Raw genomic sequence first — 144179 nt, 5'->3', positions numbered from 1 at the left:
GTTCATATTCTTTGTTCATATCATGAAGGTAAACAGAAGATGATGTCCCAGATATAAATATTATTTTCATTAAATGAATTAAGACTGCCATGCAGAAACATACAAAACAATTAATATTACCCAAAGAAAAAAATGTGAGGTAACAATGAGAGAAAGCACTGAAGTTTGCATTTTTAGAAAGCTCTTCAGAATTCCTCTTTTATAAGTCACTAGATAAAGTCACAATAAATCAGAACTACTTTTCTTAATATTCACTTTATCTCCTAAATTTCATTTTGTCTGGAACAAAGCTTGAATGTATCCTTCAATATTAGAGAATGACAAAAGAAGCATCAATTTCTGGGACTCTTGTGACTTATATCTAAAAACTAAAATGTTAGATATAGATCTATTCTCCTTGGTTATTTCTGAAAAATAGTTCATAAATCATGTGCATAACTTAAACTGATGTAGATGTAGTTGAATAGGAAATGTTCAGAGACTGATAAGGTATTTACTTCATTTTCCACATTTACATACAATCTTCAGTTAGTTAATTATTTTATGTGAAATGTTCTCATGTAGTATAAAAGTAGGAAGAAACTGATACTAAGCCTGTTATGTCACACCTTACAAACCAGGTGATTTCAACAGTTGTCTTTAGATGAGTTGAACATTCAAGTGGTAGTTTTTTAATTCTGTCAAATGTTCTCTAGGTTGTCTTAGTACTTTTGTCATTCTTTTCACCTTTTGATTCAATGATCATCAAATCCCTGCTAGGTGGGAAGAAAATGTGAATTAAAAAATGGTCCATGACTTCAAAGAGTTCACTTTGATGGAGAAGATAAACTTATGCAAAAGGACTATTATATGATAAACACATGGTATGGAATGTTAAGACATCAAAAGAGAGGAGCCAGAATTCAGATTTCAGAATCATTGAAAATTATCCTCAATAAGCCAATTATTACTTAGGGCCTCAAAGAAAATATGTGGAGAAAGGATATGGTTAATAAATAGAAAACCAGACTATTTCTACTTGAGGCTTTGGCCTACAACCTCTATTTAGACCCAGGCATGACTGGGTCTAACAGAAACTTTTATTTTTGAGGAGAGTGAGCTGAGAATCAAAATAGGCAAGATGTTTTCTTTTGCCATTTCTTTCCATATATACATCTGGAATTTTTTTTTAAGATTTTATTTATTTATTTGAAAGAGAGAACATGAGTGGGGGGAGGGGTAGAAGGAGAAGTAGGCTCCCCACTGAGCAAGGAGCCAATGGGAGGCTCAATTCTGGGACTCTGGTATCATGACCTGAGCCAAAGGCAGACACTTAACCTACTGAGCCACGCAGATCCCCCTATACACCCAGACTGTAGCTCTTTCTATTTCACCACCATGTTGGTGAGGAAAGTTTTGTTCAAGAAGAGCTTACAATCCCTAAGAAAGTGCAGCTGCAAGAATAGAGCCAACAAATGTTTTGCTCCTTGCCTTGCACAGAACTGGTCTTTGGCTTTTGCCATAGACACCAGAACTCTGAAGAAGGAAGATCAGTCCAGTGCTTCTTATTTCCGAGGATAGCATGGAAGAAAGGATCTCAATAGGCAGGCAAGAGTAAGGGTGGATCTTCCCAAGCCTTCCCATTGTTCTAGGTTTCCAGGAAAAACAAGTGTCCTATGAGGCTAAAGCACACATAAACAGCAGGTCATAGTACTTAAATAGTTGAGAAACGTACTCCGATTTGGCGGTAAAACAAGGTAGGACTGGGAGAAAGGGAAAAAGGGGAGCTTCCCTATAGGCTAACAGATTATAACAAAGATATATACAAAGTGCTATTGTGGTTAGATTGGGAAGGGAGGGAACTGAAGTGATTTTCCTGTTAAAGTTAGCAAAGGCTTCAACTAAGTGGTGAAACTCCAAAACAGGCGTCCCAAGTATACCCAATGATATCCTCATTCAGATCTAAGTATTTCAGCAAACAGACCTGCCAACTAGAGATATTCTTTTGAATCTATTTAGTATTATACTTTTACCCTAGTATGTAATAACTGTCCTCTTGCTTCCACATGCTCCCTTGTTGGAAACTAGTCAATAAACTAAAAATAAAAACCACAGTAACTTCATCTAGTTGATATTAATTTGTAGTGCTGCCTTTTCCTTGGAAAAACATTTAATTTGCATTTTATTATGATACCCCTTGAAAATCACAGTGAGTACAGACTTATGGAAAAGGAGGGCAAAAATCTTCAAAACTGCTTTGGCATTATTGTGAATAAGACTGTGAGACCATTAGGCACACTTATCTCAATTCTGCCCTCTGATCTTGCCACCTGGACATTTCTGCATGTTAAAATGAAATGAGGGATAGATTGAATCAATAAATCTCAGTTCATACGTTGGGCCTTACAGATTTGGAACTTGGGAGAATTGTGTCATTCTTCTGTCAAGCTCAGTTTTCTGCTGTGATTATCTGTCACAAAGTTGTCATGATTATCAAATAAAAGAAACTTAAAAGAAAATTTATAGCAACATAAGCGAGTTTACTATTAATAAGAATAGAATTCAAGATATTGTCACTTTTTTCATGAGCTCATTTTGGGAATTAGGTATAAAAAGCTAATAGAAATTTTGCAAGTTAGATGAAAGTTGGCATTAAGTAGAGGATTTGGATATAGGTGAATAAGATTATAAATATATTGTGCCTAAGACTTCTTCACTAAAATATTAAATGTAAAAAGTAAGAAGGAGGGCAAGAATACCAGCAATAATTACAACATTTTCATAATCTTTAATAAAAAGTATATATCTCCATAGGGTGTATCTTGGCTTTTAATTTAATTATATTTTGTTACATTTTTTAAAATGTAAAATATAATAAAGAGAGCTAGGTTTAAATATATTATGACTACCTACCAAATGGAGCAAAAGCATACAGGCATGCAGTAGTCACAAAATTATATGAATTTATCAAAATATTAATTGAATATGTTTCTGTTCCTGCATATAATGAAAAAAATAGTGTGTCTTTTCAGTCCTGGTTTTGATTTAAAGAAGACAGCATCCATCAGTTAAATAAAAAATTAAATAAAAATTTAAGTAGAATCACCCACTTAAGTATAATTTCTAATTTAACTCCCACTAAAAATATACAGAAAACATACTCAGATTTTAATGATGGTACATATATTTGGGACTTGTCTGCTTCATACTTACTAGTAATTCTACTCTTTCACAAAATATAACTCATTAATATTATTCTTCCTTACTATCTTTCAATTGTTTACACTGAAGCACTAAAATACCTTAGATATGATAACTCATCATCAATTTCTAAATTTATGGAGACATTTAATGGCCTGTCCATCCAGAACATAGAGATTAGGTAGTACAAAATATGTCTAAATACCAACTCCAGTTTTGATATCTATATTATTGAAATATTAGTAAGTAACACGACAAATGTCTAAGTAAACCATTTGTGACATATTTAAATTATTCATTCTCAGCATTCTCTGATGTGGTGTCTCTCTCTCTCTCTATATATATATATGTAAGCATTTGTATATATAAAACATAATAAATATATATTATACTTACATAATACATTGTAAACACAAATACATAGTAAATAAGTATATTATCCTTATCTTCCCCAGTTATCATTGAAAATCAAAAGAAAAAGATGTTACCCTAAGAATGTATCTTGTAAAATTATCTGAATTATAAAGCAATAGCCAAAGTACTAGTTTCAGCTTTGAAAATCTATCCTATTTTCTCCCACTAGAAACCATCACAAGTTACCATATTATGAACAAATTACAGGTCATCCTGTGGGATTTGGAATTATAACGCCCATAACTGATTGATGCAGTGTATTCAAATTTACAGCCAGCAGGCACAGGTGGCTTTTCTGAAGGAGAAATTAGAGGAATTCCTGCATTCTAGTCCAGAACCCTGTTTTCCTTGAAGCAGCACCAATATACAACTAGTTTTGAACCTGTTCAAACTACATCAGATACTATTAACTGCTGATATGGTCACAAAGTTAGAAGGTAAAGATCTCTGGCTCATGTTTCCCAATTCAAAAAATATGCATTCCCATGATAGAATGTTTTCAGAAGTTGGAGATCTTAAGTTGAGAATCTCACGTGATTTTTCCAGAGCAGGAGGGTTGAGGCATGAGGAAGCTTTCAAAAATCTCCCATCAAAGCTGCAAATTTGCAGATATAGACATCTTTGGCCCAGGAATTCAGGAAAAAGACCCTAAGTTCTAGGAGCTAACTGCCACACGTTTCTTCTTTGTGTTATAATTATAAAACTTTCTCTTAGTTTAGAAGATTATTAATTTTCAAGGACAAAAATTAAGATTTTCTTCCCCTTTAATTCTAATGCTCTGGTATCCAAAAATAATCTTTGCTATTTTGACAAATCTGACTGGTAAAATAAAGGATAAAACAGAAAAATTTTATTTTAAGAAAAGAAAATGGAGACCTGACCTCTGTGTCACTTTCTGGATCATCCAGAAGGGAGAATTCAGATGGAGTTTGGGTTTGGGGATTTTTTTTTTTTTCTTAATAGAACTAGGAAAAATAGTTGGAAGACTAAGCAGAGCATTTCATGGGTTATTAATGATACTACTTATTTTCCACCACAGTTCTATGTTGTGTTCTTTCTCAAGTCTTAAATACTGTCATGTAACTGTTGTCCCAAATGACAACTGAAATCACTATAGAAAACACAAGATCATATAAAAAACTGAAGAATGCACTCCAGATTCATTCATCTCTTATGATCACAAGCCTCACTTGGATAAGTGAGAAACCTGAAGCTTGGATGCATAGAAAGGTAATTTTCCTAAGAAAGGAACATACTGATAGAGACAGGTTCATGAATTTGAATCACTGTTATTGTCTAAATCAGCTGAATGGGAAATATCAAAACTGCCATAACATAAATGTGTTAGTATTCATAGAATATTCTAGTTCTTCACTGTCCAACATGATAATCACCAGCCACATGTGGAGTACAACTAAGGAACTATATATATATATATATATATTTTTTTTTAAGATTTTATTTATTTGTTTGACAGACAGATCACAAGTAGGCAGAGAGGGAGGCAGAGAGAGATGGGGAAACAGGCTCCCCACTCAGCAGAGAGCCAGATGTTGGGGCTCGATCCCAGAACCCTGAGACCATGACCTGAGCTGAAGGCAGAGGCTTTAACCCACTGAACCACCTAGGCGCCCCAACTGAAGAACTATATTAAAAGCATTTTTTTACTTTTAATAAATATTGAAGCAATGTACATCTTTTCATAGAGTTAAAAATAGCTCTATTGTTTGTTAGAACCATATATCAGTTTAACCACTGTATTTCATAAAATATTATATGCAGTGCAAGTACCTGTCATTTCTAGTATCTCATTACTACTTTCTTAAAAGCAAATGTATGTTCAAATACTGTATATTAGGTAATTAAAATATTGTAACTATGCCACCTGTTTTTTTTTTTAATGTGTTACTATAGCTATTAAGGTTTTAAAGTAGTTTATAGTGGTTCTCATTACATATATATTGGTTAGTACATAAGTAGTGTTATTTTGACTTGGTTAGTACTGATGCCAGCAGTATGAAATGATACTTAGTCTGGATTTGACTTTGGATAACAGTCCATGAAACTTGCTACATGAATGAAAGGCCTCTGAAACTCCACATGATGGATAAAGCAAACCACCTTTTGTAGTTCTCTAAATCTTTACTGTGGCTCCAGTTATCATAGGCTGTTTGTCGATAAATAATGAGAAAAACAATTATGGAAGAGAAATAATGTGTGAAATGTTGGTAATGGCAAGCAAATCTGAGGAAAAAACTTCCCTCCTTATGTAGTTCGCCCTTAACCGTATTATAAGGATAATACAGCAGAGAGTGTCATAATGCTGGGTTTAGTCCTGAAAATGATTACTATTCATTATTTTTTGTTAGTACCTACTATGTGCCAGGCATTAAAAAAATATCCCAAAAGAAATAAGAAACGACCCCAACTTTCACAGATTTTATAAATAGAAGAGATATCTAAACCTAAAATTGCAAATATTGTGTGGATAGATATGTAATAGGTATTTGTACAAGTCAGGCTGGATGATAAAAAGAGCAAGTAGCCATTTCTACTTGCAGATGGGACAGCTGGTCAACTAGGAAACACACAATTTAATACATACAGGGGTTTTGTTGTGCTCCAATTAGAACAAAAAAAAAGTGAGTTTTTCTAGGCAATGACAAATCACAGACAACTGTCCATTATTCTTATAATGATGTTTTTGATAGGAGTAGGCATCATCAGCAACATTATTTCTTAATATATATATTTATACACATGGTACATTTTAAAAAATGTTAACTTAAATGTGGCTTAGTGGTTTTCAGCTTCCTGAGTGCTGACACAAGGCCTTTTACTTCCTCAGAATTTCCAATTTGAAAGGAATTTGGGTACCTGGAATATGATACATACCTATCTACCTGCTTTTGGGAAAATTTTGTTTTACTCTACCTACTGATAGAAGAAATGCAAAAATACTTTGTAATCAATTTCCTTCATCTTTTAATTCTACAAAGAAAATAACACTTCCTTCAAATGTGGTTCCTTTGTCCAATTTCTAGTGAGTTCTCATAGATCTTTGTGTCTCTTAGTATTAAAAGAACTCAAAAATTTCAACCAATAACTCAAACATAGGAGGTTTTTTTTTTAGAAGCCAAATCCCAGTTATATCAAAAGTACTTTATAACATTATAACATGCAAATTATTAAAATGATTTATCATACTGACATGTTTTTCATAAATTGAACAGTTGTTTTAAATTAAATGGCCAGGCTATTTCTAATGAAAAAGCCAGTTTCCTTTCACATTGAAATTATTTTTAGTTTTCTCATGATTTTCTTTTAATCTTTCTCTGACATCTTCCAAAGGAAAGAAAATTTTGTGTTCTGTCTAGATCACTTGTTTCCAAGACTGATGAATATCATTTAACTTTGGTAATAGATGATTCAAAATAAAGTTTATCTATTTTCTTTTACAAAGTTGTGTGTTTTAGATACCAAGGATTCATAACCTTGCAGCTGATATGATCCAGAAAAATTAGAGATTTGTTAATGATAGAAAGATGGTCAAATCTGAACAAGACTGAGATATTTAGATCTGAAATGGAGTGCAATTAGCATTATAGTCAGCACTAAGGTTCAAGTGATGATACAGGTCAAGTAAAAAATACCACTGAGTAAAATAAGATGACACTTAGCATATGAATGTGACTCAGTAATGCATGCAGAATAAATGAACAAAACATATTTTGTCCTTTAAAAAGTAAAACAGGTAGAGTGAAGTAAAACTTTTACCACTTTTGTATAGTTCAACATTATGTATAGCTCTTGGCATCTTTTCCCCAAAGACTGTTCATTTAGAGCATGCACACACGTCGACAGACACATTCTATCACTCAACTACAAACACTTTTGCGAAAAATTTATCTTTTTTTCTCCAACTGAAAATCATCTTCATCCATTCGATTGTATATAATTAAGACCACAGACCTGTTCCAGGACTTCCCTGTTCTGAGTGCTATTTGAACACCCATTTATTTTAAAATATCATGCAACACATATTTATTGACAAGATATTCTGGGTCCATCTCTATATTTGGCTTTATAGGATTATGAAGATAAACATATTGTTGCTATCCTTCCTCTTTCCCTCTCTTTCTTTTTTCCTTCCCCTTTCCTTTGTTTCTCCTTTCTTTCCCTCTCAGCCTCCTTCTGAGTATGTGGTAGTACAGAGAAGCATAAATTCCCACTAGGAAATACTTTCTTAGAGTTTTTTTTAAGGTGCTCTTATGTTTGGGTTTGTTAATATAATGACTTGGTAATTTAATTTATTTTTAGACAAATAATTTGAATTTGGCCATTAAATTAATATTTGAAAATAGCAAACTGAAGTATTAAGCTACAAAAATTCATAAGTTGCTAATGAAAAAGTTTGAAGTATATACTATGAAGAAGTCTGGATTTTAAACCCCAATGGATGATTTAAAAAAAAGAATATTGAAACACTGAAGCAAAGATTATATTTTAAAGTTGGATATATATATTTTTAATATTAACATACAATGTATTATTTGCCCCAGGGTACAGGTCTGTGATTCATCACACTTACACATTTCACAGTAACACATTTCACAGTACTCACCACAGCACATACCCTTCCCAATGTCCATTACCCAGCCATGCTATCCCTATCTCCCTACCCCCAGCAACCCTCAGCTTATATCATGAGAGTAAGAGTCTTCTATGGATTGTCTCCCTCCTGATCCCATCTTGTTTCATTTTTTCCCTCCCTACCCCCATGATCCACTGCCCTGCCTTTCAAATTCCTCATATCAGAGAGATCATATGATAATTATCTTTCTCTTATTGTCTTATTTCGCTTAGCATAATACCCTCTAGTTCCAATTTTAGTATATGTGCTGCCGAAGCGAGCACAATACCCTCTAGTTCCATCCATGTCATTGCAAATGGCAAGATTTTGGGGGTTTTGATGGCTGCATAGTATTCCATTATATATATACAAATATATACCACATCTTCTTTATCCATTCATCTGTTGATGGACATCTAGGTTCTTTCCATAGTTTGGCTATTGTGGACACTGCTGCTATAAACATTCAGATGCATGTGCCACTTCAGATCACTACATTTGTATCCTTGGGGTAAATACCCAGCAGTGTGATTGCTGGGTCATAGGGTAGCTCTATTTTCAACTTTTTGAGGAGCTTCATACTGTTTTCCAGAGTGGCTGCACCAGCTTGTATTCCCACCAACAGTGTAGGAGTGTTCCCCTTTCTCTGCATCCTCACCAACCTTTGCCATTTCCTGATTTGTTAATTTTAGCCATTCTGACTAGTGTGAGGTGGTATCTCACTGAGGTTTTGACTTGTATTTCCCTGAAACTGAGTGATGTGGAGCAGTTTTTCAAGTGTCTCTTGGCCATTTGGAAGTCTTCTTTGCAGAAATGCCTGTTCATGTCTTCTGTCCATTTCTTGATTGGATTATTTGATCTTTAGGTGTTGAGTTTGGTAAGTTCTTTATAGATTTTTGATATTAGCCCTTTATCTGATATGTCATTTGAAAATATCTTCTCCCATTCTGTCAGTGGTCTTTTGGTTTTGTTGACTGTTTCCTTTGCTGTGCAAAAGCTTTGATTTTGATGAAATCCCAATAGTTCATTTTTGCCCTTCCTTCCCTTGTCTTTGGTGATATTCATAGGAAGAAGTTGCTGCAGCTGAGTTTGAAAAGTTTGCTGCCTGTGTTCTCCTCAAGGATGTTGATGGATTCCTATCTCACACTGAGGTCTTTCATCCATTTTGAGTCTATTTTTGTGTGCAGTGCAAGGAAATGGTCCAGTTTCATTATTCTGCATGTGGCTGTCTGATTTTCCCAACACCATTTGTTGAAGACACTGTCTTTTTTCCATTGGACATTCTTTCCTGCTTTGTCAAGATTAGATGACCATAGAGTTGAGGGTCTATTTCTGGGCTCTCTATTCTGTTCCATTGATCTATGTGTCTGTTTTCATGTCAGTACCATACCTTCTTGATGAAGACAGCTTTGTAATAGATCTTGAAGTCTGGAATTGTGATGCTGCCAACTTTGGCTTTCTTTTTCAACATTCCTCTAGCTATCTGAGGTCTTTTCTGGTTCCATATAAATTTTAGGATTATTTGTTCCATTTCTTTGAAAAAAAAATTGATGGTATTTGGATAGGAATTGTGTTAAATGTGCAGATGGCTTTAGGTAGCATGGACATTTTCACAATATTTGTTCTACCAGTCCATGAGCATGGAATGCTTTTCCATTTCTTTGTGTCTTCCTCAATTTCTTTCATGAGTACTTTATAGTTTTCTGAGTACAGATTCTTTGACTCTTTGGTTAGAGTTATTCCTAGGTATCTTACAGTTTGAGGTGCAATTGTAAATGGGATTGACTCCTTAATTTCTCTTTCTGTTTTGCTCTTGGTGTTTAGAAATGCAACTGATTTCTGAGCATTAATTTTATATCCTGACACTTTACTGAATTCCTGTATGATTTCTAGCAGTTTTGGGGTGGAGTCTTTTGGGTTTTCCACATAAAGTATCATATCATCTGCAAACAGTGAGTTTGACTTCTTTGACAATTTGGATGTCTTTTATTTCTTTTTTGATGTCTGATTAGTGAGGCTAGAACTACTAGTACTATGTTGAATAGCAGTGGAGATTGTGGACATCCATACCATTTCCTGACCTTAGGGGGAAAGTTCTCAGTTTTTCCCCATTGAGAATGATATTTGCTGTGGGTTTTTCATAGATGGCTTTGACGATATTGAGGTATGTGCCCTCTATGCCTACACTGTGAAGAGTTTTGATCAAAAAAGGATGCTGTATTTTGTCAAATGCTTTTTCAGCATCTATTGAGAGTATCATATGGTTCTTGTTCTTTTATTAATGTATCGTATCACATAGATTGATTTGCGAATGTTGAACCAACCTTGCAACCCAGGAATCAGTCCCACTTGGTCATAGTGAATAATCCTTTTAATGTACTGTTGGATCCTAGTGGCTAGTATTTTGGTAAGAATTTTTGCATCTGTGTTCATCAAGGATATTGGTCTATAATTCTCCTTTTTGATGCAGTCTTTGTCTGGTTTTGGGATCAAGGTAATGCTGGCCTCATAAAATGAGTTTGGATGTTTTCCTCCCATTTCTGTTTTTTGGAACAGTTTCAGGAGAATAGTTATTAATTCTTCTTTAAATGTTTGGTAGAATTCCCCTGGGAAGCCGTCTGGCCCTGGGCTCTTGTTTGTTGGGAGTTTTTTGATGACTGCTTCAATCTCCTTACTGGTTATGGTCTGTTCAGGTTTTCTATTTCTTCCTGGTTCAGTTGTGGTAGTTTATATGTCTCTACGAATGCATCTATTTCTTCCAGATTGTTGAATTTTTTAGTGTATAGTTTTTCATAATATGTTCTTGTAATTGTTTGTATTTCTTTGGTGTTGGTTGTGATCTCTCCTCTTTCATTCATGATTTTATTAATTTGGGTCCTTTCTCTTTTCTTTTTGATAAGTCTGGCCAGGGGGTTTCAGTCTTATTAACTCTTTCAAAGAACCAGCTCTTAGTTTCATTGATTTGTTCTACTGTTATTTTGGTTTCTATTTCATTGATTTCTGCTCTGATCTTTATTATTTCTCTTGTCCTGCTGGGTTTAGGCTTTCTTTGCTGTTCTTTCTCCAGGTCCTTTTGGTGTAGGGTTAGGTTGTGTACTTGAGACCTTTCTTGTTTCTTGAGAAAGACTTGTATCACAATATACTTTCCTCTTAGGACTGCCTTTGCTGTGTCCAAAAGATTTTTGAACAGTTGTGTTTTAATTTTCATTTGTTTCCATGATTTTTTTCAATTCTTCTTTAATTTCCTGATTGACCCATTCATTCTTTAGTAGGATGCACTTTAACCTTCGTGTATTTGAGTTCTTTCCTTATAGTTGGTTATTTTTAAGCATGCATATTCCAATACTTAATTGGAAAATTAAGAACTCATGGAAATAGTTAATAATGTCCCCAAAGAATATTTACTAGAATATATGTGAGCAATTTATCAGTAAACGTTGTTTCCCTTGAGTTATTGTCTTAATTTTCTACTGCTGCCTAACAAATAATCACAAACTCCAAGGCTTGAAACATCACCTATTTTTTATCTCAATGCTTTCCTGTGTTAGGAATCCAGGTATGGGTTAGCTGTGTCCTCTGCTCAGTCTCTCCAGGTTGAAACCAAGGCATCCAGGGCTGCAGTTTCATCTGGTGTTCAGAGTCAGTCCTCTTCCAAGCTCACTGCTATTTGTAGTATTCAGTTTCTTAAGATTTGAGAGTGAGGCCCTCAGCTCCCAGAGGCTGCCCCCTTCATGTCATACAGCCCTCTCCTCAACATGGCAGTTTTCTTCTTTAAGGCTAACAAGAAATTTCTTTTCACTCTTCTAAGACAGAGTTTAATTAATGTAATGCATTTAAAGAAGTAACTATTTTATCTCCTTCACCATATTCCATCAGCTAGAAGAAAGTCAGGCTTACCTGCATCCAATAGGGAGTGATTATACAAAGTGATTAATAAAGATGTGGAGACCAGGGTGATGGTCTTTTGGGGCCATTTTAGAATTCTGCCTGCCATAGATACTTTACTATGATATTCACTGTTTCTTCATCATAGTCTTCAATTTCAGTTAGAAAGTTTTAAATTTTAAGAAAATATATAAATATGCCTTCAAAATCAGTGCTTATTTTCTCACAGTCATACTGAAAATTGACTGTTGACTGATAGTGTCCTTTGAAACAGTTTTAAATTTTGAAGATATTAAAAGTTCTATTTTTCCTTTTGTTGCTCATGTTTTTATGTCATATGAATCTATTGCCAAATTCAAGGTTACAAAGATTTACCTCTATTTTTGCTTCTAAGGGTTTTACAATTTTAGCTCTTATATTTAAGTCTTCAATCCATTTTGAGTTAATTTTTTAATATTATGTGAAATAAGAATCCAAGTTCATTCTTTTGCATATTTCTTTCCATTTGTCCTAGTATGTTTGCTTCTCTATGCTGTGGCCTGGAAAGATCTATCAGGAAAAACCTAAAGTGATTGTGGGGCTTACCTCTGATGTTTACCTTCTCTCAAGGATAACCGCCTTTTACTCCCTGTTGTTCAACACATGAGAATGGGTACTTCATGTATTCTGTCCTGTTTTATAGTTGTTAATCATGGGAGAAATTTTCTGAAATAAGATACTTGGTCATGACATCCTCATACCATTTTAAACATCAATATCTACAAAATTTGTTTCCCCAGTTTTGGTCATGTAGGTGAGATAGTTTACATAAATAATATTAAGATAGTTTTAGGGCAAAAATATGACATGTACCACCATCAGAACTGTGTGAACCTGGGAAGGTGATGACAGGGTTAGATGTCAGACAAAATGTAGTCAAATAGGCATGCCTCCAATGCCAGAAGGAGACTCAACAAAATCTAGGTGGTGTTTCCACCATCTTAGGGATCATTGATTAGACCTCAGACTGGGTATCAAAGATAAAGCTTGATTTTAAATAGAGAGATGCCTAAGAAGAAGCTGGTCTACTTAGGTAAACAAAAAAGTACATTTCTTTTTTTAAAGAAAGGGGAGCACCTGGGTGGTGCAATCAGTTAAGACCCCTACTCTTGATCTTGGGTCAGGTCATGATCTCAGAGTTGTAAGATGGAGCCCTGCATAGGGCTTCTCACTGGGCCTGGAGATTGCTTAAGATTCTCTCTCTCCCTCCCCCCCAACAACAACAACAACAACAACGACAACAACAAAGGAAGTGATGCAGAAACCAATAGTGAAAACTAGGAAATTATATTCTTGGACAACCTTAAGGGAGAAATGACTAGATAAACAGCTTCATAATTGAGTATTCATTTTATTTTTTATTTGTTTATTTATTTATGTTCTGCCCCAGGTGCAAATTGGGGTGAGAACAGTAGTGGAGCTAATTGCAAGAAGGTTTTTAAGAAAATTGGGGTGAATTTTTCAGGAAAAGCGAAATGAAAACACTGAGTGAATGAAATGAAACTATGAACTAATGGGGGATCATTTTGTATGCACATCCTAGAATAGCAGAGATAAACAAATACCCTGAGAATAAGTTAGGAAGAGTTTCTAGGACACCAAGCAGTTCCTTTCCTCCCCCCTGAGGAGAGATCTATACATTTGGACTATCTGAATAAGTCATACTCCAGAATGATAATGGAAATGCATTTTGACCCTTAAGTCTTAGTTTCCAAGTGAATTCACTGTGTGGGTAATTGCAGCACCTACAAGTAGGGTTTTTGTTTAGAAGCAAATGAAATCTATATAAAGTATTTAATCTATATAAAGTACTCTGTTAAAATAAATGAAATCTACATAATTGAATAAATACTAAGTGTATTTAACAGAATGCATATGTGCACCATATAACAAAACTGATTTGATTATGAAAATGTACTGATAAATTGTCAGGATAAAAATCAGAATATTATGATTTCATTCATTCCCATGCAACTTGTCTATTGTTTAGAAATTGAATAAGCTATGGAATATGTTAGTGAAAGCCTAACCAATGGAAAACTTCATTCCAAAAGATTTTTTTTTTTTTTGACCAGCTGGGTTTCTTTATCCCAAAATACATTTTTAGTTAATGTTTTTGAAAGGATTAAATATAATAAGATAACTTTAAAAAATTACATATATAATAGTAGTGGCTATATACTGAAAAGTTAGAAAAATGGGGTAATTCTCTTCAATGATAAATACCTATTCCAAGAAGAACAATAGTAAAATAAGCCTTTTTTTTTTAAAAGAAGTTTTAAGCTTCTCTGGAAACTCAGAATGCTTCTGAAATTTCTGTGGACTTGATACTGTATTAACAACAAAGATAATTTTCCATCACTATAAACTTCCATCAGTATAAAGCATTTTTCTTAAGATTTTATTTATTTATTTATTTGAGAGAGAGGAAGAGAGAGAATGAGTGGGATGGGGGAGGGCCCACAGAGAGGGGAAGCAAGCTCCTCCCCACTGAGCAGGAATCTCAATGTGGGCTCTATTCCAGGACCCTGGGATGGGATCATAAGGCAGATGCTTAATAGACTGAGCCACTCAGGTACCACTAATCCTTTTTTAATGGTCTAGCAAACACTATATAATTGTGTCTGTTGTATCTGCAGAGATATGATGAATGTACTTATATAATTATCATACATAATATTATGTAATTATTCAAGTATGATTTTAAATTATAAGTCCTTCTTGAGGGAAAAAAGAAAGGAAATTATTAAGCTAAGATATTATGCTAAAGCAATTAAGAGGTCATACCTTGCTAAAAAATAAATAAAATAAAATGGGATGTGTGAGTGGCTCAGTCAGTTAAGCAACTTGCCTTCAATTCAGATCATGATCCCAGGAGTCAGGGATTTAGCCTGCTTCCGGCACCCTGTTCAATGGGAAGCCTGCTTCTCCTTCTCCCTCTGCCATTTACCCTGCTTGTGTTCTCTGGCTCTCTCTATCTCTCTGTCAAATAAATAAATAAAATCTTTTTTTTTTTTTTATTTGGCAGGGAGAGAGAGAGAGATCACAAGTAGGCAGAGAGGCAGGCAGAGAGAGAGGCAGGGGAAACAGGCTCCCTGCTGAGCAGAGAGCCCGATGCGGGGCTCGATCCCAGGACCCTGAGATCATGACCTGAGCTGAAGGCAGAGGCTTAACCCACTGAGCCACCCAGGCGCCCCTAAATAAAATCTTATAAACATAAAAAGAAAATTAAAAAATTAAAAAGATAATTTTACTCACTGACCAACAGTTAAGGAAAAATCGAAGAGAAACATGTAGTATCAAATGTAAAAGAAAGAAAAAGTACATAGACAAATACTGAAACATTGTTGAAACATTCTACTGGTGGCAAGCCATAACATCATTTCAAGGCACTCATAAAGCTTACATCATGAGGGGACACCTGAATGGCTCAGTCAGTTAAACATCTGACTCTTGATTAACGTTCAGATCATGATCTCAGGCTTGGGAGATTCAACCCTTCAGGGGACTCAGCACTCAGCAGGGAGTCTGTTTTCTCTCTCCCTCTGTTCCTACACCCTCCCCCCTGCCACACATTCTCCCATGTGCACAAGCTCTCTCTCTCTCTCTTTCTCAAATACATAAGTCTAAAAAAAAAAAAAAAACCTGCAACATGAGGAACATATTTATTTACTTTCGAGGACTGGTTCAAATACAAGGCCATAAAGATAACTGTTAGTTAACACTTGGCACTGTAAGCTAGTTATTTCTACCTTGAGGAGAGACAGGTTGATAGGAATTCTGTTATTTTTTCTAATTTTCCTCCTGAATTTGAGTAAAGTTAATGATACTATTTGTGTACCATGGCACAGAGAAGAGAAAATGTGCTATGGCTATAATCATAGGTATATAGATCTAACTAAATGAACTAGTAATGACTATTTTATGTATATGTATGTATGTATATTTGTGTGTACATTTATATACATGTGTATATATACACATATGTATTTATATATACCTAAAAACATATGCATACATACATATATACACACATTTTTATGTAGACAGAAGTATATATAAGTATATACATATATATTTTTAAATGTGTTATGTTAAATGCCTAACTACCTACTCAAATAATTACCAAATCATAGAAACTCTTGTTTACCAAGCTATTCTACATTACCTTCATTTAATTGGAAAAGAAAATTGAGAAAAATATTGAAAAAAAAATTTTACATCCTCATGGCACAAAACATTATTTGACAAAGGACATTATAAATCTACTCTTATAGTAAAACTGTGATACATCAAAATGGAGCCATTCAATATCCTTCTGCAGTAAACAATTTAATCTACCAGTGGCATTTTGGAAATAAACTATTGTATAATAAAAAAAATGGATTTTCTACTTTTTATTTTTTTTCTTCACTAGAAATATTTTTTACTTCCCTTTATGACTGTCACATCCTTGGAATTCAATTAAGATTGACACACAATTTACACATATTTATTGAGCATCTCATATTCATTTACTTGTTTATTTACAAGGTTAGATTGCTGCTGAGTTCCAAAGAACCATATTAGAGAATGTGCTGATGAAGAAGTCAGAGAGCTGGTCTGCCTTTTTTGGCTTTGTGTTAATTGTAGACATAAGAAAAAATAAAATAGAGAAATACTTAAAAAATTAAAATCAATGTTACTAAGGAAAGAAGGGGCTAAAATAGAAGGGGGAGGTGAACTAATATTAAGTAGACTGATCAGGGAAGAATTGAGACTTAAAGTAAGACGAATTAAGTCTGTGATACAGACTGGGGAAATAGCATTTAAGTTGGAATATCAGCATCTACAGAGAGCTTGAAATGGAAAAGAACACGTCTTTGTAATTAACTGAAAGAACAATGGTGTGATGGGAATGTAATGAGAAAAGCGAGATGGGTATAGAACAAATTAGAATGCCAGGAAGAAGATACATTATTTAGGGCTTTTGTTTGTTGGTTTGTTTTAAATCTCCCTGAATGCACTGAGAGGACATTGAAGTTGCTTAGAGGGATGAATAGGGATATGACTTGTTTTCTGTTAAGAAACACCCTTTTTGTTTTGTTTTGTTTTCGCTATTGTGTGAAAAGTTGGAGTTAGACAAGGAAAATCTAGATGCAATTATAGAAGCCAAATGAAGGAGGATTTAATCATTGTTCTGTAATCGGAGATATAGCACCAAAATTTTAAAGTGATGTAACAGACTCCAAATGTTTGTGTTTTAAGATGATAACTTGGGCAGTAGATGAACATAGACAAGATCATCAATCAGGACAACCAGAGACTATTTAAGCTCGAACACTAGAAGAATGACAAACAGCAAATTTGAGAAAGCAGGTAATAAGATTTTTATGTCAAGAAGCAAATAAATGAAAAGATATTCCGTGCTTATGGAATGGAGGAATTAATATTGTTAAAATGTCCATATTACCAAAGCAGTCTACAGATACAATGCAATCCCTATCAAAATCGTGATGGTATTTTCCACAGAAACAGAAAAAGACAATGTTAAAATCTGTATGGGACCACAAAAGACCTTGACTAGCCAAAAGAATCCTGAGAAAAAAGAACAAAAGTGGACATAAATATACAAAGTGCAGCAAAATAAATCATCAACAAAACAAAAGGGCAACCTACTGAGTGGGAGAAGATAATTGCAAGTGGTATATCTGATAAGAAATTAATTTCTAAAATATATAGAGAAGTTATACAACTCAACACCAAAAAAACCACAAACATTCCAATTAAAAACTGGGCAAAGGACCTGATTTTACAAAGAGGACATCCAGATAGCCAAGAGACACAGGAAAAGATGCTCAACACCACTCACCATCAGGGAACTGCAAATCAAAACCACTATGAGCTATCACTCTATACCTGTTAGAATGACTAAAATAAAAAAGGCAAGAAATAACAGGTGTTGGTAAGGATGTGGATAAAAGGACTCTTGTGTACTGTTGGTGGGAAAGTAAATTGGTACAGCCACTGTAGAAAACAGTATGGAGGGTCCTCAAAATATTAAAAATAAAATACCATAAAATCTAACAATTCCACTGTTGGATATTTACCCAAAGAAAACAAAAACAACAATTTGAAAAGATATATGTACTCTTCTTTTTATTGCAGCATTATCTACAATAGCTAAGATATGGAAGCAACCTAAGTGTCCAAACAGACCAAAGGATAAGGATGTGGCATGCACACGCCTGCCCGCGCGCACACACACACACACACACACACACACACATAATGCAGCCCCAAGAAAAAGATTCAATAATTTAAAGTCTCAATTTATTCCTTTGAAAAAATACTTGAACCACTTACAATATTCTTGAACCTATACTGTACTGAATATATAGATATGTTTTAGGCAAAGAAAAGGCTCATAATGAACCTAAAGAATGACAGATATATGTCTGTGTGCATTCATGTGCACACTGTCTCCAATTATTATATGCTGTTCAAATCTTACTCCCAATGAGGTTTTTACAGTTAGCTAGTTTACAAAATCTGAAATAGATTAACTAAAATGACATATGAAATAGAAAAAAGAAAAGCCACTTCTAAAATAGAAAAAAGATATAAGCTTGCAGCAACTGAGATCTCTAGGTTTATAGAGTTGGAAGATACGACTTCCTATTGCCCTCTTTCACAAATCTGTTTTCAGTTGTTTGAGAACCAAAGCCAGCCAACAGTATCACTATTTCTTAGTGCCTTTTTGAAATTATTGTATATTTTTCTGGGAAAATTATTTTGAGAAAGCATCTGGGGCCTGCAGTCTTCATTGGCTTTTGAACAGAACACTGACCAGCAGAATGTCATCATCTTTAGGTTACGCGGCCTCTTCAATTTTTAAAGAATATTTGAATACCATTTCCAATACCATGAGCACAAAACATTCCTTTAAAGGGTCAAATAACATATGATTCTTAAAAATACATTAAAGTTTTCACAGTTTATTTTTAGTGGTGCTAGAATTGTTATGATTATAATTAATGTCATCACACTAATTAAACTAAGGAAAAACATCATTTTGTTCTAAACACTGCTAGACTGTAGAAAATATATATATAATTTGTGATGAGGCAGTTCAATTAACCTTTTGCACATGCTATGCATTGGTATAAGCAGCTTATTTATGCCATCTGCTTCACTTGCAGGCTTTAATTCACAGATATATTATTGTCAAAGAGAAGGGATTTATATAAGCTAGACAGTGCAAGAATTATTTAGGATTTGATAATAATTAAATGACAATGTGTGTGTGGCTATATATGTACGTAATTTATAAGGGGAGATCATTATATGAGAGCGCAATTTTATTAATGAAGATACCACATTTTAAATACCACATAGTAACTTCTCTCTTCAAATCTGTTAAATGAGTCTTGTAGTTTTGGTTTCCTCAGCAATGCTTCTCAATTATTTTATAAAGTAACCCACTAGCTAGGGCCTGAGAACCTGTATTGATGGGATGTGGGAGGATACATCAGCCAAAGTAGTCCACTGAAAACTAGGATTTCTTTATTTATTTCCTGTTTAAATGAAAAGGTAAAGGTATTTTGTATTCTAGTTTACACATGGATTCTTCTGGCAAGCTGCTAGTTACCCCAGTTTGAAGAGACCCCAGTATCAAAATCTTTTTAAGTGCTTGTTTTTATCAAAGATACCTCAAAAGTAATGCTTAGCACAATGGAATATAACAAATTATTGCTGGTGGATAACAGTCTAGTTATGATTGTGTTGGTAGACATTACATACTAAAATTATTCTGTTAGTCCAAAGGAAACTGAAACAAATTTAAAAACACAGTGAAGACATATGAGGAAAATAATATGTATCTTACTGGCCTGTCCCTCTCATTTTAGAATGATCCTGCTTCCTCCAGCATCTTTGCATTCCAACTTCTGCTTTTCCAGGCTCCCACCCCCTTCCCTTAGACCCACACCTGCTTTGTGGCCCTGAGCTCATGAAGTGGAAATCACTCTCAAGATAATGTAAGGCTTGCTTTCTAGAGTTAAGTCCATAATGTTATTCACTAACCTGTCAGAATTTTAATAGTGAGCATTCCATGCTTTAAAGAAGATATTTGGGCGTATCTAGATAATCTGAGAAATCCTCAGATTCCCTGCTTCCTCTACAGGTATTGCCAGTTTGATTAACTAGCCCTCTGAGTATATTTATCTGCTGTTGTGACTGTCTTGAGAGCTCATTCTGTATGCGTAATATGATAATTATAAGTCCAAGGCCATTGAATTAATGAGATAAATATTATCAAGATTGAATTAGGAAACATTGTACCTGGTTAGATTCTGGAGCAGAAAAACAAAACAAACACTATTAAGTGTCTTCTTCTTTTGAAAACGTGGGTATTTAAATCTCATTTGATCAGTCAGTATTCGAAACAATGGTGTGAATATATTCTAACAAATGTTCATTTGTTCTTTCCCCCCTGACCAAATATCAATTTCCTTTCACACTGCATCTTTATTAGGTTATCTTTCTTAGAGGTTGATGTAGATGAATTTATCTGTCTGGCCGAATGCATAAAGAGGATTTTCTCAGACATGTTGATGCTAAGCACATTGTTACATATTCTCATCCTGTTACCCTGACATCTCTGGAAACATTTTTTCCCTAACCTATTTTGTATTAAGTTAGTGCTTTTATTTAAAGAGCTGCATATTGCCCACAATGGGTAATACATATATGCATTTAAATAGAAAGTACAAGGTTTTCCACATTTTAGAGTAATGTCCAAATCAGACTCTCAGATGATATAAATAGTTTCATTGTAAAAATATAAGATAATTAGATTTTGACCAAATCTTTTTTTTTTTTAATTTTTTTTCCCTTTTTATTTATTTTTTCAGCGTAACAGTATTCATTCTTTTTGCACAACACCCAGTGCTCCATGCAAAACGTGACCAAATCTTTATACAACTAGAGAGTGTGCCTCTAGAGAGTTAATATGTTTGTATTATCTATTCCAATAACTTAGAACCTAGAAGTAGACCACAGTATCCATTAAGTCATTAATGATTTCATTTTTTACTTTAAGCTATCATTTACTTTAAGAGAGTTCATCATCTGTAAGAGTCATACTGTCTGGATGGGTTCCTGCTTATTTGTTTTGTTATTGTACAAGGAATGCAACATAACATTCATCCAAACTCATGATAATCCTATAGCTTTACTGTGCCTTTTAGAATAATTTAATAAGTGACCAGAAGATTTTTAGTTTGTGTTAGAGAGCACAGGATTTCTTGTCGACTTTAGAGATTTTTTTTTAAAGATTATTTATTTATTTGATAGACAGAGATCACAAGTAGGCAGAGAGGCAGGCAGAGAGAGGAAGGGAAGCAGGCTCCCCGCTGAGCAGAGTCTCAATCCCAGGACCCTGGGATCATGACCTGAGCTGAAGGCAGAGGCTTTAACCCACTGAGCCACCCAGGTGCCCCAACTTTAGAGATTTTTTTTTTAAGATTTTATTTATTTACATGACAGAGAGAGAGAGATCACAAGTAGGCAGGGGTGTGGGGGAGCAGGCTCCCTGCCGAGCAGAGAGCCCGACGCGGGGCTCGATCCCAGGACCCCGAGACCATGACCCGAGCCGAAGGCAGAGGCTCAACCCACTGAGCCACCCAGGGGCCCCTAGAGATATTTTTAATAATAAAACTAAATTGTGTATTTACTGGACCTCAGGGGATTTTACGAGTATAAAATACATTTAAGAAAATTTATGGCTCAGGGGTCTATCATGACCCAAATGATAGGTTTCTTGCACTCTACAGCATGCATTTTGCAAATGTTCCAAAGTGCCTGGTGCCCATGGCAGTAAATGTACTAAGCCGTCAGCTGGTAAATGACTTTGGAAATTAGTTGGAGGTTAATTCTCTGCCTCATTGGCCCCCCAAAGTGGACAAACTATAATTGATTTTGATAGCTTTCACGAAGCACTTTTTTTCTTGTGAATAATGAAGGTGTACTTACAGAGACATCCTCTGGTTATAAGAACAGTTAAATGAGTATCAATGAGATGTCATTAAGAGTTTACGTTTCTGTGCTTAATAAATTCTCTACCTTCAATAGTTTCCTTGCTTTGAAAATACAACAAATACTTAACTGTCAAATGATTTATTTTTTAATTTAATTTTATTTATTTCATTTTTTATTTATTTTCATTTATTTTATTTATTTCATTTAACAAATATTTTGAATTAACACTAATCTGTTTCTGCACACATTGTTACAGAAGAGAAGCAGCTAAAGCCATGTGCATCCATTAGTACCCATAACTTCATGGAGGAAAGAATGCAGAGTGATCCTCTGGGAAAGAGATATTTTCATGTCCATTTTGAGTAAAGTGGTTAAAATGATCAGGTAGAGCTCACTGTCATAGGACTTGTTCAACAGTCACATGGAAAACCTGAGTCAATGTTTTTCATTGAAATGAATTTCTGTAATCTTTAACCCATGAATCTATTATATCTATATCTTTTCATAACCAACCCTGCATTTTGCATAATCTAGACCTCTTAAAAATCTGAATTGGATAAATAGATCTGATAGATCTTTAAAACATACCAAAATAGAGGTCCTGGTTCATTTGGTGAAATGAAAAATGTAAAATATCTAATTGCATTAGATGTAGACTTGCTTTGCCAAGTGTCTTGAAAGAACTAAACCCAATATATTTGTCAAACCCACTGTAGGCACTTTGATTTGAGAAATTCTACCCACAAAAACACAGGAAAACAAAAATTTGGGGGTGGTATTTACTAAACATTAAGGTATTTTTATACATTATTTTAAAATTACATTAATCCCTATAAATAAATTCATTAATCCTATTTTACAGATGGGAAAATAGAGGCATAGAGAGTATAACTTACCCAAGCCTTCATAATAAGTGATAATACTAGAATTCCAACATATTAAATCAAACTTGAGATAATTCATAAATTAATAAAAGATTTTTTAAAGGCAGAAAGATACTCTTCAAATACTATACCAAGCTTACTTATCCATTATCCAATATGATGCCTCCCAGAAAGCATTTAACAAAAACAAACCTAACTTTTTTTTTAACTATGGTGCAACTAATAGAATAAAAAAAGATAATTAGTAAGTTTCTATATTCATGGATTAAAATGCAGATCACAACTGCTGCAAATAAAAGGGAAATACTGTTTCTATGCATGGTAAATTTACAATCCATTAAAAAAAAAGTAAAATCTGAAGTGTTCAAACTTTTTTATCTTGATGATTAAAATGCTACAGTTAGGGGAGCACCTGGATGGCTCAGTGGGTGAAGCCTCTGCCTTTGGCTCAGGTCATGATCTCAGGGTCCTGGGATCGAGCCCCGCATCCAGCTCTCTGCTCAGCAGGGAGCCTGCTTCCCTCTCTCTCTGCCTGCCTCTCTGCCTACTTGTGATCTCTCTCTTTCTCTGTTAAATAAATAAATAAATAAAATCTTTAAAAAAATTTAAAAATGCTACAGTTAGGTTTTTATACAATATAACAATTTGAGGAGAATGCAAAGGAAATAATGTCATGATAATCATCTAAATAATGAGATATATTTAATTGACTTAAGGATCCACCCTAAACCTGTAAGTCTACCTTGCCCAGAGGTTTAGTGCAATGTCCTCTTTTCCTTTCAATGCCTTTTAATTGTTTAATTTAATTGTTTCAATGCCTTTTAATTGAACTGTTTAATTAATAAATGCCTAAAAAAGTCTGAATCGTTCATTTGATGAGAAATTGTTTATGTGATGTAAAAAGATCATCAGAGCCAAAAAAATGTAAGAGAAATTTAAGGCACATTTCTCAGACCATCAACTTCCTTATTGTTAGCAAATGAAGACAATTTATTAACTTTTATATTAGATGATATTAAGTGTTATAATGCCCATAATGCATCTAGAACAGAGCCAGAAACTCAAAAGAGTTATGTATTAGTCAGCGCAGGCTGCTATAACAAAATATCACAGACTCAAACAACAGAAATTTATTTTATCACAGTTCTGGATGTTGGAAGTCCAAGATCCATGTACTGGCTGATGGTTCCCAGAGAGGATTCTCTTCCTGGTTTGCACATGGCTGCCTTCTCATTGTGTTCACATATGGTGGAAAGAAAAAGAAACATTTCTCTCTTTCTCTTCTTACAAAGTCATCAACCTGTTGGATTAAGACCCCACTCTTATGACCTCATTCAACCTTCATTACCTACAAGAAGCCCTATCTCCAAGCAGAGTCACATTGGGAATTAGAACTCAAACATATGAATTTGGGAACTTGGGGCAGATCTACTTCAAGTATTTATTTTATTTATTTTATTTTATTTTATTTCCATTTTATTTCTTTTCAGTGTTCCAGAATTCATTGTTGATGCACCACACACAGTGCTCCATGCAATATGTGCCTTCCATAATACCTACCACCAGGCTCAACCAACCCCCCACCTCTCTCCCCTCCAAAACCCTCAGTTTGTTTCTCAGAGTCCACAGTCTTATGGTTTGTCTCCCTGTCGAATTTCCCCAAACTCACTTCTCCTTTCCATCTCCCAATGTCCTCTGTGTTATTCCATATATTCCACAAGTAAGGGAAACCATACAATAATTTACTTTCCCCTTGACTTATTTCACTCAGCATAATCTCTTCCAGTCCCATCCATGTTGATACAAAAGTTGGGTATTTATCATTTCTGATGGAGACATAATACTCCATTGTATATATGGACCATATCTTCTTTATCCCTTTATCTGTTGAAGGGTATCTTGTTTCTTTCCACAGTTTGGCGACTGTGGCCATTGCTGCTATGAACATTGGGGTACAGGTGGCCCTTCTTTTCACTACATCAGTGTCCTTGCGGTAAATACCCAGTAATGCAATTGTAGGGTCATAGGGAATCTCTTTTTAATTTCTTAAGGAATCTTCACACTGTTTTCCAAAGTGACTACACCAACATGCACTTCCACCAACAGTTTAAGAGGTTTCCCCTTTCTCCACATCCTCTCCAACACATGTTGTTTACTGTCAATTCTGGCCATTCTTACTGGTATAAGGTGATATCTCAATGTGGTTTTGATTTGAATCTCTCTTATAGCTAATGATGATGAACATTTTTTCATGTGTCTGTTAGCCATTTGTATGTCGCCTTTGGAGAAGTGTCTGTTCATGTCTTCTGACCATTTTACTTCAAGTATTTTAAAAATAATTTTTAGCAAATCAGTCTGCATGATACATTGCATCAACAAGAGAAAGGATAAAAATGATATGATCATTTTAATAGATGCAGAAAAAGCATTTGACAAAGTAAAAAATGTATTGAAGAAAGTAGGTTTACATACCTTGACATATAAAGGCCATAGATGAAAACCCACAGGTAACATTATCACCAATGGAGAAAAACAGAGAGTTTTCTCCCCAAAGTCAGGAATAAGACAGGGATTTCCATCTCTCTATTCTTATTCAACATAATATTAGAAATCCTAGTCACAACAATCAATTAAGTAAAAGAAATGAAAGGCATCCATATCGGCAAGAAGGAAGTAAAACTTTCACTATTTGCAGGCGATATAGAAAACCCTAAAAACCACAAAAAAAAAAAACCTACAAGAAATGATAAATGAATTCAATAAGGTTGCAAGACACAAGTCATTTTACAGAAATCTGTTGCATTTCTATACACTAATAATAAAGTAGCAGAATGTAGGCGGCCATGGACTGAGCTGGAGTCAGGAGACCAAACCAGGCCCTGGCTTGCGCCTCCTTGAAGCTCAAGGATTAATAACCTTGTGGGTGTAAAAGTAGAGTACGCTTGAGAAGGGGCCTGAGCTATGGATTCCAAGACTCGCCGACATGACTGCCTGCATGTCTTTAGCTAGGCTACTAAGCTATTGTGGGTTTATACTGTACTTGCACAAACCATATAAATCATACCATTATAAGATGGTGTACCTGGTTAATAGATTACTTAAAGACAAAGATCACTGGCGTCAGAGGGTCTGTTGCTAGGGCATGGGAAACAGAACAAGGGGAGGCCAGGAGAGCTAGCATGTACATGTAGTAATTTTCTTTACAATCAGTCAAGTAAGAAACTTCCTTGTCATTGTTTCTGTACACTATATAATGACTTTACAATCTCAAATAAACTTGGCATTGTTTGGACACCATACACTTTGTCCCTCCTACCCCCATCTTTTTGTTTCTTTAACCTCTTTTCATCATCCTCTTACCCTCTCGACCCTGGTCGTGTTGTCACGCCAGCCACGACAGCAGAAAGAGAAGTTAAGAAAACAACCCCATTACAGTTGCACCAAAATAATAAAATACTTAGGAATAAACTTAACCAAGGAGGTGAAAGATCTGTACTCTGAAAACTATAACACAATGGTGAAAGAAATTACAGATGACACAAACAAATTGAATGACACAAACACAAACAAATTGAAAGATATTCCATGTCCCTACTACCTAAAGCAGTCTACAGTCTCAATGCAATCCCTATCAAAATACCAAGAGCACTTTTCACAGAACTATAACAATCCTAAAATTTGTATGGAACCACAAAAGACCCCAAATAGCCAAAGAAATCTTGAAAGAGAAAAGTGAAACTGGCAGTATCACAATTCCAGACTTCAAGTATATATTACAAAGTTATAGTAATCAAAACAGTGTGGTATTAGCACAAAAATAGGCACATGTATCAACAGAACAGAGTAGAGAGCCCAGCAATAAATTCCTGATTATATGGTCAATTAATCTTTGACAAAGGAGGCAAGAATATGGAATGGCAAAAATATAGTCTCTTCAACAAATGGTGTTGGGAAAGCTGGACAGCTACATGCAGAAGAATGAAACTAGACCACTCTCTTACACCATACACAAAAATAAACTCAAGATGGATTAAAGATTTAAATGTGAGACCTGAAATCATAAAAAAAAACAAAAACAGAAACAAAAACCTAAAAGAAAGTACAGGCAGTAATTTCTCTGGCATTGGCTGTAACAACATTTCCTAGGTATGTCTCTTAAGGCAAGGTAAACAAAAGCAAAAATAAACTAATCAGACTACATAAAAATAAAAAGCTTTTGCACAGTGAAGGAAACAATCAAGAAAACTAAAAGACAACTTGCTGAATGGAAAAAAAAAATATTTGCAAATGACATATCCGATAAGGCGTTTGTATCCAAAATACATAAAGAACTTATACAACTCGACACCAAAAAAAACAAAATAATCCAATTTTAAAAAAGGGCAGAAGACTCGAACAGACATTTTTCTAAAGAAAGCATGCAGATGGTCAATAGACACATGAAAAGATGCTCAGCGTCACTCATCATTAGGGAAATTCAAATCAAAACCACACAGAGATATCACCTCACACCTGTCACAATGGCTAAAATCAAAAACACAAGAAAGAAGTGTTGGCAAGGATATGGAGAAAAAAGAACCTTTGTGCACTGTTGGTGGGAATTTAAATTGGTACAGCCACTGTGGAAAACAGTATTGAGATTCCTCAAAAAATTAAAAATAGAATTAGCATATGACACAGTATTTCCACTATTGGATATTTACCCAAAGAATACAAAAACATCTATTTGAAAAGATACATGCACCCTATGTTTATTGCAGAATTATTTACAATATCCAAATTATGAAGAAACCCAAATGTCTACTGATAGATGAATGTATAAAGATGTGGGGGGTGTGTGTATATACATACACAAAGTGAAGATACCATGTGATTTAACTCATATGTGGAATTCAAGAAACAAAACAAATGAACAAAAAAGAGAGACAAACCATAAAACATACTCTTAACTATAGAGAACAAACTGATGGTTACCAGGGGGTAAGTGAGTGGAGGGATGGGTGAAAAAGGTGAAGGGGATTAAGAGTACACTTATCATGACGAACACTGAGCAATGTATATAATTATTGAATCACTGTGTTGTACATCTGAAACTAATACAGCACTGTATGTGAACCAAACTGGAATTAAAATTTTAAAAAAAGAAAAAAAATTAAAGTACTTATTGGTATAAGCTCCTCTTTCACTTCAGTTGCAGAGATGGAAACTGTGTGATTTATTTTAAATCTTCTTTCTGAAAGTGCCACCAACTGAGTTGGCCTGACTAAATTCCATGTCTGCTATGGGTCTATTTGTGAGGAAGCAAAGAGAACTTTTTCTTCCTTTATTCTCTTAACTCTCTGAACTGTGTGTGACCATGTCAAACACAGTGTCCTTAGAAGCTAGATAGAGCCACTAATGGGACTATTTGGCATAATAGCTGGGGGGTAATTGCTCCTAAGTTCTACAGATTTACTAGGAGACTATTATTGCTCTATTAGAGCTCTGAGCCAGCTGTTTAAGGGATGAAATTTTCTCAAAATAGGCCTTTACTGACAATTTTCTTCTTTATAATTGGTGCTACTGCCTCTATGAGCTCAGTTTTCTCTTTTTCCTTTTCAGGTGGCTGATGGCTATCAGAGTTCTTTCAGAGATGCTACAAAGGATGGAGTATAGTTTTCTCCCTCCCTTGACTACTTCAAAATAACTCATAATATAAGGAATGAGTTTTCACAAATGAACTATAGCAGAAATTTGTTAAATAATAAACTTAAAGTAAATTCTTCATAAAACGCAGTGGGTGAAATATTGAAATTTTTGAGTAGATTTAACAGCTGTTTAGCTCTATTCGAAGACCAAAAAATGACTGGAATATATGTTAGTAGAGCATATTCAAATGAAAAGACAGAAAAACCAAGAAAGTGTGTGTGTGTGTGTGTGTGTGTGTGAGAGAGAGAGAGACAGAGACAGAGAGAGACAGAGACAGAGACACAGACAGAGGGAGAGTACAGGAGGAGAGAAAGCTACAGAAGAGAGAGAAAGAGAATGAGTTGGGAAACGGTATCAAGAAAAGAAAGATAATGCACAGAAAAATATATTCATATAGGGAACAGTCCAAAAATTATCCAAGTAATGAAAGATATTAATCCTCAGTTTTCAGAAGCTCTAATAACCCATGCATGAAAATACAAGAACTTGAGATGCCTAGGTGGTTCAGTTGGTTAAGCATCTGCCTTTGGCTTAGGTCAGGATTCCAGGGTTCTGGGACCAACTCCTGCATTGGGCTCCTTGCTTGGCAGGGAGCCTGCTTCTCCCTCTGACTGCTGCTTCCCCTGCTTGTGCTTGCTTTTTCTCTCTCTGACAAATAAATAAGTAAAATATTTTAAAAAAAAGAAAATACAAGAACTGTATCTAGACATTATAATCAAATTGCTGACAAGACAGAGAGAAAAATGTAAGACATTTCCTTCAGGGGAGAAACAATGATTCTGAGATGCGGCTTCTCAACAGAATAGTGGAAGCCAGAAAATAATGAAATGCTATGAAGCAATAAATTAAATAAATTAGTTCCAATTCTGAACTATGCAAATATGTACTCCCCAATGAAAAGCAAAATAAAAACAATTTTGGACATTAAGGAAATGACAAAATCCATTCCCAGTACATATGTATTATAAAATACATGAAAAAGAGTCCTTCAGACAGAAAGCAGGTTCACAAAAATATTGAAAAGAAAAAACAGCCAAAGAAAACCCAATGTGTGAATGGACATAAAGTAATATTGACTTCACAAAACATTACTAGCAATATAGTTTCATATTTCAATACATATATAGAAATTAAATGTGTGTTAAAAATAACAAATTGTGAGAGAAGAGGATACAGAAGTAAGTTGATCTGCATTATTTGAGAAGTGGTAAAAGTCAAGGAGGAATTTTTAATCTCTAAAGTTAATATGAAATGAATAGTGAAAGAATATGTTAAGCAGTGGCTTGATGGTGGGCAGGGGAAGAAATAGAATAACAAAAATATCGATTAATCTAAATAAAGGCAAGAAAAGAGCGAGAAAAAGAATGCAAAGCATATGAATTCAGTAGAAAATAAATAATAAAATTTTATATAGAAATCCAACTACTTTTAATTTAAATGGGTTAAACACTCCAATTAAAAGATGAAGATTGTGAGATTGGATAAAAAGAAAATGCATCTATATTCTGCTACAAGGATCCACTTAAAATCTAAGGTCATAATAGAAGTATCCAATAAAATTAGACATATTTATGTTACCAAAAAACCCCAAAATAACTTTTAGCATATTAAGTTAACAAAATCCCTTAATCTGATAGAATACCTACAAAAATTCTAGAGCAAACATTATACTTAATACTTCCTCCTTAGATCAGCAATGAAGCAAGTATCCTAGCTATCACCACTTCAATTTGACATCCTACCCAGTGAAATAGAGAAAGGAAATAAAAGACAAGAGGTTTGGAAAGAGAAAGCATCTCTTTTTGCAGATAACATGATTATTTATGCTAGGTGCCCTCAAATTCTAAAGATGAATTTACAATTATGAAAATAATTTAGATACCTACTGAAAACAAGGATAACACTTACAGTAGTTATATTTCCATAACTCAGAAATAAAGAAATAGAAAATTAAATTAAAATTTCCATTATGTTAACAATAAAAAACATCAAATTCCTAGGAGAAAATCGGATGAAAGATCTTGATTTAAAAAAAAAAAAGTTAGTGGATTAGATTCGTAGCCTGGCAGGTTCCAGTGTTATCTGTAATTGTTCCCAGATGCCCCTGGCTCTGGCCGTCCTCTTTGCCTGGAGCATGACTCTGAGGACTGTACTCAGGAAGCACTTAGCATCGGAAGGAGAGGTGACTCTAATGGTCCTCCGTCTATTGCCACCAGGCTAGGCGTTTTTGCTGCCCAGGTGCTAATCTGAAACTGATCATCCCATTCGACTAAAACTGTTCACCCCCCGTGGAAAGGACCAGGCAGCCAAATGGAGACGCCACCAGTCAATTCAATGGGAGAGGACACCTGGCAACCCCAACAACAATGGGAAAAGAAACCCCAGGAGAACCTTGATTCAACTACTGAGATTAGTCAGCAGCCCCAAGACCCTCCTACTGAAATCCTTGAGCTGAGAGTGAGCCCAAATCCAGCCAGCCAAATTCTGAAGAAACCTCAAGGGACTAAAAAACTGGCAGCTGGACTTCAAGGAGACTCTGCTAAATCTCATGGATCAACCAGTGAGATACCAGAGCCACTTCAAGCTTCCGATCTCTGGTACTGCCCGGATGGGAGCTTTGTTAAGAAGACCATAATCCACGGCCATGGCTTGGACAAACCCAAGCTAGGCTCCTGCTGCTGGGTACTGGCTTTTAGGTTTTCTTTGGGTCAGGCCTGCCAGAGGGCTGGACAGAGATAACTATGGGGTTAGGCCCGTGGAGGGAGGGGACTTGGGGGGAACTCAGAGAAATGCTTGGAGTCCATGTGTCAAGGTGAGGAGGCAGAGCTTCAGCTCTCTGAGCACTCTGAATCTCCTTTCAGGCTCACAGGCCTCCTTCACTCAGGGCAGGGACTCCTGAGAGCTGGATGCCAGTGAGAAGGAAGCCATGGCCAGGGAAGAACGTGCAAGGGGCACAGAATTATTTCGAGCTGGGAACCCTGAAGGGGCTGCCAGATGCTATGGACGGGCTCTTCGGCTGCTGCTGACTTTACCTCCACTTGGCCCTCCAGAACGACCTGTTCTTTTTGCCAACCTGGCTGCCTGTCAGTTGTTGCTACGGCTGCCCCAGCTGGCAGCCCAGAGCTGTGACCGAGCACTGGAGCAGGAGCCTGACCATTTAAAGGCCTTGTACCGAAGAGGGGTTGCCCAGGCTGCCCTTGGTTCCCTTGAAAAAGCAACTGCTGACCTCAGGAAGGTGCTGGAGGTAGACCCAAAAAACCGGGCAGCCCAGGAAGAGCTGGGAAAGGTGATCATTCAGGGGAAAAAACAAGATGCAGGTCTGGCTCAGGGTCTGTGCAAGATGTTTGGCTGATTAAAAGTTAAATTTTAAAAGAGAAAAAAAAAAGTTATCAAGGGTTATTAAGTTCCTAAATAAATGGAAAAATGTTCTGCTTTACATATTGGAAGAATCAGTATTTTATGTTCAACCAATCCCAATCAAAATTCCAGCTATTTTTTTTTCTTGGCCAAAATTATAAAGTTAACACTAGGTGCAATACTAAAGGTAATCTTGAACACAGAGATCAAAGTGGGAGACTTACACTAAAAGATTGTCAAGCCTATTGAGCTGTAGAAAATAATGTTGTGGTGTGGATACAAGATTAGACAAATAGGGAATTGGTTCTAGTGTTCAGACAATGACCCACACATGTATTGTCACCTGATGTAAAACAGATGATTCTACACTGCAGTGAGGAAACAACAGTGGTCCTTTCAGTGACATGGTGCATGGACAGTTAGGTAACTGTATGAAAAAAAATCAGTTTTGGGGCGCCTGGGTGGCTCAGTGGATTAAGCCGCTGCCTTCGGCTCAGGTCATGATCTCAGGGTCCTGGGATCGAGCCCCGCATCGGGCTCTCTGCTCCGCAGGGAGCCTGCTTCCCTTCCTCTCTCTCTGCCTGCCTCTCTGCCTACTTGTGATCTCTCTCTCTCTGTCAAATGAATAAATAAAATCTTTAAAAAAAAAAAAAAAGAAAAAAATCAGTTTTTACTCCTACCACATTTCATACAAAACAATAAATTTAAGATGAATATAGACTTAAATTTGAACATTGAAACAGTAAAGCTTTTAGAAGGAAACATTTTTGTGATCTTAGAGTGGACAAAGATTTCTTAAATCCAACACAAAACGTGCTAACCCATCAAGATTAAGTACTAGATTTCATTAAAGTTAATAATTTTGTTCATCAAAAAACACCTTTAGAAGATGGGAAATGAAAGCCACCAAGTGGGAAGAGATATTTTACAGTGTGCACATTGGACAAAGTACTTATGATGAGACTGTATAGAGAACTTTTACAGATCAGTGAGAAAAAAACATACAAATATTTGAAGAGTCATGACATTAAAAAGCTATCCAAATGATCAACAAATACATAAAAAGGGGCCCTTCAACTCATTAGTAATCAGGGAAATGCAAATTAAAGTCATAAATGTTATTACCAAAACCCCATAAAGAATGGCATAATTAAAAAAGAGAGAGAGAATGTCAAAATAACAATTTTGTGTTGAATTTTAGAAAGACTTTTTTTTTTTAAAGATTTTATTTATTTGACAGAGTGAGATCACAAGTAGATGGAGAGGCAGGCAGAGAGAGAGAGAGAGAGAGGGAAGCAGGTTCCCTGCTGAGCAGAGAGCCTGATGCGGGACTCGATCCCAGGACCCTGAGATCATGACCTGAGCCAAAGGCAGCGGCTTAATCCACTGAGACACCCAGGCGTCCCAATTTTGTGTTGAATTTAATAAAATGTCAAGACTATGGAATAAATGGAATTCCTGCAGTGCTTGGATAAATGTACACTGCTACAGGTTGTTTGGAAAACTGTTTGTCAATATTTGCTACGGTTGAGATGTCCCTTTTACCCATGCTCTATGACCCAACAGTTCCCATCTTTGGGATATACTCAGCAGAATTGTGTAAATAAGTTAACCAAAAGAAAGGTATAAAAATGTTCACAGCAAGCCCATTAATTAGGGTCTACAAAGGGAAACAATCCAGATGTACATTAATGGAAAAATAAACATTGCAATGTGTGCATGCAACAAAACAATATGCAAGAATGAATAAACTACTACTATACACAACAGCATTAAAGATATAATGTTGGGTACAAGAGGTCAGACACAAAACAATTCATACCATGTGATTCAATTAATGTAAAGTAAAAAAATGCTGGATATCCCTGGGAGAAGATATGGTTAGAAACTAGGGAAGAGGATGGTGGTAGTTTCTTGGGCAGTGGTAATGCTCTGTTTCTTGACCAGAGTGCTGTTTACTTGGGTGTGTCCACTTTGTGAATATTCATTGAGTTGCGCATTTGTATACAACTTACCACAATCAAACAACAGAAGAATATTGGGAAACTCTAAGTAATGACTCAGAGGTAAGTGTTATATAATAAAATAAAAAACAATAACAAGGTCTAGGAAAGGACGTTTATATCATTTTAAGATGCATATTTTTTTTAAAGATTTTATTTATTTACATGACAGAGAGAGAGAGAGAGCACAAACAGTGCGAGCAGCAGAGGGAGAGAGAGAAGCAGGCTCTCTGCAGAGCAGGAAGCTCAATGTGGAACCCGATCCTAGGACCCTTGAGATTATGACCTGAGCTGAAGGTGATGCTTAAACGACTGAGCCACCAAGGTTCCCTAAGATATCTTTGTAAATTAATAGAAAAACTGAGAGTTTATACAATCTTCTCTTTTCAATTAAGCACCTCTTATCAAGACTGCTGATAGGACCTCTCTTACACACGCCCACTTTTAATTTCAACAATAGTTCCTCAGATCTCTATCACACTTTTGTAATTTCCTCAAAGTCACTATAATAGGTGTTCAGTTCACCATTTCATTAAGAACTAAATGACTTAATATTGATTCAAATATTTTATTCAAAACAAAAAATAAAGTGTGCATTTTTACCCATTTAGTTTGCTCTGTGTTCTTAGAGCTATGCTCTAAACTGATTTGCCTTATTTCAACTTTTCCTTTCACTCATACTAATATTTGCTTTTCTTTTTTCTTTTTTTTAAGATTTTATTTATTCGTTTGAGAGAGAGGGGGAGCATGAGCAGGGGAGAGAGGCAGAGGCAGAGGGGAAAGCAGACTCCCTGCTGAACAGGGAGACTGAGGTGGGGCTCCATCCCAGGACCCTGGGATCATGACCTGAGCTGAAGGCAGATGCTTAACCATCTGAGCCACCCAGGCGCCCCGCATACTAATATTTTCAATACATTATATAAATCAAAATGTATTGAATATTTAATAGCTGATAAATATTATTACTTTGAATTTGTTTTCTACTTTTGTAAATTACCTAAAATCTAACACTTGGATATCATACATAAAATAATTTAAAAAAATTATTTATTTATTTACCTATTTATTTAAATTCAATTAATTAGGGGCACCTGGGTGGCTCAGTTGGTTAAGCAGCTGTTTACAGCTCAGGTCATGATCCTAGGGTCTGGGACCAAGTTCTGCATCAGGATCTTTGCTCAGCTGGGAGTCTGTTTCTCTCTTGCCTGTACATGCTCTCTCCCTCTCTCTGTGTGTCAAATAAATAAATACAATCTTTTAAAAAATAAATTCAATTAATTAATATATAGCATATTATTAGTTTCAGAGGTAGTGTTCAGCAATTCATCAGTCTCATATAATACCCAGGTCTCATTACATCACGTGCCCTCCTCAATGTCCATCACCCAGTTACCCCATCCTCTCTAAAATACATTTTTAATTAAGTATTAATTTTGAAGATATTTTTAAATGTATGATTAATCATAAAAAAAAGTTAAGTAGCAATGGGGTGCCTGGGTGACACGGGTGGTTAAACATCTCATAATTGGTTCCAGCTCAGGTTGTGATCTCAGGAGTAGGGCTCCACACTCAGTGTGAGTCTTCTTGGGATTCTCTCTCTCTCCCTCTCCCTGCCCCTCCTGCTTGTGTGCTCTCTCTAATAAATAATTTTTTTTAAATAAAGAATTTATTAAAAAAACTGTTAAGTAACATCATCTTTAAGCCAGTATTAAAAGTCATGGAAAATTAACTTGTTAGCTTTTGGTGTCCTGTCTTAGATCCTATCACATTAGATATATAACAAAAGAAAGAAAAACATAAAAAGTTAAGGGCCTGGATTTTCCTAAAAAAAGACTGTGTTACTTTAAGAGGCCTTCCAAGTCTTCGAACAAGATATTATCAGGAGACTAAAAGCTTATTTGACTCATTTTTTATTTCTCACCAGACAATATGAATAATAGAGTAGTTTCTTAGCATAACAGAATACCTGATTTTGATGAAGTACAGTACTTGACAATTATGCAGTCAAAAATTATGAAGGAATGAATTAATGAGTAAAAGAAAATGGTGAATATTTGCAAAAAATGGTGAATATTTTCATTAAGTTGTTAATTAACTAAATTTAATATATACACAAATTTTATTACCAGATTATCCAACGAGCTCAAAAGCAGAATTACAATAATGTATCTTCATTGTAATTCTGCTTTTGAGCTAGTGATGTTAACAAAATAAAGTGAGGTCAGTATTATTATATTTATTTTATAGACATGAAAAAAGGGCAGACAGACAATATAGATAACTCATTATTAGGATAGTCAGTGGGAAAAACCATGTTGGAGGAGACAGTATTTCCCATTATATTTGTTTGCTTACGTATACAAACTACATTCATTTTATAAAGAAGATTCTTTAGGGAAGATTTTTCTAATGAAAATTAGTTTATATTATCAATATAAGCTATGGGTCACAGGTTATAGATATTATTACATTATATACATTATATTATTATATTATATACATCATATTATTATATGTATATTATATGTTATATACTATGTATGTGATTATATAATGTATATATGTATATTATGCATATATTATATACATTATATTATTGTATAGGTATTACATTATATTAAGACAAATGAATCAAATTTCGCTGAACCCTTTCCCTATCAGCATAAGGATTTTTTTTTAAGATGTTGTTTATTTATTTGAGAGAGAGAGAGAATGAGAGAGAGAGAGAGCATGAGAGGAGAGAGGTCAGCAGGAGAAGCAGACTCTGCTGAGCAGGGAGCCTGATATGGGACTCGATCCCAGGACTCCAGGATCATGACCTGAGCTGAAGGCCATTGCTTAATCAATTGAGCCACCCAGGTGCCCTATCAGTATAAGGTTTAAGAGCATAAGACCCATGCAATATCTTCTCACACACTCCTAAAATATTTCTTGGTACTTCACACATGTCACCTCTCTGTGCTCTTTGCTCCAGTCTTCCTCATGGACTTCTCATGCTTCAGAAGTTACTGGAGATAATGCACGCCATAGCTATACTTATTCCCACTGACCTCCTGCCTCTGCCTTTACATCCAATGTTTCTGTTAAAAAAGGATACTGAAATTGCAATTCTCAGTCAGTACTGTGTTTTATGTAGTATTTTTTATACTTTCCTCACACTTTGTAATCTTTGTCAAAAGAGGTGGTGCTTAACATTTCACAGAATCCTTAATGAAAATTCTCTCTCTATTTGAAGCCTCTATCTCCATATGTTCTCTCAAGAGGTCATGGAAGTCCAGCCATGATCTCTACTTGAAACAAACCCTCATACTTCTCTTCAGGATATGCTGAACATAGCTCCATGTCCCTGATTTTCTTCAGCAAAATCTCTCTTCCAGCCAAAAGCTCTCAGTCATATATGCCCACAGTCCTGTTCACTGTGTTGCAATACAACACAGCCTAAAACACTGGTGTCTGAAATGAAGCTCAAATCGATTGTCATTTACACCAAAACCTCCACTGAAAGGAAAGTCTGTGCAAAGGGATTATGAAGAAGCTTAAGAAAAGACGAATTCTCATGAGTCTTTTTATGTATTGTGATTGCAAAGTATAATGCTTTCCAGAAATTAAGCTTTTAACTGAAAGTGAAGAAGCCTCTGGGCCTCATCTCCATTTCCATAATAGGCTGACTTACTTAATCTACTCTTTTATTAGGTTCTTTAAATAAGAAGCTGTTTTTGTTTCCCCTGGATGCAATAAACTCTCTAAAAATAAGCTCAGGATCAGAATTATTTTTCTTTTTTTCTAACTCTTTTTTATTTTGGATATGTTATGTTGAATAAATAGTCTGTATTTAAGAAACAGCTCAAAATACTTCTTAATTGTGCTTTATGATTTTTTTCTCAAATAATCCAAGACATGTCTATAAAGTCAATGGTAATACAAAAACATTTCTATACATGACTTTGTAACTTACTTAGGGTTCAGACATTTGTGTGTATAATTAAATTGTTGAACTGAACGATTTTAGATGAATCAATAAGTATGTGAAATCAATTTGGATAATATCTTTACATATTTAGCCACAGGAAATATAACAGCAGTCAATAAAACTTTTTTTTTTCAGTTTGATTAAAAGAACATTTTGTTTACTTATTGTGTAAATGGAATTCAGATGGGTATTTTTAGAAAACAGAAGAATTCTTACAATTATTTTTATATGTTGGGATTAGAATGTATAATCATTCCCTGAAATGAAGCCTTTTTAGCTGAAAGAGAAACTTCTGGATCTTCTCCTTATTTCCATAAAAATCTAATTTAATCTATTCCTTTACTCTGTTCTTTCAATGAAAAGCCAATTTTATTTACCTTAGTTGTAATAAAATCTCTAAAAATAAGTTCAGAAACAGAATTATCCTCTCCTTTAACTTTCCTTTATTTTTGATATGCTACATTGAACTAATCCTCTGCATTTTAAAGAAATCTCAAAATGACTCTCAATTGTATTTTCATGGTATTTTCTCTAAATAATTCAGACCATGTCCATAGACAAACATGATTTGAATTAAAAAAAATTATCTTTTCAGAGCTGTGTATCATCTTTGGCATTTTATCTTTTTAAATTTTCATAAAAGATTACCTATTTAAGAGAGAGAGAGCAAGTATGGGTTGGGGGGAGGGTAGGGGAGAAAGAGGGAGGGAGAGAATCTCAAGCAGACTCCATGCTGTATGCAGAGCCCTATGTGGGACTTGAGTCCATGACCCTGAGATCATGACCTGAGCCGAAACTGAATCAGCTATTTAACTAACTGAGCCACCCAGGTGCCCTTATTTTTTTTTTTCCACTTTTAGCACTTTCTTGAAAATGGTGTAAATTAAGTCAACATGTAGATGAAAAACAATGGGATGATGACTTTATAGCTTTGGTCACAGCAGAAAATAATTTTTGAAAAAAATTTGGCTTAAAGAGCATTTTTGGCTACCAACTGTGTGGCATTCTGGAATGTGGAAATGGAAAGTGATTAGGATCTCTCCTCTAGATATTTAAAATCTAATTAAAAGAGAAGGTGAATATAACAAATTTTTTTCCCTCACAAGGAATGTAAAGTGGCCTAAGTGAAAAAATGAAGAAAGTGGTTTGAAAACTCTGAGGAAATAGGAAGTGCCTTGTGGAACATGTGGCCAGAGGAACTGGAGATTGAGAGATTGTTGGTAGAAATGTTAGTGTGGGCCATTCTGAGTCAAAATAACATAAGATAAAAACACAAAAACAAAGTAGTGGGGGAGGGAGTTTGTTTGTTCATTTGTTTGGTGTGAGGAATCTGCTAAGCATAGAGGTAAAAATTATAAGTAAGCAGATGGTTAGATAAATCTGAAGATGAAGACAGAGGTTGTCATTTGGAAGCGTGTTAATCTCCCTTTCTTCCTCTCCCATCCCCCCCTTTTCCTTCCCCTGCTCTTTGTTTCTTGCCTTGCTACCTACTAGGCTTACAAAGATAAATAAGGCTGAATCAATTCTCATGGAGCTCAGACATTAGTTGGAAGGCAGACAATTTTAATGGAACAGGATATGTGTCATAGTAAGCTATTAGCAATTTCTATCAAAGGCGTGTCTGATACTTACTTTGGAAAATCAGGCAAAGCTTGACATATGGTGATGTTTTAATGGTGTCTAGAGGGCATACATAATATGGGCAATTTCCCAAGGGAAGGAGTGAAAACATGCCAAACTGTCAAACTACAGGCATCTTTGATATGAGCACAATATTGTATGTATATAGGAGGAATAGGTAAGATAATAGCAGACCCCAAATTACTTTATATACCATAATAAGAAATTTTTAAGATTTTCCATACTTGATGGTACAACTTTGAAGGACTAACGGGAGGAGCTATCAAATATATCTGTCTTTTAGAAGCAACTCTCAGATTAAACTACATTAGAATGGGTCTAATGAGGGAACATGAGAGAAAAATGGCCTTTGGCAGGTTATTCCAATAAGCTAGACAAGGCATAATGAGTGTCTAAAATATATCATTATTTTATTTTCAAAAAGAAAAGTTTGTATTTTTCAATCTGTGAAGTACAGGCTTGTGGTTTCCATGGAGTATTATGTGAAGTAGGTATTATATAAAAATTGGATAAACAATAGCCTCTGCATGCACACACACTCAATTTAAACATTTTTTCTATTTCTTTAATGATAAAATGTAAAATTGTTTTGAAGTGTTATGGAATGCATTTTGATTCTCAAATAATATTCTCAATTAATATCTCAATATTTTCAATTAATAAATAATAAAAACTACTTTCATGTTGGGGTCCACCAAAAATTTAAGGTTATATTTAGGCTTGAAAATATCAGTAATGTATATTAATGTCCAGTTTACTTTGATTTATACAAATGGGTAGATAATGGTGTGACCTATGGAGATCAGGAACACAAAAGAAAGAGAAGGGTAACCTGTTTAGGTGTGGATGTTGATCTTAAGTACCTACAGAATTGTCCCAAGAGTCATTTTAAGTAAAAGGAGATGACTGACTTCTAGAAATGTCCGGCTTTGATACATAACCCTGGAATATATCATTCTATCTAACTTCCTGTCCAGTTAATGATCACTGAGACCATGAATTAGCAGTATGTATGGAGGGAGCAGAGACTGAGCAGAAAATTTTAAAAACAGTATCATGAAGAGAAAGCCATGAGTGTTATGAAGTAGAAATTGTCAGATAGGTAGGAGACCTAGAACACCAAGAGATATCCCAACATAGAAGAGAGAAAGGAATATACCATATCCTTAAAATATTGTTTTGAATCCTGATGATCCTAAGATAGTTTTGTTCTTTTTTTTGAAATTTTTACTGAATTGTATCTACATATGATTATAGAAATATTTTATTTTAAATGAAAAATAAAGAATCACTTGATTTCCTTATTAGTGAAATTAAAATAGCAGTTAAAGCAGAGAGTTAATGTGACATTTTATGAACGATATGACATTTGGTGTATGAATATGTGACCCAGTTTGATGCCATAAGGTAAGACTGAATAATTTGATGTAATCCTACCTCCATCATTTTCAGAATACCTGGCAAAGAGTTCTCAATGTGAGTAGTGCCTCAGAAAAATATAAGGTTTTAATATCTCTTAATATCTAAATCTTTGCAGAAATTGCTCATGGAAAGGAATCTTGCTTAATAAAGTTAATTTGTATTCCATTTATTAGAAGTCTAGTTTCCAATGAATTCACATTTTATGTACATTTTTTTATGTACATTTATTTTGAAAGAAAATTGATGAGTAGTAGCTAAACATCAGTAGCACACATCCAGTATTTTGACATGTGAAATTTTAAAACTATTCAAATTGATATAATTCTAAACTGTCATCTGTTATAAAGATATATATTTTTCTTTTTGTTTGGCTATGAAACAATTTCCAGGAAGTAAAATATTGTTATTGTTGAATTTATATAAAACATCACTAATACTTTTCTTCTTGGTATTACATCTACTACCAACTATGACTTGCAAATAAAACAGCACAGACATTTTTAGAGATAGTTTCTAATCAGTTTTTGGAGAAATTCCTGAGTCTTTCCAGGGAGTAAGATTAGTGAGGCTCTTGCCTTTTGTCACTTAAACATCAGTGACTAAGCAAAAGCTTCTCATTTTCTTGGTGTCAGTCTTGAAAACTCCCTGGGCTCCAAATGACCAATTAGTGCCAAAGCAGTGAAGACACTTCGGTTATCTTGGTTTAGACAGTGAGCTGAGCTTTCACTTATGGCTGCTAACAGCCTGATAATTAGACTTCTTTCTGAACATAAGCTAAATTCTGTGACAGATCCTGGTGTGTGACAAGCACACCACTCATACTCTGTGTCTAAACCATAGTCTACACACGATACTACAGTCTAAACACAACTCTCTTGTTTTCCTTTTACTCCCTCTTTCCTATATATGATCTTTTGTAGTGTAAATCAGCATTGCAAAGAAAAAGTATATGTTAAAATTACTGAAAATAGGTCTTGTCTTTAAGAATTGTCTGGTGTGTTTTATAAATAAATTCTGAATCAATAAATTCAAATTTGGATGTTTAAGTTATGTACTCATTCAGTTCTCAACTTTCCTATTTGAAATAGTATTTTACCTGGGATTTTTATATGTTTTATTTTCACATTGATTTATTTTTTGTTTATATATTCATTAGTAGAATATCAAAGCAATATTAGCTGTGTCTTATACAGCAAGACCTAGAAAAACAATGTTGGGTAATTAATGACGTTAATAAATGTGAAATACTTAGAATACAAGAAAGTATATAAACATGATTTTATACTATTCTTAATCACTTTTATATACTTGCAATTATCCTATTAATGGGTTTAGTCAGGACTTGCCGCTTGTTCCAGTATAATTAAGATACATTTTATTGTATTTTCAATTTTCACCATCAGGGTTATAATAAAATTCTCTCCTGGTTTTCCTATAGTCCATTTATATACAAGCTTTCCTGCACATGGTCCAAATGGACTACTTTATAAGAAATTAGAACATGACTATATTCTTAAATTTCAAGGATCTAATAGGATATTTTAACTTATTTGAGGTAAAAAAATTTTAAGTATTTTATACATAATGTCACTATTTTGATTTAAATCAATTTTGAAGGACTTGATTCAATTGATTTTTCTGAGAATTTCAATTTATATTACTGAATTTTCCAAGATATTTTCTGGAGCCCCTAATTAGTTAATTTATAGCCTCTTCATTTCCACTCTTCTCACTATAGCAGAAATTTCTGTCCAACTTGAAGATTTAGGCCCACCAGAATTCTAGGACCAATCCTGAATTTGGTTAAGAGCAATTTCAGCAGCAAATCCCTCACCTATGAGATTTAGCACTTTCACAGTTAGTGTTTCTCAATGTTATTTTCTGATGTTGCCTCTAGTAACTACTCTTCAGCTTATTCCCAAACTTATTCCCCAGAAGACATTTAGCTTTTGTCACTGAATTCTTGTTTTGTTCCTTGTCCCAATCTCTGTCGTATTCCACTCACCCTGAAAGCAAGCCCCTCTCTTAGTTTTTCCAAACCATAAAACTCAGTGCTGTCCTGGCTGCCTGTCTTGTCCCTGAATTATATGCTAGGAAAATGCTATAAATTGGCAAACATCTTTCATATCAACTGCCCGACTGCTGGGATTTCTTATTATTAGTGTGATCAAATAGAATAAAATCAATTATCTAATGTATTAAATATGTTAAGAGGTCTTGTTATTCAATCTGCGATACCCACAAAATAAGTGTTTGCTTAAGATGCCTTTCATTGCTATACTTAAAGGATAGGATGTGCATTTCTAGTATGTGAGAATTGCTCTGTATTTTGGTGTCTTTCCTACGCATAAGGCAGGTATGGATGCAATGCCTCTTTACCCCAAGTTAGCCTCACTGCACAACAAGTTGGTAATGCTCACCATTCTGGCAGCAAAAACTTACATATCAAATTTCCAAAATATAATTTACAAATAGAATTTGAAAGAAATATTTCAGTATAAGCATATTAAAAAACTCCATCTCATCAATTGTCCTTAAAGGATTTGAAAACTTTTACTGGTTAGCCTTGGGGCAAGCAGAGAACTGAGGAGAAGGGAAAGACAAAACTAAGGGATGCAGAATTCTGAATGAAAACCTCAGTTTCTTGAGTCATCATAACAAGAATGATGGTCCAACTATGTCCTCTGAATGTACCAGAGTAAATTAATTTTCTATTGCTGTGTAACAGTAATTACAATAAACTTAAAGAGTTGATTAAGGGAGGAAGAGAAGTTAGATTTTTTTTTAAACCCTATTTTGAGATGTACATACCAACTTTAACTCCTAAGGGTGATTTTATTTATTTCACATTGAGTCCTTCATAACATAAAATATTTTAAAAGCCGTATGCTCTCTTTATGGAAATTTAGGGAAAACAATAACTTTAAGTCTCATAGTTCTAAGACTCAAAAGAACAAAACTTTTTTTGTATGTGTGTTTCTAATGACCATTTTTTTGTGTTTAGAAATGACTATATCAATAAAAGCACCTAAGCACACATATACACACACAATTTTCAGTAAACAAGAACTAAGATAAATAGTAATGAAGTAACTTTTTCCCCCTCTCAATTCCTTTTTCGAAAGGAATACCAATTTGTTATCCTACAGTTATGGAGAAGTCAGAAGTCCAAAATGGATTAACAGAGCTATATTCCTCCCGGAGGCTCTACGTTCATTTGTTTGACTTTCCCAGCTTCTGGAGACCTCTTGCATCCTTGGCTCACAACCTCCTCTTCCATTTTCAAGTGCAGCCATGTAGCAGCCTTTAATTTCAATCTCTGTCTCTGTTTCCCTCTTTCTTCATCTCTTTACCTCTTTCTTCATATTTCTGTCTCTATTTTGAGACGCATAGGTCACCATGAAACCAGGGGGCTCAAAATGGAATCTTAAACAGCGTATTTTATACCCTGCTGGACATGTAAACATATTCTTGCTATGTAACTATCCCCACTGTGAATCACATGGAATATCACTGAGGCCAGGAGCCAATCATGAATCTTAACCAATATCAATAAACAATGCTGATGAGCTGGTTGCAAATTGCTCCCAAACCCCTCAGCTCTATGGTTACAAAGGAGCTCTATTAATATTAATTAATGTCTAAGCAGGGATCAGCATTCTGCAGGTACATTAGAAAAACAGTTTGGGCCAATTCCCAGTCCACAGGAATTAATCCTCACAACAGAAATACATTAAGAAAAAAAAAAAAAAACAGTGGGTATATACTGAGGGAAAAAATTCTTTTTCTTTGAGAAAAAAACAAAACAGAAACTCCACTACTTCAAGCAATTAAGCCAGACTAGCCACGATGAGCCTGGATTAGATACTAGACTTTAACATTTGAATTGAACTCGAGGTCAATTTTGATTGACTCTTAGAGAATCCCTTTCCTAATTTGATAGGTGAAATTCTCGACTTCTTGAGGAAACTACTTCCTAATCTGTTCTTCAAATGTGCTTTCTACCACTTTACATTACCACCATCACCAAGACCATCACTAGAACCACCTCAATCCTGATGATGGAATATCCTGGACTTCCTCTCTGAAAATATTCTAAAACTCTTAGATACTGTCATTGTTTCCAGAGTCTAGAAGGTGCTTTGAAGTTTGCTCCAAAATATTTGTTGTTGTTTTTTTTTCAGACTTTTCCTCATTATTCTAACTCTCCTAGAATTTTCTACATCTGCACTCCAAAACACCTTTTTCTCCCCCCAATGCAGTAAAACTTTTTTTCTCTCTCTTTCTCAGTCTTACTGCAGCATATTCACTAGTTGGTTTTCATACTTGGTTATTTATACAGCAGATATCATAGTTTTCAATTTAGTACTCCACAGATTTCAAAGGTACAGAACTTAGGCCATGTATCTCCTATTTCTGTACTTAATGGGAAACTTAATATCTTACTTTTTCCAATAAACTCTGTGTCATCTAGTAATTTTTCAGTTACTTCTGTTTTTTATTTAGTTATTTTAAACTCTTCAAAATGGAAAGAGATGCATAGAAATAGATGTATTGCTTCGTATTACCCTTCACCCAGTGAAGTTTATTTATATTATGAGCAAGAGGAAAAAGCTTGTGAGTAACACTGCACAACTTAGTGGTATCTTTATGACCTCAAATAGGAAGCTGTTCCTCTAAATTTACTAATATAAGTATTTTTTTTCTTTCAGGTATAGGTATCATCAAGTAATTAATGGATTATTTTCTGTTAAATTACCAGATCAGGGGGGAAAAAAGAGTCAGAGGGAGTCTGAGGGGTTATATTCCATTATTTTTCACATCTTATCTTCAACAACTTTAATGATGATGATAACAACAACAATAAGCATGTCATTTATTAAGCACAAGTGTCAGATTGTGTAACTTACTGATTATATCTAACCCTCATATCTGTGATAAATATATATGTATATATATATATTCATTATCCCTATTTTATAAGAGGAAAATCAAATAAGAACATGGCTTAAAGGCCATATTCAGATATCTAAATTGGCATTTTAATCCACATCCCTGGTATTTTAAGATGCTGTATTTATTTTATTATTCAGTGCTGCTTGTCTTCATCTCTTTCCCCTCTTCATAATAGCTACCATAGTTAAAAGTTTGTATTTATTTGTTCAATGCTATAATTAATATAAATGGCATATTTTGTTGGATGTGCCTCATGATCTTTACTTCTGTCAACTACCTATTCCAGACCATGGGATAGAGTCATATGTGGTAGGATAATTATTTAAATTATTTAATGATTACTCCAGGTGTCTCAAAAAAAATAGAAGATGTTTCTTAAATCTCATTTCCCAGAAGTTAATCAAACCTTTGGGTTTCCCCTTGGTTACTGATGGTACTGAGCAGGATGTCTGAAAACATTCATAGTTCACACTTTTATAGCTTTATTTTAATTTAAACAAACAAACAAAAACAACCAAGGTTGGGAGGTGTAAAGGCAAGTAGAAGGTTTTCTTGAGAGCTTCTCACAGTGACTAGGAAGTTTGAAGGACTCTTACCCTGTTGGGAGATCATGTTCTCTCATAGTTATCCCAGGTAGAGAATAGCTATCGCAGGTAGAGAATAGGACTTTGGACAGGTGTCAGGATCCTGGTAGCTTGTACTTTGTGCTACAGCTCTCAGCCCTTAAAAAAGCAATTGAATTGAATCCAGGTGCAAAGGCAGCAGAGTGGTCATCACTTGGGTCATCAAGGGCCCTGGATCAGTGAGCACACCACTTAGAACTTGTGTGGCTGGAGAAAGAGAGGATCTCCCTACCGGATTTTTTTTTTTTTTTAAGATTTTATTTATTTATTTGACAGAGAGAGATCACAAGTAGATAGGCAAGCAGAGAGAGAGAGAGAGAGGGAAGCAGGCTCCCTGCTGAGCAGAGAGCCCGATGCGGGACTCGATCCCGGACCCCAAGATCATGACCTGAGCTGAAGGCAGCGGCTTAACCCACTGAGCCACCCAGGCGCCCTCCCTACCGGATTTTAAATGGGATTCTGGAGAGTGAATAATCTCTCCCACTACACCCTAAAGCCCATGACTGAAAAAGAATTTCATTCCATCTCTCTATCAAGAGTGGCTACATGGAACAGGTTTAGAATGGTTTCAGAAAATAAAGGGAAATTGTATTTATTTTTTTGCACCCAGTATATTTTTTGCACAGGAATCTGTCTGACCCATACACATAGTCTTGTGAGTTAATGTGGAAAAGAGGAGAGTGAAACTTCTGCACAGTACACTTCCTTTTGGCCTCCATGGAAAGGAGTCAATGACCAGTAGTCAGCTATGGCATGAGTAACAACAAAGCACAAAAGAGAAAAACAAAGCATGAATAAGGTGTAACTCTGAACAGATCATCCAGGTATGGTTGAAAATAGAGAATTTAATGTTCGTATTTACTCTTTAAGAGAGAATGGTGACTCATTAAAATGTGGTGAATAGGATAGAAGGGTGCTTGGCAGATGTATCTTAGCCTCTATTACTACTAACATAACATTTGACTGACTTATTCTCTGGCCTCACTAGATAATCACTCCTTTATATTTATGGCCAGTTTTTCTTTATAATATGGAATCCTCCTGGTTGCACTGCCCAGCAGAGTCATGCAATTAAGCTTATCAGAAATGGTTAGATAGAGATTAGATTCAAAATAGTCAATGCTTCTTTCTACTTTTATTTTTTTTCTACTCTGGAAAATGTAAGTATGTCCATTAAAGTATTAATGATAGACATTTGAATATACAGTGTAGCTCATTTTGGTTTTTCCATTAGCGTATCATTTAATGCATCCAAACCAAGTGATATACAGCTAATTAAATTATAAAAGAAAATCAGGCTAAAATGTTTGAAGTGAATATGTGTAGCTTAATTTTGGCATTTGATAATCACTTTGACATTTTTATAATCTACTGGTTTTTGAAATTTTGTTACCCAAAATTCATATATTAATAGGATTTTAAAATTGGAAGTGTCTATATAAATCATTTTGTACAACCTCTCCATTTTACAGATGGGGAAATAGAAACATAATACTGAGATTATTTCAGCAACATTTTAGACTATTTTCATTGTGATACATTCTCCACATTCTATTTCACTAAATAGAAAGTATATTAGCTATTGCTGTAAATAATTTTAATGCTATGTTCAGGTTACTTACTATGTATTAGGAAGATGTTAAATCATGTGAGTTTTAATCAAAACCAGAAGGGGTGACAGTACTTTACATGAGTTTAGCATCTAATTCTTTTTTTTTTTGAATCATAATTTTCTTGCTATACTCAATAGAATTGCCACATGGGATGGAAAGGGAGTGGAAGGACTGTAAGGGGCCTGGTCAAGAGGCTTCCAGCACTTGCTTTCCACTCTATAATAAAGTGAGCCTGAGAAGTTCTATTTTCATGTGCTTTGCATATTCAGTTTCTATTGACCATTTGGTTTCCAGATGCAGTTTCACCGCAAAAATCAATTTATAGAATTCCTAGTCATTTAGATCTTCTGCTTATGCCAAAATAAGTGTTTTTTAAAAAATGAGTATTTCTGGGCACCTGGGTGGCTCAGTGGGTTAAAGCCTCTGCCTTCGGCTCAGGTCATGATCCCAGGGTCCTGGGATCGAGCCCCACATCGGGCTCTCTGCTCTGCAGGGAGCCTGCTTCCTCCTCTCTCTCTGCCTGCCTCTCTGCCTAGTTGTGATTTCTGTCAAATAAATAAAATATTAAAAAAAATTTTTTTTAAATGAGTATTTCCTATTACTTTCTTATGAACTCATTCAACTTGGATTTTCAGTCCTTTACCTTCCTGCTTCACCCTGTATTTCATAATAAATTCTCAGTCTTACTCTCTTCCTGATCTTTTACACCTGAAGTTATTTTTATAGTCCAAAAGGGGATATAAAGGGTATATAAACCATGACCAAAATTCTCTATTCTTTCTTAATTTTTCTTTTTATATAGTCCTAGAACCAATATTAACTGACTTTGTATCTTTTTAAAAATTCTTCATAATCAAAAGTATTTGATATGTTTTTTTTTTTAAAGTATTTGATATGTTTATGATAAACTGCTTAATGTCTCTCAGGCAAGCCATTAATCTCTCTGCTTCTCTGCTTTGCTGAACTCCTTCTTCTACTGCTCTGTTTAACACACGCAAAGATTCATTGGGAGTCACTCCTGCACCATGATTTTCAATGCTTCTAGCAAAGATGCACCTTCTCCCTATGCTTTCACAGCTTTTGCCCTCAATATCACTATTGAGATAGCACAAGATCCGATGCAAAAGTCTCAAAAGGAGGGCGCCTGGGTGGCTCAGTGGGTTAAGCCTCTGCCTTCTGCTCAGGTCATGGTCTCGGGGTCCTGGGATCGAGTCCTACACTAGGCTTTCTGCCTGCTTCCTCCTCTCTCTCTCTGCCTCCCTCTCTACCTACTTGTGATCTCTGTCTGTCAAATAAATAAATAAAATCTTAAAAAAAAGTACTCAAAAGATATCAGTTGTGAATGTTTCAACACTTCGTTATCATAGTAAACTCAGAGATTGAAAGCTGTTTTTTTTCATTCCACACTCTTCATTTTTATTGCTCTTATTTTCCTGTATTCATATTCTTGTTTTGAATTTAATAGATATTTAAGTTAAACATTTTATATACTATCTGTCTTGCCCTGATGGTTATGTTTTCCATGTGTTCTCCCCCCCCCAAATTATTTGTTTAAAAGAGAGAGAGGGAGCAGAAGGAGGGGCAGAAGGAGGGGGACAGGGAATAGGGAGAGAATTTCAAGCAGACTCCCCACTGCGCATGGAGCCCAGTGGACCCCAGTGTGGGGCTTGGTCTCACGACCCTGAGATCATGACCTAAGCCGAAATCAAGAGCCATATGCTTAGCCCCCTGAGTCACCCCAGGTGCCCCATGTTTTCCATGTATTCTTTTTTTTAAAATATTTTATTTATTTATTTATTTGACAGACAGATATCACAAGTAGGCAGAGAGGCAGGCAGAGAGAGAGAGGAGGAAGCAGGCTCCCCGCCAAGCAGAGAGTCTAATTTGCGATTATATAAATTTCTTTGATTAAATATGTCCTATAGTTTTCTAGGGTCAGTGAAAAGAATTACATTAGTGAGATGGTATATTCAGTTATTGGAAACAAAGCTATTATTTCCTCAGTCTAGCACTTCATAAGCTTTATGTACTTTTCTGTTTATACACTTTATATAGAACGATGACTGGAATTTATATAATCCTCTATATTTTATAATAAAATTTCAAAAATTTTATATTGCTGAAAATATACAATATCGTTTTGAAGTAGGATTAATTGTATAATTTCCATTTTGAAATTTATAAAATAAAATTCAGAGAGGTAAAATAATCTTAATATTTTTAAATTCTGAGTACTTTTCTTTGGATTCCATTACCTCTTTGTATGTTTTTATCTTGTAAGATGAATACTGAGTATTTTTAAATTTTTATTTAAATTTTAGTTTGTTAACATATAGTGCAATATTGCTTCCAGTAGTAGAATTCAGTAATTCATCACTCACATAATCACCCAGTTCTCATCACAAGTGTCCTCTTTAATATTCATCACCCATCTAGCTCATTCCCCACCCATATCCTTCCATTAACCCTTAGTTTGTTTTCTATCTTTAAGAGTCTCTTATGTCTTGCTTTCTGTCCTTTTTCCCCCTCCTGTATGTTCATATGTTTTGTTTCTTAAATTCCACATATGAGTGAAATCATATGGTATTTGTCTTTCTCTGACTCACTTATTTCACTTAGCATAATGCATGCTAGCTCCATCCACATTGTTGTAAATGGTGAGATTTCATTCTTTTTTATGGTTAAATTATATTCGTGTGTGTGTGTGTAGTGTGTGTGTGTATGTATATATATATATATATGTATATATATATACATACACACACACACACACTACATCTTCTTTATCCACTCATTGGGCGATGGACATTTGGTGTCTCTTCATAGTTTGGCTATTGTTGATAATGCTGCTATAAACATCAGGGTGCAATTATCCCTTTGAGTCAGTATTTTTTTTATCCTTTGGGTAAATACCTGGTAGTACAATTGCTGGGTTGTAGGGTAGTTCTATTTTTAACTTTTTGAGGAACCTCCATACTGTTCTCCAGAGTGGCTACACCAGTTTGTATTCCCACAACAGTGCAAGAGGGTTTCCCTTTCTCCACATCCTCACCAATACCAGTTGTTAATTTTAGCCACTCTGACAGGTGTGAGGTGGTATCTTATTGCGGGATTTGATTTGTATTTCCTTAATGATCAGTGATGATTCCATGTGTCTGTTAACCATGTGGATGTTTTTCTTGGAAAATTGTCTCTTCATGTCTTCTTCTGATTTTTAAACTGGATTATTTGGTTTTTTGGATGTTGAGTTTGAGCTATAAGAAGTCTCCAAAGAGTTCAAACTAACTACTAAAAATAACTGTAGATTTTATATACTAACCCTTTATCAGATATGTCATTTGTAAATATCTTCTACCATTCTGTAGGCTGCCTTTTGGTTTTGTTGATTGTTTTCTTCACTGTGAAGACGACCTTTATCTTGATGAGGTCCCAATAGTTCATTTTTGCTTTTGTTTCCCATGCCACTAGACATGTCTAGTAAGAAGTTGCTATGGCTGAGGTCAAAGAAGTTTCTGTCTGTGTTCTCCTCTAGGATTTTGATGTTTTCCTGTCTCACAGTTAGATCTCTCATCCATTTTGAATTTATTTTTGTGTACGGTGGACGAAAATGGTCCAGTTTCATTCTTCTGCATATTGCTGCCCAGTTTTCCCAACATCATTTGGTGAAGAGACTGTCTTTTTTCCATTGGACATTCTTTCCTGCTTTTTAAAGATTAGTTATGGGTTCATTTCTGACTTTTCTGTTCTCTTCCATTGATCAATATGTCTGATTTTGTGCCAGTACCATACTTCTTGATGACCACAGCTTTGTAACAGAACTTGAAATCCAGAAATCGTCCAGTTTTGCTTTTCTTTTTCAGGATTGCTTTGGTTATATAGGGTCTTTTGTGGTTCTATACAAATTTTAGGATTTTTTTTTTAGCTCTGTGAAAACTGCTGGCAGTATTTTGGTAGGTATTTCATTAAATAGGTAGATTGCTTTGGGTTGTATAGACATTTTTAAACAGTGTTCATTCTTCCAATCCATGAGCATGGAATGTTTTTCCATTTGTGTCCTCTTCAATTTCTTTCATAAGTATTCTATATTATTCAGAATGCAGATGTTTTACCACCTTGGTTAGGTTCATTCCTAGGTATCTTATTGTTTTTGGTGCAATTGCAAATGGGATCAATTCCCTGTTTCTTTTTGTTGTTGTTGTTGCTTTGTTACTGGTGTGTACAAGTGCAACACATTTCTGTATGTTGATTTTATAACCTGAGACTTTGCTGAATTCATGTATTATTTTTAGAAATTTTTTGGTGGAGTTTTTTGGGTTATCTACATAGAATAATCATGTCATCTGTAAATATTGAAAGGTTGACTTCTTCTTTGCCAATTTGGATACCTTTTATTTCTTTTGTTTTCTGATTGCTGAGGCTATGACTTCCATACTATGTTAAATAGTAATGGTGAAAATAGACATCCCTCTCTTGCTCCTAACCATAGGACCATAGGGGAAAGGCTCTCAGTTTTTCCCCATTGAGGATGATATTAACTGTGGGTCTTTGATATATGCCCTCTATGATGTTGAGGTATATGCCATTCATTCCTATTTTATTGGGGTTTTTTTAGAATCAAGAATAGATGCTTTTTCTGCATCTATTGACAGGATCATATGGTTCTTACATTTCTTTTATTAATGTGGCATATCACATTGATTGATTTGCAAATACCGAACCAACCCTGCAGCCCAGGAAAAATCCCACTTGATCGTGGTGAATAATTCTTTTAATGTACTGTTGAATTTGATTTGCTAGTATCTTGTTGAGAATTTTTGCATCTATTTCATCAGGGTTATTGGCATGTAATTCTCCTTTTTATCAGGGTCTCTGTCTGGTTTTAGAATCTAGGTAATGCTGGCTTTGTAGAATGAGTTTTGATGTTTTCCTTCCATTTCTATTTTTTTGGAACAGTTTGAGAAAAATAGGTATTAACTCTTCTTTAAATGTCCAGTAGAATTCCCCTGGGAAGCCATCTGTCCCAGGACTTCTGTTTATTGGATGATTTTTTATTTCTGACTCAATTTCTTTGCTTGTTATGGGTCTATTCAAATTTTCTATTTCTTCCTGTAATTGTAGTTTCTAGGTTTTATCCATTTCTTCCAGATTGCCCAGTTTGTTGACATACGCTTTTTCATAATATTCTTTTAGTTGTTTTTATTTCTGTGGAGTTAGTTGTGACCTCTCCTCTTTGATTCATGATTTTATCTGTTTAGGTCCTTTTTCTCTTCTTTTTGGTAAGTCTGGCTAAGGATTTATCAATTTTATTAATTCTTTTGAGAAAGAGCTCTTAGTTTCATTGATCTATTTACTGCTGTTTTTTGTTTCTAGATTATTTATGTCTGCTCTAATTTTTATTATTTCCCTTCTGTTGGCTTTAGGCTTTATTTGCTGGTCCTTTTCTAGCTCTTTTAGGTGTAAGGTTAGGTTATGTGTTTGAGACTTTTCTTGTTTCTTGAGGTAGGCCTGGATACTGAACATTTTGTCTCATTTAGTCACCAATAAAAGGGAGAATTAAGGACAACACAACACTGACATACTAGAAATTTAATGACTCTAAATCAAACATTTGGAGAAATGAATCTACATTTATAACCACCACATTCAAAGCAGGAAGTAAAAAGAGTAAATCATGGTAGCCTCTCCTTACTCTGTTTTTGCTGAAAGAGAAAATAGAAGCAGGAGAATAAGAAGCAGGAGAATAAGAATAAGGAGAATAAGCTCATCTCCTAAAAAATTGTAGCTAATTGGTCCTTAGAAAAAGCAATGCAAATCCTGTAAAGACATTCAGAGTTATGCTCTTCGTGTGGGGTAAAGCCTGGGAACCTGTACTGGGGACAATTGAGTCTCATAGTATAGATTCATGTTATGATCACATGGTTACACTAAAAAGAAAAATCCTTTAGTTTGCTTGGAATTTTGCTGTTGGAAAGTGCACAGCAGTGGAGTTAAAAGCTCTATGCCTGAGCACATAGCCCTGGGATAGCACATATTAAATACCTGATAAATATCTATGTCAATGCTTCTTATTAGCTGTGTCTTGGGATTCTGAATTATAAATGGGATAAATATTTATAGAAGTTTTTGTTTAATGTTTTCTTTTTCTTGGAACCAAAAGATACCAAAGGACTTGCAATGATTTTCATACACACACACAACACTACAAATTGATAAATGATATTTGATGGCCTCTGAAGTCATTTTTAACAAAAAGCTAAAGATGTACTAGCAATTAGTAAGTTGCAGTAGGTGATATTTTGCTGTATTATTTCCATTGTCCTCCATCTTGCATGAATGTTCAGTAGATCTTCTTTCCTCTCATTCAGCAAATACTTCCAGGACAGCAGCAGCCCACTGCCAATGCTCAAAATTGTCTTTACTTTATAGATAAATAACATAAAGGTGAGTCAGCTAAATCATATAATTCTCTCTTCCTTAACATATAATGCTCTCCTATTCACATATATTCACATGAATATAGCCTCCCTTATTCTTGTAAGTCATTTAAATTCATCTTCTTTATCACCCAAATGTATCAAGATTAAGGGAGAGGGCAATTGTGGAGCCTATTCAAAACACTGGTTATGGCATTTGTATATCAGTTAGAGTATTGTATATTGAGAGTCTAGTTCTCAGTTTTGTCATTTTAAAAACATGTTTCCCTTCTTCTGCTTCAAAGTACATTGGTTTTGAGAAATGGATGAATCTTTTTTTTTTTAATATTTTATTTATTTGACAGAGAGAGACACGGTGAGAGAAGGAACACAAGCAGGGGGAGTGGGAGAGGGAGAAACAGGTTTCCCGCTAAGCAGGGATCCTGACGCGGGGCTCAATCCCAGGACCCGGGGATCATAACCTGAGCAGAAAGCAGATGCTTAATGACTGAGCCACCCAGGGTCCCCAAAAAATGGATGAACCTTTGTGCTAGAATGTCACTTTACATATACATTATGAAACTGGGTCTGGTAAGATAATATATACATGTCATTTACACAGACCACTCACTTTCATGACTCACTCTGCTCGTGTACCATGTTATAGATCAGAAGACTTCCTGGTGAACATACATTAAAATAAAGGAAGCAGACATCTTTCTAATACTATTGTTTCCAATATTATGGTTGGATTAGTAAATGGATAAATAGAGCCCGCTGCCAAATTAACTAAAATTCTGGATAAAATATTTATTGTATACTGACATTGATGAAATAACAAAAATAATTAATATGACACTACAACCACATTGTTGACAAACCAATTAATGAGTGCACAATTAACCTGAAAGGATATGAATCATATAGCCCATAAGTGAAAGAAAGTTGATAAAGACTGTTACACATTTGATAACAGTCCTAAAATTTACACAACACTACCAATAATAAATCCTACAAAGCCTGGATTTCCCTCTGATAAAGCATTAAGAGAAAGTTAGGGTTGCTTAGCTACTCATTATAATGTTTATAGGACTTACAACATTGTTTCATAAAACTATGTTCTTAATAGTACTATCAGTGATATATTATTCCAGTATACCAAAGAGACCATGCTTACACTAAATAAGATAGTGCCCATGATAAAATCTTAATTACTCAAGATTCTCACAAGACACACAACATGAATTTAAAATGTCTCTTCCTCTTTTTTGTCCCAGTATACTTAATGCTCCAAATAACAATACTTTGGTGTTCAAAAGAGATATATTGGACAACCAAAAAAAATTGCAAAGTAGGTTGCCAATGTTAGATGTTAAATGTTAGAAATCCAGTTAAAGTCAGAAGTTATAATGGCATTGGATATTAGAGAGAACTCTAAAAGGAGAATTGCTTTGTGTTTAAAGTTCTACCTGGCTCGATCCCTACCATGGCAGGAAGAGGTGGTGATTCCTCTCATCCACTTCACTTCTAGTTAAAGGGACTTCATGTTTCCCTTGGAACTTGGACAATACTGTGGAGGAGTGTTCAACCCTCAACTTATGAATTTAAAGGATAAAAATCTACCTGAAGAGATCTGAATCAGCTAAATAATGGGCTGGCTCAGCCAATGAAAGTTGTCCAAAAGAACATGTTCCACATAGTTTAGATGGTAGAAGGTCATTTTCAGTCATGCTTTAAATTGAGAGGTAATAGAAGACTCTAAGCAAACTTTCAGAGGAGATGAATTTGTCAATGTCAAGAGAGTTGGAGATGGAAAATTCTCTGTGATAGGACAGTCTCCAAAATACCCACCTCCAACGGATTCTAGGGTGTTAGGCCTGATGGCTAGTGATATTTTCTCAGAACTGAGCTCCCTAATAAAATGGAAATAAAGTAGCACTGGTGTCATAGAGAACAAATGGCAGCATTTAATAGTCAGAAGCAAGGAGGATGCAATGTTCCTAATGAGTGATAAGGTTAGTATGGTGGTCAGGGTTGTCTGTCCTGCTGAGAATTAGGGATATGGTTAAAAGATCAGTGTCTTGAAGGTTAAGATAGATATAAAGTCAGTAAATTTCTGGCTTAATTTATACAAATAAATCAAGAATAAATGATCCACAATTGGAAAACAATTTTGTAACAAAAAGTCATGCTATCTTGATAGTTTCCAGACCTGAACAGTTCTCATAATTGGAACTCAGTGACTGAAAGAGACCAAATCCCAAGGAGAAATGATGCTGCAACCATGGGAACTACCCACAGGAATGATCACCTAGCCCTTCCCCAAAGGGATCTATGGCTATTTATTCAGCCAACTGTATACTGGGAAAGTAGAAAATCCAGATTTTTGTGCACTGATGGACACAGGGTCAAAATTTTCATTAACATCATCATGGCTCATAGTGGAGTCCTTTGATAAGAAATGCCCTAGGTTAAAGAGAGCTGCTTCATTAAAATTCATGTCCCCTCTGCAGGGATGGACTACATGGCAATGTTGGTCTATCTGGAGGATGTCTGATGCAAAAAAAATCTGATCTTCTTGCCAAATCAGGTCAGATCTCTACTGCTACTTCAACAGATCTCAACCTCTCTACCTAATTCTGCTTCTTTTACTTTCTTGTGGAGCATTTCTGGAATGCACTGTAATAAATTTCCTATGTGTGAATTTCCATCTAGGAGTGTTTTCCCTGGGGATTCTACCTGACATACTACCAAAGCACTCTATGGGAGGGTATGTCAGCTTAATAACCTGCCAAGACCAGAGTGTCTATACCTGTTCACTCCCATCAGATGTCTGTTCTTCTCACAATTTATCCCCTTTATTTTCCACTTCTGTGAACCTTGAATTAGCAAACAGGAGTAGTAAAGTAGATGAGCCAGGTGGGAAAATAGAAAACAAATAAAACAAACAAACAAACCCTGATGATGTTTCATAACAGGGGAGAAAACAGACTCTCAGAGCAGGCAAAATGATGGCAGTGTTTTCTGTTGTACCAGCACCCAGCTTGTTCCATGTAGGAATGTACATAGCTTCACTGGAAATAGCCCAAGCCAAAGTAATGTTGGAGCATGTACAATGGACTTAAAGACATTGATTCTTGTGTGTTTCTCTGCTTTACTTTTGCCAAATCCAATTATTGAAAATGGTAAGTTGACAATTTTTTCTAAGTTCTTGATTAATAAAAGAAGACCTGCCACTTTTATAATTGGAGAGAAAGAGAGGGTTTAAGAGAGAGAAAGAAAGCAGGAATGAAATTTAAATCAAATTGTGGAGAAGAGGAACAGGTGTTGGAGGCAGTGCTGCTGAAAATGAAACTAGCTCACAGATTTTAGTGACTTTTACTATGAAAATCCTTCCCAGTAAGCTCTGTTTCTTCTGTATAATGTCGTATTGTTCAGTTTGGAGAACTCTGTCTTGGTAATTTGTATGGTTTATTTTTAAGACCTACAGAAAATGTATAAAATATTTATTGAAAACCTATAAGGCAAGGTGCTGCTGAAGTACTGGTGTTAAGCACCTCAGAAGTGCAGGTTTCATAGGGTCTTGCAGAGCATAATGGCATAACAGCACAATGGTCTCATACTTCTGATCCTTAGATTATAGCTCTAAAAGGCACATAGAATTAAAATTAATGACAGACATTAGTAGAGCATTGTATGACTCCCTGATATACAAGTTAATTCACTTTAATGTACTTTTTGGGCTTATAATGTTGGAGTTAAATACCATTTATCAATTCAGAGAAGATTTCCACATTATTTAATGTGGAATCTCCATATCAGATTTTTAAGCTTTTTTTTTTCCTCTCATTTTACCAATTCGACCTTCTTCCTGCTCCTGCTAAAACAGTACTTAGTTCCCATGGACATGGAAGTCTAGAAAGATAAAATAGTAATTATCTCAGTGTTAACACAAGTCTTATTCTAATACTAAAATAAAAATAGAAGATTTAATAATAGGATATTTTGAACCAAATGCTTGAGAGTCATTTCAAACATTCACATTATCTTTGTATTTTATTCAGAAAAAATGCCCCATTTTCAAAGAAAAAAAATCTTTTTTTCTTCCCAACAACTTCACTGTTATTCATTGATACGTGAGAAAAAATTGAGAGAAAATTATGTGAAATCTAGGTCAAAGCAAATAGGGGGGAAAAGCCTGATTTACTAACATATTCTTGTAATCAATCCCCTTACTCTTTAATCTATGCATCCAGGACCCTGAAATCCTTTCAGAAAAGTCATCCACCAATGGTTTTGTTAACCATTATATTCTATCTCAATTCAAATAATGACCAAATAGATCTAAATAAGAGAATCATTGATCTCCTATGCATAACTCTGTTATAATTCATTATACTGGCTTTATAAAAAGGAAGTTGAAATGTTAAAGAAAGTAAATACTGTGGGTATTGAATGAAAAACACTCCCCTTTGTGATTCACAGTTGGGCTCCCATCCCCTGTACAAGTGAATTTAGTTGAGGGGCAGCTGGATGGCTCAGTTGATATAACTCACTCTTGATCTTGTGGTCCTGAGTTTGAACCCCCGTTGGCTTACTTAAGAGACTTAAGAGATTTAAGATTTAAGAGATTACTTAAAGAAAAGAGAAAGGAAAAGAAAAAGAGAAAGAGAAAGAAAAAGAAAAAATGGCCCTGAATAAGTGAACTGAGTTGAAAACTTCTATTTAATCCCTAGATCTTTATTGGAGAAATAGTAGGGGAGGATAAATGCAATGTGTTTCCTTTGGAGAATCTTCATTGTACTCCATATTACCCCACTAGGTCTACCAAACCTCATTTTCTTGACGTTTAAGGCATGAGACCAGGCCTATCCATTTAGTTAGAAATTTCTATGATTGTGAGCAAAATCTGTTTAAGGATGAGTATATTTGGTAAGTTCTTACCATTTAGTCATTGGCTATCATTGTAAGTACACAATGCTCATGTGTGTATTTAAAGATAAATGCATTCAGAGTTTAAATGATGGGCAACTGAAAATATGTTTACAAAAAGTTAATAGAGTTTACATTAATAGAATTGATATATGAGCTGAGAAGCCTTATATATTTAAATATATATACATAATATATACATAAATATATGACTAATTTACATAAATATACACAAATTTTAATATATAATTCACATAAATACATATATTTATATATAACATGTAATTACAATATATATTATATATTTATATATGTATATAATTATATATATTTATGTGTGTATATATGCATAAATATATATAACTTATTTATTTATTTATGCATATATTTACTTATTTGGAGTGGAGTGAGTGGGAGGGAGGAGAGAGGGAGAGAATCTTTAGCAGACTGAGCACAGAGCCTGATGCAGGGCTCCACCTCATGACCCTGAGATCATAATCTGAAGTGAAACCGAGAGTTGGATGCTTAACTGACTAAGCCACTCAGCACTCCTAATACATAAATTTCTTAATGCCAAGGAAAGAAATCAGAAATGAGAAAATCACTCATTGAGTATCTTACTAGCTTTACCAAAATAAAGTATTTTGCATCTTCATAAATTGTAAGCTTCATAGGTTTTAAAAATTTTGTAATTCATTTTCACAGAATTTTCTCATAATACAGTCACTGTACCTTTTGAAAGGTAAATATATCAAATAGGATTAATATACCAAATAATCCTGCAGCTGGTAACACTTTAGTGACAGCTGACTTCCACTTCACAAAGAAATGCAAAATTATATACTTGGAAAATTTTTCAATCAAGAAAAATTAAAACAAAGTTTAGCAATTGTGTTAAGTACATTAATGGGAAAATTTTCAGCATAAAATTAGAAATGTAAAATTTAAGATTCTCATAATGAGATTAACTCAATGACATTGCTTCCAAAGAAAGCCCAGAAGGCAAAGGGTCATTGTCAATGTTAGTGTTATGTGGCAGTAGAATCACTACGAGCATGAATGAGTTCACTCTGAACACTTATATTTTGATTGCTTTGTATAACTTTACCAATATGTCCCTGAAAAATTTTTTAAATGACATTCAGAATTGTCTTCTTGTACTATTGTTTTCTACAGCTTTGTAAATATATCTGAGTTAAAAAGGCAGGAAAGAGTCCATCAGTTAGGTTTTGAAGCTACTTTTGCAATATTATATTTTCATTTTTCCATAATTACATTACCTGTTCTATACCAACTCTGAGTATTGCACTTCTAAATGTAAAATTACACTTGTTTCTTAAAAAAAATTCAGCAAATGTAACATGTGAAGATAATAAAATTATTTCCTGAGGTATTAAAAATGTAGTTGTATCTTTTGGTTCAAAGTGAATTTAAAATATGTAAAATACCTCAATAAATTTTTCAAATAAATTAATATTTTCACATTATATTTATAAGGTACTTGTTTCATTAATTTCATAGAAGTATTTATATATTTACATCTATTTAATTAAATATAAATATGGCATCACTTCACAATGGAGTGTTCAGCTGGCAATTTCTTAATATTTAAGTGACCTAGATAAATCACTGTATATTTTCAAGCATGTTTCCCACTGGAAAAGTGGGTGGATTAGGCTAAATGCTTTTAAGATCCTTTAGGGAATAAAATGTTTGAGTTAAAAGATCCCTCCATTTATTGTTATTTAGCCAATTAAAAGCAAGCTTACTTAGATGCACAATCTGAATCATTTCAAACAACCTGATTTGTCCAATCCTTCACTTTTTAAATAAATATGAGGAGGTATTACAGGTGCACATTTCTAATGTTTCAGTGTTCCACTGACTGCTTTGGTATTATGTAGGCATATCTCCACCCTTCCCAGCTGTTTTTCTTATTTTTTTCTCATCTCAGGTAGTTGGACAAAATTAAAATAACGAAGATTGTAAAAGCAGTTATATGCCTGGGATTCTCTATAATTAGGAGCAAAACTACCCAACACATCTGTCCATTGGCAAGGAAACTTTCCAAGACATGAAATATAGAACTTTCACAGAGATTAAGCTTAGCTTGTCAGAACATCAAAGACTTCACCATTAGCAGTAGAAAAAAATAAAAAGAAATTTTCATAGATCATCCTCAAATTAAAAAATTGTGATTGCTGTAAATAAAAGTAATATAATTCTGCCTGGCAAGCAGAGTGACAGTTTATAATCTAAAATATGTCACCTTTATATTTGAGTCTAATTTAATTTTCTACTTACCAGCAGGATATCATAAAACTGACAATTTTAAGAGTATGTCACATAAATCTAATCTCATATTTATTTGCTTCTTTTTCTTTTATTTTTCCTGGTTGATTCTCTCAACCTAGCAGGAGATCTTAAAACTCTTTCCTGGTTCTGTAACCCCATAACATGTTTCACAAATTATTCTATAAAATTGCTTGTATAGTCTGTATATTTGTGTACATACAACTTCTTGGATACTTCATATATTAGCGTTAGCAAATGAAGACCATCATAGCATTAAATATAGGGCTCTAGACCAAGGTTAAAATTGCTCTAACAAACATCATTCTTCAACACAAATTTATGCTTAATTAAATCTGAAATTATTAATTCTCACTAGCTTTTACCTTGTTGTTTTTTTTTTTCATTATTTCCCATTTCTCATTACATTCATGAGAATGAGAATATTTCAATATCGGCATTTTGTAAAGAGAAGAAATATAGTGTCACACGGGACAGATTGATCTGTTGACATTACTGTTCAGTTTTTATAAGTAGGGCCAATAGTACACCATTATACAATTAACCACAAATCCTCAGTAGTAAAATTTCTTTTTTTTTTTAAGATTTTATTTATTTATTTGACAGACAGAGAGCTCAAGTAGGCAGAGAGGCAGGCATAGAGAGAGGAGGAAGCAGGCTCCCCGCTGAGCAGAGAGCCCGATTCGGGGCTTGATCCTGGGATCATGACCTGAGCCAAAGGCAGAGGATTTAACCCACTGAGCCACCCAGGCACCCCTCAGTAGTCAAATTTCTTATCAATAAAATAAATAAAATAAAGTTTTCTTATCAATAAAATTTTGTGAGATGAAAGAGCATTACTTATCTAGCCATCAGTAAAGGATCTATTTATGTTAAATTTGATTCTTTGCTCTAAAGAATATTTATTTTCGCTCTCAATATAAATCATAAGGACTATTGGGGTGCCTGGGTGGCTCAGTCATTAAGCATCTGCCTTCAGCTCAGGTCACGATCCCAGAGTCCTGGGATCAAGCCCTGCATTGGGCTACCTTCTCAGTGGGAAGCCTGCTTCTCCCTCTCCCATTAGCCCTGCTTGTGTTCCCTCTCTCGCTGGGTCTCTATCAAATAAATAAATAAAATCTTTAAAAAAAAATAAATCATAAGGAGTCTTGAGAAGCTTGCTTTGTGGAAATCCATACAGAGCACAATTATATAAGGAATCACATAAACTTATTCAAGACAAACATGATGAACATTAATTAAGGTGCACAAACCATAGTACTTAAGTTTATTCAGCTACAATCCTTTCTTTAAAAGCAGTAACAAAGAGAAGTTGACATGGGTATACTTTATTAAACTGATATTACTGGTTTTCATCTTATTTAATCTTATTTCATTATTTTCAGTTTATTGCATTAGTTTATTAGGGTTACTTTGACCAAAAAACCACAGTCTGGGTGACTTAATTAAGAGAAATATATTTTCTTACAGTTTTGGAGGCTGGAAGTTCAAGATCAAGGTGTTGGCAATTTTGGTTTCACCTGAGGCATCTTTTTCTTTGGTTTGTAGATAGTCACCTTCTTGCTGTGACTTCACAGGGACTTTTTTTGTGTGTGCCAGTACATCAATGGTGTTTCGTACTTTTTCTGTAAAGACACCAGTCATATTGAATTAGGGTCTCATGCTTGTGATCTCCTTTAACTTCACTTACCTCTTTGAGGCCTCTTTGAGGCTTCAGCTCCAAAAATTTTCATATTGGGTGTTAAGTCTTTAACATATAAATTTGGAGGTCACACTTTAGACCACAACACTTACTAAATGCTTCTTTAAAATATCACAGAGTTCAAAAACTTTTATAGGAGGGTCCTATATGATGGGCTGAAATGCAAATATTGTCAATACAGAGTACCTCTCTATGATTATTTTTTGTTTTGTTAGGCTTTGTGTGGAGGAAAAGATCACAGTCAGTTTCATAGCTCTGAAATTTCTATCAGGCTTTCTTTTAACTCCATGGTATCTTATTACTCTCAGAAGTAATATAGCACAGACATGCCCTGCTGTGAAGAGGTTAAGGAGTCCCTCTGCATGGCCACTGCAGAATTTATTTGTCATGCATATTGCACTATAGTGCATTTTATACATAAATGTATGTCAGGTAATGCATATTTTAGATAAAACATCTTTTAAGAGATTCATAATTACCATTTCACTGATATTTTCTTGCCACTCTTGAATAAATGGCTAAGTGTTAAATGGCAATTGTGCCATGATTATGCGACATCTTTTGTAATATTTATAAACAGCTATAGAGCACATAACATTTATTTTTCTTTCAGATTCTTAAGTTGAGGAGCCAGTTCTTCCAGATGATGGAAATAATGGCTAGCGTAGTAGGTTACAGTGAATTTATTTCTGTTTTTAGAAAATTAACTTTAGGGATATAATAAATATGATAGAAGTCTCTTAATTAGTCACTGCTTAAATGCCAATCTAGATTAAACCATGATCTTCATTCCCTCTTAAAATACACTAATTGATATTCAGAATGCAGAGAACTTCTGGGAAATGTTGTCTATATGCTCCCATCAGTGAGTCTCTAAAATTCATTTGTGCTTGTCACTAAACCCTTTCATTCTAGCTGTACCTCTTGTAATTATATCATTTAATTAAATACTACAGAGCAGTAAACTCTGAATTTGAAACAGTTATTTCTAGGACTACTGACCTGAATATTTTGGAAATGCACCAAAAAAAGTGATTATCTAAAACTTGCTATTAAATTGATAGCAATACATCTTTATAAATTTGGACAAATCATAAAAATCTATATTTATCTACTCATTACTTTGACTTGATACTCTTTTTTCCCAAAGAAGCAGAAAATAAGATATGTGACTGGATCTACAATAAATAATTGAATTAGTAACTAAAAATCATTTCACAAAGAAAAGTTAAATCTGACCCAACACATAGGAAATAATACTATTTTAACCTACTACGCTAGCCATTATTTCCATCATCTGGAAGAATTGGCTCCTCAACTAAGAATCTGAAAGAAAAATAAATATTATGTGCTGTATAGCTGTTTATAAATAATAATACTATTATTCTCCCAGAGAATAAAGAAAGAGAAATGTACTTCCGAATTCACTTTATGAGGCCAGTATTATGTTGACATTAATAACTACATTCAAATATGGTGAATGACAGTACTCATCAGTAATAACTACATATAAAAGGAAGCACAAATAAAGTTAGTGGACAGAGATTACAAATAAAATCTAGAGTGATAGAATATTTTGTTTTGAATACCATGTTTTCAACAAATAAATATACATAATTTTCTAGCTGAGATTGCTATAACTAGCCAACACTTTTCCCTATCTCAATTAAATGATTAGCTCTATAATAATCTTGTCAAATTAATCTTAATGCAGGACATTTGGATCTTTTAACTATGTAATTACTAAATTTGATGATATTTATATTTTAAGAAGTCCTCAATTACAAAATATCCCTCAAAATTATGAATAAGAAGTCCTCAATTACAAAATATCCCTCAAAATTATGAGTAAGAGGTTACAGACCATATGAACACTAATTTGCATGATTCTAGTATTTACAGACCTATTTCTGAACATAAATTGAGTTCATAGAGTTCTATTATAGATAATTAGTGATCATGACTAAGCTCATTCTGCTAATATTTGGTGAATTTTTTTTCTAATATGCTTCTTTACAGAGAGTGTAACTAAATGTTATATTAAGTAACAATTATTAATTATATTGTTAATGAAGATGCATAACCAGTACATTTAGAATTGCCTGATTCCCTTTATGCATTTTACATTTTAGTATCTTACATTAATTTTTGTCTCACTCATTCTGATGTTTTCTAACATAAAATTAAGCATATTTTGCAGATACTCCAGACAATGCTATAAGCTGTGTTATAAGAGTTGCTGAACTCTTTGTATTTAATTAGTCCCAGCCTTCCTGTCTAGGTAAGTTTATGTTCCATAGGATTCAAGCATAGGCAATTGCTGTTATTAATATTAAGCAAAAAAAAAAAAATGTCAAGGTAGCCCTATATAAGAGACATGTTAAAAATGTATTAGTTTTTATTATAAGCTGCATTGGCAAAATCATTTCAAATTTTAATAGATGGCAGTGACTTGTGAAATATACTGGTCATAATAGGTCTTCTAGAGAACTTACAAAAATAATGAAAAGATATATAACTTTAGTCAAATATTTATGTAATACTTAAGTAAAAATGACAACATCTCTTGGCTCTGGTCCTATATATAATCTTACTAGCATGTATTATGAAAGAGACTTTTATTTTATGCCTCTTTCCTCTTTCTTCTGGTGAATCATAATAAATATTCCCTACAGTCAATTTTGACATGAAAAGAAGTAGCTATTTCATTGTTTAAAAAAAAAAAAACCCATGAATTTAGTAAAAAAATAAATTTGCTTCTATGCATTGAATGATAATGCATAGAATGTTTGAATGTATTTTTAAATGTTCGAACATATTTTTAAAATTTCTTGTACTTGTAAATTTTTAAATGTATCTTTTTTCAAATTTTTATTTAAATTCTAGTTAACATATAGTGTAATATTAGTTTCAGAAGTAGAATTTAGTGGCTCATCACTTATATATTAAATATATTTAAATGTATTCCATCTTTATATTTAGGATTCATATATATAAATCAATCCAAATTTGCTGCATTTTTTTCAAAAGCAAAAATTATCTATGTTCCAATTGCTTCATATATACAAATATGTTCAGGGATGAGCTTACAAAGGGCAATGAATGAGAATATAATTAAAACCTATAGGGATTTTTCAAGTGAAAATCTAGTTGCCATAAAACACTGATGAAGAATTAAATAAAAATAGTATTTGTATTACTAATCACACAAATTATTCCATTCAAGAAATAAATCTTTTGAATTATAATGAAGAGCACTCTACACAAAGTAAATATTTATACCTGTATATGTATATGTCATATTTCATCAGAACAAAATAACTTACAAATACAATAGATACTTAAAGTGGAACAGGTCTGCCAACAATGCTTTCAAAGTTAAATAAATTACTAGAATTCAGTGTTTTTTAACAAGTCAGTTTTTAGTGAGACCCCAGAGTCTTGTGAATTGGCAGCAATCTATGACTTGGGTGTGGGTGGACTGTTCAATTCTTAAATTCTCCTGAGCTATTGGCTGAATGTGTAATGTTCATAAAAATTATGACTGCATCAGTGATGGGCTTCCAGTGTGATACACATTGCCCAAAGTAGGCTTTTCATGACCTCTGATAATTTGATTCTGCCACTGGTTCTTGAGAAGCCTGCTGAAGTGAGCAGTAGACCTGCAGAAATGGCCACCCATTTCTCATGTTTCAAATGAGATTTCAGCCTTCAGCTAACAGCTTTAAAGGAATAATATCCTATGGATTAAAAAGAATTATTCTTCATTTTCCTGAAAGTAAGCTAAAAACAGGACTCTGCACACAAAATTAGAAGTGTGAATATCATTCAACCAATCTCTTGCTTAGATAATTAAAGTAACATCTTTAGGTAAACCATTATTTTCCACACGAAATGAGATAAATGAATTCAATGACTACAAATTCAGTTTATCTTTCAATTACACCTCACAGTTATATCCATGCATTGCACAACTTTCTTTATTTGTACACTTAATGCTTTTCATCCTGCAGCCCACCTGCATTCAACACAGAGTCTTTACAGCAATTCTGTAGCTGTACTCTAAATCCAAATAAAGCATGTAATTACAATAAAAAAAAACCTTTATAATTGCTTGGGTTTTAACAATGCATTAAATTGAAAAGACAGCTTACCCTGAAAAATGCAGTCATCTCTGGGGAAAGGGGGGAGGTTTTTATAAAAAGTAATCCAGTTTCAGTGAAGCAACTAATTATTAACGCTACCGCTAGACACTTGTGTTTCCAACAGCCAATTTCATAGACTTTCTGTTCAGTAAAATTCAATTTTAAAATTTATAATGCAGTTGAGTTTTGCCAAAAGAAAAAAAAAACTTAGAGTTGGACACAGTTGGAAGGGACTTAGAGAGCACCAGTGGAATCTCCAGTTTTAACCAACGAGAAAATCAGTTTCCACAAAGGTCAAAGAGTTTTCCAAGTTCATACAATTAAATATTTACAAAATAAGGGATAAACCCCAAGATACTGACTCAAAAAGTTTTGTTTTAGCAGAAATATACTCGCTGTAAGGAGTAAACATCATATATAAGCAAATTATGCACTAAGTAGGAAGTTGATAAAAGTTATGCAAAAAGAAACAAAGTAAATAAACAAACAAAATACTGGGATTGCCAAAGTTGAGGAAAAAGTTAGGTAAGGGTATGTTTCCAGGTAGAATAGTCATCATTTTCATCATTAAGAAGGTGATTTGAGCAAAGACTTGAGAGAGATATAAGTTGGCAATGCAGACATCTGGGAGAAGTGTTTCAGTTAGAACCGATACACCCCTAAGGTGCTACCTTGGTCAGGAGAGTCTGTCTGGGGTATGCAAGTATACAATACATGGCTAAGGTGGGATGAGTGATGGGGAGACAAGAAGATCATATAGGATTAGGAGGAAGAGAAATGGGAACCACTGAAGTGTTCTAAATAATGAAATTATTAGGTTTGTTTTAAAAGTAAATCTTCTGTGTAGTGTTTTTAAAAAGCTGAGAGATGGACAAGGGCAAAAACAATGAAATCTGTTAGGAGTAATAGAGTGATATATGGTGGCAGTTCAGATTAGAGTGTTGGCAGTGGTCAAAATGAATAGAATTCTCATTACATTTTTAAGCTAGACTTATATTGGCTGAATTGGATGTGGCATGTAAATGGAATGTGGCATGGTTGACTTAAAAAAAGACAGAGTCAATAATGACATCAATATATAAGGCATGAGCAACTGGAAAGACAGAGTTGCCATCTTGAGATGAGAAAAGAATAAAAAGGTAAGCTTTGGTGACTGTTTCTTTTGCTGTGCAGAAGCTTTTGATCTTGATGAAGTCCCAAAAGTTCATTTTTGCTTTTGTTTCCTTTGCCTTTGGAGACATATCTTGAAAGAAGTTGTCATGGCCAATGTCGAAGAGGTTACTGCCTATGTTCTCCTCTAGGATTTTCATAGATTCTTTCCTCACATTGAGGTCTTTTATCCATCTCAAGTTTATCTTTGTGTATGGTGTAGGAGAATGGTCGAGTCTCATTCTTTTACACATAGCTGTCCAATTTTCCCAGCACCATTTATTGAAGAGGCTGTCTTTTTTCCACTGTATATTTTTCCCTGCTTTGTTGAAGAATATTTGGTCATAGAGTTGAGAGTCCATATCTGGGCTCTCTACTCTTTTCCACTGGTCTATGTGTCTCTTTCTGTGACACACCATGCTGTGTTGGTGATCACAGCTTTGTAGTAAAGCTTGAAATCAGGCAAAGTGATGTCCTCAGTTTTGTTTTTCTTTTTCAACATTTCCTTAGCAATTCGGGGTCTCCTCTGGTTCCATACTCATTTCAGGTTTGTTCCAGATCTTTGAAAAATGCCAGTGGAATTTTGATTGGGATGGCATTGAAAGTATAGATTGCTCTAGGCAGTATAGACATTTTAACAATGTTTATTCTTCTGATCCTTGAGCATGGAATGTTCTTCCACGTTTTTGTGTCTTCTTCAATTTCTTTCATGAGTGTTCTGTAGTTCTTTGAGTAGAGATTTTTTCACCTCTTTGGTTAGGTTTATTTCCAGGTATCTTACGGTTCTTGGTGCTACAGTAAATGGAATCTATTCTCTAATTTCCCTTTCTATATTTTCATTGTTAGTGTATAAGAAAGCAACTTATTTCTGTACATTGATTTTCTATCCTTTCACACTACTGAATTGCTGTATGACTTCTAGTAGTTTGGGGGTGGAGTCTTTTGGGTTTTGTATAAAGTATCATGTCATCTGTGAAGAGAGAGAGTTTGACTTCTTCATTGCCAATTTGAATGACTTTTATTTCTTTTTGTTGTCTGATTGCTGTTGCTAGGACTTCTAGTACTATGTTAAACAAGACTGGCAAGAGTGGGCATCCTTGTCATTTTCCGGATCTCAGGGGAAGGCTGTCAGCCTTTCCACATTGAGGATGATAATCGCTGTGGGTTTTTCATAGATAGATTTTATGAAGTCAAGGAATGTTTCCTCTATCCATATACTTTGAATCATTTTAATCAGGAACAGATGCTGTATCTTGTCAAATGCTTTTTCTGCATCAATTGAGAGGACAATGTGGTTCTTCTCCCTTCTCTTATTAATTTATTCTATCACACTGGTTGATTTGCAAGTGTTGAATCACCCTTGCATCCCATGGATAAATCCCACCTGGTCATGGTGGATAGTATTTTTAATGTACTGTTGGATCCTATTAGCTAGGATCTTGTTGAGAATATTGGCATCCATATTCATCAGGGATATTGGTCTGAAATTTTCCTTTTTGGTGGGATCTTTGCCTGGTTCGGGGATCAGGGTAATGCTGGCTTCATAAAAAGAGTCTGGAAGTTTTCCTTCTGCTTCAATTTTTTGAAACAGCTTCAGGAGTATAGGTATTATTTCTTCTTTGAAAGTTTGGTAGAATTCTCCAGGAAATCTGTCAGGTCCTGGGCTCTTGTTTTTTGGGAGGTTTTTGATCACTGCTTCAATCTCATTACTGGATATTGGTCTATTCAGGAAACAGTCAACAAAACAAAGAGGCAACCCACAGAATGGGAGAAGACATTTGTAAATGAAAGTACAAAGGGCTGATCTATAAAGAACTCTCAAACTCAACACACACAAAACAGATAATCATGTCAAAAAATGGGCAGAAGACATGAACAGACTTCTCCAGAGAAGACATACAAATCGCTAACAGACACATGAAAAAATGTTCATCGGGGCACCTGGGTGGCTCAGTGGGTTAAAGCTTCTGCCTTTGGCTCAGGTCATGATCTCAAGGTCCTGGGATGGAGCCCAGCATCAGGCTCTGCTCAGGGGAGCCTACTTCCTCCCCTCTGTCTGCCTGCCTCTCTGCCTACTTGTGATCTTTCTCTCTGTCAAATAAATAAATGTATCTTAAAAAAAAAAAAGAAAGAAAAAGAAAAAATGTTCATCATCCTTAGCCATCAGGGAGATTCAAATCAAAAACCACATTGAGATACCACCTTACACCAATTAGAATGACCAAAATTAACAAAACAGTAAACAACAAGTGTTGGAGGGGATGTGGGAAAAGGGGAACACTCTTACACTATTGGTGGGAATGCAAGTCGGTGCAGCCACTTTGGAAAACAGTGTGGAGATTCCTTAAGAAATTAAAAATAGAGCTACACTAGGACCTTGCAATTGCACTACTGGGTATTTACCCCAAAGATACAGATGTAGTGAAAAGAAGGGCCATCTATACCCCAATGTTCATAGCAGCAATGGCCACCGTTGCCAAACTTGGAAAGAACCAAGATGCCTTTCAACAGACAAATGGATAAAGAAGATATGGTCCATATATACAAGGGAATATTATATCTCCTTCAGAAAGGATGAATACCTAACTTTTGTATGAACATGGATGGTACTGGAAGTGATTATGCTGAGTGAAATAAGACAAACAGAGACAGTCAATTATCATATGGTTTCACTTACTTGTGGATCATAAGGAATAACATGGAAGACATTGGGAGATGGAGAGAAGTGAGTGGGGGGGGAATCAGAGGGAGAGACAAATCACGAGAGACTGTGAACTCTGAGAAACAAACTGAGAGTTTTGAGGGGGGGTTGGTTGAACCTGGTGGTGGGTATTATGAAGGGCACATATTGCATGGAGCACTGGGTGTGGTACATCAACAATGAATTTTGGAACCCTGAAAAAAAATGAAATTTAAAAAAAAAAGATAAGCTTTTGGGAGGAAGATCAAGACTTCAGTTTTGGTTCATTTATTTGATTTCCAAATTGTGACATTGAATAAACAATTGGTTATATAAGATATGAGTTAGGATTTAGGAAGTAAGTGTAGAATGGAGATGTAAATTTAGATGTTTTGAACATATAGATACCAATTAAGCCCAAGGTCTAGATAAGGTTTCTAGAGAATGAAAATAGTGAAGAGAAAAGATTCAAGAATTACAACTTGGAAATTTTGCTATTTAAACAATTCAGAGACAAGAGTAATCAATATAGACAAATGAAAAAGAATTTGCAGTTACTAGGAGGAAAACCAAGAGAAGATGTCCTGGCAATCAAGTGAAGAACACTTTTTAAAGATGTAGAAGTGAGCAAGTATGGCAATGCTGTTGATAGGTCAAGAGTGATGACATAAAAAATAACTTCCATGAAGCTTATTTTATACTATGGGCTCTTTACAGAGCAGTTTACAGTAGTATTATAAGAAGAGGAGTTAAAAATCCAGTGTTGCATAAGAACATATTCATCAACCTATTCCATCAAAAATAAGATACCATTTGAATAGTCTTGCCCACTGCCCAGAAGGAACAAGGAATACTCTGAAGTACTAAAGTACAATAATTATACACTTAGACACCAGTCTTAGGATACTTTAATTTTTTAACTTTAGAGCTTTATACTAAATAAATATAAAGTATAGTGTACTTCTGTAACCTTTACTAACAACCTGAACACTCATTATTACATCGTATTCACTATTAATGGACCTCATTAGAATTCAAATATATAGATAGATAGATAGATGGATAGATAGATAGATACCTTTACTGGTGGTGAATAAAAAAAGATAAACATTTTATTATTATGGTTAATTTGAATTTTTAAAGACTATAAGAAAAATTTCAACGATCCCTCCCTTCATGAAAGGTATGTAATTATTGTTTTTCTCACTTTGATTGAAAAGTCTATAATGTTCCATACATATGAACTTTTTTCATCTGTTGCAGTTTTTCATCATCTTTAACACTGCAAGACTACTATTAAAATAATAAAATACCTAAACAAGCTTGCCCCATGGACCGGAGGCCACTGAAGAATAACCAAATTCTTATTTTCAACTCTTATATTTCCTCAATTATCCTGTGGAAATATGACCTAGTAAATAGTTCACCTAGTGGTTATCAAATGCCATTTTGTATCAAAATCAGCTTCTTTTAAAAAATATAGGTGTTCCCTCACATTACACTCTTGTTGATCTGGAATCTTAAATTTTGCTTTCTGGGTATTTGTATTTTTAAATTTTTTAAATAAAGAAATTTTCTAGGTTTTTATTTGAATCACATGGTGCTCCTCATGACAAGTTTACTCCTTAATCCCCATCACCTATTTCACTCATTCCCCTTTCCCCTCTCCCCTCTGGTAACCATCAGTTTATTCCCTATAGTTGAGTCCATTTCTTGGTTTGTCTCTTCTTTTTTTTACCCTTTGCTTATTTGTTTTGTTTCTTAAATTCCACATAAGAGTGAAATTATATGGTATTTGTCTTTCTCTGACTGACTTATCTCAGTATTATACTCTCTAGCTCCACTCATGTTGTTGCAAGTGGCAATATTTCATTCTTTTTTATGGCTGAATTTATCCATTCATTCTTTATTCATTCCTCAATCAATGGTCCTTGGACTGCTTCCATATCTTGGCTATTTTCTATTCTGTTATATTGACATATGTGTCTATTTTTTTTTCCAGGGCCATACTGTTTTGAGTACTACCACTTTCTAATATAATTTGAAATCCAGAATTGTGATACCTCCAGGTTTGCTTTTCTTTTTTTAAGATTCCTTTGGGTATTTAGGGTCTTTTGTGTTCCCATACAAATTTTAGGATTATTTATTCTAGTTCTGTGAAAACTGTTGTTGGTAATTTTTATAGGGATTGCTTTAATATATACATTGCTTTGCATAGTATAGACATTTTTAAAAAGATTTATTTATTTATTTGACAGAGAGAAAGATCACAAGTAGGCAGAGAGGCAGGCAGAGAGAGAGGGGGAAGTAGGCTCCCCGCTGAGCAGAGAGCCTGATGCGGGGCTCCATCCCAGGACCCGGAGATTATGACTGAGCCAAAGGCAGAGACTTAACCCACTGAGCCACCCAGGTGCCCCTATTATAGACATTTTAACAATATATATATATTTTCCAATCCAAGAGCAAGGAATGTCATTCCATTTCTTTTTGTTATCTTTGATTTCTTTCATCAGTGTTTTATAGTTTCCGAGTATAGGTCTTTCATCTCTTCACTTAGTTTTATTCCTAGGTTTCTTATTATTTTTGGTGCAATTATAAGTGGAACTGTTGTCTTAATTTCTCTTTCTGCTTTTTCATTATTGGTGTATAGAAACACAACAGATTTATGTACATTGATTTTGTATCAGCCATGTTAGTAAATTTATTTATCAGTTCTACCAGTTTTTGGGTGGAGTCTTCCAGGTCTTCTATATAGAGTATCATGCCATCTGCAAACAGTGAAAGTTTTACTTCTTCCTTACTGATTTGGATGTCTTTATTTCTTTTTGTTGTCTGATTGTTGTGACTATAATTTCCAGTACTATGTTGAATTAAAGTGGTGAGAGTGGACATCCCTGTCCTGATCCTGACCTTAGGGGAGAGGTGCTCAGATTTTCCCATTGAGGATGATATTAGCTGTGGGTTTTTCCTTTATGGCTTTTATTATGTTGGGGTATATTTCCTATATTCTTACTTTGTTGAGTGTTTTTAGCATGAATGGATGCTGTACTTTGTCAAATGCTTTTTCTACATCTATTGAAATGATCATATGGTTCTTATTCTTTCTTTTATTGATGTGATGTATCATGTTGATTGATTTCTGAATATTGAGCCACCCTTGCAACCCAGGAATAAACCCCACCTGATTATGGTGAATGATCTTTTTAATGTATTACTGTATGAGTTTGCTAATATTTTGTTGAGATATGTGCATCTATGTTCATCAGAGATATTGGCCTGTAGTTTTCTCTCTTTCTCTCTTTTTTTTTTTTTGGTGTCTATCTGTATCAGAGTAATCCTGGCCTCAAAGAATGATTTTGGAAGTATTCCTTCTTTTTCTATTTTTTGGAATACTTTCAGAAGAATAGGTATTAACTGTTCTTTAAATGTTTGGTAGAATTCACTCTGTGAAGCCACCTGGCTATGGCCATTTGCTTGTTGGGAGTTTTTTGATTACTGATTCAATTTATTGGCTGATAAGCTGTCTGTTCAAGTTTCTATTTCTTCCTGTTTCAGTTTTGGTAGGCTATATATTTCTAGGAACAAGCAATTTCTTCTAGCTTGTCCAATTTGTTGGTATATAGTTCTTCAAAATACTCTTCTATAATTGGGTTTCTGTGGTGTTGGTTGTTATTTCCCCTCTCATTTGTGATTTTATTTGGTTCTTCTTGATAAGTCTGGCTAGAGTTTATCAGTTTTATTGATTTTTTTCAAAGTATCAGTTCCTGGTTTCATTGATTTGTTTTGTTGTTTTTTAGTTTCTATGTCATTTATTTATGCTCTAATTTTTATTATTTTCTTTGTTTTGCTGGTTTTAGGTTTTGTTTGTTTTTCTTTTTCTAACACCTTTTGGTGCAAGGTTAGGTTGTTTGAGATTTTCCTTGCTTCTTTTTTTTTATTTTATTATTTTTTAAAGATTTTTATTTATTTATTTGGCAGACAGAGATCACAAGTAGGCAGAGAGGCAGGCAGAGAGAGAGAGGAGGAAGCAGGCTGTCCGCAGAGCAGAGAGCCCGATGTGGGGCTCGATCCCAGAACTCTGGGATCATGACCTGAGCGAAAGGCAGAGGCTTTAACCTACTGAGCCCCCCAGGCGCCCCTTTCCTTGCTTCTTGAGATAGGTTTGTATTGCTATAAACTTCGTTATTAGAACCACTTTTGCTGTGTCCCAAAAGTTTTGAACAGTTGTGTTTTCAATTTCACTTGTTTCCATGTAGTTTTTTAATTTCTTCTTTTATTTCCCGGTTGACCCATTTATTGTTTAGTAGCATGTTATTTAACCTCCATGTATTTGTGTTCCTTCCAGATTTTTTCTTGTGGTTGACACCTATTTTCACAGTGTTCTGATCAGAAAAGATGCATGATATGACTTCAATCTTCTTAAATTTGTTTAGGTTGTTTTGTGGCCTAATATGCCCTCTATTCTGGAGAATATTCCATGTGCACTTTAAAAGAATGTGTATTCTGCTGTTTTCAGATAGAATGTTCTGAATACGTCTGTTAAATCCATCTGGTTCAATGGGTCATTCAAAGCTGGATATTTGTATTTTTAATCAAGAATTCCATTTGAGGGGTGCCTGGGTGGCTCAGTCATTAGGCATCTGCCTTCGGCTCAGGTAATGATCTGAGAGTCCTGGGATTGAGCCCCGCATCAGCTTCCCCAATCAGCGAGGAGCCTGTTTCTCCCTCTCCCATCCCCCCCTGCTTGTGTTCCCTCTCTCGCTGTCTCTCACTGTCAAATAAATAAAGAAAGAATCTTGGGGTGCCTGCGTGGCTCAGTGGGTTAAGCCCCTGCCTTCAGCTCAGGTTATGATCTTGGGGTCCTGGGATCAAGCCCTGCATCAGGCTCTCTGCTCAGCAGGGACCCTGCTTCCCCTCTCTCTCTGCCTGCCTCTCTTCCTACTTGTGATCTCTCTCTCTCCCCATTAAATAAATAAATAAAATCTTAAAAAAATAAATTAAATAAATCTTTAAATATTCTATTTGATTGTTAAGCACATCAACTCATATCAATAATCAGGAACAATTTTTAATATTTAAAAAATCAATTTTCTGGTAAAAATATATAAATACGTATGTATGTATCTTTCTATATAATAAATATACAGTATAAGTATGTATAGTATACACATATGTACCCATATGTATATATGTACAGTAGAAGAGTATGTGGCACACAGTAAGCGTAATATAAATAAGTGTTAATTATAAAGGCTAAAACAATATAAGTTGGTGTGTTTAATATGAGTTTAGATGTTGGCCCAGTTCTCTGATGTCACTAAGCTATTAAATTAGCAGTCTTTTCTCCAGACTTATTACACGATCAAACTACATTCCAAATATAAGCATTATCAATTGAATTTTCTTTTATATGCAATGAAATTATCCTTAATATGTGCCTTCCACATCCACATTTGTGATTATTTCCTGTTGCTATTTCCTCTCTCATCTCCACCAATATTTCTGTTTTCTTTTACATGTTTCCAATGAGTATTTATAATTAGTTCAACTATGATTCAGGATCCCAAGGTGGGGATCACTATGTACATAGGTCCCCCTTCACCACCCTGGGAGAAGAATGGAGGACAAAGGAGAGGTGGGTAGAGCCAGTTCAGATCTTCCCAGCACAAATGCCAGTACTGTGTGTACATGAAGATATTACCTCCTTTAGAAGCATTGCCTTCTCACAGCAGTGGAAGTCCAGGTAGTTCTGCCAGAAATTCCTGGTCTGGTTCTAGTTGGGAAAGCAGCTATCAAATGGGGCAGTCTGTAGTTCTTGATTTTGGTCTTGACTTCTTCTGCTATGGTGCTGACTTCTAAAGACACTTGTGAAGCAGCTCACAGCTCAATGTGACCCTCAGCAAAGACACCAGAGTCATCACTAATATTTCTGAAATCTTTCCTAACAATATATCCTGAGGTACAAACCCAGCCTAGGTTCCTAACTCCTTCTCCTTCATTCATATCTTGAGACACCACAGAAATTAAGAAGAGGTTGAAGTATCTGTCAAGCCATGGTTAAAACTCTGAGGAAGGGGCACCTGGGTGGCTCAGTGGGTTAAAGCCTCTGCCTTCGGCTCAGGTCATGATCCCAGGGTCCTGGGATCGAGCCCCGCATCGGGCTCTCTGCTCAGCAGGGAGCCTGCTTCTTCCTCTCTCTCTCTGCCTGCCTCTCCGCCTACTTGTAATTTCTGTCTTTCAAATAAATAAAGTCTTTAAAAGAAAACAAAAAAAAAGCTGAGAGTTTCCTAATTTCTAAAAAAAAAAACAAAAAAAAACACCTCTGAGGAAGCTTGTAAATTATATATATATAATATATATATTTTAATATATATTTAAATATATATGTAAGTATATATATTTTAATATATATTTAAATATATATGTAAGTATATATATTTAAATATATATATAAGTATATATATATTTGAACACATTAGCAGGTAAGTTATAATTAAGGCAACTACAATTTCTTTATATTTTTTTATTTATATATGTATTTTATATATATAAAATATACATATTATATATATATTTGAATAATTTAGCAGGTAAGTTATAATTAAAGCAAATACAATTCCTTTGAATAAGGTAATTTTTTTGAAATCACGTAAGGGATAGTGGTAGCTTATACAAGGGTAATAATTTTGAAGTGGTAAAAGTGAAAGATTCAGAGTCAAGGAGATAAGGTCAACAAGATATGGTGATTGATGTGATATAAGTTGAAAGATACAAAGTTGAGGGCGACCCTGGTTTCTGGCTGAAGCAACCAGGTGAGAGAAGGGCCATTCATTAATTTAGAAAACACAGATTCTGGTGAGTATAGAATGTTATAGAGTGGCAGGCATACTTATAGCAAAAGCAGCACTGTGGAAGCTAAAATATCATACATCCTACACACTTTTTTTGGCTACTTGATCAGAATTTGTTCTAGGTTAATCAGTGCAACATGTGTCTTTTATAGAAAGTAGCATCGATTTTCCAAATTGCTTTTCCTACTAAGTTTTGTTTAATTCTTCAAATTTGGAGCCCATATGCCATAAAAAGTGTGTGTGTGTACAACACACACAGTATAATATGGGTTAAATAGTAATATATTGTTTACTATTGTATATTTACATATAATTATATAGAAAATTATTTTATAAATGAAAATAATTTATGTCCCATGTCTAAAAACAGAGCCTGGTAAAAGCAGAAAGCTGTTAATATATGTATACTCATATTTTTATCATGGTTTGTAATAAGATATCATAAGAAGTGACATTCATTCATTTAGTCACTAGATCCACAGTTATCAGAAGTTGAAATCATAATATAGAAGTCAGTGTTCCTGTATGTAATTTGTCTCAGTTCATTATATATTGGACTAATATAGTAACTTCACAGTATTGGTTGCTCTTTTTTAAAAAAATCCCTTTATTTCATTTTGAAAGCTTCATTTAAAGGTAAAATCACCAGTTGGACCCTATGTTGATTATAAAAATCGAGAGTATGGTATTTAATGTGGGCAACTCCAAACTGGTAAATTGCATGCTTTACATCCTTACCTTAATTCTTACCTAGTTGTATTATACATGATGCCAAGATATGCTTAATTGAAGTAGTGCCAGCCGTAGATGGAATTTAAGGAAAGTGGCAGCTGTGGGAAATAAGGAAAAAACAGTTGATAACAATTCTTAAAGGTAAAGTACTAAAGCATGGGACCCGTAAGGTCTTCTCTTCATTTTTATTTGTTTGTTTTGCAGTAAAGATTTTGAAAAATGAGTATTTTCTTTTTTGTAGGAAGGGACCATTCGGTTTATCCCAGATCCCAGAAGTTTTCCAATTCTGCCTTTCATCACTTTAGGAACTATATTATTATTATTATATTAGTATTATTACTATTATTTTAAAGTAGGCTCCATGCTCAGTGTGAAGCTCAGTGCTGGGCATGAACTTACCACACTGAAATCAAGACCTGAGCTGAAAGACCAAGAGTCAGACACTTAACTGAATAAGCCACCCAGGTGTCCCTAGGAATTATTTTTTAAAATGACCATGCCTGGCTCAAGCCCCATATCAATTTAGTCAAGAATTTAGGAGACCAGACACTGATATATTTAAAATTCCCACGGCACTTCTAATGGGTGGTCAGGAAAAGAAACTAGTGAAATACCTCATCACACAGACATGGCAAGCTAATAATCTAAAAGGAAAAAAATGGTACAGAACTGAAAAACATGTAGCAAGCACTATTTGCCACCCCCCCCTTTTTTTTTTGCAGTTTTCACGAATCTACATTAAAAATCAGTGTGCAGGGACACCTGGGTGGATCAATCAGTTAAGTCCAATTCTTGATTTTGACTCACGTCATGATCTCAGTGTTGTGAGACTGAGCCCTGCCTTGGGCTCTGTGCTGGGCATGGAGCCTGCTTGGGATTCTCTCTTCCTTTCCCTCTGCTGTTTCAATGTGAAAACATAATTAAAATTGGTGAATGTACTGTATTGAATGAGAGTCTAGCAAGAGAGTCAATACATGGGGGTGCCTGAGTGGGTCAGTGGGTTAAAGCCTCTGCCTTCGGCTCAGGTCATGATCCCAGGGTCCTGGGATCGAGCCCCACATGGGGCTCTCTGCTCAGCAGGGAGCCTGCTTCTCCCTCTATTTCTGCCTGCCTCTCTGCCTAATTGTGATCTCTGTCTGTCAAATAAGTAAAATCTTTAAAAAAAAAAGATAGTCAACACATGCACTAGATACCATGTATATTCTATTAAGTCACACTTATGATGTGAAATAAAAGTATGTAATATTTAAGTAGTACATAAATGTAAAACTGATTATTTCATCATATTCATTATCAAAAGTTTTACTTTGCTTTTATCTTCTGAAAATTAACACTGAATCTTTTTTTTTATTTTCCAGGATTTCTATGGGCATTTTATTATTTTCATATATATATGTTTGTATATATATTAAATTATGCTAAATATAAAATTTGAATTATTTAAAACAGACATATTGATTCCAATATATTAGATTTTTATATGCAATAAAATATCACTAATTATAAGGGTAATCCAAATTAAGATAGTCAAAATGTGCTTTACTTCTTTCAAGAACAGGTATAAAATAGGAATCAATGTTCTAAATGCTAAATATTACACATCTGAAATTCATTTTGTTGTGATGTAGAAAACAGATAATCACTTATAATGAATACTACTAAAAAAACTAAGCTAAAATCCTCACAATAATGCATTCATTCTCATTCACTAAGCAGTCATGCTATTTTTCTGTATGTTCTACTTTTTTAGTTTTATCACTACATGAATAATTCAAAGGAAAACTTTTGCAGTCTGGATTAAATTATCATAAATTCTAAATAACCATAATTTAACACTACAAAAGTACTAGAAGGCTCGTTTTAAAGATTTCATTACTATCTTTACTAAGGTAAAGGTATCATTCCATGTTTAATAGATATGTTAATTAATTGATAAAAATATACGTGCAACACAATTAACAGTGTCATGTCACTATATAGCCTGTTTGCTACAAGTCTAACTTAAATTCTCACTAATATGATGTCAATAATTTTAAATAAAGATTTACAAATATTGATATTTAGGTGGTGCTTTTAAAAACTGTCATTTACCATATGAAATTCAGACTTATTGGACCTTACAAAGGCCATATGGAAATTAGAACTGTGAATGAGAGCTGAACAATGGATAGTGAAATTCACATTAAATATCAACACATAACTTTTCCAAATAGGCCTCATTCTACTCTATTTTCAGAGAGCCTAGTATTTATTTTGTTAACAAGGAAGGCTGCAATTGGAAATAGGGTTGGAATTTGAGTTAAAACTTTTAAACATTTTAAACAACCTATACAGTAAATCATAATATAGATCATCCATTTCCATTTGTACACAATGATAAAATACTCCCCTGTTGGCCCCCATGAGAATATGCTTTCCTATCAAAATGAGTACATTAACTTCATAAATCCAGTATGCCATGATGTTTAAAAAATGTTTGGGTGACATAAATTGCTCTTGTACACTGGAGAAGTGGTTTTATTTATACTATCAACTTCCACAGTTACAATGGATTTGTAGAATTAATCAAATGCCAGCATGGACTCAAAAATTTTCAATCATGTATTTCAAAAATATATATGCTCATTGGTTTCATTTACATCATATCTTACAATCATGTTAATTCATAGACCATTTTAAAATCATGAAACTAATTTGGATTATTGTCCTTAGAAGGAATCTGCAAAGTGCCTATTTCCTCAAAACTACTCTTCACAAGCATTCTCTTTTCCTTCTTTATGTAATTTGGACCAAGAAAGAAGACCAGTTAGGGAGGAAATAACATTATAAAAATAAATCTTCATCAGACCCTGGAGTTGTCCCTTGGGCAAACATTAGTAGGAAATGAATTAATGTTTTCAGTTTGTAGCTTCAAACTCTCTGTTTTAATATTGCTCATATGCTACTGGCTATGTGCAGTGGAGTTAATATTCTGTAACACTATATTTTATGTGCTCTCCTAGGGGTTCTTTGTCTTGCTTTTCATTTACTACACTAGTACATTATTTGGCTGCATATAAGAACTTGGACATTATTCTGTTTTTCAGTTTCAGCTGCCAAAATACTTTTGATCAATACAACTTCCAGAAAAATTGGGCCATAAAAAGCTATGTGTTTAGTAGAACATTTGTGTCATTATTAAAACTTTCAGTATGAGTCCTGAAAACTATAGGTCTTAGCCCTCTCCCACCTTTTAATGTGTTTCTGCATGACTGTTAAATACAAACTGTGTATGAATATTTTGTTCATACTTGAAGAAATACATTGAGTCTGAAGTTATTTAGTGCTACCATATTAACTGCTATATAGGTATTTTCAGTTACAACCTGAAGTGTATGAAATAATGGAGCAGAGCTAACAGCTTGATTTAGTATCTCCCTCCAGAAACATCTCTTTTTCTAGCAGGAAAAATAAATTAAAAAATAATAGAAATGAGAAAAGGAAATTCTGTCTTTGTGAACTTCAATCAGTAAAATGATTGATTTACCGTATAAAACAAAGTTCAAATAAAATGCCAAAGTAATTATACAATAATATCGCAGATGTTTTCTTGATAATATTTTATGCAGAATATTTGTTTGATAAGACCTAGTCTTGCTCTTAGAGTAGATTATAAAGGCAAAGGGAATAAGAGTTACTGCTACAGCACCAAGAACAAAATAATTTCATTCTCAACTCATGATTTTGTCAAGAAATTCATAAGTGATGATGTGCATGTTTCTTAGAGTTCATGTTGCAGATAATAATACTTTGAGTTGATCTCTTTGTCTTTAAAATAAAGATGCTCTCATAAGGAATTGATATTGGATTTTTATAATATCCTTATAAAAATAGGTTCAATATAAGCATTGAGAAGACTCTTTCCATTAATGCAGGTTAGAATCAAAGAGTTTCAGAAGACTAAGCATAGGCAGTCTCCTCCCATCCACTCTGGGAAAATATTGAAGATCAAAATATGCTACAAGCTAATAATATATATTCCTCCAGTGATCCCTTGCGAAGAAGGACAGCACTTGGACCTGAAGAGCTTTGCATCAGAAAGTCATTTTTCCATGCCAGGAATTGTCTGTCAAGAGACAAATAATTCTATGCTGCAAAAGAAATGGCCTTCCTCCAGAAAATCCAAGGTCTTTGTCATAGTTTTCTCACTAGTACTTGCCACAAACTACAAATTATATATATATATATATATTTTATCACTGATGCCTCTAACTACATAGAGTCTTCTGCCTGGACCTTCTGCATAGCTTTCCCTACTCATGGTTCTATTTAAAGCCAGTAGTTTTCAGTCCCCTAATAACCCAACAGCTGCCCTAGTAATATGGTAACATTAAATAAGTAAACAAAAATCAACTGGACATTGTGCTTTCTGTTGTGCAAGATGAAATAATTTGCATTTTATTTTGCTAAGAATGCCCTATGAAAACTGTTTACCATCACAAACCTAAAAGCGTAATGACTTTGGAAGGCCCTGAAGCCCACAGGTTTTACCTCCCAAACCCTGGAGAATTTGAGTTCTCCAGATGCCTTCAGCATGCTAACCAACTCTTGATAATCCAGGTCAATAAATATAACTTGATTGGTGAAATACATCAACTTGATATTCCGTAGAATATAAGGATATTCCAGGTATCTTCGCACAATATTATTATGGAAGGCAAGAGTGTTACTATAACTCTACTGTTACTATATTTTTAAAAGTAGAAATTTATATTATTGTCCAACTCACATGAATGTGAACAGTTTTGTTTTTTCATTTCTGATTAGAACAGAACAAATTAATCAAATCAAAGTTCACTTATCATATACCTGAGTCTGTACTTATCTGATCTCACATATATCATTACATCTGACATCACAACTGAAATTTGGGCTACTTCTTGGTTGAGCTAATGATGGTCTGTAATTATCCTTGATGAATCATCCAGTTTCCACAAAGGCCAGACTCATAAACTGAACATAGATATAGTGGGGAGTACACACCTATATCCCTTTTGATCCTGAAGTTTGGCACTAATTTCTACCATACCTTCCCCAGGATGTGATGTTGTTTTGAATTTTTAGACAAATGAATGGCAATTACAGATGCTTCCAAATTATCTTTCCTATTATAATAGCTCTTATCATATGTAATAGGTAGAATAGGGGTCCTCAAATATTTCCATGTTCTAATTTCTGGAACCCATGAATATAATAAGTTACATGGTAAAAGGGTTATAAATTAGATGATCTTCATATAGGGATATTATCCTGAATTATATGGTGGGTTCAATGTAATCACAAAGGTACTGAAAAATGGAAGAGTTGGGGAGAAGGAGAACAAAGGAGATAAAAATATGAGAATTTGGCTTGATGTTTCTGAGTTTAAAGATGAAGAAATTGCAGCCCCATGTTGGGTTGGCGCCTTCCAGTGACGCCGGCGTCCTCGTGCTTCTCCTCAGGCGATCCAGAAGAAGTGGCCACCCAGTGCAGAGCCACGTGGAGGGGAGGACACCGGAGCCCTAAGACAGCTCTCTGGAGAAGAGCTGCTTCTTAGACCAAAGGAGGAGTCAAGATAGCGGAGAAGTAGCAGGCTGAGACTACATCAGGTAGCAGGAGATCAGCTTGATAGCTTATCTAAACATTGCAAACACCTACAAATCCAATGGGAGATCGAGGAGAAGAAGAACAGCAATTCTAGAAACAGAAAATCAACCACTTACTGAAAGGTAGACTGGCGGAGAAGTGAATCCAAAATGATGGGAAGATAGACCGCGGGGGGAGGGGCCGACTCCCGGCAAGCAGCAGAGCAACGGAGCACAAAATCAGGACTTTTAAAAGTCTGTTCCACTGAGGGACATTGCTCCAGAGGCTAAACCGGGGTGAAGCCCATGCAGGGTCAGCGTGGCCCCAGGTCCCACAGGGTCACAGAAGGATCGGGGGTGTTGGAGTGTCGCAGAGCTTGCAGGTATTAAAATGGAGAAGCCAGCTACAGAGACAGAGCCAAGGACTGAACTCTCAGCTCGGGGTTACCTTGAACCCGTCGCAGGCTGGGTGAGCTCGGAGCATGGCTAGAGGCCAGGGATACGGGAGTGATTGGGTGCTGTTCTCCGGAGGCGCACTGAGGAGTGGGGCCCTGGACTCTCGGCACCTACGGGCCGAAGACTGGGAGGCCGCCATTTTCATTCCCGTCCTCTGGAACTCTACGGAAAGCGATCAGGGAACAAAAGCTCCCCAAAGCGAACCAGAGCGGATTACTTAGTCCGGCCCCCAGTAAGGGTGGTGCAATTCCACCTGGGGCAAAGACACTTGAGAGTCACTACAACAGGCCCCTCCCCCAGAAGATCAACAAAATATCCAGCAGTAAGAAGTTCATCTATCAAGGCAAGCAGGTTCAATACCTAGGACCACAGCGAAATTCCAGAGAGGAGAAAGCAAAACATGGAACTCTGGCTTTCTCCCCATGATTCTTGAGTCTTGCGGTTAATTCAATTTTTTTTCTTTCTTTTTTCTTCTGCTAAATTTTTAAAAACTTTTACCCTTTTCTTTTTTAACGTTTGTTGACTAGTTTATCTAAAATATATATTTTTTCTTTCTTTTTTATATTTTTTCTTTATTTGTTTTATTTGTTTTAATTTTTTTCTTTTCTGAACCTATTTTTATCCCCTTTCTCCCCCCCACAATTTGGGGTCTCTTCTGATTTGGTTACAGTGCATTTTTCTGGGGTCTTTGTGACACTTTTAGTATTTTATTTGATCCTTCATATGCCCTTATCTGGACAAAATGACAAGACGGGAAAAATCACCACAAACAAAAGAACAAGAGACAGTACCGAAGGCTAGGGACCTAATCAACACAGACATTGGTAATATATCAGATCTAGAGTTCAGAATGACGATTCTGAAGGTTCTAGCTGGGCTCGAAAAAGGCATGGAAGATATTAGAGAAACCCTCTCTGGAGATATAAAAGCCCTTTCTGGAGAAATTAAAGAACTAAAATCTAACCAAGTTGAAATCAAAAAAGCTATTAATGAGGTGCAATCAAAAATGGAGGCTCTCACTGCTAGGATAAATGAGGCAGAAGAAAGAATTAGTGATATAGAAGACCAAATGACAGCGAATAAAGAAGCTGAGCAAAAGAGGGACAAACAGCTACTGGACCACGAGGGGAGAATTCGAGAGGTAAGTGACACCATAAGACGAAACAACATTAGAATAATTGGGATTCCAGAAGAAGAAGAAAGAGAGAGAGGAGCAGAAGGTCTATTAGAGAGAATTACTGGAGAGATTTTCCCTAATATGGCAAAGGGAACAAGCATCAAAATCCAGGAGGTGCAGAGAACCCCCCTCAAAATCAACAAGAATAGGCCCACACCCTGTCACCTAATAGTAAAATTTACAAGTCTTAGTGACAAAGAGAAAATCCTGAAAGCAGCCTGGGAAAAGAAGTCTGCAACATACAATGGTAAAAATATTAGATTGGCAGCAGACTTATCCACAGAGACCTGGCAGGTCAGAAAGAGCTGGCATGATATATTCAGAGCACTAAACGAGAAAAACATGCAGCCAAGAATACTCTATCCAGCTAGGCTATCATTGAAAATAGAAGGAGAGATAAAAAGCTTCCAGGACAAACAAAAAACTGAAAGAATTTGCAAACACCAAACCAGCTCTACAGGAAATATTGAAAGGGGTCCTCTAAGCAAAGAGAGAGCCTAAAAGTAATAGATCAGAAAGGTACAGAGACAATATACAGTAACAGTCACCTTACAGGCTAATAATGGCACTAAATTCATATCTCTCAATAGTTACCCTGAATGTTAATGGGCTAAATGCCCCAATCAAAAGACACAGGGTATCAGAATGGATAAAAAAACAAAACCCATCTGGGAACAGGTGGTGGGTAATGGGGAGGGCACGTTTTGCATGGAGCACTGGGTGTTGTGCAAAAAGAATGAATACTGTTACGCTGAAAAAATAAATAAAATGGAAAACAAAAACAAAAACAAACAAACAAAAAAAAATCAAAACCCATCAATATGTTGCCTACAAGAGACTCATTTTAGACGCGAAGACACCTCCAGATTTAAAATGAGGGGGTGGAAAACAAATACTATGCCAATGGGCATCAGAAGAAAGCTGGGGTGGCAATCCTTATATCAGATCAATTAGATTTTAAGCCAAAGACTATAATAAGAGATGAGGAAGGACACTACATCCTACTCAAAGGGTCTGTCCAACAAGAAGATCTAACAATTTTAAATATCTATGCCCCTAACGTGGGAGCAGCCAACTATATCAACCAATTAATAACAAAATCAAAGAAACACATCAATAATAATACAATAATAGTAGGGGACTTTAACACTCCCCTCACTGAAATGGACAGATCATCCAAGCAAAATATCAACAAGGAAATAAAGGCCTTAAATGACGCACTGGACCAGATGGACATCACAGATATATTCAGAACATTTCATCCCAAAGCAACAGAATACACATTCTTCTCTAGTGTACATGGAACCTTCTCCAGAATAGATCACATCCTGCATCAAAATCAGGTTTCAACCGGTATCAAAAGATTGGGATCATTCCCTGCATATTTTCAGACCACAATGCTCTGAAACTAGAACTCAATCACAAGAGGAAAGCTGGAAAGAACCCAAATACATGGAGACTAAACAGCATCCTTCTAAAGAATGAATGGGTCAACCAGAAAATTAAAGAAGAACTGAAAAAATTCATGGAAACAAATGATAATGAAAACACAACAGTTCAAAATCTGTGGGACACAGCAAAGGCAGTCCTGAGAGGAAAATATATAGCGGTACAAGCCTTTCTCAAGAAACAAGAAAGGTCTCAAGTACACAACCTAACCCTACACCTAAAGCAGCTGGAGAAAGAACAATAAAGAAACCCTAAACCCAGCAGGAGAAGAGAAATCATAAAGATCAGAGCAGAAATCAATGAAATAGAAACCAAAAAAACAATAGAAAAAATCAATGAAACTAGGAGCTGGTTCTTTGAAAGAATCAATAAGATTGATAAACCCCTGGCCAGACTCATCAAAAAGAAAAGAGAAAGGACCCAAATCAATAAAATCATGAATGAAAGAGGAGAGATCACAACTAACACCAACGAAATACAGACAATCATAAGAACATACTATGAACAACTCTATGCCAACCAATTTGACAATCTGGAAGAAATGGATGCATTCCTAGAGACATATAAACTACCACAACTGAACCAGGAAGAAATAGAAAACCTGAACAGGCCCATAACCAGTAAGGAGATTGAAACAGTCATCAAAAATCTCCAAACAAACAAAAGCCCAGGGCCAGACGGCTTCCCAGGGGAATTTTACCAAACATTTAAAGAAGAACTAATTCCTATTCTCCTGAAACTGTTCCAAAAAATAGAAATGGAAGGAAAACTTCCAAACTCATTCTATGAGGCCAGCATCACCTTGATCCCAAAACCAGACAAGGATCCCACCAAAAAAGAGAACTACAGACCAATATCCTTGATGAACCCAGACGCAAAAATTCTCGCCAAAATACTAGCCAATAGGATTCAACAGTACATTAAAAGGATTATTCTCCATGATCAAGTGGGATTTATTCCAGGGTTGCAAGGTTGGTTCAACATTCGCAAATCAATCAATGTGATACAACACATTAATAAAAGAAAGAACAAGAACCATATGATACTCTCAATAGATGCTGAAAAAGCATTTGACAAAGTACAGCATCCCTTCCTGATCAAAACTCTTTAAAGTGTAGGGATAGAGGGCACATGCCTCAATATTATCAAAGCCATCTATGAAAAACCCACCACAAATATCATTCTCAATGGAGAAAAATTGAAAGCTTTTCCGCTAAGGTCAGGAACACGGCAGGGATGTCCATTATCACCACTGCTATTCAACATAGTACTAGAAGTCCTAGCCTCAGCAATCAGACAACAAAAAGAAATTAAAGGCATCCAAATCGGTAAAGAAGTAGTCAAACTACCACTCTTCGCAGATGATATGATACTATATGTGGAAAACCCAAAAGACTCCACTCCAAAACTGCTAGAACTTGTCCAGGAATTCAGTAAAGTGTCAGGATATAAAATCAATGCACAGAAATCAGTTGCATTTCTGTACACCAACAACAAGACAGAAGAAAACGAAATTAAGGAGTCAATCCCATTTACAATTGTACCCAAAACTATAAGATACCTAGGAATAAACTTAACCAAAGAGGCTAAGAATCTATACACAGAAAATTATAAAGTACTCATGAAAGAAATTGAGGAAGACACAAAAAAATGGAAAAATGTTCCATGCTCCTGGATTGGAAGAATAAATATTGTGAAAATGCCCATGCTACCTAAAGCAATCTACATATTTAATGCAATCCCTATCAAAATACCATCCATTTTTTTTCAAAGAAATGGAACAAATAATCCTAAAATTTATACAGAACCAGAAAAGACCTCGAATAGCCAAAGGAATATTGAAAAAGAAAGCCAAAGTTGGTGGCATCACAATTCCGGACTTCAAGCCCTATTACAAAGCTGTCATCATCAAGACAACATGGTACTGGTACTAAAAGAGACACATAGATCAGTGGAACAGAATAGAGAGCCCAGAAATCGACCGTCAACTCTATGGTCAACTAATCTTCGACAAAGCAGGAAAGAATGTCCAATGGAAAAAAGACAGCCTCTTCAATAAATGGTGCTGGGAAAATTGGACAGCCACATGCAGAAAAATGAAATTGGACCACTTCCTTACACCACACACGAAAATAGACTCCAAATGGATGAAGGACCTCAATGTGAGAAAGGAATCCATCAAAATCCTTGAGGAGAATGCAGGCAGCAACCTCTTCGACCTCAGCCGTAGCAACATCTTCCTAGGAACAACGACAAAGGCAAGGGAAGCAAGGGCAAACATGAACTATTGGGATTTCATCAAGATCAAAATCTGTTGCACAGCAAAGGAAACAATTAACAAAACCAAAAGACAACTGACAGAATGGGAGAAGATATTTGGAAACGACATATCAGATAAAGGGCTAGTATCCAAAATCTATAAGGAACTTAGCAAACTCAACACCCAAAGAACAAACAATCCAATAAAGAAATGGGTAGAGGATATGACCAGACATTTCTGCAAAGAAGACATCCAGATGGCCAACAGACACATGAAAAAGTGCTCCGTGTCACTGGGCATCAGGGAAATACAAATCAAAACCACAATGAGATATCACCTCACACCAGTCAGAATGGCTAAAATTCACAAGTCAGGAAATGACAGATGCTGGCGAGGATGCGGAGAAAGGGGAACCCTCCTCCACTGTTGGTGGGAATGCAAGCTGGTGCAACCACTCTGGAAAACAGCATGGAGGTTCCTCAAAATCTTGAAAATAGAACTACTCTATGACCCAGCAATTGCACTACTGGGTATTTACCCTAAAGATAAAGACGTAGTGATCCAAAGGGGCACGTGTACCCGAATGTTTATAGCAGCAATGTCTACAATAGCCAAACTATGGAAAGAACCTAGATGTCCATCAACAGATGAATGGATAAAGAAGAAGTGGTATATATACACAATGGAATACTATGCAGCCATCAAAAGAAATGAAATCATGCCATTTGCGACGACGTGGATGGAACTAGAGCGTATCATGCTTAGTGAAATAAGTCAATCGGAGAAAGACAACTATCATATGATCTCCCTGATATGAGGACATGGAGAAGCAACATGGGGGGTTGGGGGATAGGAGAAGAATAAATGAAACAAGATGGGATTGGGAGGGAGACAAACCATAAATGACTCTTAATCTCACAAAACAAACTGGGGGTTGCTGGGGGTAGGTGGGATTGGGAGAGGGGGAGGGGGCTATGGACATTGGGGAGGGGAGGCGAACCATAAGAGACTATGGACTCTGAAAAACAACCTGAGGGTTTTGAAGGGTCAGGGGTGGGAGGTTGAGGGGAACAGGTGGTGGGTAATAGGGAGGGCACGTTTTGCATGGAGCATTGGGTGTTGTGCAAAAACAATGAATACTGTTATGCTGAAAAAAATAAATAAAATGGGGGGAAAAAAATCTCCAAAGAAACAAAAGGCCAGGGCCAGACAGCTTCTCAGGGGAATTCTACCAAACATTTAAAGAAGAACTAATTCCTATTCTCCTGAAACTGTTCCAAAAAATAGAAATGGAAGGAAAACTTCCAAACCCATTTTTTGAGTCCAGCATCACCTTGATCCCAAAACCAGACAAGGATCCCACCAAAAAAGAGAACTACAGACCAATATCCTTGATGAACACAGATGCAAAAATTCTCACCAAAATACTAGCCAATAGGATTCAACAGTGCATTAAAAGTATTATTCACCACGATCAAGTGGGATTTATTCCAGGGCTGCAAGTTTGGTTAACATCCGCAAATCAATCAATGTGATAGAACACATTAATAAAAGAAAGAACAAGAACCATATGATACTCTCAATAGATGCTGAAAAAGCATTTGACAAAGTACAGCATCCCTTCCTGATCAAAACTCTTCAAAGTGTAGGGACAGAGGGCACATACCTCAATATTATCAAAGCCATCTATGAAAAACCCACCGCAAATATCATTCTCAATGGAGAAAAACTGAAAGCTTTTCCGCTAAGGTCAGGAACATGGCAGGGATGTCCATTATCACCACTGCTATTCAACATAGTACTAGAAGTCCTAGCCTCAGCAATCAGACAACAAAAAGAAATTAAAGGCATCCAAATTGGCGTAGAAGAAGTCAAACTATCACTCTTCGCAGATTATATGGTATTATATGTGGAAAACCCAAAAGACTCCACTCCAAAACTGCTAGAACTTGTCCAGGAATTCAGTAAAGTGTCAGGATATAAAATCAATGCACAGAAATCAGTTGCATTTCTGTACACCAACAACAAGACAGAAGAAAGAGAAATTAAGGAGACAATTCCATTTACAATTGCACCCAAAACTATAAGATACTTAGGAATAAACCTAACTAAAGAGGCTAAGAATCTACATGCAGAAAACTATAAAGTACTCATGAAAGAAATTGAGGAAGACACAAAGAAATGGAAAAATGTCCCATGCTCCTGGATTGGAAGAATAAATATTGTAAAAATGTCTATGCTATCTAAAGCACTCTACACATTTAATGCAATCCCTATCAAAATACCATCCACTTTTTTCCAAAGAAATGGAACAAATAATTCTAAAATTTATATGGAACCAGAAAAGTCCTCGAATAGCCAAAGGAATATTGAAAAAGAAAGGCAAAGTTGGTGGCATCACAATTCCGGACTTCAAACACTATTACAAAGCTGTCATCATCAAGACAGCATGGTACTGGCACAAAAACAGACACATAGATCAATGGAACAGAATAGAGAGCCCAGAATTAGACCCTCAACTCTATGGTCAACTCATCCTCAACAAAGCAGGAAAGAACGTCCAATGGAAAAAAGACAGCCTCTTCAATAAATGGTGCTGGGAAAATTGGACAGCCACATGCAGAAAAATGGAAGTGGACCACTTCCTTACACCACACACGAAAATAGACTCCAAATGGATGAAGGACCTCAATGTGAGAAAGGAATCCATCAAAATCCTTGAGGAGAACACAGGCAGCAACCTCTTTGACCTCAGCCACAGCAACATCTTCCTAGGAACATCGGCAAAGGCAAGGGAAGCAAGGGCAAACATGAACTATTGGGATTTCATCAAGATCAAAATCTGTTGCACAGCAAAGGAAACAATTAACAAAACCAAAAGACCACTAACAGAATGGTAGAAAATATTTCTAAATGACATATCAGATAAAGGGCTAGTATCCAAAATCTATAAGGAACTTAGCAAACTCAACACCCAAAGAACAAACAATCCAATCAAGAAATGGGCAGAGGACATGAACAGACATTTCTGCAAAGAAGACATCCAGATGGCCAACAGACACATGAAAAAGTGCTCCACATCACTTGACATCAGGGAAATACAAATCAAAACCACAATGAGATATTACCTCACACCAGTCAGAATGGCTAAAATTAACAAGTCAGGAAATGACAGATGCCTGCGAGGATGCAGAGAAAGGGGAACCCTCCTCCACTGTTGGTGGGAATGCAAGCTGGTGCAACCACTCTGGAAAACAGCATGGAGGTTCCTCAAAATCTTGAAAATAGAACTACCCTATGACCCAGCAATTGCACTACTGGGTATTTACCCTAAAGATACAAATGTAGTGATCCGAAGGGGCACGTGCACCCAAATGTTTATAGCAGCAATGTCTACAATAGCCAAACTATGGAAAGACCCTAGATGTCTATCAACAGATGAATGGATAAAGAAGGTGTGGTACATATACACAATGGAATACTATGCAGCAATCAAAAGAAATGAAATCTTGCCACTTGCGACGACGTGGATGGAACTAGAGGGTATCATGCTTAGTGAAATAAGTCAATCAGAGAAAGACAACTATCATATGATATCCCTGATATGAGGACGTGGAGATGCAACATGGGGGCTAGGGGGATAGGAGAAGAATAAATGAAACAAGATGGGATTGGGAGGGAGACAAACAATAAGTGACTCTTAATCTCACAAAACAAACTGGGGGTTGCTGGGGGGAGGTGGGATTTGGATAGGGGGAGGGGGGTTATGGACATTTGGGAGGGTATGTGCTATGGTGAGTGCTGTGATGTGTGTAAACCTGGCGATTCACAGACCTGTACTCCTGGGGATAAAAATACATTATATGTTTATAAAAAAATAATAAATAAATAAATAAATAATAAATAAAATGAAGGAATTGTGTCATAAACCAAGGAGTGCAGGTTGTCTTTAGAAACTCAGAAAGAATGTCTATGCTACCTAGAGCCATCTACACATTTAATGCAATCCCTATCAAATGACCATCAACTTTTTTCAAAGAAATGGAGCAAATAATCCTAAAATTTATATGGGACCAGAGAAGACCTCAAATAGCCAGAGGAATGTTGAAAAAGAAAACCAAAGTTGGCGGCATCACAATTCCAGACTTCAAGCTATATTTCAAAGTTGTAATCATCAAGACAGTATAGTACTGGCACAAAAACAGACACATAGATCAATGGGATAGAATAGAGAGCCCAGAAATGGACCCTCAACTCTATGGTCAACTTATCCTTGACACAGCAGGAAAGAATGACCAATGGAAAAAAGACAGTCTCTTCAACAAATGGTGTTGGGAAAATCGGACAGCCACATGGAAAAGAATGAAACTGGGCCATTTCCTTACACCACACCCCAAAATAGACTCAAAATGGATGAAAGACCTCAATGTGAGACAGTAATCCATCAAAATCCTTGAGAAGAACAGAGGCAGCAACCTCTTCAACCTTAGCTGCAGCGACTTCTTCCTAGAAACATCACCAAAGGCAAGGGAAACAAGGGCAAAAATGAACTGTTGGGATTTCATCAAAATCAAAAGCTTTTGCACAGCAAAGGAAACAGTCAACAAAACCAAAAGACAACTGACAGAATTTGGTTGATAGACTATATCCATCAGATAAAGGGCTAGTATCCAAAATATAAAGAACTTATTAAACTCAACACCCTAAAAATAAATATTCCAATCAAGAAATGGGCAGATGACATGATCAGTCACTTCTGCAAAGAAGACATCCAGATGGCCAACAGACACATGAAAAAGTGCTCCACATCATTTGCCATCAAGGAAATATAAATCAAAACCACAGTGAGATACCACCTCACATCAGTCAGAATGGCTAAAATTAACAAGTCAGGAAATGACAGATGCTGGCGAGGATGCAGACAAAGGGGAACCCTCCTACACTGTTGGTGGGAATGCAAGCTGGTGCAGCCACGCTGGAAAACAGTATGGAGGTTCATCAAAAAGTTGAAAATAGGGCTAGAAACTCAGACAAGAAAATGGATTTTATTCTAAAGATAGCACTATTGACACCTTGATTTTTAGCTCAGTGAGTCCCATTTTATACATCTGAATGCAAAACTATAAAATAGTAAATTTGTTTCAAGTCATTAAGTATGTGGTAAGTTGTTGATGAAGCAGTAAGAAGCTAAAACAGGTTTAGGGAAATGGAAATTGGGTGCTGCTATAACAAATACCTAAAAGTAGGAAAGTGATTTTGGAATTTGGCAGTGGGGAAAGGCTGGGCAAATTTTAGCTGTTACTCTACATTTGTTGGTTGTTATATTCACTGATTATTGCAATAATTGCTCTTATACTCCCTAACTTCTGAAAATTAAGCAAATTGCATCTGGCCTCTGTTGTTTTACAGTCCCATTGTTCCCCTTATTTTCAGAAAGCCAAGTTCTGTAACGTCATTCCTATCATTACAGGGAATACAACTGAGTTATTTGGAAGTGGTTTGATTTTCATAAAGTTTTTTTTTTTAAATTTTTAGAGTTTTTATTGAGAAAATTGCAGGTCCACACACCGTTATATAACACAGAAAAACTGTACACTTTCTCCAATTTTCCCTAATGGTAACATTTTTGCAAAACTTCAGTATGTTCTGTAATATTACAAGAAGGATACTGACATTGATCCTATCTACCAGATGTGAGTGTGGTAGAAGAAATAAGAAAGAAAGAAAGAAAGAAAGACAGACAGACAGACAGACAGACAGACATGAGGGCCAGATCATGCCATTCTGAAGAAACTGTGCCTATGACAAGCTGTTGCACTCTAAGACAGAACAGTCTCAAATGACTCTCAGAATACCTGGTATGTTATGTTAGAATCCCAACTGGAGTATCATGTACAAGTGCTATAGTGACTCAGAAGTGGAAGGCCATTTCTGGCTGAGATAAGATAAAGATAGAGGTATAGTTGCAGGGATTATTGGTAGGACATTTAAACTTTGTTAGGCAAGATAAAAGTAGCTTTTTTTTTTTTTTAAGATTTTCTTTCTTTCTTTAACAGAGAGAGATACAGTGAGAGAGGGAACACAAGCAGGGGAAGCTGTGGAGAGAAAGGGAGAAGCAGGCTTCCCGCTGAGCAGGGAGCCAGACATGGGGCTCCATCCAAGGACCCTGGGATCATGACCTGAGCCGAAGACAGATGCTTAACGACTGAGCCACCCAGGTGTGCCTGAAAGTAACTTTTTAATCCAGAGCCATTTTTGTTCCTGCTGTGTAACCTACCATCACTCTGGGAATTTACAACATCTATTGTTCTGACTCCTAGAAGCATGAATCATACCTAGTTCTGTGTGTATCTTTGGGATTATCCACTTGGTTTCTTTACACACCCTTATTATGTTAATCATTACTCAGCTAAAGGTATGTGAGACCCTATGCAGATTTATGGAGGTTTGTCCCCTTTGCATCTATGCCTTATGAATTCTTGCCACTTTGGCCTCCCTTGTCTCCCAGCTCTCTCTCCTCAATTCAGAGTGATCACTAGTCTCCATTGGGTCCCCATAATTTTGGTGCATCTTAAATTCTTTCCAGGAGAGAAACTAGGGAAATATAAGGTTTACTAAGTTTCTCCTCTCTCAAGGATAATAGTTCTGCCCATCTGATGTTTAATGGACAAAAACCATTGCTTTAGGCTTTCTTTAAATTTTAAAAATAAAGTGTATCCTTGTTTATCATCATGACCATAAATGGAAGTCAGCAACTTCATTCTTTTATTTTTTTAAGATTTTATTTATTTATTTGACAGAGAGAGAGAGTGGGGGAGGGGGAGAGATAGATATCACAAGTAGGCAGAGAAACAGGCAGAGAGAGGGGGAAGCAAGCTCCCTGCTAAGCAGAGAGCCCGATGCAGGATTGATCCCAGGACCTTGAGATCATGACCTGACCTGAAGGCAGAGGCTTAACCCACTGTGCCACCCAGGCACCCAGCAACTTCATTCTTAAAATACCCTCTTCTTGGTCTCCTAGTAGGCCAGGCAAGACTATGGGATTAAAACAATGAATGAGCTCCCTGATTTGAATGAAGATGATGGGTTGCTACATAGCAGAGTGAAACCACCTTACTGACAAAGATGGGTGCATTTTCTATAAGTGGAAGCAGAGATACATCAATATTTAGAATATTTTACTTACAGGTAGTTTTGGCAATGGCTAATTGGACAGACATCCTATAGGTATCAAATAGATTTGAAGCCTACAAAAATATTGCTAGATTATTGATATTTATATTTAAAGAAAACAAACAAAACACACAAAACCTTTAAGATATGTTTGGTCAAAAATCTGATGAGCTGCCACAAAACACTTTCCTATCGTTTAATGCAGTGTCCATATCTACATGTGTACAGAGACCAAGATTCCACTGACTAAAGCAAAATCCTTTCTTGAAAAATACTCTGTGTCACTGCTACAAGTTAACATGAATTAAATCTTCTCATCCTTTTTAAAGGAATCTGAAAACATTTACTAGAATAAATATGAAATGGGAAAAATGATGTAGCCAGACTATTCAGGGATTGCTAAAACGGAGTCTACATTGACATTAGTTTCAGGGGACACAAAAATGCTGTTCTAATCCACAATTTAAACTGGGGCTTTTGTTGGTGAGATGATATATAAGCTAATCTCCACTCACTGTGGGCCTAGCTGTTCCACAATATTTTGGTTATATCCAAGTTCTTGAATATGTACCTGGAATAGATATTCTTGGCAAATGGCAGAATTTCCACACTGATCTGTAACTCCTAGGGTAAAACTGTTGTAGAAAGGTATAAATGGAATTACCCAAAACTTACCTTCCACACCAGGATAGTAAAATAAAAGTAAAAACCCCTGGGGCACGTGGGTGGCTCAGTGATTTGGGCATCTGCCTTCAGTTTAGGTCATGGTCCCAGAGACCCGGGATTGAGCCTCCCATTGGGCTCTCTGCTCAGTGGGGAGTCTGCTTCTCCCTCGCACACTCTTCCTCCCCCTTGTTCCTCTTCTCTCTCTCTCACTCAGTCTCAGATAAATAAATAAAAGCTTCAAAAAAAAACCAACCTGGGGAAAATTATAGGTTAATTCCTCTATTAAAGATTGAAAAAGACATGGATGTTGAGATCTATCACATCCTCATTAGCTTATCTGTGTGTATATGCAATAATTGGATGACCTTGCAATATGACACTGGATTATCACAAACTTTATCAGGTGGTGACTCTAAATGCTCTAAATGCAGCTTACATTTTTTATATAATATCTTTGTAAGAACAGAGTAACACACACCTGGTATGCTGCTATAGACCTGAATAATTGGTTTTCTCCATCCCAATATTCAAAGGCCATGTGAAGCATTTTTATTTTCTCTTGGTAAGGCCAACAGTATACCTTCACATCTTGACATTTCACATAACATGAAACTACAAAGTACTCTACTACACCAGATATAACTTTAATAGATTCTGATGACCAGGAAGTAGTAAGTAATGTATTTAGGCATTTAAACTAGAAATTTGGAGATATATCCTATAAGCCATCAGAAGTCTGCCATCACAGTGAAAGGTTTAGGGACCAAATGGTCTAAAACACATCAAGGTAACCCTCACACAATAAAATAAAAGTGCACTTTACATCACTACTACAGAAAATGATAGTTTTTGTTTGTTTTTTGGCATCAACACATAAAACAGTCAATTTTGCTATTTTCATCTGTCATCAAGTTACCCAATAGGCTGTAAGGTGTGAGAGATACCAGAAAAAAAGAAAACTCAACTAATCTATACTACAGGTTGCATTTCCATTTGGGACTTATGGTTCAGCAGATCTAATGATATTCAAAGTGTGGAAACTGGATTTTGTGTAGAACCATTTTCAAGCCCAGTATGAGAATAATTTCAGACCACTAGGATTTTGATAGCAAGGCCAAGTTCTGTTAAACAAATAACTATTCTTTTTTAGAATTTATTTTGGATTATTTCTTTATTTGACGGGTAGGGAAGGACAGAGCGAGAGAGAATCTTAAGCAGACTCCATATTGAAGATGGAGCCTAACACAGGGCTTAATCTCACAACTCTGACATCATGATCTGAGCCAAAACCAAGAGTTCACTCCTAACCAACTGAGCCACACAGGTGCCCCAACATTTTAATTATAACGTGCTGTATTCATCTTTGTTTTGGGTTCCTTGGGTTCATCTTGTTTGGGACTCTTTGTCTTGGATATCTATTTCCCTCCCTAGGACAGGGAATTTTTTAGTTATTATTTCTTCAAATAAGTTTTCTATGCCTTTCTTTCTTTCTTCTTCTGGGACCTATACAATGTGAACTACTTGTTTGCTTGATGTTGGAGATCTCTTAATCTATCCTCATTTTAAAAAATTCTTTTCTCTTTTCACTGTTCAGCCTGTGTGTTTTCCATTATTCTGTCTTCCAGACTGCTGATACATTCTTCTGCATCCTTGAATCTACTGTTGATTTCCTCTGTTTTTTATTTTATTATTGTATACTTCTACTCTGGTTCATTATTTTTAATATTTTCTATCTCTTTTTTGGAGATCTCACTGAGTTCTTCTATTCTTTTTTTTTTTTTTAAGATTTTACTTATTTACTTGACAGAGAGAGTGAGAAAGCACGAGAGGGAACTACAGGCAGAGGGAGAAACAGGATCCCCACTGAGCAAGGAGCCTGATATGAGGGTCAATGCAGGGCTTGATCCCAGGACCCCAGGATCATGACCTGAGCCAAAGGCAGATGCTTATGGACTGAGCCACTCAGGCACCCCCAAATTCTATTCTTTTTTTGAAGTCCAGTGAGTATTTTTACAATCATCACTATAAATTCTTTATCAGGCATATTGCTTATCTCTGTCTCATTACATTTTTTTCCCGAGTTTTTTTTCTTATTCTTTCTTTTGGAATATATTCTTCTGTCTCCCCATTTTGCTTGACTTTCTGTGTTTATGTCTATGGATTAGGCTATTTCTCAAGTTGAAGCAGTGGTCTGGTGTATGTTACTCTTTCAAACCATAAATTTTTAGGAAAGAATAAAGAAAAAAACAATAAAATGATAAAGAAAAAATAATAAAATGATAAAAAATAAAAGAAGGAAAAAATTTAAAAAGGCAAGAAAAAAGAAGAAAAAGAACAAGAAACAAACAAAACCAATAAGAAAAAAAAGAAGAAAAAACATGACAATGCACATTTTAAAAAGTTGAAAAAAATAAAAATTTAAAATAACAGTTAAAAACAATAACAAAACAAATTCCATTAGAAACCACAGCATGTTTTCTGTGCCCCAGCTCCATCGGGAGGCTGGCATGAGCTTGAGGATTTGGGGCTTACTAAGGTTGCAAGCTCACTGTGAGCTTTTTTTTCTGTGCCCAGTGTGACCAAGGCAGGTGTGGGCTTGTAGACCCTGGGGTTGCTGAGGTCTCTAGCTCCCTGTGATGGCTAGACCCATCAGTTGTGGTGCCTGGACCCACCCATTAGGATATCAGGACACTCCAATTATGGCATCCAAACCTGCCCTTTATGGCATCCAGACTGCTCAGTCTGGGCTTTTAGGGTGAAGGAAGAGAGGGCAATACATACAGCTCCTTAGCCCTTTTATTTATTTTATTATTATTATTTTAAAAGATTTTATTTATTTATTTGAGAGAGAGATGGTGAGAGAGAGCATGAGAGGTGAGAAGGTCAGAGGGAGAAGCAGACTCCCCATGGAGCTGGGAGCTGGATGCGGGACTCAATCCTGGGACTCTGGGATCCTGACCTGAGCCGAAGACAGTTGCTTAACCAACTGAGCCACCTAGGCACCCTCCTTAGGCCTTTTAAACCAGGGGTTGTTGTTGTTGTTGTTGTTGTTGTTGTTGTGTGTGTGTGTGTGTGTGTGTGTGTGTGTGTCCCAGTGCTATTAGGACTGATGTGAGTTTGTGGACTCTGGGCTTGCATAAGTCACAAGCACTCTGAGGCAACTGGACCTGCCCATTAAGGTGTCAAGATCCTGCCATGGGCTTTTAAGTTGGGGTGGGAATGTAAACCATGTCATTCTCCAGTCCCTCTGTCTGGAGAGCTTTCCTGTAGCTTCCCTGATGCTTGGCAGAGTTGTACCGTTGTCTCTTTTATGTGTTACCTGCTCTTTCAAATCGTGACTTTTTTTCCGTGTCTAAGGACAGAGAAATCACTTCCTGGTCCCTCAGTACTATCCCTCCCCACTGCGTTTCACAGCGTTGGGGTGGGGATTCCTTTTGTTACCATGTATGCATCTCTCTTGCTGTTGCCTTGTTATTCTATATCTGGTTATTCAGCAGCTGTTCAGTCAGCCCTCAGTTCTTCTTCAGGAGGAATTATTTTATCAGTAGGTGTAATTTGGTATAGTCTGTGGAGGAGGTGAGTTCAGAGTCTTCCTACGTTGCTCTCTTGAACCAGACCTACATTTCTTTTTCGTTTGCTGGCTACATGTTATTTTCTGCCAGTGCAGGGTGCCACAGGACACTGCATGGCTGGAGGAGGAGGACGCAATTTTATATTCCTCCTGTTTTCATGATTTTCAGTGTTACAGCAAGATTACTGGCATGCATTCATCATACTGGTGGCAATTCCTGTGGTTCTTATGCTGATGCCCTCCAGATACCTTCTTTATTATAATAGTAATAGGCCTTTCCGTGTAACTGTGGGCACAATCCAGCAAATTTTTCTTCACCGTAAGTAAAGTGTCTCCTTGTAGAGCAATAATAGCCTCTGAGAAATTGTCTGACTCTCAGCCTTTCAGGGACCCTCCTCTCTGTTTCTTCATTATTTAAATTTTCCTTAGGCCTAGGTGTTGGAGCCAGTTTGTGCTGCCATATCCTAGAGTGATTTCTTATCTCTTTTAGTAGTTAATCAACTTTTACATAGTTCTAAATTTTTCATATTCATTGAATTTCCCTGTTCAATTTACTAACTATACCTTGACTGATACAAACTAACTTCTTATAATATCCATTAGGATCATTCAGCATGATTTTTGGTTTTTGTTCTTCTAAGCACATGACAATACTATAGGAACATTGTAAGATATATGAAAAAGGAGAGAATTAAACAAAAGTATTTTCTGTTGTAATACAAACACACAAAAGTAAATGCCTTCAACAACGAGAAGGATAAAAAACCAAGAATATATATCAAAGAATAGCATAGGTCAGAAATAAAAGAGAAAGCAAAAAGGGGAGGAGCATCCAAAGGGTGATAATTGAAACAACTAACTGAACATGAATCTTTACATAAATTTCCCATCTCCGAATTAGAATTTATAAATGTACAGATGGTTTTTATACACATGCCTCTCAACATACCCATAAGTACTTGTGACCAAGCTTTAAAAAGTGTTTATTTTAGAGCTTTCAAACATGTAGAATGAATTTATGCAAATTTGTACATTTGCTACCTTTACTACACATAGTGGATGACATTTTTTATTGGACATTAGTGGAATATATGGAAAATGAAGAACACCTGTTATATGATAGAGTATGTATAGAGGATTATTGCCCCTGAGATTTTAAGGGACAACTAGTCTCCTTTCACATATCTCCCCTCGTGCTCCACCATCATCATAACATCGAATTTTAACTTTGGGACTTAACAAAATAAAAAAACAATATATGTTTTCTGCACAAAATAGATTCATATGCATCCTGAGTCTCAAATATTTACAGGGCTGTCTCCATTAATAAAAAGTGAGATATAGTTAATAGCAATAATAGCATGCACTATTTCATGAAAATAATCCTTTTTTTAAACTATAGGACATAAAGTGATTCTCATCAGTATGAATAAAGCTTCATAAGATATATAATAAAAGCTATATAATAGCTTTTATAATAAACTATATAATAAAAATTTAGAACATAAGAGTCCTCTGATGATACTAATAATGTGAAAAAGTTCTAGTTCACTGAGTATGGAATTGAGGAAACATTGAAAATCTAGAAAAAGATGTAAGAAAGACATATAGATATGACATAACAAATATGATCTGAAACTTTACTAAATTATAGATAAATTAATATATGTTTTAGATTGAAAATTTTTTTAAAGAACAAACCAATTGTTGAGTATAAAATTATATTCAATATGGGCCTTTTATTTTACCCTTCAATTTTTACCTACATAATTTAATGGATGAGTCAGAAATACCATTTCTATCTCTCTATATAATAATAATATAATATAATAACATAAAATACTTATGTATCTAACTTGATGACATAATCAATAATGCCTTCAGAAGCTGGGCATTTTTGCCTTGCCTATTCCTTTTGCACTGAACCTGGAGGGATAGCCATTCAAGACTGCCTGTTTTCTGTGGTCTCTGAGGACCTCCATGAATGGAGAGCTAGGTGCTTTGGGGTTAGTCACTCTGGTAATAGCCTTAAAAGTTGAGATGCGGGGAGGAGTCAAGATGGCGGAGAAGTAGCAGCCTGAGACTACATCAGGTAACAGGAGATCAGCTCGATAGCTTATCTAAACATTGCAAACACCTACAAATCCAACGGGAGAGTGAAGAGAAGAAGAACAGCAACTCTAGAAACAGAAAATCAACCACTTTCTGAAAGGTAGGACTGGCGGAGAAGTGAATCTAAAACGACGGGAAGATAGACCGCGGGAGGAGGGGCCGGCTCCTGGCAAGCGGCGGAGGAACGGAGCACAAAATCAGACTTTTAAAAGTCTGTTCCACTGAGGGACATTGCTCCAGAAGCTAAACCAGGGTGAAGCCCACGCGGGGTCAGCGTGGCCCCAGGCCCCGCAGGGTCACAGAAGGATTGGGGGTGTCAGAGTGTCGGAGAGCTCGCAGGTATTAGAACGGAGAAGCTGGCTGCAGAGACAGAGCCGAGGACTGAACTCTCAGCTCGGGGTTACCTTGAACTGGTCGTGGGCTGGGTGAGCTCGGAGCGCGGCTAGAGGCTGGGGATACGGGAGTGATTGGGTGCTGTCCTCTGGGGGCGCACTGAGGAGTGGGGCCCCGGGCTCTCGGCTCCTCTGGGCCGGAGACTGGGAGGCCGCCATTTTCATTCCCGTCCTCCGGAACTCTACGGAAAGCGTTCAGGGAACAGAAGCTCCCAAAAGCGAACCCGAGCCGATTACTTAGTCCAGCTGCTGGTAAGGGCGGTGCAATCCCGCCTCGGGCAAAGACACTTGAGAGTCACTACAACAGGCCCCTCCCCCAGAAGATCAACAAAATATCCTGCCAGGACGAAGTTCATCTATCAAGGAGAAAGCAGGTTCAATTCCTAAGACAGCAGAGCAATTCCAGAGGAGGAGAAAGCAAAGCACGGAACTCATGGCTTTCTCCCCATGATTCTTTAGACTTGTGGCTACTTCAATTTTTTTTTTCTTTTTTCAATTTTTTTTCTTTTTTCTTTTTTCTTCTTCTGCTAAATTTTTTAAAACTTTTACCCTTTTATTTTTTAACGTTTTTTGACTAGTTCATCTAAATATATATATTTTTTCTTTCTTTTTTATATTTTTTTATTTGTTTTATTTTTTAAATTTTTTTTCTTTTTTTTTCTTTTTTTTTTTTTTTTCAGAACCTGTTTTTATCCCCTTTCTCCCCCCCAATATTAGGGGTCTCTTCTGATTTGGTTACAGCGCATTTTTCTGGGGTCTTTGCCAACCTTTTAGTAGTTTATTTGCTCCTTCATATCCTCTTATCTGGACAAAATGACAAGGCGGAAAAAATCACCACAAACAAAAGAACAAGAGACAGTACCGAAGGCTACGGACCTAATCAACACAGACATTGGTAATATGTCAGATCAAGAGTTCAGAATGACGATTCTGAACATTCTAGCCGGGCTCGAAAAAGGCATGGAAGATATTAGAGAAACCCTCTCTGGAGATATAAAAGCCCTTTCTGGAGAAATTAAAGAACTAAAATCTAACCAAGTTGAAATCAAAAAAGCTATTAATGAGGTGCAATCAAAAATGGAGGCTCTCACTGCTAGGATAAATGAGGCAGAAGAAAGAATTAGTGATACAGAAGACCAAATGACAGAGAATAAGGAAGCCAAGCAAAAGAGGGACAAACAGCTACTGGACCACGAGGGGAGAATTCGAGAGATAAGTGACACCATAAGACGAAACAACATTAGAATAATTGGGATTCCAGAAGAAGAAGAAAGAGAGAGGGGAGCAGAAGGTCTATTGGAGAGAATCATTGGAGAGAATTTCCCTAATATGGCAAAGGGAACAAGCATCAAAATCCAGGAGATGCAGAGAACCCCCCTCAAAGTCAACAAGAATAGGTCCACACCCCGTCACCTAATAGTAAAATTTACAAGTCTTAGTGACAAAGAGAAAATCCTGAAAGCAGCCCGAGAAAAGAAGTCTGTAACATACAATGGTAAAAATATTAGATTGGCGGCAGACTTATCCACAGAGACCTGGCAGGCCAGAAAGAGCTGGCATGATATATTCAGAGCACTCAACGAGAAAAACATGCAGCCAAGAATACTCTATCCAGCTAGGCTATCATTGAAAATAGAAGGAGAGATCAAAAGCTTCCAGAACAAACAAAAACTGAAAGAATTTGTAAACACTAAACCAGCTCCACAAGAAATATTGAAAGGAGTCCTCTAAGCAAAGAGAGAGCCTAAAAGTAGTAGATCAGAAAGGTACAGAGACAATATACAGTAACAGTCACCGTACAGGCTAATAATGGCACTAAATTCATATCTCTCAATAGTTACCCTGAATGTTAATGGGCTAAATGCCCCAATCAAAAGACACAGGGTATCAGAATGGATAAAAAAACAAAACCCATCAGTATGTTGCCTACAAGAAACTCATTTTAGACGCGAAGACACCTCCAGATTTAAAGTGAGGGGGTGGAAAACAATTTACCATGCTAATGGGCATCAGAAGAAAGCTGGGGTGGCAATCCTTATATCAGATCAATTAGATTTCAAGCCAAAGACTATAATAAGAGATGAGGAAGGACACTATATCCTACTCAAAGGGTCTGTCCAACAAGAAGATCTAACAGTTTTAAATATCTATGCCCCTAACGTGGGAGCAGCCAACTATATCAACCAATTAATAACAAAATCAAAGAAACACATCAATAATAATACAATAATAGTAGGGGACTTTAACACTCCCCTCACTGAAATGGACAGATCATCCAAGCCAAAGATCAACAAGGAAATAAAGGCCTTAAATGACACACTGGACCAGATGGACATCACAGATATATTCAGAACATTTCATCCCAAAGCAACAGAATACACATTCTTCTCTAGTCCACATGGAACCTTCTCCAGAATAGATCACATCCTGGGTCACAAATCAGGTCTCAACCGGTATCAAAAGATTGGGATTATTCCCTGCATATTTTCAGACCACAATGCTCTGAAGCTAGAACTCAATCACAAGAGGAAAGCTGGAAAGAACCCAATACATGGAGACTAAACAGCATCCTTCTAAAGAATGAATGGGTTAACCAGGAAATTAAAGAAGAATTGAAAAAATTCATGGAAACAAATGATAATGAAAACACAACAGTTCAAAATCTGTGGGACACAGGAAAGGCAGTCCTGAGAGGAAAATATATAGCAGTACAAGCCTTTCTCAAGAAACAAGAAAGGTCTCAAGTACACAACCTAACCCTACACGTAAAGGAGCTGGAGAAAGAACAATAAAGAAACCCTAAACCCAGCAGGAGAAGAGAAATCATAAAGATCAGAGCAGAAATCAATGAAATAGAAACCAAAAAAACAATAGAAAAAATCAATGAAACTAGGAGCTGGTTCTTTGAAAGAATCAATAAGATTGATAAACCCCTGGCCAGACTCATCAAAAAGAAAAGAGAAAGGACCCAAATAAATAAAATCATGAATGAAAGAGGAGAGATCACAACTAACACCAAAGAAATACAGACAATTATAAGAACATACTATGAGCAACTCTACGCCAACCAATTTGACAATCTGGAAGAAATGGATGCATTCCTAGAGACATATAAACTACCACAACTGAACCAGGAAGAAATAGAAAACCTGAACAGGCCCATAACCAGTAAGGAGATTGAAACAGTCATCAAAAATCTCCAAACAAACAAAAGCCCAGGGTCAGACGGCTTCCCAGGGGAATTCTACCAAACATTGAAAGAAGAACTAATTCCTATTCTCCTGAAACTGTTCCAAAAAATAGAAATGGAAGGAAAACTTCCAAACTCATTCTATGAGGCCAGCATCACCTTGATCCCAAAACCAGACAAGGATCCCACCAAAAAAGAGAACTACAGACCAATATCCTTGATGAACACAGATGCAAAAATTCTCACCAAAATACTAGCCAATAGGATTCAACAGTACATTAAAAGGATTATTCACCACGATCAAGTGGGATTTATTCCAGGGCTGCAGAGTTGGTTCAACATCCGCAAATCAATCAATGTGATGGAACACATTAATGAAAGAACAAGAACCATATGATACTCTCAATAGATGCTGAAAAAGCATTTGACAAAGTACAGCATCCCTTCCTGATCAAAACTCTTCAAAGTGTGGGGATAGAGGGCACATACCTCAATATTATCAAAGCCATCTATGAAAAACCCACCGCAAATATCATTCTCAATGGAGAAAAACTGAAAGCTTTTCCGTTAAGGTCAGGAACACGGCAGGGATGTCCATTATCACGACTGCTATTCGACATAGTACTAGAAGTCCTAGCCTCAGCAATCAGACAACAAAAAGAAATTAAAGGCATCCAAATCGGCAAAGAAGAATTCAAACTATCACTCTTCGCAGATGATATGATACTATATGTGGAAAACCCAAAAGACTCCACTCCAAAACTGCTAGAACTTGTCTAGGAATTCAGTAAAGTGTCAGGATATAAAATCAACGCACAGAAATCAGTTGCATTTCTGTACACCAACAACAAGACTGAAGAAAGAGAAATTAAGGAGTCAATCCCATTTACAATTGTACCCAAAACTATAAGATACCTAGGAATAAACTTAACCAAAGAGGCTAAGAATCTATACACAGAAAATTATAAAGTACTCATGAAAGAAATTGAGGAAGACACAAAAAAATGGAAAAATGTTCCATGCTCCTGGATTGGAAGAATAAATATTGTGAAAATGCCCATGCTACCTAAAGCAATCTACACATTTAATGCAATCCCTATCAAAATACCATCCATTTTTTTCAAAGAAATGGAACAAAGAATCCTAAAATTTATATGGAACCAGAAAAGACCTCGAATAGCCAAAGGAATATTGAAGAACAAAGCCAAAGTGGGTGGCATCACAATTCCGGACTTCAAGCTCTATTACAAAGCTGTCATCATTAAGACAGAATGGTACTGGCACAAAAACAGACACATAGATCAATGGAACAGAATAGAGAGCCCAGAAATAGACCCTCAACTCTATGGTCAACTAATCTTCGACAAAGCAGGAAAGAATGTCCAATGGAAAAAAGACAGCCTCTTCAATAAATGGTGCTGGGAAAATTGGACAGCCACATGCAGAAAAATGAAATTGGACCACTTCCTTACACCACACACGAAAATAGACTCCAAATGGATGAAGGACCTCAATGTAAGAAAGGAATCCATCAAAATCCTTGAGGAGAATGCAGGCAGCAACCTCTTCGACCTCAGCCGTAGCAACATCTTCCTAGGAACAACGGCAAAGGCAAGGGAAGCAAGGGCAAAAATGAACTATTGGGATTTCATCAAAATCAAAAGCTTTTGCACAGCAAAGGAAACAGTTAACAAAACCAAAAGACAACTGACAGAATGGGAGAAGATATTTGCAAACGACATATCAGATAAAGGGCTAGTATCCAAAATCTATAAGGAACTTAGCAAACTCAACACCCAAAGAACAAACAATCCAATCAAGAAATGGGCAGAGGACATGAACAGACATTTCTGCAAAGAAGACATCCAGATGGCCAACAGACACATGAAAAAGTGCTCCACGTCACTCGGCATCAGGGAAATACAAATCAAAACCACAATGAGATATCACCTCACACCAGTCAGAATGGCTAAAATTAACAAGTCAGGAAATGACAGATGCTGGAGAGGATGTGGAGAAAGGGGAACCCTCCTCCACTGTTGGTGGGAATGCAAGCTGGTGCAACCACTCTGGAAAACAGCATGGAGGTTCCTCAAAATGTTGAAAATAGAACTACCCTATGACCCAGCAATTGCACTACTGGGTATTTACCCTAAAGATACAAACATAGTGATCCGAAGGGGCACGTGTACCTGAATGTTTATAGCAGCAATGTCTATAATAGCCAAACTATGGAAAGAACCTAGATGTCCATCAACAGATGAATGGATAAAGAAGGTGTGGTATATATACACAATGGAATACTATGCAGCCATCAAAAGAAATGAAATCATGCCATTTGCGACGACGTGGATGGAACTAGAGCGTATCATGCTTAGTGAAATAAGTCAATCGGAGAAAGACAACTATCATATGATCTCCCTGATATGAGGACATGGAGAAGCAACATGGGGGGGGTAGGGGGATAGGAGAAGAATAAATGAAACAAGATGGGATTGGGAGGGAGACAAACCATAAATGACTCTTAATCTCACAAAACAAACTGGGGGTTGCTGGGGGTAGGTGGGATTGGGAGAGGGGGAGGGGGCTATGGACATTGGGGAGGGTAAGTGCTATCGTGAGTGCTGTGAAATGTGTAATCCTGGCGATTCACAGACCTGTGCCGCTGGGGATAAAAATACATTATATGTTTATTTAAAAAAAAAAAAATTGGAAGGGGAGGCGAACCATAAGAGACTACGGACTCTGAAAAACAACCTGAGGGTTTTGAAGGGTCAGGGGTGGGAGGTTGGGGGAACAGGTGGTGGGTAATGGGGAGGGCACGTTTTGCATGGAGCACTGGGTGTTGTGCAAAAAGAATGAATACTGTTACGCTGAAAAAATAAATAAAATGGGGGAAAAAAAAAAAAGTTGTGATGCTAACTGTGTGGTCCAAACCCTTTGTTCCTTCATCCAGGGGAGAAGCTGGGAGCTAGAAATTCACTCCCAATTTTAAGGTGCTCTGCCAAGGGTGCCATTTATGGAATGAGGGTGTCTTAGCTTTTCCTACCTGTTTCATTTTAGGTATCTTCTCAGTCACTGGTATGTAGGAGTCTCTCAACTAGTTTCTGGATTTTTCTCAGAGGGAATTAATCCATATGAACTGTCTATTAAGTACATTTCTGGGAGGAAAGAAAGTCAGGTACCTCTTCTGCCATCTTTCTGCTGTCATTCTTGACTTACCCTTTCAAAAGAGTTTGGGGGGGGGAGTTTTTTTAAGTTTAAAAGCATTAATGAAAGTTATATTAGATAAAGGAGATTAATGATTTCCCAAATAAGATGATAAGCATTAATTTAATTTCCTTTGTATAGGCTTCAGATGTAGATGAAATTTCATTAAATTCAATGACACTAATAAGAGATTTTCTTACACATTATCACTGTTTAAATTCAGTATATCATGAATGGGTTAAATTAGCAAAATGACCTATATTTTTAATCTTATTGAAATATGTTATTTATAGTATGAAGTTCTAAAACAAAGCTCAAGAGTCTGTGTTATGTGTGTCATGGGTAAGTGTATGTGTATTTATCTGTTTCTTTAAAAAGTGTAATTGCTTTTGTTGTTTTCAGATTTACTGTGCTGTTGCTGTCTCATCTCTCTGAGAAAAAGAAAGTTCTGCTGATATACAGGACAGAGGCTGCAAACAACCTGAATGTATGGTAATTCCCTACAATATTCCAGTAGTAAATTTTAACAGTATGATTGACAAAGAGTGAACTGGCTCATTAAGTTAGTTTTACTACTGTAAAATCCTTCACTCCAAACTGAAGTGGTTGCCACCATTAACCACACAGTGATGTGGTCTTATCTAAGTAATTTTCTTTTACTCACTGTGCAGAATCAGGAACTTCTCTTTGGTTATATGGTTTATATTTTAGTAAAAATCAGTTGGCTTATTGACATTTTTAAAATAATGCATTTGGAAATGCTTTACCTGTTGTGAAAACCATAATCCTCTTTTGTGAACTGCACCTAACTAAAGATGTTTTTATTAGTTTACTTTCAAATTTCTGTTCAATGAATTAACTTATTCACAAAATAATATCAAGAAAAGCCCAGTGACTGCTATTATTATAAAAGCATCAATTACACATACATCCTGTTACAGTTTATACTTGTAAATTTCATGTAATTTTAACCAAGTACAGAATTTTTTTTCATTTTTTAAAATACTGAGGCTAAATTTACTGGTCACTTGAAAAAGTACCGTGTTTTCCACTAAAGAAAAAGTCCATTACAGCAAATTTGGATTTACATATTATTTTGTATCCACATTAAACATATAATACAGTCTGTAACACTATTTGGGAAATAGTAATTATTTGAGTTAGTCTATTTATAGTGAAGTGGAATTATTTTTCAATATGATGCAATGTGCCCTTAATCAATATTTGAGCTTAATCAACACTTGATTAAAACACTTAAGCCCCACATGGAAAGGATTATAAATAGTCTTTGTTATATTAAAGCATGTAATAAGGAAGCATTGGTATGTTTTAATCAATAATCATACTGAATCCTCTAATTAATGAAGGGGAAACTAAATCATATTTAAACTCATTCTCCATTAGAGTCAGAAATTCCTGGATCACTGATTTGGCTTTCCCTCTAACTAACTGAATGTGTGGTATCACACATGTGTATGCCTTTGTTTCCTCACCTAAAAAATGCCTTTGTTTCCTCACCTATAAAAAGAGTATAACTGTGAAACTTAAATCTTACGTTTGAGTGAATGTTAATTATGGTTACATATGGAAATTATTTCGTACTGTGCTTGGCATATTGCAAATACACAATAAATGTTTGTTATGATTGTAAGTGGTTACGTTATTTTGAGGCTTCCAGATTTTGTTAAAAAGTACTGTACATCATCACATTACAGGTACACATATTAATTTAGAATTGTTGAAAATCCAAAGAGTTGACTTGTTTTATTACCTTTGTGTCAGATTCCATAAACATGAATTGAAATTTTATTATTTACCAAGAGCTGTACAAGGTCCAGTGGGTTATAGGAGAAATAAGAAGAAATCCTCAGTGAAAACAAAATCATTTTTTGCAATAACATAAAAAAGAACAATGATGAAACATAAATCTAACATAGTATATGAAAACTCTATGTATAAAAATATAAGACATCTTTGAAAAAAATGGAAAAGAATTTTAAAAAGGAAAGATATGTCATATTTTGCATTTAGAATACTTAATATTACACAGATGTTAATTTTCTCTAAATTGATAACTAAAGTAAATACATTTCCAATAACTTTGTGTAGTAAATATTATTAAAGTTGCTATTCTAAAATTTACATCATAATGCAAAAGCCAAGGAAATATTTCCTCCTTTTTATTTTTTTTAAGATTTTATTTATTTATTTGACACAGAGAGAGATCACAAGTAGGCAGAGAGGCAGGCAGAGAGAGAGGAAGAAGCAGGCTCCCCGCCAAGTGCAGAGCCATACGTGGGGCTCGATCCCAGGCCCCTGAGACCATGAGCTGAAGGCAGAGGCTTAACCCACTGAGCCACCCAGGTGCCCCTATTTCCTCCTTTAAAAAAAAAAAAATTTATTTGAGAGAGAGAGAGAGAGAACACAGATGGAGAGGAAGAAGTAGACCCCCGCTGAGAAGGGAGCCCAATCTGGGTCCTGGGATCAAGACCCATGCTAAAGGCAGAAGCTTAACTGACTGAACCACTCAGGCACACAATATTCCCCTTTCTATTAGGATATAACTTACATATGCTAAAGTATATAAATGTTACAGATATAACTCACTTTTTTATAAGAATATAGCTAAAAGCTTTACACGTAGGTGTTGGTCATTCAAGTTATTCTCATATCAAGATTTATATTACTTCCATTCCCAGAATATTCCCTCCATTGCATTACTGTTGGGAGAGACTTTCCTAGTCAGTTCCCATCTCAGAGATGATCACTCTTCTGATTTCTATCATTATGGATCACTTTTATCTGTGAAAGTTTTATAAAGATAAAATCACACAATATATACTTTTTCTCAATCACAATTTTGTAATCAAAATTGTGTTTGTGAGATTCAACCATGCTGGTGTTTCCAGCAATTGTTTTCCTTGAATATGCCATAACTCTTTATACATTCTTTTGTTGATTGATACTTGGATTACTTAGAAACTTTTAGTTATCATTAATCGTGATATTATTAACAATATTTTGTCTTTTCTTGATCATAAACACTACTTTCCACTGAATATACACATAGAATGGAATTACTCAGTTATTGTCAACTTCAGTAGATATCACCAAAAGTTTTCCCACGTAGTTGTGCCAGCTTATAGTACTACAAGCAATACATGTGAGTTTCAGTCAGTTGACATCCTATTCTCATTTTGACCATTCTTGTGGATGTATGATAGTGTTGTAGATTTTAGTTGTAGTCCTTGACAACTAGCGATACTGAATTGTTCATCATATGATTTGGAGACATGCACAAAGTTGAATATTTTAAGTTAAACTTATAAATAATTTTTTCTTTAAAGTTAAGTGTTCTGTGTATCCTTTTTACCTTGCCTATCCTAAGATCATGAAGATATTGTGTTTTCATCTAGAAACATTTTAAAATTAATTTATTTATTATGTTCAATTAGCCAGCATATAGAAACATATTAAAAAATTTTTACCTTTTACATTTATCCTCATGATTCTTTCCAAATTATTTTTTCATTTAATGTGATAGTTGTCAAGATTAATTTTTTCCTTATACAGTATGTCAGACTTTTTAGTTTAAGATCTTTATTTTGCCCAGTGGATTGTATTGATGTTTTTTGTCATAAATCATGTGACTTTATCTATTCCCGGACTCTCTACTGTGTTTTATCAGTTTATTGATCTATTTTTGTAATAATGTATTGCAAGAAACCCTGCACAACTGATGAATTATGGAACTCTACATCTGAAACTAATGATGTACTATATAGTGGCTAACTGAATTTAAATAAAAAAAAAAGAAAATGCTTCTGTCTTCATGAAAGATGTTAATTGGAAAATTAAAATTAAAAAAATTTCACAAGAAACTTTAGAAGAAAATGATATAAGCTAATAAGACTTTTAAACACTTATCAAGGCACAACACCCAGTGCTCCATGCAATATGTGCCCTCCCTACTACCCACCACCTGGTTCCCCCAACCTCCCACCCCCGCCCCTTCAAAACCCTCAGGTTGTTTTTCAGAGTCCATAGTCTCTTATGGTTTGCCTCCCCTTCCAATTTCCTTCAACTTCCTTCTCCTCTCCATCTCCCAATGTCCTCCATGTCATTTGTTATGCTCCCCAAATAAGTGAAACCATATGATACTTGACTCTCTCTGCTTCACTCATTTCACTCAGCATAATCACTTCCAGTCCCATCCATGTTGCTACAAAAGTTGGGTATTCATCCATTCTTTTTTTTTTTTTAATAAACATATAATGTATTTTTATCCCCAGGGGTACAGGTCTGTGAATCACTAGGTTTACACACTTCACAGCACTCACGATAGAACATACCCTCCTCAATGTCCATAACCCCCTCCCCCTCTCCCAGCCCCACCTCCCCCCAGCAACCCCCAGTTTGTTTTGTGAGATTAAGAGTCATTTATGCTTTGTCTCCCTCCCAATCCCATCTTGTTTCATTTATTCTTCTCCTATCCCCCTACCCCCCCATGTTGCATCTCCACGTCCTCATATCAGGGAGATCATATGATAGTTGTCTTTCTCCGATTGACTTATTTCACTAAGCATAATACCCTCTAGTTCCATCCACATCATCGCAAATGGCAAGATTTCATTTCTTTTGATGGCTGCATAGTATTCCATTGTATATATATATACCACTTCTTCTTTATCCATTCATCTGTTGATGGACATCTAGGTTCTTTCCATAGTTTGGCTATTGTAGACATTGCTGCTATAAACATTCAGGTACACGTTATGATTATCAAAAATTTCAGTCTGTCTTCTACTTCAGCAGAAAAATACCAGAACTATTTGTTGTTTTTTTTTTTTTTTTTTAATTAGCAGATTGTTTTTTTTAGAACAGTTTTAGGTTTACAGGAAAACTGAGCAGAAAAGTACAGAGTTCCAATCTATACTACCTCCCCATACACAGCTTCCCCCGTCATACTGCACCACTGTGGATAAAAAAAACAGTTACAATTTATCAGTAAAGTTCATGGTTTACATTCATCGTGTATATTATTCATTCTACGTGTTTTGACAAAGGTATACTGATGAGTGTCTACCATTACAGCATGACACAGAACAATTTTACTGCCTGAAAATTCCCCCATGCTCCATCTATTCATCTTAACCTCTTTCCAGACCTCTTAAAATCAATGATCATTTTACTGTCTTCATAATTTTGCCTTTTCCAGAATATCATAGTTGTAGTTATATAGTAAGTAGTCTTTCCAGATTAGCTTCTTTCACTTAGTAATGCATTCAAATTTCCTCTATGTGTTTTTGTGGCTTCCTAGCTCATTGTTTTTGTTTGTTTGTTTTTTGGTTTTTGGTTTTAGCACTGAATAATATTTTACTTTATAGATGCAGCACAGTTTATTTATTCATTTTCCTACTGAAGGAGATCTTGTTTGCTTCCAGGTTTTGGCAGTTACGAATAAACCAGCTATAGATATCAATGTGGAGATTTTTGTGTGAATGTAAGTTTTCAAATCATTTGGGTAAATACAAAAGCATGCAATTACTGAATCAATAGGAAAAGTATGTTTAGTTTTCTAAGAAGCTGCCAAATTGTCTTCTACAGTGGCTGTACCAATTCATGCACCAACCAGTAATGAATGAGATTTTCTTTTCTACGTCTTTCTCAGCATTTAGTATTGTCAGTATTTTAACTTTTAGCCACTCCAGTATGTGAAGAGTGCTATCTTACTGTTCTAATTTGCATTTCCTTAATAAAGTATGATGTTGATCATCTCTTCATATACTTATTATCATTTGTATATCCTTTTTCATATCTTTTGCCCATTTTTAAAGTGGGTTTTGTTTCATTACTGTTGAATTTTAGTTCTTTCTATATTTTAGTTAACGGTCACTTATCGATATGTCTCTCAGACATATTTTTTCCTCAGAAGTATTTTTTTCCCAGTCTGTAACTTATCTTCTCATTGTCTTGACAGTGTCTTCACAGAAGTTTTCATTTGCTGAAGCCCAGTTTATCAATTCTTCCTTTCATGAATTATGCTCTTAGTGTTGCATCTAAAAAGTGATTGTCAAACTCAAAATTACCTAGATTTCACCCATGTTATATTCTGGGATCTTTATCATTTTGCCTTTTACATTTAGATTTGTGATCCAGGGGCGCCTGGGTGGCTCAGTGGGTTAAGCCGCTGCCTTCGGCTCAGGTCATGATCTCAGGGTCCTGGGATCGAGCCCCGCATCGGGCTCTCTGCTCGGCAGGGAGCCTGCTTCCCTCTCTCTCTCTCTCTCTGCCTGCCTCTCTATTTACTTGTGATCTCTCTCTGTCAAATAAATAAATAAAATATTAAAAAAATATTTTAGATTTGTGATCCATTTTAAGTTATTTCTTGTGGATGGTATAAGGGTGTGTCTAGATTCATTTTGTTGCATGTAGATGTCTAGTTGTTCCAACACTGTTTATTGAAAAGTCTCTCCATGCTCCATTGTTTTGCTTTGCCTGCTTTCTCAAAGATCAGTTGATTATAATTGTGTAGATCTATTTCTGGACTCTATAGTCTGTTTAATCTATCCATTTGTTTATTCCTTTGTCAGCACCACACTGTCTTGATTACTACAGTTTTATAGTTATACTTAAAGTCAGGAAGTGCTGGTCCTCCAGCTTTGTTCTTCAATATTGTGTTGGCTATTCTGAGGTTTTTGCCTATCCATAAAAACGTTAGTATCAGTTTGTTGACATCTACAAAACAACTTGTTGAGATTTTCATTAGGATTGCACTTAATCTATAGATCAAGTTGGGAGGGACTTACATCTTGTAAATATTAAATATCATTACCCATGACTATGGAATATCTCTCCATTTGTTTAGTTCTTCTTTAATTCTTTTCATAAGAGTCTTATAGTTTTCCTCATATAGATTTTATACATATTTTATTAATTTACATGTATTTCATTTTTTAGTGCTAATGTAAATAAGATTGTATTTTTAAATTGAAATTCCATTTGTTGATATACAGGAAAGCAAATGACTTTGGTATATTAACCTTGTATCCTACAACATTGCTATAATTATTTTTTAGTTCCAAGAATTTTTTTCTCAACTCTTTGGGATTTTCTACATAGATAATCATTTCTTCTGCAAATAAAAATAATTCTATTTTTTCTTTCTCAGTCTGCCTCTTACTTCTTTCTCTTCTTTTATTGAGTTAGACAGGACTTCCAGTAAGGTGTTGAAAATGAATCTTAAGAGGAAACATCTTTGTCTTGTTGCTAATCCTAAGAGAAAACCAAAACATGTAAATCTGAAGCAATTTCAATATTCACATGAAAATAAACATTTTAGCAAAAATTCAGGAGAAAGTGGTATCCATTGCATAATATTATCATTTATACAAATATATATGTGTATACATACTAAATATGTATAAATATGTCTATATTTGTGTGCATGGGTATATATACACATATTACACAAACATACTATTTATTTTTCTTTCTTTCAATTAAATAATTAAGCATAATGAAAGTAGATATAGCCCAAATATTAGATATTTTGGCCCATCTGCTCCTAAATCCATAATGAACTTTGCATAAGTCAAATAAGATTGATGAAAACATGCTCAGTTGGTGTCCAGAATTCAAAGGAGTGAATCAGCACAGCCAAATGGAAACAATGGATGGCACAGTTATCTAATGATCTTTAGCTGTTGTTAGGGCCAATGATTTTTTACACACTCACTAAAAAATTTTCCAGAACATTAAAGATAAGATTTACATTTAATTAAACAAATTGGCTTTAGGAAACTAAAATTAATAACATAATTGAGAAATGTGAAATTTCTTCCAATATGATTGTCATTACATGCTACAAGGTAATTCCTGGACTACTGTTAGTAATCTGTTTCCAGAGTGTTTTCTAACTTTGATTCTAAAGATTTCATAGGAGCCTCCTCTAACAAAGATTCACACTGAAAGGTAAAAATAAATAGGAAAAATGAATTGATGTTCTATTCTTTGTACAAAGCAATAGTGATGATTAACATAGAATGGCAGGTTTCACTGGTGGAAAAAGTTCCTGTTATTCCAATAAAAATTATTTGCATTTCATTCTGTATGTACATTTATTTTTCTTTTACTCAGTAATCACATTTTTTAAATTTCACAATGATGTACAATCTAAATAATCTTTAGCTTTTTAAAACATTTTAATCAAAAATAATAATTGTTTTTGAAGAACACAGGAACTTCCTATACATTTACACGAAGATTCTTTCATGTAATGAATATTTTCTTAATGCATCTATCTTCTTAATAGTATTAGAATTTTTTTCTTAAAAATTATGATTATAGAGGCTTTACCTATCTACTCCTAATTCATAAAATTTCATTATGTGTGAAAAAGCCTAACATTTTTTTCAGAGTCCATAGTCTGAAAAACAACCAGAGGGTTTTGAAGGGGCGGGGGGGGTGGGAGGTTGAGGAACCAGGTGGTGGGTAATAGGGAGGGCACGTACTGCATGGAGCACTGGGTGTGATGCCAAAACAATGAACACTGTTATGCTGTAAATAAACAAATAAAAAAATAAAATTAAAAAAAAAGCCTAACATTTAAAAAACACAAACAAAAAGTCACAGAAGTTTATTTTTAATTCAATAACATCATGGAAATAAAGCTAAGCTAAAAGAGATTTTTCTTTCAGTTTTAGCCTAGAACAAGTCAACATTTTCTTCTATGAATTAGGCCAAGTTACTTAACTTCTATTGGAATCAGGTTTGTTATTGAATGAATGAATTTAGCGTTAAAGTTTCCTTTAAGCTTTAATATTCTATGTAGTATTTCTGATAATGCATTTGTCAGAACCCTAGTCTTGTAAGTTATTCCAACTTAAAATGAGGATTTCATGATTAAATTCATTTGGGAATTCACACACTTCATTTATTCAATGTACATTTCCATAATATTTCTACAATGTGGGATGCCTGTGTAGGTCATTTGGTTAAGTGACTGCCTTCAGCTCAGGTCATAATCCCGGAGTCCTGGGATTGAGCCCTGCATCGGGCTCCCTGCTCGGCAGAAAGTTTGCTTCTCCCTCTGACCCTCCCCCTTCTCATGTTCTCTCTCTCTCTCTCAAATAAATAAATAAATAAATCTTTAAAAATATATTTCTACTGTGCGAACTAAGACTGTCTTGAGGAGTCAGTTGATATGTTTTGTCAAGGAGACAGCATTAATCAAGTAATCATGCAAGTAAGTGCTTAAAATAGCAATTATAACATATAATACAGATGAAAGTTACTTGATATTCTGAGGTTGGTATTAGACTGGACATTCAACTAAGGCTTTCTGGAGGAAGTGACAATTTAACTGAGATTAAATGGATATGTAGTATTTAAGTAGGAAAAGCAGGGCAGAAGATGTATCTAGTGAGTGGAAAATGTGAGCAAAGGCATAGTGGCAGGAGGGAAATGACACTATAAGACAAATTAAAGCAGATCTATATGGTGGAGAAAGAACACACCCCAGACTGTAGAACTGATAAAAACCAGACTTTCAAAGCCTTTATGCAGTTAAGATTTTGCTCTTAGTAATGAAGGAGAACCATTTAACAGCAGCTAGGAAATGCTGTAAAGGGCATTCTTGCTGAAATAGATCTGGACAAATACCTGACAGAGTAGTATTTATTACTGCACCTATTGCATAACTTATCTATCTGTCATATAAACTTAGTACCTTAACATAAGAATGGATTTGTTACATCATATCTTATTATTATCTTTTATTGATGTATAATTAACATGCATCATTATATTTGTTTCAGGTATGCAACATAATGATTCATCAATTTTAAAGAGTATTCATCGCCCACCACAAGTATAGTCAGCATCTGTTGCCAAACAATGATTTTACAATCTTATCGACTATATTCCTTATGCTGTACTTTTCATCTACGTGATTTATTTTATAACTGAAAGGTTGTACCTCTTAATTCTCTTTATCTATTTCATCCATCCCCCCACCTACCTCACTTTGGCAACCACTTGTTCTCTATTTAAGAGTTTGTTTGTTTTTTCTTTTTTTTTTGTTTTGCTTTTTAAATTCCATATATGAGTAAAATCATATGCTATTTGTCTTTCTCTGACTTACTTCACTTAGCCTTATACCCTTTAGATCCATTCATGTTGTTGCAAATGGCAAGGTTTCATTATTTTTTATGACTGAATATAAATAATATAATATAATTATGACTGAATATAATATGCATGCTACCTATAGGAGTTAACAAACACATTACACTAGTAACACAGTCACATCACACTAGTAATACATTACACTGTAACATAAATTTTACATATATATATATATATGCCACATCTTTGTTATTCACTAATCTATTGTTGGTTGCTTCCATATCTTGACTACTGTAAACAATGCTGGAATAAACATAGGTGTATGTATGTCTCTTTGAATTAGTGTTTTTGTTTTCTTTGAGTAAATAACCCATAGAAGAATTACTGGGTCATATGGTGTTTTTATGGTCAATAATCTGTTCATAGCATAGTTGGGTCTTCCATTGCAAGATCTCATAAAGTTCCAATCAAGGTGTTAGATGGGATTGTGGTATTTATCTGAGGTTCTCTCTCTCTTACCCTTTGTGTGTATGGGTGTTTCTCTGTTATATGAGTGACAAATCTCCTTAACAAAAGTGTCTATCAAGCTTTAAGAAAATGATCAACTTAAAAATAACAGAAAAGTGAGTGAAGCATATGAAAAGACAGAACAGGAAATACAAAGGACTCTTAAACCAATTGAAAGATGATATTCAACTATGCTCAGATTAATAAAAATACATATCAAAATGACACTAATATACTATTTCCCACCTCAGATTGAATAAAATCAAAACAATTGGCACTACCTTCTCATGGCCAGACTATGTGTTTGTTAACTTCTATAGGTGGCAATTAATCAAAATTATAATTGCAGTACTTTTTTACTAGGCAGTTTCATTTTGGTGAAATTATCTCTCAGATATACTAGCACAGATACAAATAATGCATTATTTTTAATAGCAATATTTTGAAACAACTTAATATCCAACTCTAAACATAGTTTAAATCAATTGTGTGTATCTATGGAACAGAATCCTATCAAAAAATGGGCAGAAGACGTGAACAGACAATTCTCCAAAGAAGACCTATGAATGGCTAACAGACACATGAAAAAATGTTCATCATTATTAGCCTTTAGAGAGATTCAAATCAAAACCACACTGAGATACCAAAATCAACAAGACTGTTAGAATGGCCAAAATCAACAAGACCGTAAACAACAAGTGTTGGAGAGGATGTGGAGAAAGGGAACCCTCTTACACTGTCAGTGGGAATTCAAGCTGGTGCAGCCACTTTGGAAAACAGTGTGGAGATTCCTTAAGAAATTAAAAATAGAGTTACCCTAGGGCCCTGCATTTGCACTACTGGGTATTTACTCCAAAGATACAGATGTAGTGAAAAGAAGGGCCATCCGTACCCTAATGTTCATAGTAGCAATGGTCACAGTTGCCAAACTGTGGAAAGAACCAAGATGCTCTTCAATAGACTAATGGATAAAGAAGATATGGTCCATATATGCAATGGAGTATTATGCCTCCATCAGAAAGGATGACTACCCAACTTTTGTATCAACATGGACGGGACTAGAAGAGATTATGCTCAGTGAAATAAGGCAAGCAGAGACAGTCAATTATCACAGGGTTTTACTTACTTGTGGAGCATAAGGAATAACATGGAAGACATTGGGAGACGGAGAGAAGTGAGTGGGGGGAATCGGAGGGGGTGACAAACCATGTTAGACTGTGGACTCTGAGAAACAAACCGAGGGTTTTGGAGGAGAGGGAGGTGGGGGGTTGGGTGAGCCTGGTGGTGGAGGGCCTGCTGGTGGAGGGCACGTATTGCATGGAGCATTGGGTGTGGTGCATCAACAATGAATTTTGGAACACTGAAAAAAAATTAAATTAAAAAAAATCCTATAGAACTGTAAAAACAAAACTAAAGGAAAAATTAAGTCAGCAATCTATATATTGATTTGTAAGATTTCTAGGATATTCTATTAAGTAAAAGGGAAAGGTATTTACATCTTCTAATCTGCATATTGTCACACTAATCTTTGTGTAAAATAGGAAGAAAATATATGTACACACTAGTCTATGCATAAAGAAATTATGGAAAGTTCAACTATACACTGGTTATACATTTTGATGTTTGTAAATGCGTTACCTCTTCATAGTCAAATAACAAATTTGAATATTGTGAAAATAAGGAGGGTCACTGAAAATATTGAATAGGGCTGAAGAGTAAAATAAATTGAGAACTGGGGAGTCAAATGTTTTTACTCTCATGGATACCCTTAATAAGAGAGCTCATTTTAATTTTCATTGTACACAACAGATCGAAAACTTCTGCATTAATGAAACTCAAATTAGAGCTTAATTCAATGTTTTCCAAATTTATTTGGTTATGTATGATTATTCAAATATCATACATTAAGAACCAAGTAATTTAATATTTTGTGGAATACATTTTGGAAAAATATTGCTTTATGACATTAAAACTTTTAAGTACTTTGTCAGTCATTAATAATTACTGCTTTAAAAGTTCCACTCTCTAGTATACATGTAAGGTATATGTTTTTAATAATTTAATTATAAGTGCTTTTGAAAGGATAACTATACAATTATAACTATTATGAAAAATTGTTTGCAATAGAATGATAAGAAAATGAAATTTTTAATATGGGTGAGTTTGAAATTTTTTCAGGCTGAACTAGCAACCTTAATCTTTTGAGTAACCTAGATTTTTAATTTAGCATGAAACCATTTCAAGCTGTGTAATAAAACTAATGAGGCTGCTACAACAGTGCAAAGCAATAATCAACATATATTTTATTGTTGGAAACTGTATTAAGTCCATGCATGAGGTAAATTAAGACAGCTTTTTTCTTTGTGTGCTTCAGAAAGAAGGATGACATGCATTCAGACTGCTTTCCTAAAAAGAAAAAAATACCATTCTAAATATGTTCAATGCCTAGAAAAATCTCAAAATCATTATTTTCAAACAAATGTAGAACCCTGAGAATCACTCAATATAATGATATCAAAATACAAAAGTACCTTCTCTGCCTACCAACTGGACATAAACATATATATACATATATATATGTATATATATTAAGCACATATCTCCAACCAACAGATTCCATTCATCAAAGCAGCAGGTCTTTCTACAAAGCAATTATGATCATTGGAAGTAAATATAAATATCTGTTAGGATACATAATACATCTAGCAGATGAAAATGAGTTTAGATTTATCCAGGTGATGTGTAATGTCAGAAAAAATGATGATTCTCATATGTATGAATTATAGTGGCTTTTCTCCATAATATATAAGCTGAATCAAGAGTTACTCTAAATTATATATTGGGAATTTTCAGAAAATGACAACAAAACTACTTAAAATAGTTCTTTGTACCACTCTACTATGATGATGAGTGAAGTACAGTCAACCAACACAGGGCCATTTGTGCACTGATTCATTGGTATATTCAGCAACCGAGCTCCTCAGTTACCCACCTACTTACTGATTTCTTAAATTTTAACTGAGTACAATATGGTCTCAGCACTGGCACTACATATGTAATTAGTCTATAGCCTTTGCCTTTTAGGAGCCATCATTCTTGTGGGTTATCAGAACTACTAAGTATTCTTACCATGGGAAGTAATAAGGAGGTGCATTACAGAGGTAGTCCCGGGAACATCTAACTCAAGTCTGGGATCAGAGAAAGTTTCTTGAAGTGGTGATACCTGAGCTTAGTCTGACTAGCTTGAGTGGGAGTTAGCCAGGTGAAGCTATTAGCAAAGTTATTTCAATGCCAGGTGCAGAGGCACAGAAAGGAGAAATAGCCAGTTGTGCATAACGAATGACAACAAACCTATTGTTACTGAACGGAGAGAAGAGAGGATCAAGATAGGAGAGTAAAAGGGGAGATAGAAATCAATAAAAAGAGTATTTGAATTTGAAGTTTTAGAAACAACTGTGAATTAAAAGAGGACTCCAAAGGGAAAAAGAGTAACAGAAATGTTCTAAAATTTTTTTTATAAACATAGCACTTATAGCATTTGGAATAAAATGTTTATATTATATTTTGTTTATATTATATTATGTTATATATAATAAATGTGTATATTATTGTCTTCTCAATCTGAACAATTAAAAGGCAAAGGTATCTGTCTCTGTTGTCAGATTAAGTGATACTTTAAGAAAAAAAATAGAAAAATAAATGAACAAAATTAAATTGTATCAGTAAAAATGAAAGTCACTGTGTGTGACCAAGAAAAAACTTGCATAATCATCAGTTTTGAAGGGGGGAAGTCATACTATATTTAAGAAAACATCTCCATTATTTTAGCTTCGGGAGAAAAGAACCTAAGAAATGTTTTATTGGTTTCCCTTAAAACTTTAAAACTATTATTTTTAGTAGGATATTGTACTCAATTTAATGAACTTTCATGGACATGCTTCTTTCTATTGTTTCTCTTGAAAAAAAAATTATGCCACATAATTCAGAGGCTTCCTAACACTTAAATCACTATTAAATCATACTAATTTGTAGCTACCCATCAAGTGTTGTTATTTAAACTAATTTACTAATCTGATTGTATCTAATTCCTAACCAACATATTTCGAATATTTATTAATTAAAATAAGTTCTCAAGTATCCTGTAGTCTGCTAGAAGTCATTGAGTCAGTGCAACTGGCAGGGTTAAGGAGAAACGATGAGATATACAAACTGGTACTTTTCCAGACAAAATCAGATCACCAAAAATATGTAGTTTTCAAATGTGCATTTTACCTACTCCCAATAATCTGAATGCCCCCAACATAAAAATTGGTTAGCATATTAATACTTTATATCCCATTTTTAACAATGGCATTCTAGATAATGATATAGCTAATGTGCGTGTTCTTCTTTTTAGTAATTATTAGTTTTTAAAGGAAAGTAAAAGAAAGTGAACTTAATTTCACTTCAAAGCAGTTCCAATTCTATATAGGAAACATAATGAAATCACATCTACAACGTCCGAGCATCTATCTATCTATCCATCTATCCACCCACAATTTTGTTCTTTTTTTTTTTTTTAAATTTTTTTTTTCTTTTTTACAGATAGAGAGAGAGAGAGAGAGAGAGAGAGATTACAAGTAGGCAGAGCAGCAGCCAGAGAGGGGAGGAAGCAGACTCCCTGCCAAGCAGAGAGCCCGATACGGGGCTCGATCCCAGAGACCCTGAGATCATGACCTGAGCTGAAGGCAGAGGCTTAACCCACTGAGCCACCCAGGCGCCCCCACCCACAATTTTGAAATGGAGATCCCCTTCCTCCAGAAAGTTCAAAAGTTGTATATTTTGATCACTGAAAAATGAAACTGATTATGTTGTTTAAAATTTCATATTTTGCTTTTTGAAATTGACATTTATAGAGCATAATTTCTATCATTCTCCTTTTAAAGTACTCATGAAAGAAATTGAGGAAGACACAAAGAATGGAAAAATGTTCCATGCTCCTGGATTGGAAGAATAAATATTGTGAAAATGTCCATGCTACCTAAAGCAATCTCCACATTTAATGCAATCCCTATCAAAATACCATCCATTTTTTTCAAAGAAATGGAACAAATAATCCTAAAATTTATATAGAACCAGAAAAGACCTCGAATAGCCAAAGGAATATTGAAAAAGAAAGCTAACATTGGTGGCATCACAATTCCGGACTTCAAACTCTAATACAAAGCTGTCGTCATCAAGACAGCATGGTACTGGCACAAAAACAGACACATAGATCAATGGAACAGAATAGAGAGCCCAGAAATAGACCCTCAACTCTATGGCCAACTAATCTTCGACAAAGCAGGAAAGAATGTCCAATGGAAAAAAGACAGCCTCTTCAATAAATGGTGCTGGGAAAATTGGACAGCCACATGCAGAAAAATGAAATTGGACCACTTCTTTACACCACACACGAAAATAGACTCAAAATGGATGAAGGACCTCAATGTGAGAAAGGAATCCATAAAAATCCTTGAGAAGAACACAGGCAGCAACCTCTTCAACCTCAGCCGCAGCAACATCTTCCTAGGAACAATGGCAAAGGCAAGGGAAGCAAGGGCAAAAATGAACTATTGGGATTTCATCAAGATCAAATCTTTTGCACAGCAAAGGAAACAGTTAACAAAACCAAAAGACAACTGACAGAATGGGAGAAGATATTTGCAAACGACATATCAGATAAAGGGCTAGTATCCAAAATCTATAAGGAACTTAGCAAACTCAACACCCAAAGAACAAACAATCCAATCAAGAAATGGGCAGAGGACATGAACAGACATTTCTGCAAAGAAGACATCCAGATGGCCAACAGACACATGAAAAAGTGCTCCACGTCACTCGGCATCAGGGAAATACAAATCAAAACGACAATGAGATATCACCTCACACCAGTCAGAATGGCTAAAATGAACAAGTCAGGAAATGACAGGTGCTGGCGAGGATGCAGAGAAAGGGGAACCCTCCTCCACTGTTGGTGGGAATGCAAGCTGGTGCAACCACTCTGGAAAACAGCATGGAGGTTCCTCAAAATGTTGAAAATAGAACTACCCTATGACCCAGCAATTGCACTACTGGGTATTTACCCTAAAGATACAAACGCAGTGATCCGAAAGGGCACGTGTACCTGAATGTTTATAGCAGCAATGTCTACAATAGCCAAACTATGGAAAGAACCTAGATGTCCATCAACAGATGAATGGATAAAGAAGGTGTGGTATATATACACAATGGAATACTATGCAGCCATCAAAAGAAATGAAATCTTGCCATTTGCGACAACGTGGATGGAACTTGATGGTATCATGCTTAGTGAAATAAGTCAATCGGAGAAAGACAACTATCATATGATCTCCCTGATATGAGGACATGGAGATGCAACATGGGAGTTAGGGGGATAGGAGAAGAATAAATGAAACAAGATGGGATTGGGAGGGAGACAAACCATAAATGACTTTTAATCTCACAAAACAAACTGGGGGTTGCTAGGGGGAGGTGGGGTTGGGAGAGGGGGAGGGGGTTATGGACATTGGGGAGGGTATGTGCTATCATGAGTGCTGTAAAGTGTGTAAACCTGGCGATTCACACCTGTACCCCTGGGGATAAAAATACATTATATGTTTATTAAAAAAAAAATTGGAAGGGGAGGCGAACCATAAGAGACTATGGACTCTGAAAAACAACCTGAGGGTTTTGAAGGGTCGGGGGTTGGAGTTTGGGGGAACAGGTTGTGGGTAATAGGGAGGACACGTATTGCATGGAGCACTGGGTGTTGTGCAAAAACAATGAATACTGTTACGCTGAAAAAAATAAATCAATTAAAAAAAAAAGAGAGAACCGAAAAAAGAAAAAAAAAGTTGAGGCTAGTGTTATCTGCATTAACAGTGGTAAATAACTAAGAAAATAAGTTTCGTTTAAAGGGATCCTTAAAATATAAAAATGAAGTATATATAGTCAAACCAAGTTACTATTATGTGTGGATTGAGATAAACTATATATTCTTAAAAAACAGTATGAAATTTTACTTTGAGGGAAGTACTGTATTTGAAAAACACAGGTCACCTGGGGGAGAAGTCATTTACTGGAAGTGGAGAGGGATGAGAATCCAAAGTCTCAGGTCTCAAAGACAGATCAGTAGGAGGTTTCGTTCTAGTAATATGTGAATCATTGAACACTATATATGAAACTAATGATATACTACATGTTGGCTAACTGAATTTAAATCAATCAATCAATCAATCAATCAATAAAAATATGTCCTGTTAATTGCAGGGTCTTCTTTTCTGAACTGATGGGTGTAATGAAAGTATGAAAAGAAATACTACAGATATGAGGAGCAAAGTCAAGGACTTTTGGCAGACACTTTGGTGTGTGAAGGGTGAAAATAGCATGCAGAGACATGGAGGATACACTCACTTTTTCAGCAGTAGGGAAGGATTCATCCCTAGTTGCTAAAATTAAGTTATTTGTTAGTAATTGAGACAGTAAAAGGCAAACTATAGTAAAAAGCAAACTATATCTGCACATATTAGAACATTTCTCTATATATCTTAAATCATATATGTATATACATACAACATTAAACATAAGCATTAAGCTATCCTGATACATTAGTCTCCTGCCTTATTGAGCTTTTGAAAATATCTTTATCCTCTTTTTCACTAAATGTAAATCTCTTTCAAGCACATCTATGTTCTTCTGACCTTATTTCAAAGACAAAAAACTAACTCCTTAATGAATCTCACCTGTGCTAATTAAACTTTTTAGTAGTGTAAGAATCTGTCAATTAAGCAAAGTTAAAAATGAAAACATACACAAAATTGTGAAGATATTTAATTATGTCTTTGTAAGCTTTTGTAACTAACTTTGTAAGCTTTTAAATAAAAATTTGAGTAAATATACATTCTCAGATTCAGATATTTATATAAACTATAACATATGGGCATTGCCTACAGTACTAGCATTTCTCATTTTTTCTAACACCTAATTGTCTTAAAAATCATATGATGTGATTGTTATACTGAAGGTTTATAAAACTTGCCTTCTACTTTCTCCAGTATTTCTAAGTATGAGCTTATTCAATGCTCAAATTCTTCTATACATTTTCTTCCCTAGCTAAACTAAAAATTACTATTGAGAAACTGAGATACCAAATACTAAGTGACTTGCCCACAATCAAAAAGCATGTCAGTGATTGAGCTGGGGTGATTCCATACGACAACAAAGATCTTCATGATGCTACACTGACTCTATTTCACCTGGATATTTTAATATGCCCAGCTTGAGAACCTCTAGTAACTTGCTTCACAAAAAGAAAACTTAAAAAATAGATACCTGAAATGTTATGACACTGTGGACATGTAACTGACATGAGATTTCTATAAAGCAAGGGCTTTTAATAACATTTTCATATACTACTCAGATTATAATTGGATAAATATATATATAAAGCAAAATCCTTCATGTTACATCATTCATGTTGCCTCATCAGTATAACCAGAATTAAAAAAAAAAAAGATATAGCACCTTATAAAAAGAATGAAATACTGGTATTTGCAATGACATGGATGGAGCTAGAAAGTATAATGCTAAGTGAAACAGGTTAGGAAAAGACAAATAACATATGATTTCACTCATATTAAAGAAAGAAAGAGATTTAACTCATATTAAAGAAAGAAAACAAAGAAAAAAGAGAGAGAGAGAGAAGCCAAGAAACAGACTCTTAACTATAGAGAACACACTGATGTTACCATAGAGGAGGTGGGTAGGGGATAGGTGAAATAGGTGATGGGGAATAAGGAGTGCACTTGTGATGAGCACTGGTGATGTATGGAAGTGTGAATCACTATATTGTACACCTGAAAATAGTATGTTTCTGTATGTTAACCAACTGGAATTAAAATTAAAAAAAAAAGATAGAACATCTTAAGCTACAAATATGTTTACATTAATTAGAGAATGAATCAAGTAAGAATTTTTACTAGAGTCTATGATACTGCTCATTTTGTAAAAAATTTTCACTCTTTTTTATTTTCAGATATTAATATGAATTTTCCAAAGAAGAACTTGAAAAATGCTATTGGAACTCCAAAATGGGGACTTGGAAAAATCTAGAGACCTCAAAATAGTTTTCTAAAATTTATGAAATGTTAATGTCTTTTATAAAATTTCATGGATAACTAAAATCATGTATAAAATGTAATTCCTGATAACGATAATCATTATACCCAAACCTTATTTTTAATCAGTTTGAACTAACTATGAATGCTTTCATTGGCAGTCTACTACAAATATGGCATAATTAGAAAGGCTCAATTAATATATTAAAATACTGAAAATAAATATATTGAATAAAGAAATTAAAAATCTGTATTGATGATAAGGGACAAAGCTTCTGAGGTCATTTATATAAATGTCTAACACTCATAATAACAAGCAAGAAAGATATATATTATAAAAAGATTTTATTTATTTATTTGACAGAGAGAGAGAGATCACAAGTAGGCAGAGAGGCAGGCAGAGAGAGAGGAGGAAGTAGGCTCCCCGCAGAGCAGAGAGCCTGATGCGGGGCTCGATCCCAGGACCCTGAGATCATGACCTGAGCCGAAGGCAGCGGCTTAATCCACTGAGCCACCCAGGCGCCCAAGAAAGATATATATTATAAATAAAAGGCATGATGTCAATCCCTTAATAGTAGCATTGTGGCCCATCAATTAATTTGAAAAAATGTAGGTACCACAATGCATTCCTAAAATAAAATTCTATATTCCTGAAATAGTGATGGAATTTTATATCTGGGGAAAAAAGTTATTAGTCAAACCTATATGAAGCCTTAACTATTATTATTATTGCTATTATCATTATTTGTTTTAGTCATTAGCACATATGCTGTGGTTGGCACAGTGTAAATGCTCGTGTTAATTAAAGTAGTTTTTATGTTCCATTTCTCAAGTAAGTCACACAAATTTTAACTAGGGTTTGCAATGATGTTCACAGAATCTTCTGTCTTACTCGAGTTTTCTTATGTCTAATATTTCATTGAGGATTGCCATTTCTAACAATAATGATCTATTTTTAAATGTTATTCTTTAGTAACATGATTTTTCTATACTGACTTCATGACTTGTAACATTGCTAAACTCATTTATTAGTTATAGAAGCACTTTTGTGAATTATATAGGATTTAATTAGTAAAAATGATGTTAGCTATAGTTTTACTGGAAATGTTCTTATCAGGTTGAATTTTTGTTCTCTTGAAAATGAGTTTGAATTTTGTCAAAAGTTTTTTTTCTTTTTTTTTTATCAAAAGTTTTTTTTTCTATATCTATTAAAATGTTAATATGATTTCTCTTCCTTGGTTTGTAGATACAGTGAAACACATTAATTGGCTTTCAAATTTCTGGGGAAAACTTCAAATGAGTAGGATGTATTATCTTGTTGAAATATGGTTGGATTCAATTTCTGAATATTTCATTGTGAATTTTAACATCTAACTTCAAAAGGGATGTTTACCTATTACTTCCTTTATTGCAATATATTTGTTTGATTTTGGAATCAAAGTAATGTTAGGCTAAATAAATGAAATATATTCCCTCTTCCTTCACCTTCTGGAGGAGTTCGTGTTGGCTCAGTGTTTTTTCCTTTCAGTGTTTCATAGAACTTTCCAAAAACCCATCTCTGCCTGGATTATTCTTCATTGGAAAACTTTTAAATACAAATTAACTTTATTAAATATATGATTTTAAGATTATTTGTTCTTGATTGAATTTTATAATTTGTTTTCCAAAGCATTTGCTTATTTCAATTGCCAATTTTATTGGAACAAATTTGATAACATTATTTTCTTGTCATTCTACTAATTAATGTAGGATCTGTAGTGATGTCCACTTTTTGAGTCTTGGTATTTGCAACTTGTTTTTGTTCTTTTTTTCTTAATCAGACTGATCAGAGATTTATACATTTCATTAATCTTTTCAAAGAATCAGATTTGCTTTCATTTTCTCTTTTGCTGTTGTTTTTAGTTTCTTTTTTCTGCTCTCTTATTCTTTCCTTGTGTACTTTGTATTAAATTTTCACTAAAATTTTAGTATTTTATGACAGAAATATTGAGATGATTTGTCATTTCTTCTTTTCTAATATATTTCATGTTCTACATTTCCACCTAAGCACTTATTGTGTTCCACAGATTTTGATGTGTTATACTTCCACTTTCATCCCACGTAAATTATTTTGTAATTTCCTTTGTGACATCTCTAACACACAGGTTTATGTAGAATGTAGACGTGTACTGCTTATTTGTTTGGTACTTGGGTACTTTGCAAATATATTTCATTTACTGACAGAAATTCAATTATTAGTTACTAGCTTAATTTATTTTTTCAGAGCAGGAATTTTGTATTTCAGGTCTTAAATTTGTTGAGGTGTGCCTTAGTGAGCAGAACGTAATCTATTTTGGTAAATATTCTCTGTATGCTTTTAGAAAAAAAGATATTTTCTGTTTTGGAGAGGAGTTTCACTAAAATGTCAAAATATTGATTGTTTGGTACTTTTTAAAAATTATTTATTTATTTGAGAGAGACAGACAAAGAGAGTGAGCGAGAGCAGGGGAGGGGTAGATGGAGAGGTAGAGAGAGTCTTAAGCAGACTCCCTGCTGAGGTCAGAGCCCAATGCTGGGCTGGACCATGACTGTGAGACCACCACCTGAGCTGAAACCAAAAGTCATATGTTTACTCAACTGTGTGACCCAGAAGCCCCTATTCTTACTGATTTTATGACTACATTTTATTGTTTATGGAGAGAGGAGTGTTAATGTTTCCAACTATCTTTACAGAGTTTTGTACTTATTTCAGTACTATTAGTTTGTCCTTTTTGTATTTTCAAGTCTTTGCTAGGAATATAAGTATTTAGGATTGCTATGTCTTTGTAGTAAAATAACCTTATTATCATTATTATGCTCCTTTCTAAAAAGTATCTGGTAATATCCCTTATTCAGAAGTTGGCCTGACCCTCCAAATTTCTGCTGATTAATGAATACATGCTATTTTTTCCTACGCATTTATATTAAAATACTTTTTGTCTTCATCTTTAAAATGGTTATTTATAGACAGCATACAGATGAGTCTTTCTTTCTTTTAATCAAGTATGATCTGTACTTCTAATTATTTGTTTCAAATGCTTCTGTTCATATTTCTTTCTTTTCTTCTTGGCTTTGTATTGGTTGACTATTTTAATAATTTATGCTTTTCAATCATGAGATCATTACTAATACCTCTTAAAATCTTATCAATGATTTCTCTAGTATTTAAAAAGATCTACATTTTAATATTACATAGAAATCTTTTTAAAATGCATATTTTGATACAATAGGTCTCTGGTGGGACTCAGAAGACACAGATGTTACAGACTATTTTGAGTAGCAGAATTCTAGAGATTGCTTTGGAAGAGGGAAATTATATGTAATTAAATTTTATTACAGATTAAATATATGGGTTGGTAAGACATATGAAAGGAACTTCAGTCTCAGCCCCCTTTCCATTCTCATATACTGCTCTCTACATCTCAGAGAGTTATTAGAAAAGAAATAATTCTTTTAAAATGCTTAAGACTGTCTGGAACATAATTCATGAAGAACTCAGTATTAGAACCTCCTTTGCTAAGTCTTAATAATGCTATGACTCAACCACTGTTTTAGGTTTACAACAATTAATTCAAATAGAAAATTACAATCATAATGACCATTTTAAGAGTAGAGGGACTAAATGACTGAAGGATTAAAACTAGGTAATGTGCCCAAACTGACACAGGTAATAATTCAGAGAACAGGGATTCAAATACAGTTTCACATAAGAACCACAATTCTAAGCTAACACACAGGGATGAACTGTCAAACAAATTAGAGATACTACCCAGTGTCTACTAAATAATACTAAGCTTTACTAAATAAAATCAAAGCTATAGGCAATTAAAGTCTTCAGTGAAGCAGAGGGATGACCAAGTTTTCTCCCTCGATTTTCCCTTCATTGGACCTAAACCTTTTGCTCCAGAAAGTGTCTCTAGGTGAGATTCCTAAAAGTATCTTGTACAGTAGGGAACAATTAAATGATCAACTACAGGACTTTTTCCAGGGCACTATGCTTCACAGTTTTGGGTTCTGTTTACTGTAGGTAATCTCTAATCAGGGAGATATTGCTGGATACATTAGAAATATGGCCTCTTCTTCTTGGGAAGTGTCATTACTGGGAATTGAGTTGACAGAGATTTCAGGTAATCTTCAATTCTTCCTTGTTTCCCCTTACCAAAAAGTGAATGGATCACAGAACAGTTGCTTTTACTACTTCCTCTCAGTCCTTAAGAACTAGGCAATATAGCTGCTCAAGAGCTTTAGTGGTTCATGTAGTACACACAGACATAACAAAGACCCTAATGAGTAATGATGATAATAGAATCAGTATTTTTTTATGGCAGCTTGTGTATTTTTTATTTGTTTGTTTGTTTGTTTGTTTTCTGCAAGGCATCCACTGACAGAGAACTTCAGACAAGGAATAGGTTATAGATTATGTGATAGTATTACCAATTATCAATCATTAGAACAGAGAGCAAGGCACACTATAAGCGATCAAAAGGGCAAGGCATCACATAAAAGCCAAGAAAGACATAGGGGAAAAGTGATCATCAGAAGCCAGCAACAAGATCCCCACCCACACAGCATTAAAGAGTGCTTTGGGTCACATAAAGACTTTTCAATAAATTCCAGTAAGGCCAAAGCCAAACCTGTGTATCTTGCCTGGGTGTTGCCAGTTGAAGCTACTAATTCCTTCAGGTAGCAGCTGCCTATGGGCAAGACATCCAGGCTGGGATAAATATTGGCTGCTGGCGTAAACACAACTGGAACCATAGGCTCTGTAAAAAGGATAAATTGGATCTTCTTGAGACCAAACAAGTTTGCACAATTTTTAAACGAAAAGCATTCCACAATTTTAATCCCATTAATTAATTTATTTGTCTTATAATTTGCTTATTATTTTGGCATAGTCAATTCTATGTTTCCTATTGTTTTCCTTTACCCAGTGTTTTCTTTTTTATGCTCACATGCCTGAGCAGAACTGTGCAGTCACCCAGGATAAAACCAGCACCAGCAAGTTGAAGTACACAGCATGTGGGGAAATCTCTCATGCAGTGGTTAATTTGAATTTAAGTTGATTACATCAGCACATTTTATATCATAATCTATAGTCTCAAAGCAGGTGGGACATTCTGTGTCCCTTGTTTGCTCTAATATTGATGAAAAATGAATGAAGTGGGATTGATTTTAAAGATTGTGTGTTTGGGGATTGTTAGGATCCAACATCAGGGAGAGATACTTTATGTCTTCTTGAAACTAAAAAAGAATGAAACCCAGCATTTCCATGAATTGTACAAATATATCTTGAAATGTACAGGTTAATAAAAAATGTTTAACAAAATGTTGACAAGGCTTTCTTTCTAAACAGCTCTCATGGAATCAGTAGAAAATCTCATCAGAAAATATGCAGGATGATGTTGGTGTTACCAAATAAATCACCATTTCTATTCTAGAGTAATGAAAAACTATAACAAAAACACACATTTACTATTGATTTAGGACACTGTGTTGCTTTCCTGATAATTTGGCATTTTGTTATAAACAATCTACTAGCTTCCCAGGAGGTTTGTCTCTATTTATTTTCTGATATTTCTATCATCCAGCAAATATTTGAATACTTCTTATTCTTTGGAAGAAGTTCCAATTAACTGCCTTTTTGGGGATAATTTTTGACAGTTGCAAATGTCTAAGAATACTGAGTTTTCATTGTAGCTCATCCATTTCTTCCTGTGACTTTGTTCATTAAATATCCATTTAGTCTATGATTATTATTTGTAATTCAGGTATTTTATTTTTAGATTTTTTTTTAAATTTATGTATTTGACAGACAGAGATCACAAGTAAGCAGAGAGGCAGGCAGAGAGAGAGGAGGAAGCAGGCTCCCTGCTGAGCAGAGAGCCCCATGCTAGGCTTGATCCCAGGACCTGGGATTATGACCTGAGCAGAAGGCAAAGGCTTTAACCCACTGAGCCAGCCAGGTGCCCTGTAATTCAGGTATTTTTACTAATGGCACCCTTTCTTATCTGCACTTTAGTCTTACTCTCTCTGCTACTAAATTAAGAAAGGACAAATAGTTCTGATACAACTATGGGATATATGTTATTCACAGATTTCCCGTGAAACAAACATATGTTAGAAGCAAAAGAAAAGTCTATAGCAGGGGCTGGGAAACTTTTCCTATAAAGGGTTAGATAGTACATGTTTTAGGTTTTGCAGGCCACATTGTTACTGTTGCTCTATTTTAACTACTCAGCTCTGCTACTATAATATGAAAGGATCTATAGAAACTATGTAAACATATTGGTACAGCAATATTCCCATAAAACTGTATTTATAAAAATAGGCAGGGACCCAGATTTGGATTGAGGCTCATACTTTATAGCCTCTGGTCTATAAGCACCTGTTTACTTTTCAGACTCTCTTGAATTTTATTTTGGTTTCTTAGTATTTCAACACATGTTTCTTTTATTGGTATACTTTGATATATCCTCAGAAAGCTCTGCTACATTCTATCTCTCTCTTTCTCTCTCTTTTCTTTTTCAAGGTACAGAATTTGAGAAAGAGGTCAAAGACAGACCAAAGGGAAAAACCCTTTTGCTTAAGGGATTTAAGCAGAAATCACAATGTCTGATGCAGGAATTTTCCAGATCTCTGAGTCTGACATCCATCATCCACCCCTGTAAGAGAGGGCTGCGAGGACTTTTAATAAAGCATCTCCTTTTTGCTGAGCTGTTCCACCTACATAAACTATGTCAGTGACTGAACTAGCAAGTATAATTAATAGAGGCAGTGGGGAGACAAACTTTACTTAGTTCTGAGAAGTACAATGCATCAAGAAAGTGCTACAACTGATGCTGCATAATTGAGCAGAAACAGAAGATATGTTCACTACTTTTCCTGAAAAAAAAAAAAAAAAAAAAAGGCCAGAGGAAGAGTCATGCAACCTAAATAGTCATACTACCAGCAACAGCAGTGATTCCAAATCTTAGCTTCACATCAGAATCACCTGGAAAGCTGGGTGAAAAATAAAGATCTTAGGATTTGTGAAAATCAAGATCTCAGAACAGAGACCAGGGAGCCTTATTTTATGGCTGCTTTGTGGACAGGAATTTAAAAGTGACTCTGAAAATATCTAGTCCAAGCCCCTCATCTTTCATATGAGAAAACTGAAGCTGAGAGACTGTTTGCCCTCCTCCCACAGCTGCTCCTTGGCAGTCTGAACCCTGTTCTTCAGACCTGGACCACTCCATGGACATTTTCCTATGATATGTCACTCTTGGTCACAGCACCTTCATCCCTGTGATGTTAGCCAGGTTTACCCCGCTTCCTTTCTGTGTGCTTACACCCTCTACCTTCCTTCTTGGGTGCCTTTTCTTTATTTACAGGCCCAGAGTTCTCATTGTTGGCCTCAAAAAAAATAAATAAACAAATAAATCTTACCCAAGGAAAGGACTTGAAACCCATTGCGACTATGGTATCATGTCTTCCTATGGCTTTATGCTATTTTCCATATATATATATATTCAATGCCCTGTAGTCTGATTAAAATAAATAATTTTTAAATATCATTATTTGTTTATATAATCCTGCATGCAAGCACAAAATTTTTGAATAGGCAATAACTATGCCCCAATTCTTCCCCCTTCTGGGATAATGTGATAAGTCAGATAGATAGTCCTGTATGTGCCAAAAGGGGGGTTTTCTAACACAATGAGAGAGGAACCCTGAAATTAAGAAACTGGAAGTTCATATACTGGATGTCCAACTGCTAACTTCCTCTCCTGAGAGAGAGAAAGGAACTTATCTAAACAAATTATCTTTGGGAAAAGAAAATCCCTAGATTCTTAATCTATGTAATATAAATAAACATCTCTGGGGAAGAGAAAAGACAAATATTTCTGAGTTTACAACTCTTAACATGTTATCCAGTTCAGTTTTTTCCCCAATGAAATATAAATACACGCCTCCAGGAAGGTAGACCTTTCTGGCGTTCTCAGGGCCATCTAATCACCATTTAACTTCTGAGACTTGTCTTTTTAACATACCTCCCAAATTCCTTTGCTAAGAAAGCTCTGCCTTTTCAGAAACATGAAAATATTTTCTCTACAGTCCTGTGATTATTGAATTTATCATATCCTTAAGACTCAAAGAGATGAGAGTGTGTATGGTAATGATTTGGCTGACAGGCCTATATGGGGAAGATCTACTAAGATTTGAGATTGCTAAAAAAAATTCTGATTATTATCAGAATTACCTGTGACTCAGTAGCACATTTAGTAAAGCTTTCTTAACATTTCAGAATGAAAAATAAGACAGATTGAATGAAGAAGAGAGAAGTAGTATTAATGACAACAAATAACAAATATGAAGAATTTGAATGAGATTTTCCCACCACCATGATATCACCATAGAGACTTTATTATTTAATGAAAAAAAAAATCCTGTTCTGGGAGAGAGTATATTGGAACTTTCATTTTTATTCTCTCATGTAAATAGATCACTGAAACTCTCTGTACCTTGTTCTTTATTTTTTCATATGTTTAATGTAAATCTCCTCCTTTATCTCATATTTTGTTTTTTAAGCAACTTTCATTTTTTTACTCTAGTTATAGTCTCATCTCATTATGTCTTAATTATGGCAATAACTTCCCAAATTCTTCCCTCTAGTATCCTTCTACTCAAAACTATGCCATTAGAATAACATTCTAAGTATTGCTTTCATCAAGTAATTTTACATTTCAAAATTCTATAATTCATTCTTATTGCCTGTAAAGTTACATTTTCAAAGCTCTGCCTATATCCAACTTTTTTCCTCCAGTTCATTCAACCATTATTCCTACCCAACATAGTCTGTACATCAGTTGGAATGTTTCGTTACACAATTCAGAACTCAGCCCTCAACACAACAGTCTCTCACTGCACTCACACATTTCCTCAAATTGCCTTCCTAGTCCTCTTTACATATCTAATTGTAGACATTCTCTAAGATCGAACTCTAACCAGTCTTCTTCCAGGAAGGTTTTCTGAGGTTACTGGAATCAATCTTAATCTCTATTTTCTATGATGGCCTAGAACACTGATTTCAGAATCTATTTGCTTAAAATAAATATCAATTTCTACTACATTTTTTTGTGTGCCCCTTGAGGGCAGGAGCTCTTCTTATGTACTTTATCTAAATCATCTATAGTCACAAGTGCTGATTACATAAAAGATCAAAACATATTCAGAATATTAAATTTGAAAACTTACTCTGTGTCAGAATGATTTAGGACATATGGTATAATGACCTTCACTTTGGAATGAGTCATACCATTTTTGTAGGCTATATGAGCAATGGTGATAATTAGTAGACCTAAGATTTTTCTTTTCATTGGAGATATCTATCTATCTATCTATCTATCTATCTATCTATCTATCTATCATCTATCTATACTGAATTAGACCAGCCTTGAGGTGGGAAGGTTGCCTCATTCTGTGCCCTTTCATGTAAAACCAGTAGACAAAGATAAGTTATTCTCGAACTGCTGCATTACTGGTTGTGAGAGAAATATACTGGTATTTGCATAAACTGGACTTAATTTAAGCTCTTTTCAGTAAAACAAAGAAATTTTGTTCTTATCTGATACAGGAATTAAGCTCAAAACTACAAACTAGCCTTAGAATAACTTATATTCTACCATCACAAAAAATGTGGTTAGGTATTTAAGAAACATTGTATATATTAACAATTATTAAACTCTAATAAAATTGGAATCTAGCAAATAAAGCAAATATTACAATATGTATACTGATTGAATCAGTATGTCAGCATACTAACAGAATCATATGATTCTGATTTTTTTATATCTTTCTGTATTTTAAACATCAATTGTTATCCTCAATATTTTTCCATTTAATTTAATCCTCCCAATAAGCCAAGGTCAGCATTATGCCTACTTTGCAGATTAAACACTTAACATTAAAAGTGATGCAAAATCATTATTTTCAAAAAACAATTTCAAATGCTGCTTTTCTGTTCCCCTCTTTTCACCATGCTGTCCTTAACAAAATATACACATCCACAATTACTGTTATTGCTAAAACAACATTTGTATGGTTATAACAAATTGATATATTTATATAATATTGGCATTATATTTAGTATATTACCTAAAATTTTTACATATTTTTGAAACTTTCTGAATCTATGAAAGTGTTAAGACTCACTTATGTCAGAAGTATTTCCTCTTTACTGTCATTCTTAAAATCATTATAACCTTGCCCCTCAAATTTACCATTCACAAAACACTTAAACATTTTCCAAAGAGAAGTGCTTGTTGTGTGTTCCACTTATTTTATTGTGTCAGTAATATAATGAACATTTTTACAGATTATCACTTTATCCTGAAAATATCAGGCATGTGCCATCCAAAGTATTTGAAAGCTTTTAAAGTCTCTAATATTTACCTTTATCTGATTATAAAACACTAATACTTTTCTTCATTTCATTAAATGAAATAGACACTGACTAGTCAGGAAAACAGATAGGATTTGTTTCTATCAGAAAATAAAACCCCTCTGTCCTATGATTAATGTTCTGTTATCTATCTGGTGTATCTGAGAATTTTTTTTCTTTTTTACTTGAAAACTGTTTTGATTTTCGGAATGCTTAACTTTTGGAGAGCTTGCTTGTCCAACTTTGTCAATTATAGATAAGGTTTAAGTCGCTAAGATAAAGGAGTTTTTGCACTTTCATATCCTACAAATGCATTTAGCAGTCACTTAAGTCTTCACTTTTTGTTAGAATTAGCAGATGTGCTACTACTACAGGAGGGAAATTTAAAATAAGGTACTCTATGGTTCCATATCAAGACATATAAGTTCAAATTAGGATATTATGCACACACACAAAAAAAGTGGAATAAATGCATTTGTGTGAAGGAATAATTAAGATAATTAAGGAATAATTAAATACATAGAAAATACAGATCAAATTCTCAAAGAGACAATGAACTTATTGAAATATTTACATATTTGTAATTTTTAATATACACACTTGATTTAATGCAATCAATGGTATTACCTCAAAAACATTCTTTTTAGGGGGAGGAGGGTGAAAAGATAGGTGAAATAGATTGAAAGATTTAAGAAGTACACTTATCTTGATGAGCACTCAGAAATGTATGGAATTGTTGAATCATTATATTATACACTTGAAAGCAACATAACACTGCATGTTAATTATACTTGAATTAAAAAAAGAATTATTCTCTTTATTATGAAATTTCCAGGCTCTTCAAATTATAAGACCTACTTAAACTTTTTTTTTTAATCACAGCAAATAAAATAGAACCAAGTTAGTCAACTACGATAGGCATGAACAAGTTTACTGGAGTGGTAGCAATGTTCTAAATCTGGATTGTGATGATGATTGTATATATTTGTAGATTTGCTAAAAATCATTGAATTGTATACTCAAAATAGGTGGATTTTATGGCATGTAAATTATACCTCAATAAAGTTACTCACTGACACACACGCATATATGCACACATAAAACCCACAAAATACTCCTCTTAATGACTAAAGCAATTCATTTAGGTAGTAAAGTTCTACTAATATTAAATTTTTCTTTTTAAAAAATAGACTTCATTAAAACTAAGTATTGTAATCAAATATCTACCTTTATTATAATTGAATCATTGGAGAAAAATCATAAGAATCATGATATTTCTATCTTTGTTCAGTTTCCTCAAACTTCAAATGAGCAGAATGATAGGAGAAAGGAAAATTTATGAAATTATTCTCTACTTTGTTGAGGCCTCATAAGAAAACATTTCAGCATAAAAGTATTTATAGGGGTACCTGGCTGGCTCAGTCAGTAGAGCACATAACTCCTGATCTCAGTGTTTTAAGTTTGAGCCCCATACTGGGTATAGGGATCACTTAAAATCTTAAAGAAAAAAACATTGTAAGTCTAAAATTTGTTTCAAGAATTAGTAGAGGACCAAAATGTTCTCTTATATTAGTGGGATAAATACAAATTGATTATTGGCAATTGGACATCCAAACTATTTCGTAGTTTGATAATTACATCTAGAAGTCCCCCCTTTTTTTTTTTCATCTAGAAGTGTTTGACAAATATAACTGGTACATACATTTAAGTGACACTTTTTTGTTTTGTTTTACTGTGTTTTTAATCAGACTCATTTCAGTGGGCTATAATGAATATGAAATTATTTTTTCTCTTGTCACTACCTTCAATCATAGTGTTGAATCACTATTATCTGTCATTTTAGTCAGACAACAAAATTTTCTGGTCATTTTTTAATCTATTCCATTGAATATTCCAAGCTCAAAAGATTTACATTCTGTGTACTTTTTATATTCTTGGAAGTCTTGCGCTGATAGCCTGGTTGTGTGAAGATGGATGGGGAATGATTTTCGTTCTCAGATACCTGCTTTCTCCTTTTTATTGAAGCCTATTTTCTTTTCTGTGTTAGAGTGAAGGGGTGAGAAGAGTGGTGGGAAAAGGGACAGACAGCTCTATACTTAGCTGGTTCTTAAATTCTTCTCAGTTGTCATCATCTGTCTGGACAACTGTTAATGCTCAGTACCTTCTTTGTGAGCTCGCTGTCTTGGGGCTCTTGTGTGAATTCTTTGAAGTGTCCTATAAGCACTCTCATTTTTACAGATCTCCATGAGGGTACTCTACTTTCAGCTCAATCTTTTCACCTTTTTTTTTTTTTAAGTTCTGGTAATTAGAACATAACTCCAGAAGAACTTGTTCATGGGGTCTTCTAAACCATAAGGCAGCAGCAGCCCAGCCAATTTCTCTAAGTGCCTTAATTTATCATGGAAGGATCAAACATCCTTGATGTGCTAAACCTGGGGAAAGCTACCTCTCCCCTTCTACACCATGCCATCTCTTCTCCAGTCCCCCTTTCCTACTCATTTGACATAGCACTGATTAACAGGAGTGTTACCAAAGAAGTACAACAGTTATACTCTCAATCTTTCACACTGAATCTTGTGGTGCCTAAATGATGTTTTACTTTTCCTATTAAATGTAGGTCTTACACATTGCTAATATCATTTGAGAAGATGTTAGAGTAAAAGTTAACCTGTCTGTGACCTGGTTAGTTTGAAGGTACTTTTTTAGTGGAAGATAGGTTAGTTATGAGCTTTAGTTTCCTCCAAGCTATTCAGATGCGTACCTTGAATACCTGGGGCCCAAGTCTATAAGGTAGGACTTCTATTCACCCTCAGTACTCAACTTTCCTTTCACAGAAATTAAGATAAATAGAGCAACAATGATCACAAGTGCTGTAAAGAAATCTGTTCTGAGTCACTGACTTTACTTTTTAATCCTTTATCACCTTTTTTTAAAATAAGATTTTACTTATTTGAGAGAGAGAGAGCACATGTAAGAGCAGTTGGAAGGAGGAAAGAGAGAGAATCTCCAGTTTTGGAGTTAATGTAGAGCATGAAATCAACCATAATATCTGGCTTGCTAAAATGTAACAGGGAAGAGGCTGAAGGCAAGGAAAGGTTTCAGAGAAGAGTGTAGGCCTTTGGAATGCCAGTGCCTGTGCAACCACTCTCTCCTTGGAATGCCTTGGGGAGTTGCCTTACCAAAGCTTTCTTAGCCCCAAAACACACCCTGTGATCTAAGAAATGTATGCATTGTCCCTCTTGCTATGTTTAGCAGAACTTTTAGAACACACAGATTAGCATATTATATCTTTCCTGTAAACAGATCCTCCTAGTTCCTGTAAGATGGGTTGTCAAACATCACATGCTTGAGAAACAGTGATAAGGATCTGTGATTATCCCGAAGGACTAATAAAAGCAGGAGCAAAGAGGAGCAAAGGGTCTTCGCCTCTGAGCATTGACCCCCTTGCCTTTTCCTCTCTTTCAC

General features: G+C 35.1%; 1 pseudogene; it reads left to right on the top strand.

Moving 5' to 3' along the window:
- The first annotated feature begins 31040 nt into the window (after positions 1–31040).
- On the top strand, positions 31041–32095 carry LOC123951371 (annotated as a pseudogene).
- The last annotated feature ends 112084 nt before the right edge of the window (positions 32096–144179 follow it).

Source organism: Meles meles, chromosome 10 (genome assembly GCF_922984935.1).
Source record: "Meles meles chromosome 10, mMelMel3.1 paternal haplotype, whole genome shotgun sequence".
NCBI lineage: Eukaryota > Metazoa > Chordata > Mammalia > Carnivora > Mustelidae > Meles > Meles meles.
This window is presented reverse-complemented; position numbering and strand designations above follow the sequence as displayed.